General features: G+C 37.7%; 1 protein-coding gene and 2 non-coding genes across 3 annotated transcripts; all 3 read right to left on the bottom strand.

The window, feature by feature from the left end:
* Window positions 1–19,202: 19,202 nt before the first annotated feature.
* LOC140137022 (uncharacterized) lies at window positions 19,203–97,615 on the bottom strand. Its single transcript, XM_072158682.1, has 7 exons — window positions 97,553–97,615; window positions 95,679–96,019; window positions 90,614–90,767; window positions 46,047–46,223; window positions 28,989–29,456; window positions 26,426–26,571; window positions 19,203–19,885 (listed from the first exon to the last, which is right to left on the bottom strand). The coding sequence occupies exons 1-7, from the start codon at window positions 97,611–97,613 to the stop codon at window positions 19,622–19,624; spliced, it is 1,611 nt and encodes a 536-aa protein (XP_072014783.1). The 5' UTR covers window positions 97,614–97,615; the 3' UTR covers window positions 19,203–19,621.
* On the bottom strand, window positions 47,562–47,635 carry Trnaa-cgc (transfer RNA alanine (anticodon CGC)). Its single transcript has one exon. It is a non-coding gene; the product is annotated as a tRNA-Ala (tRNA).
* Window positions 47,870–47,943, bottom strand: Trnaa-cgc (transfer RNA alanine (anticodon CGC)). The gene has a single exon. It is a non-coding gene; the product is annotated as a tRNA-Ala (tRNA).
* Window positions 97,616–107,818: the final 10,203 nt, after the last annotated feature.

Below are 107,818 nucleotides of genomic sequence, written 5' to 3'. Positions count from 1 at the left end.
GGGGTATGAATTTTTTTACTTGAACCATGAGGGGGATGTTAAGTGTTAAATGGAAAAAGAGGGGATAACAAGGGGGGATAAATCCGAAAATTTTGAGCGGACGCGAGGGGGGAACGCAAAACTCCCACTCCCCCTAGTGTAAATTTTGAACGGTCCTTAATAGGCTGTTCCTCTCTCGGTGATTTCTATCCCACCCGCGAAGCCCCTCCTGACAAAATTCCAGAAGACTGATATTTTATGGCCAAAACAAATAAATCACGAATAGCTAGTTGAGAGCCAGAAACAATTAACTCACAAAGGAATAGGGTTCTTACCTCATTAAGGGTACTTGCCCATCAGTTTCATTCAGGGGCGTGTTTGAAAAACGGCACAGCGCATTAGTAAAAAGAATAAAAATACTAAATTTTCACCGGGGTTCGAACCACTGCCAACTGCATTATGAATACTAAAGATACCTACTGTGCCACGGTGACTGTGGTTAACATTCGGCGATTTTCAAAGATATACATATCAACACGTTTCTAGTGTATTGAAAATCAGACTTTGGTAGGAATACGGTCATAGAAAGACATATGACTCTACTTGTCTGTTTGTTTTTCATTTCATACAAATTAATTTTGATGAATTGAACTGGTACGACTCTTAGCACTCGTGATAAACGACGATTAATTTAGTAATAATAAAATGAAAACGCTGGGTCATTCACGACGTCATTTGTAATTCATGTCAAAACCTGGGAGGACCACACACATCCGTGTTGCATGTATAGGTGCGCAATCGATACTCAATGATCCAGACAATAGCGTTTGAATATACCGCCCTGCTTGACACATCCTGTCATTTGCGGGAAGATATAATATAGGCCTACCCTAATAGCTTACAAAAGATACCCCACCGTAAATAGCTTTCTTCATTGCCTCGCTGTGCCCGTTTATACTCGCACGGTACGCACTTTTGAACCATATTTTGTTCAAAAATGATAGGAAGGGACTGTTTTCAGCTAAAATGTTGGTTATCAGCAGATGCTTAATGATACCGGGGAGTGTTGCAGAATGGTAAGCGTACTCTTTATTTATTCAAAATATCACATATCAATGAATTTAAATTGGAAATCTAAAAAGGAAATGTCAGGTCAAAATTCTCACCTTAGAATTATTGTGAAATAAAATCAAACCAAATTTAGGCTCCGCAAACAACGTCCAATTATTCCCATTGGTGTTTGCTACACGTGCATATAATAAATTATGATTTGGGGCTAATTTGAGAAGAGTTAATGCCTCGAGTTTCAAAATACACCGAGTGATGTTTTTGACCAAAAACATCGACAATTCAAGACTCTGTAAAACAAATCAAGAATTTTCTGGGATAATTGCAACTAAGTATAATGAAAGTTATGATCTAAGCTACCAGATGCATCATTAATTTCCTGACTATGATATTTAGTTGTGGGAAAAGATTACTTTAATGTTTTGGCGGGATTATTTCCCGCAAAAAATTTCAACCAAAAAGAGCATGTAGCCTTAAGCGAGTTTATGGTAACTGTACGAGTATTGAGTACATCGTAATAGTACACCGAAACTCTTGCTTTTTATACATTATAGTGGCACAGTTACCACGCAAATCATGTACCAACTAACATTACCGTACATCTGCAATGACCCAATGTATACCTCAAATAAAGAGATTAAGATCAAGGATTAAATTCGGCTATATCATAAAATTGCAGATGTTTACATTGATAGTGTAGTATGGAGAAATAAGGATCAAGGATGTGACGGGGCTCAAATAAAAGATGAAGATCAAGGATGTTACTTCACTTTAGTATAGAATTGCAGATGTTAACATTGACTAGTGTAGTGTGAAGAAATAAGGATCAAGGTTGTAACGGGCTCAAATAAAGAGTGAAGATCAAGGATGTGACTGCGCTATAGTATACGCTGTCGAAGTTACGTAATAATCGGATTAACTACCATAGCAATAGGTGAAATTTTTTTTGAATATACCGCGCTGCACTGATACTTCCACCCTGTACCTCTTCATTAAACCATATCATTCTGATTACTTGCACCTGTAAGATTAGTATCTTTGAAAAGACCAGTATTGTATTCAATCTATGATTGCATACATACACAGGTGATGAGTGTAACCTGCTTGTAGTGCAGCGCGATATGTTCAAAATTGTTTTCACCTATTGCTATGGTAATTAATCCGATTAATAACGTAACTTCGCCAGCGTATAGAATTGCAGATGTTATCAGTGACTAGAGTAGTATCAGGAGGGTGAAAGTGCATAGGAACAATGCCGTAAACTACGTCACGGTATTGTTCGACTAAGGCTACATCATTTTTAACGCATGCGTGTTCGTCAATACAGCTTTAGTCTCCTCCACCTTCGCAACACGGTACGTGGAGTGTCTGGAATCACACTGACGGCGGAGGAGAATACTAGCTGGTCAGACAGTTTAATTTTATCAAGCATATATATAATACCTGAACAATCACCGTCATTTGATCGATTTACTACAGAATATATTGTATATTCAAAATGTAATTTTAATATTGTAAACCTGTTAACTTATATATTTGTGTACTAAATATAAGGACACGTGAATAAAATCATGTCGAAGACAAAATGGCCGCTAATCCGCCTATTGTCTAGACCTAGGATACATATTCCGAATGAGGGCAGCAGACTAGGATGTTTATCCCTTCCTCTAGATCCCTGGTAGTATCAGGGCAGCGACACTACCTAATTTGCAAATCCAAATGACCCGTCTCCTCCGCAGCCAATTTGGTTCCGCTCCATCGAAATCAAGCTGGTCACGGAGGAGACTACCCTCCTTTGTGTTTGTTCATTTGTGTATGGAGAGCCCTTTTTGGAGTCCGGAATGACTTAGGCTACGCTCTCAGCTAGAGTCCGACGCTGCATTGCACTAGAAATACCTTTTCTGTGAAATCGCTATAGAGCCAACCGGGAGCACGTATTCGTTTTGAAAATATAGCATTAAAATTAGTATCACCCTTGTGGCCCCCGTGCAGTGGAAAACCTTAATTCTTTCATTAAAAGGAAATTAAAATTTAAAAAAACACGGATCTACTTGTGCACCAATAAAATGGGCACAGCAATTTGTCTCAAATATGAATGAATTTTAAGAAACATACGGGGTATGATGAACATTGACCTGACGCCATGATAGTAGGATCTATAGTCGTTTTATATACAATGTATATACCGTATTGTCATAATACCAATATTTGTCATTATATATAATGAGTAATATCTAGCAACGTAAATGTGCAGTTCATATGCACAAACGAATACTGATCTTTATGATATTCAGGTTTTTGTACATCACATATAACATGTCACATAGGAGGTCATACGTGTTGACCTTCATCTATTGTATTTGTTCATCTGTGTATGTAGAGGATTAGCGCCATTAAACGCCATGAAAACTCCATCAGTATTAGGGCGTAGTTCAGTGAACTCACCGGATTGCTATTCCAAGTACTTTGATAATACAGATAATATGTATTAATGGGTCGAGGCGATTGCATTGAAAAACCTAATAAATTATTCATAACAGTTACGTAATCAATCGATAGTGCGGACACTTTTCATTTGCAAACCACCAAAATTCGTGACCTTTTAGCGTTGGAAAAGAAACCACGTAAATAGAGTGCCCTCTCAAGAATATCTGGTAGTATAAAGGAAATAGAGAGGCGAAGATCAAGGATGTGAAATGAGGATGAATAATATGCTGGGGAGCCTCAAATAAATACCAAGAGCAAGGGTGTAACCTGGGGGTGTAACTGGGCTACAGTAGGAATTGCAGATGTTAACATTGACTAGTGTAGTATAAGGATCAAGGATGTGATGGTGTGTATATAAAGAGATGAAGATCAAGGATGGGACTGGGCTATAGTATATAATTGCAGATGTAAACTTTGACTAGTGTAGTATAAAGAAATAAGGATCAAGAATATGCCGGGGCTCAAATAAAGAGATGAAGATCAAGGATGTTACTGCGCTATAGTAAAGAATTGCAGAGGTTAACATTGACTAGTGTAGTATAAAAAATAAGGATCAAGGATGTGACGGGGCTAAAATAAAGAGATGAAGATCAAGGATGTGACTGCGCTTTAGTATAGAATTGCAAATGTTAACATTGACTAGTGTAGTATAAAAAATAAGGATCAAGGATGTGACGGGGCTAAAATAAAGAGATGTAGATCAAGGATGTGACTGCGCTTTAGTATAGAATTGCAAATGTTAACATTGACTAGTGTAGTATAAAGAAATAAGGATCAAGGATGTGACGGGGCTAAAATAAAGAGATGAAGATCAAGGATGTGACTGCGCTATAGTATAGAATTGTAGATGCTAGCATTTATAGTGTAGTATAAAGAACTAAGGATCAAGGATGTGACGTGGCGAAAATAGAGAAATGAGGCTTACGAAGATCAAGGATGTAACTGCGCTCTAATATAGCAGATGTTAGCATTGACTAGTGTAGTATAAAAACATGAGGTTCAAATAAAGAGATGAAGATCAAGGATGGGACTGGGCTAAAGTATAGAATTGCAGATGTTAGCATTTATAGTGTAGTATAAAGAACTAAGGATCAAGGATGTTACAGAGTTCAAATAAAGAGATGAAGATCAGGGATGTGGCTGCGCTTTAGTATGGAATTGCAGATGCTAACATTCTTATACCAGTCCCGGCTAACACCCGGCTCCTCCCGGGACATATTTTGAGTCAAATCCCGGGTCACATGATGTCAAGTCCCGGGCCGCTTAATTTCTTTCTGCAACCATAATGGGCCGCAATATATCACTAACCGCATAGTCCGAGGCAAGGTTCATTATTGTCAGGGTTAGGGTCTTAGGGTTAGGGTCTTATGGTTAGGGTTATGGTTAGGGTTAGGGTTAGGGGTTAGGGTTAGGGTTAGGGTTAGGGTTAGGGTTAGGGTTAGGGTTAGGGTTAGGGTTAGGGTTAGGGTTTAGGGTTTAGGGTTAGGGTTAGGGTTAGTGTTAGGGTAAGGGTTAGGGTTAGGGTTAGGGATTAGGGTTAGGATTATATTCGTATTTATTAGTACTAATATACTAGTAATAGTATATTGTGTGTATGCAGTTTATTCCGTAATCAATAAGTATCATAAACAAACACCTTTCTGGCACAACGAATCATAGCACAGTCGTGTAGGCATTAGACTATGGATACTTAGGTTGTGGGTTCGAACCCCAGGAAAACCGTTGTAGAATTTTAATTCTATCGATTTCTTTTTATTTTATTAAGTAAGAGGAAATAATAATGGTAATAAACTCGTGTTATATCTAGCCTCATAGGCCTATAATTGCATGTATGTACTATGTGTTCTCGCATTGCGGCCCATTATGGTTGCAGAAAGAATGATAAATTCACTTCGTTACGTGTTTAGAAGGGAATTGTTATCTCTTCGTAAGTGTGAGATCGATCAGTTAGTGTTATGCAAATGGGGTAGTGATGCGAGAAGTTTTTGTGTTGGGGTAATTTGGGTGTATCAGTCATTCGCGGTCACCACGCCACACGATTCATTTCATTCACTCGGTTCTCCATACATTTTCCGTTTGAATTTTGATATAACGCTTTCAATATTTCTTCAATGGAAGAAGATAGCTCTATTTCGGAACAAGGCAGTGCTGGTATCCCACTTCCCCCAACTGGGAACTTGGATATTAATCAGATATCGGCTATCCTTGATAACAAACTATCCAAATTAAAGAGGGAGATCACGGAAGAGTCGGCATTCCAATTGACTTCAGTTGTGAAAAAAGCTAGACTGAATCCTGTACAGTTTAAGAAACAGGGGTGCCAGCATCAGTATCAGCACAATGAAGAAGTGAAGGAGAAACTAGAAGAGGCAACCATAAGCATTGATTCAGGCAAATTTCAAAAGGCTAAAGAAGTTTTGGCAGAAGGTATAAACATTATAGACAAACGTCAAAAAATAATTAAAATAGCAGATAACCATGGTTGGGATACTGTTCAGGCGTACGTTTCGGACGATCTTGCCAGTGATAGCGATGATGACAAGCGTCTATCAAAGGCCGTGCGTCAGGCGGAGTTTAAGCGACGAGATCGTAAGCGGAAACGATCTACCAGCACCAGGGGACGGGGCAGTTTTCGGTCGTCAAGCAGTTTCAATTCCAGTGCTCCAGCCGCCATCACTAGTAGACCTCAATTTCAAGGATCAGTCAGGGTCAACCGGAGTATGTACCAATCATGTTGGGCCTGTGGCCAAGTGGGGCACTTACAATACCAATGTCCTCAAAGATCGGGCGGAAGCACAGGCCAGCAATGGCAGGGAGGAAATAAAGCATAATGATAAGATAAGTACATGTATTTTTGACGAATTTGAAATCGAAAAGAATTATGAGTATGAAGCGAAATTAAATTCAGAATTCTCTGGAGTTGCAGGCCGTTTGCGCCGCTGTAAACAATACTGGTTCGATAATCTTAATCCTCCATTGTTTGTCATTGATATCCTCAATAAGGGTTACGTAATTCCATTCACAAGTCTCCCGCCACCAGTGTATCTCAAGAATAATCGATCAAGTTTGGATCATCCGGATTTCGTCATCGAGGCCATTTCAAAGTTGTTAGAGGCAGGTAGTATTAAAGAGCACACCACCCCTTTCGTTGTAAACCCCTCACAGTTTCTGAAGGCAAAAACTCAGACTGGTTTTGGACTTGAGACACGTAAACCAATATACATTCGTGTCCAAATTCAAGTACGAAGGTATCGCTACTTTGGCTGACATGTTTTCTAAAGATTTTTATTTTTTCACCTTTGACCTTGAGAGCGGGTACCATCATATTGATATTTTTGAGCCCCGCCAAAAGTTTTTGGGTTTTAGTTGGATGTATGGCAATCGTGTCCGTTATTATACGTTTTCCGTTCTCCCGTTCGGGTTAAACACAGCTAGTCATTGTTTCACGAAAACGCTCCGACCTTTGGTTACAAGATGGCGTTCCATGGGGCATTGTTCTATTTTATATATTGACGACGGCATCTCAGGTCACGCCGACAAGATTACAGCTCTTGCGGCAAGCCATATCGTGCAAAAAGACCTAGCTTTATCTGGTCTTAAAGTAAGTGTGTCAAAAAGTGATTTTGTACCTAAACAATCAGGAGTATGGTTGGGTTTGTTGATCGATACCATTTCTATGCAGTTCAGTTTGCCCGGTAACAAGTTGGCAAAAACACAAAATGCCATTGCCGATTGTCTGAATAAGCGTTCACAATTTATTCCCGTTCGAGATATTGCCCGTATCGCAGGTTTTATTATCTCTGCATCCGACGCTATCGGTCGTTTGACAAGATTGTTTTCTAGACATTTGTACAGATTGATCAAAACTCGCAATTCATGGTCAAGTAAGGTTTTTCTTTCTGAAGGTGCTATCAGCGAATTACAATTTTGGTACAAAAATATAGCACGCGTGAATGGTCAGCCTATAAAACCCATTTTTTGTGCAACAGCCGCAGTGTATTCCGACGCAAGTGATTCGGGTTTCGGGGGGTTTTCTGTTCAGCTGGTCGATTCAGTGTGTTCGGGAGTATGGTCCGAGGCCGAAAGTCGTGAAAGTTCAACAAGTCGTGAACTCAGAGCCATTTTGTATGTACTCCGCTCATTAGGACCAAAACCATCGGGTAAAAAGTTGAAGTGGTTTACCGATAGCCAGAACGCTTGTCGTATTATTTCCGTGGGTAGTACAAACCCCAATTTACACGATTTAAGTATCAATGTGTTCAATTGTTGTTTACAGTTTGACATCATTATTGAGCCTGAATGGCTCCCGCGTGATCTCAATACACGAGCAGACGAGTTAAGTAGGATCATTGATCCGGATGACTGGTCTTTGAATCGCAGTGTTTTCACATTTTTGGACAATCAATTTGGTCCACACACCATTGATAGATTTGCATCATATTACAATGCACAAATCCTCGTTTCAATTCAAGATATTGGAATCCTGGTTGTGTAGCGGCTGACTGTTTTACGCAGAATTGGGTTCACGAGAACAATTGGGTCTGCCCCCCCCCCCCGTTTCCATGATTTTGAACGCAGTGAAGCACATGATGAAATGCAAAGCATACGGAACTGTGATAGTTCCAGAATGGCCATCCGCATCATTTTGGCCCGTCCTTTCACCAAAATTGGGTTCTTTGAAGAAATATTTGGTGACTCGCGTGATTTTGCCAAATTTGCAAGATTTGTGTAAGCCAGGTCGAGGGCAGTGCATTGCTTATAAAAAAGGAAAGCGTTTATTTGAAAACGCTTTGCCGTTCAACTTGATTGCCATGAGGTTCGATTTCAGAAAAGCATAAAAAAGGACTATTATCACGGTTATTGTATCTAAGTGAAAATGCGCACATGCATCCGAGTTGTTTGTAATCCATGAGTGATTTTGTATTGTTTGTAGTCCTTGAATAATCCATGAGTGATTTTGTATTGTTTGCAGTCCATGAGTGACTAAAGAAACAGTCTATGAGAGACTTATCAATAACATGAATTCATTTGATAAACGACGTAATAAAGAACTGTTGCAACCCATGATGGATTTTTTACATAGTCCATGAGAGATTATTTGATCCAGTCTATGAAAGACTACGCAGTAATCGAAATATTTTTTGACAGTTCACCAGTCCTTGATTATATAATCATCATTATCAATTTATATTGAGAGAAGAGCATGTAAATAGTAATTTAACGTCAGATTTATAGTCCACGAGCGACAGAAGATAAATAAATAAACCAATTTCACGAAGAGTATGTAATTTATATGTCAACGATATCAAATTCAGAGTTTTTTTGATTTAATTAAGATGTTTTGTCAATTCTTTGTCAATTTGGTCCTGATCATGATTTTTAAATCAAAAAACATAATTTGTATCAGAATTTGTCAATTATTTCGTATTTTGTAATAAGATGTTACCGCAGTTTCTATTGCAATATTTCGTTTTCACTCACAGCCACCTCATTTAATTTTTCAGATGTACTGGACAGTGGAGTTTGGACCGAGTTTTCATCTGATACTAACATTAGCAACAACGAATATCTCTCTGGTTTAGTTTCGTCTCTTCAAGACACTGCATTGGCTTCAAAAGCCGGGTCTACTACGGACAAATATCGCGGAGGCTGGAAGCGGTGGAAGTCTTTCGCACTTCAGTTTAATTTGAAAGTTTTTCCCGTCAAAGCTACTGAGTTAGCTTTATATATTGAGCATTTAAAGGCTTCGGCATCTTCTGTAGCTCCAATTGATACGGCTGTTTACAGTATAAGGTGGGCACACAATTTGGCAGGTGTACTATCTCCCACAGATGATAATTTTGTTAAATTGATCGTGGAAGGAAGTAGGCGTCAGCTTGCAAAATGTAAATCACCAAAAGAGCCTATATCTTCTGAGGTTCTAGCAAAATTGGTAGCCGATAAAGGCGATTCGAATGCCTCATTGTTTGATCTTCGTTTTATACTATTTATATGTCTCGTGTCTTTTGCCGGCATGCTAAGATGTGAAGAGATTATATCTTTACGTGTACGTGATATTTCATTTTCATCCGATCATATGTCTATATTTTTACCAAAGAGGAAAAATGACCAATTAAGGCAAGGGCATTCAGTTTATATCGCCAGATCAGGCAATCCTACTTGCCCAGTTGCTATGGCGGAGCGTTTCATCGAAACGTTGGGAATCGCAGATAAGTCGTCGCATCCGGTAGTTTGCGGATTTCGTCGTTCAAAACGTCAAGGTTTGAAACCCACAACAAAAGCGATTTCATATACTACTGCGAGAGAGTTGATCTTAGCTGGTTTATCTCCTTACGTCAGCGATCCTACCACTTTGGGTACTCATAGTTTAAGAGCAGGGGCGCAACCGAAGCCGCCTCTACGGGTTCGGTAAACGAAAGATGTATTACTAGGCAAGGAGGATGGAAATCTTCGATATCCAAGGACATGTACATTAAGGACTCAATGTCAAGTAAATTATCTGTGTCACGTGCGATGAAGCTTTAAGTGTCATATTTCATGATCGTTAAATTTTAGGCGTAAATTGGCTAATTTTTGGTAAGCCTATCCCATTTTAACACCCCTTTCCGAACTTTTTTGCTCGCGAGATAGCTTGCGTGTGTGGCCGCACCTATACCATGATTAAAACATGTGTAACTTTAATGAACAAAACACGAATTATTTAGACTGGTGTGTTTTATTGGTTTTCGGGTTGGTATGTATGCATTCGGGGCTGAGATGAGATTGATAAATTCACTTCGTTACGTGTTTAGAAGGGAATTGTTATCTCTTCGTAAGTGTGAGATCGATCAGTTAGTGTTATGCAAATGGGGTAGTGATGCGAGAAGTTTTTGTGTTGGGGTAATTTGGGTGTATCAGTCATTCGCGGTCACCACGCCACACGATTCATTTTTTTCCCGGGGCCCTATACTATATATATATATACATGTATATCATGCAGTTCATAATTTGTAATATTTAGATTAGGAGATATATTTTGCTCTTGTTATTGTCAAAAATATTGAATTTTCTAAATTAGTGATTGACCTTGGAGCATTCCAAAAATTTTTGTCGTTCTGTTAACGCTTGGTCGCCATCGGGGGCCGGATAGGAATTTCCAGAGTATTTTCCCTGATTTGGTCAGGTTTTCTCTGTTTTCGCCTATCCCAAGGTCTTTTGGGTTTTGCCATTGGTTTCATTGCATGTATTATGATGCCATAATCATTCGCATCTTTTGATGATTGAAAATCTGAATTTTTCATTCCACCAATTTCAGCTTATATTGTTCTTTTCAATCATTTTTCTCGTTCCTATACTTCTAAGTGTATACATTTGTCAAAAGGACACTCTTGGATCACGAAGTCAGCCATTTATTGACTTCCAATGTTTATGTCATAAAGTTATTATTTATTTGTGTAGTTAAAAGGTCATTATCTTCATGATAAACTCGTGGTTATAACCTGTTTCGTGTTTTATGTCCTTGGACACCACTTCAGTGTCAGTTGATATGCGTTGAATCGCAGTTATTCGATCACGAAATGATCAAAAACCATGATGGTTTTCGTTTGAATATGAATCAGCAGTGGAAAGTGGAAAGTATTTAATATTGTGAAAATATCAAAAATTCACGATTTGTTTAATTCATTTATTAATTTTTTAATATGCGCACTTGCAGCAATTATGTCAGGCAAAAGGATTTGTTAAAGTGAGTACATTATTTAACAGTTTATGCGCCAGAATTTCAACAATGTCAATGATAATGCATAATGTCAACGTTAATAATAATAATAATGTTAATTATAATAATTGTATTGTTTAGTATATAGATATTATATGTTGTAGATTCGCGAGATAGCTTGCGTGTGTGGCCGCACCTATACCATGATTAAAACATGTGTAACTTTAATGAACAAAACACGAATTATTTAGACTGGTGTGTTTTATTGGTTTTCGGGTTGGTATGTATGCATTCGGGGCTGAGATGAGATATAACGCTCCCGGGCCATCCCCGGGTACCCAGTTAACAATGTAATAACATTGATAGTGTAGTGTGACGAAATAATGATCAAGGATGTGACGGCGCTCAAATAAAGATGAAGATCAAGGACGTGACTGCACTATAGTATTGAATTGCACATGTTAACATTGATAGTGTAGTATGAAGAAATAAAAGATCAAGATCGCTATAGCATGGAACTGCATATGGTAACATTGACTAGTGTAGTATAATGAAATAAGGATCAAGAATGTGACGGGGCTCAAATAAAGAGATTTTAATCTCTAATAAAGCAACCACATCCTTGATCTTAAAAGATCAAGGATCAAGGATGTGGCTGCTTTATTATAGAATTGCAGATGTTAACATTCACTAGTGTAGTATGAAGAAATATTAGGATCAAGGATGTGACGGGGCTCAATTAAAGAGATGAAGATCATGGATGTGACTGCGTTATAGTATAGAATTGCAGATGTTAACATTGACTAGTGTAGTATAATGAAATAAGGATTAAGAATGTGACGGGGCTCAAATAAAGAGATTAAGATCAATGATGTGGCTGTCCTATAGTATAGAATTTCAGATGTTACTAGTAATGTAGTATAAAGAAATAGGGATCAAGGATGTGACGGCGCTCAAATTAAGATATGAAGATCTAGGATGTGACTGCCCTATTTCAGATGTTAATATTGACTTGTGTAGTATAAAGAAATAGGGATCAATGATGTGAATTAAGGTGGCTGTGTACTCTCAGACATGCATGTAGTAAAAGTGCAATAACTTTGTAATTATTCGCGCAAAACATATAAAAGTATAGATTTTTATGAAGGCAAGAAAACAATAAATCTTAATATAAATACAGATTTGGGGTAAAAACAACGATTTTGAAGAAAATCACAAAAAGTGAGTTTTTGGCAATATTTGTTAGGTACATCATAACAAAAAACAATCTTTCCAAAATATTTTATTTTGTTTTTAGCTCAATCTTGAGGCTCCATTCCAAAAACGGTTTTTTATTTTTTGATATTGGCCTTATTTTTTGAGATATTGACCATATAAGGCATCAAAATGAACTTTTAAAATTCAAAAACGCCTATTTGCACAAAATGATGCCCCAAATCGGAAATAGACCAAAATATAAAAAACTGAGAAAACCTTTTCTTGAGTCGATCATGCTTTTTACGATGATCATATTTGCTTACCTATAGATGCTGTATTTATTGAGTTATCGTGTACCTAAATCGTCATTTTACCGAGAAAATGAACATTGAAATAATGGCCGTTGAAGTTTAAAGTGGTCACATTTTGCACTTTCATCGAATCTCGCAGGAGAATGCGACAGTTTTCGTTTTTGTAACTTATATTACGTGAACATCGGGTAAATCCACAGCCCCTTGAGAAGTTTGAGCGAAATCCATTCATAACTTGATATTTAAATCGGGGGAAAGAACTTGGAAAAAACCCACATTTTATCAGCTAAAACGGAGCCATTTGACCACTAGGTTTTTGTGAAATCAGTGCTTCCGTGGTGTTTCCATAAGATGCGCCACGCATGTAGATAAGCGTCGCGTATTTGTGCGTTAACAAATTGCGCGATACGCAACGCGATGAGTTGTTGCGCGCGTGTACCTTGCTGGTACAGCAAAGATTTTCTTTCCTTTTCAATTTCAAACACGAGTGGAATAGTGAAATAAAATCCTTAAAATATTGCAGTTGGAGTTTACAAATCTGGATTTTCATTCCTTGTATTTATAAAAAACATAACAAGGTACAAACATATCATAAAAACTCAATTTTGAGAAAGAAACAATGGCTAGAGTACACAGCCGCGTTAAGATATAAAGATCCAGGATGTGACTGCGTTTAATAGTATAGAATTGAAGAAATAAGCACAGTCTGAGAAAAACTCTTCCGCACACAGGGCCTACTTCCGGATGTCTAATACGTCGCCAAAAAGTATCCGAACACTTAATCAAAAGCCATATCTTAAGGTAATACACTATTTTAAAGTGTTGCGATTTGGTAGTTCACAACATCTTGCGAATGGTAGTGAGCTTTGGCAAAAATTGCATTACTCATTTCCTTGCGAGCGTGTAGAAGAATTAAAATTTCACAGAAATACTTTTGTAGGTCCTGTGGTTCTTGAGTTATGTTGTAATGAGGGCTGAAACAACAACACTTTTGTAAAATGTACATAACTCATTAACAACAATAAATTAAGCAAGTTTTCAAAGTATATGATTTGTAGAGTGAACTTTTGCAAAACATCAAAGTGTTATTTTTCAATAATATATTCATTTAGACAATAAAAATGCGATTTTTCAGCTGCTTCGACCAACAATACCGCATCTACCCTTAAAGACACTAAATCTAAATTGCAAAATAAAGTAGTTGATAGATATAGAATTTTGTTCCGCATACAGGGTGTATCAAAATGATTGGTACCTATTAGTTTCCAAAGATTATGGACAAGACCACCACAACAAAATACAACATAGGAGCTACCTTATTTATAGATGAATATTAAGAAAAGTCATACGCATTTAAGTTCAAGAGGATCCGGTATTGCATATTGACATGATTGAAGAACAGGCTTGTCAATAAACACAAAAAACTGATGGGTACCAAACATTTTGATACACCCTGTACCTTATTCGGCACGATGCGATTTTTTTTTATTCAGCTATACTCATTTGGTCGAGTTTCAAAAGTGACAAATTTAGATATTTCTTCCTTCAAGGCGATTCCTGCTACCTATTGTTACGGGTTCAATTCGCCGTCGAAGTGACGTAATAATCGGATTAACTACCATAGCAATCAATCAATCAATCAGTCAATCAGTCTTTATTTAATTCAAAATACAACAATACAATAACAGCAAAACAACACATTTGAATGAGGAGATACTCAGAAGGCCAAAAAGGCCTGAACAAGCACCCCCTTAACCTTAGCCTAAGTTTCTTAATTTGTCTAATAAAATACAATTACACATACAACCCCCCCCCACCCTCTTTCATACATTCATGTAGAACGAACTAAGCAGGTAAACAAATGATGAATAAAGAATAGATGAATACAATTTTTAAATATATCGCCCTGCACTAACAGGCGATCAACATTTCTGTAACATCTATGCGGCCCTGATTTGGTAAAACGATCTAACTTGAAATTGGGATATTTTGAGATAAATCCATATCATGGGTAATGTGAGGGTGCTCTTTCCGTTGGTGACATCCTAAAATCACCACCATGCCACCAAATAATGAGATTTTTATATTTTCTAAGACATTAGATCTGTTTAATAATTTATTTTATTCAAAAAGAAAAACGTCAAGTGTTCAAACTTTAAAGCTCTAATGGTTCAATGCGTATCGCATGAACGTTGTAGCGCAGGGCGATCTATTCAAAAATTGTATTCATCTATTGCTATGGTAGTTTATCACTTCGACGACGAATAAAGCCTTAATGGATGAACGCTCACTCCGCTGTGATCAATATCTGCGTGCTTCGAGGGAAAAGTCAATGCAATACGCTGGCGAAGTTACGTAATAATCGGATTAACTACCATAGCAATAGGTCAAAACAATTTTTGAATATACCGCGCTGCACTGATACGTTTACGCGGTACCTCTGCATTGAACCATATCATGCTGATCACTTGCACCTGTAAGATTAGTATCTTTGAAAAGACCAGTATTGTATTCCATCTATGATTGCAGACATACACAGGGGATTAGTTCAACCTGCTTGTAGTGCAGCGCGATATGTTCAAAATTGTTTTGACCTATTGCTATGGTAGTTAATCCGATTAATTACGTAACTTCGCCAGCGTATTATGAAACACTCTTTTTTATTCAAATTGCTATAAGTTCGGAAATTAAAGTCGTATCGTACCGAATGAGGTATGAAAATACGCAGAACAAAATATTCCCTATACTACTTTATTTTGTAATTTAGTTTCGGATACTTTTTAGCGCAGTATACTAATACCACCCCTGCTGCCCTCTTAATTAATAGAAAACTAAAACGACAAAAAACCTTATTATGCAAATACTAAGTTTAATAAAATTTCATACGATACAATGTATAGAAATCTATGTCACACATACCACCACTTGCGTCAAAATTGTCAAACTATTACACTATTTGATGCATTCATCGCGGAACAAATTACTTCAATATTATTTTTATTATGATTATTATTTTGATTAATATTTAATATTATTGTTATTATTATTATTATTATTATTACTGTTGTTGTTTCTACCGGCTAATGACGTTACAATGCCCCTGTGGAAGTTATGTATTAATCCGATTAACTACTATAGCAATAGATGAATACAATTTTTGAATAGATCGCCTACACTACAAGCAGGTTGCACTCATCACCATCGTAGATTGAATACAATACCGTCTTTTCAAAAATACTAATCCTACAGGTGCGAGTGCATTAGCATTCAAATATTGCTATGGTAATCCTGTTACATCATCACTTCGACGGCGAATACAAAACAACAAAGGCGACGACAAAGTCAAACGAGAACAAGCACAATTCATGTACACATTACATCGTTAATAACAATGTATTAGTATTAGTATTACTAATAATATAGCTTGAATATTAGTTACAAAATATAAACCAAAAATTTGATATTATATTATATAATATTATATTACTCTATTTTTGTACAAATACAAGTGGAAAGTTTTATTGAAATAGTATCGTTAAAAACCTGAAGATGGGACTTTAAGATCAAAAATTGTCCCGAGTGGCCAAACATCACAGTCATGTAAAAATCACATTTACAACAATTCACAAAATCTAAAATTCTATTATGACCCCAAACAGTGTTTTTATCAGCTAAAAGGAATATAAATAGGGCAATTTGAGCCCCCCCCCGGATTAATGCATATGTTACATTGTTAATACTATAGCTTCAATATGAGTAACAAAATATACTCCCATATTTTATAATATATACATACTATTATTAAATATTAGGCTAATGAAAGTCAATTCCCAGTTTCCCGTAACACATTTTTTTTTCAAGATTGAGTAGGTGAGTTTTACGTTATTCATTATTCATCAGCATAAAGGATAGCAGAAGTGCAACGCTATAGACGAATCCAACGAGCCAAGTCATGGTCAGGATTTGGTCGGCCATTTTTGGGTACCCGCATGCACCAAACAGGTGTTGTGAGTACCCAATTGGGTGGATTAAACCCGCTTAAAATTCAATGTTAGATTCTTTTGTGTTGTAAACTGTCATCATTCTTTTGTCTACGTGTTACACGGGTGATAGAATGCAGTTTATAATACCCTTCAAGGCCACATCTTCCTGCATTTTAGGTGGAATAGTTGGGTACCCGTCGTGGCTAATGGCTGCCATTGAGGAGCAGGAATGCGTGACATTGGATTCATCTATAGCCACGAACGATGTCAAGTCAGTTGAGTGCATTATACCCATTATATATGGTCAATTCCAGCGAAAGCGGACAAAATTCTCTCTATGTTAACTTTCCACTTTAAAATGTCATTAATAAAGGAAATCACGTTATTGATGGAGCATATCATGTCACGTCCAATGTGCTCTCTTTGTGCATATAGGCCTTTACTAGCAAGTCATACCAGGGGACAAGTTATGATAGCTTAAATGAATTGGCGTTACCCACGAATTCAAAGATAAAGCACCATATATGTCATTGAATGTCCTTCAATCAAAATGAAATTATTACCGTTAGAAAGACGTTTGCATGATCTCTCATCATATGTAAAACGATTGAATTCCACCAAAGTTTGTGGACTCTAGAGGCCATTAAGTCAATTTGGCTAATAATTTTGTTACCCGCGTATCAAAAATAAAATGATCGTTCTGAAAAATGTTAAGTGAATATGCCATAAATGACTATATCATGAAACGAAGTTTCGTTCTATAATTCTGAGGTCCAAGTGATTATTTTATGCAAATACGTTTTACCCATAAAATTCCATAAAAGCAAATTTGACGTTACCCACGTATCAACTGTTACCAACGAGTCCAGCAAATATAATTGCCATAACTTAAATTAATATTTAATGACTTTGGACACTGAATTTAGTTTGACAAGCGCTTAAAATTGTAAATCGTAAAAATACGTTCACCGCTTTAAAAAGAATCTACGACGGTTTAAACTTTTGTTACCCACGAATCCCGAATAGATGCTAACCTTGAAAAATAAGGAGATTGTTTATTTTAAGTTTAAATCAGCACATATTCAAGCCATGGGTATGCTATAATTTTGACAGTACTTACAGTTTATACACCTAAGAAACGCAAACCCCAAACGGTACTATAGTACTTATAGCTTTACCCACGAATTCGGCGTTACCCACGAATCCAAGGATTTACTCGTAAATTATATGTTTCTTATGCATCTTAACATTTTGAAAACATGCGAAATAGGTTCCAAAACAGTCCTGTTTAATAGCGTCCTCTCGAAGGTATACTGAAGCTGTATCATGAAGTTTTGATTGATTATCCTAAATTACCATTTTTTGGGTAAATGCAATTGGTTAGAGAAACGGGAATCATTGAAACACAATGGAGGAATAACCGCATGGTGGTTTCCAACCTTCTGTAATATTTTCTATTTTGCCGGTTACCAATACATACCTTCAAATATGTGTTACCCACGAACATTTTGGTTACCCACGGATCCCTACTTAAATTATAGTTAACAATATATTGATAGTGTTTTAGTTCATAGGAACTGTCAAACACGAGTTAATAGAATATTGCTGCATGAAAATATGGAATGATTTTACTAAAATAATAATATAAAACTGTTTGCTCTGTCTATTTGAATTTGGCAACTTCATTATTCTCAAAATTTTTATACCCAAAATGTCATAATGATCCATTCTAAATATTCCATGTTGTCTGTATTTTGATTAAAATTCATTTTAGTGCCATTGCAGCCTGAATTATTGACATACGGAAAAGTATTTTTTTATTTTATTTAAAAAAATTAATAGGAATTGCTATTTTCCAGACGCTGTTACCCACGAATCCATCCGAGATCCTCATCCTGCGACGAGATACAAAATCTAACTTTATATTTATATGAAGCATTTATTCTAATCTTTCGAAATAATACAGTAATGTTAAATGACAGCCACTTTGGAAAGAGTTCGAAGAATTGACACAATCTTAACTGTACACCTGGTTCTTTCTTAAAATTTGTAATAACCAAAATATTTCTTTGTAGATATATGTAATACAATTCTATTTTACGTTCAAAGTCTTCACCGATTTCTAGTGTATATGAGTCACACATAAAATATTGAAAGATATTAAAGAAAGTGAAATTGTATGGCGTACAACAGGTGAAAAATGCTTGAATTCGTGGGTAACATGCATATGCGCATTTAACACTTTATTTGGTCTAGCAAGAAAAGTTATTTTTCAATCCGATGGCACTTCCACCTGATGATTCACTAGACATGATCGTCTCATTTGATAAGTCTAGAATTGAAAAAAAACATTTTCAAAATGGCCCCAGAGAGAATTTTGGCCCGCTTTGGCTGGAATTGACCATATATATCCATAAAACGATGCTTAAACAGTGTTGAAATACGTTTTGCTTGATGAGGAATAGTCACAAATATCAAATAATGAAATATTTGGAAATAATAAATTATTTCATCGGCAATTTTTCGGGACTGAAGTCACGTAACGGAAAACTGAGAATCGACTTTCATTAGCCTGCTCCTCTACATTTGTGAAGAATTTGGTAATGTTGTCCAAAAACATTTGGGTAAAAATCATGCTTGTTATGGGATTTATCATTTTATTTTACTATTCTAAATATGTATACTGTCATATAATTTAAACCAATTATTTTGCTGTATTGAGGTGTCCATAACTTTATTCCAGGGTGAATTTTATACCAGCTTTAGGTAAAAATACCAATTTAAATTGTGATTCACGTGGAACCTCGATGATCTTTGGGCGCCCTAAGGTAAAAATGTTTAGCAATTTGATTAATTAACTGCGGATACGTAGAGGACAATTAGGAGAACCGTATGATGGCTTATTGCACTTGAATATCTGAGGAAGATGATGCCGATGATGTATTAACATGGAAAACCCGATCGTATCCATAGAACGCCACATCAGCCACAAGTCCTTGGTCAATATTCTTCCAAACAGTAGCAACGAAGATGAGGTTGAGATGGTCTCCTGGGTTAAGAATGTGATTGGCGAACGTCTGGTAAATAACCCACGTCTTCCGCTTATCATCACCACAGTCACTGATGTGCAGGCAAGGCTCGTTAGCCACTTGAAAATGACCACCCTATAACGGGAACACGAATTGTATAAATCAATTATTGTATGGATATCATTTTCACATAGGCGTGGGTAACTACTCGCTACATGCTCGCGCTTCGACCGCAACAAGTTCAGTCACAGTCACAGATAGAATACGGATTCTTTAGTTAGTCAGTGGCTGTGGCTTGGATTGTTAGCGCTGAGTTGCATTGGTTTCTGCATGCCGTCTATCACACGGTAAGGTCATATCTTAAAATCCTGTCAATCAAAATTAATCAAACAGGATTGCCTCAATAATTTACTTTAAACACATGTCAGTAAACAAAATTGCACGGATATGGAACAGCTTCCTGGATTACATTCACAGTCCACTAATTGGCACTAAGCACAAGAAATCTGTGAGAATCGTTGAACAGATGATAATTTACAAAACTTTGCTGCTTTCTGTTTTTCATGCACTTTCTGTAAGAAACATGTCTTGTTCAACACTATTCCACTTACTCTTTGGGAATTATCATCTGTGCAAGGACCTTGTTCACATTCTCGGACAGTGAATGTGGTCCAGGTAGCTGTTCCATGCAGTGGCGTAGCTGCCGGGGGCAGGGGGGCGAATTGCCTCCTGGCAAAAATTGCCTATTGGGGCCCCCGTCCCCTAGTGCAAGCAAAAAAGAGGAAAAAGAAGGGAGAAAGAGGAAAAAGAGAAGAGAGAGGGAGAGGAGGGGCAGAGAGATGGGGGAATCCATACGATATGCAATACCATACGATTATTATCAATAACAATTAGCCTGGCAATAATTGTCTATTTGCCCCCCCCAAGTGCAGATAAATTTGGTGGATTTGGGCCCCCGCCCCATACAGGCCTGCTTGCCCCCATCCCCCCTTCTGGAGAAAATCCCATCTATCATCTTAATCAGGGGTTTGCTTTGCAATGTACTAATTAAGCTATAAAAGCTAGATTTTGGCGGGAAAATGGCAGTCATGTTAAAGAATAACCATCATCATCCACTTTTAACATGCTCAATGTAATTTCAACACAAGAATTGAGCATAGCCGTGCAAATTATGATGTATTTGTGAGCAAAATATGTTGAAAAGCGGTTATTTCTCTTTTAAGCAGTGATGGTTAAGTTTTGGCGGGAAAACGGCGGCCATTTTGAAAAATAACCATCATCATCCACTTTTAAGGATACATGCTCTAAGTATACTGGTTTGATCGGTCGAAAAAAATATTTTTCAGTTTTTAGCTAGCTGATATGAGTATGGATCATGTGAAATAAGAAAATCAATGAAAACAAATTGTGAAAGTGTTTCACCTACATGTATTTTGGTAATTTTGACTGGTTGTTAAGGACGCTTATTTTTGACATGTTAAAAGGAGGGGGCAAGCAATTTTTTGCAGATCCCGGCAGACCATAATTGACGAAAAGGGAACCGAAAAGAGAACCAGCATCCCCGGTTCTGATCTGCACTCATCGTCTCTAGGTCAGAGTCCTTCTCGCTTGGCCCTAATAAGGTGTTGAGATGTATTCAACTAGAACTAGAACCACCCGGGGTAGGACCTACACCGTAATTGGCCACAGGCTGTTTACAATGTTGAGCCCCCCCCATACAAATTTTAAACGGCGTACAAAAAATGCTTCAAGTACCCCCTTTAGGCCTGTCAAAAATCGCTTCCGGCCTGCCAATACTCCCCCCCCCCCTTCACTTGCACATGTAGTAGGGTATAGAATGGAGGTCCCGTTCTCGGTGTGAGTACAAGAAGTTTTGAAGTTTCTTATAGATTTTAGGACGTGAATAAAATGGGAGGGGTCTGCACCATCGAAAAATGTGGGGAACTCTCGCTAGAGGGCGTTTTTCAAAATGGCCGCCAAAATCCCTTAAAATCACCATAACTTGGTCAGAGAAGCACCCAGCAGCACGATTCTGATGTCTATACACATGTTTTTAGGGTCAAGGAATCCAATAGAGTCATTTACAACAGCCTAGGACCTATCATTCCAAGATGGCTGCCAAAATTTCAAAATGGCCGCCAGTGAAAATTAATTTGGCTATATCTCGAGTGCAGAAAGTCCTAGAAGTATAATTCTGGTGTCTATACCCATGTTTACAGGGTCTAGAAATCCATTAGAATAATCTAGGACAGCACAGGACCTTAAAATCCCAAGATGGCCGCCAAAATTGAAAAATAACCGCCACTAAAAGGCAGAATTTTGCCTATATCTTATCTTATCTTATCTGTGGTTTAGACGGCCTTATCGTATCCAAATAAGGTATCTAAACCCCAAATAAGGCGCCGTAACCCCAGATTAAGGGACGTAGACCCCAGATAAAGCAGGCCAAAAGGTGCCTTAACCCTAAATAAGGAACATAAACCACTGATAAGGCATCTAAACCCTACGTAAGGTGCCTTAACTCTAGATAAGGGTCGTAAACCCCAGATAAGGCATCTAAACCCCAGATAAGAGACGTAAACCCCAGATAAGAGACGTAAACCCCAGATATATAAGGCAGTCTAAACCCCAGATAAGGTGCCTTAACCCCAGATAAGAAACGTAAACACCAGATAAGGTATCTAAATCCCAGATAAGCATGAAAGTTCATCTGTATAATTGTCCGATGTAAGGTCTACTATCTTACATCGTTCATCCAAGTCAGCTGAATGACATCTCATTAATTATTCATGGCCTACTCTACGTGGTAGCGTATAGTGTTTATCAGCTGATTTGAAATGGCGTCGTTCAGAAACACAGTCAGTGTGTGGAGGAAAATTACACTTATGGAATTTAAACATAATATGGATGACAGATTGTAAGTACTCTATTACGTGAACATGGTGGTCCAACGGCCGCTATAAACGTGCCCATTTTTAGCTGACCTTGTTATATAACTAATGAAATATAAACAATATCTTCCAATGCCGCACATGTCTCAAAATGTTAAGCCCGAGTTTCTTCACAGAATTATTGTAAAATATTGGTACATACTATTGCCTCAAAGGTTACACATGCTTGTATTAACATATTCAAGGAAGTCTTGCAATTTTTTAACTTTTCGAAATAACGAATCTAACATTGAAATACAGCCAGTTTAAAACAAAATTTGGCATACGAGAAGTTGAGTGTAAAATTTGTGTTTTCTAGAACATATAATTTATATTTGCGAGACCCAAAGGTCAAAATTATACAGGCAGGATGTAAGTTTGGGGCGTTTACAGTTTGGTAGGAAAATCAGGTAAAAGCAAATCTATGAAAAAAAGGGAAAAGAAAAAACAGCGAGTGGCCCAATCGATAATCAAATTAATGAATGCACTCCCAGAGAATATCTGTTGAAGCTAAAAACAATATAAATGCAAGAAAAATAATCGGTAGGCCGTCCTCTATCCGATGCACCATAATTTTTTTGTTTCCGTTAATTATTTGTTGGCAAATTTGGGTACTGAATATGGCAATATATCCCATTTTCCACCAAAATTCTGAGAAAGAGAATGTAACCTTAACATGCTCAATGTAATTTCAACACAAGAATTGAGCATAGCCATGCAAATTATTATGGTGACAAAATATGTTGAAACACGGTCATTTCTGTTTTAAGGAGTGATATGGTTAAATTTTTGCGGGAAAACGGCGGCCATCTTGAAAAAATACCACCATTTGTCACTTTTAATATTACCAATTACTAAATTATAAATTATTTTGAACTACAATCTAGGCAACTGGACTTACGTTTTTGAGTGGGAAATTTTCACGTTCTATCCTGAACGCATCATCAGCCCGACTGATCTTCTGGCGGTGAAAGTTCATTGACCTGTGAAGCGGACGTCACAACTTGGCCGGGGCCTACAGTTCAGCAATTAGGAAGATCCCTCTCAGGTTGAACTCGAAGGTGACCTGTGATACAACAACATCCGCTTCACAGGTCAATGAACTTTCACCGCCAGAAGATCAGTCGGGCTGATGATGCGTTCAGGATAGAACGTGAAAATTTCCCACTCAAAAACGTAAGTCCAGTTGCCTAGATTGTAGTTCAAAATAATTTATTATTTACTACCTGGATGAATGATAATCTTCACAAACGTATTACCAATTACTGTAATTGCAAAACATATCTAGTGAGTATAGCCATGCAAAACCTGATGCAATGATGAAAATGATTGAAAGCTGTATGAAAAACATGTGTCTATATGCTATATTATGCCCAAAATATGGACAAAAGCGGCCATTTTGGATTTTAATTTAAAGCATATTTGTATGCTTTCCACCACTTCCTTTTTCCTACATTTTTGATATGTTGTTTGGGAGGGTTTTTGAGAGAGTTACAGCAAAAATACCTTTTGTCTAGGTGAAGCCATTATTTTGCTTAGATTGGGTGGACTAATGAGCTTTTATTAAATTATATCGTAAGAATTATTGAACGTATAGGTAGTTTCAAAATAATATGATAAGGAGATTAGCTCTGGGTCCCGACATAATCCTTGTTGAGTAGTATAGCGAGTTCATTCATATTTATTCAAACGAAGCGCCTAAGGTAAATGCTTTTGTCTTTTTAAAGTGTGACTAATACCCCCACTTGACCAAACAACAGTCGCCTACAAGCTCTTACACATGCCCTCTTTTGATCGCGCTTTGATACACATGTCCCGAGTTTAAGCAACAAGACGCTGGTGGTGCAGTAACCAATCAGACGCTCGCGTTGAAGTTAATTTGAACAATCGATATAAGTTGCCGTTGCAGTTGAAGTAAATATTTTCAAACTTCATTTCGCAAACTCTCTATTATCAGGATGATCACTTGACTTTCAATATAGGAGTTGCAACATTTTCTGTAGGAGTTGCGACCACAGAATTAACCAGCAAAAGAAAAACTATGACAGCAGACCTAATCTACACTAGGGTTAGAGTCCCTACAAAAACACCAACTCCTGGAGCTGACGCAGATTTTGAGAAATCAAATGATGGTTTGTCCTCAAAGCCGCAAGGAAGGGACAAGGCTGACAAGTGTGGAAGCAAAAGGAGTATTCCTTAAGAACTGCAGGAAAATTGTCACAATCTCCACCATGAATGTGAGGACCATCAGAGAACAAAGATGCAGTGAGGAACTAGTGTGCAGCTTAATGGCATACAACATAGACATACTGGGGATACAGGAGGATCGCATAGTCCACAAAGAACCAGTCAGATATGAGGACATCCTTGGCCAGCCGCTAATTACAACTTCAGCTGTCAGAAATAGAGCAGGTGCAACAACGTACTGACGGAGTTGGCATTGTTCTCAGTTATAATGCAAAAAGCTCACTAGCTAGCGAAGTTGATAGACTTTTGAGAAACAACCAGAATGGTTTCAGAGTAGGAAGAACAACTGTCAGCCACATACTGGCTCTTAGAAGGATAAAAGAAGGATTAAAGGCCAAAAACCTACCAGCTATTAATAATAACATTCATTGACTTCAGGAAAGCCTTCGATACTATTCACCGAGGCAAGATGCTACAAATCCTCATAGCCCATGGGATACCAAAACAGATTGTGGATCCGATTGGAAGGACATACAAGAAAACCAGAAAAAAAAATACAAATTGCATCTTTTCTTATCATACATTTAATTCAAGGAGCAATTTTTAAGTTTTATGTGTCTTGTGTGATAGTCTTATAAAAGGGGTGGTCAATTCTGACCCCTTATTGGCCTTTCGATCATTCCCTCCATAATCGTTTCGTTTAATCTTTCTTTGTAATAATGTATCCAATAAGTATTTGTCTGTTTGTTTGATTATGGAAATAAAGTTGAAATTAAAAATTGAAATGCTTTGAGAATGGCTATCGGATGGCAAGGAAGAAGCACTTGGATTCCATCTAGAAAGGAGAAAGAACAGATGAGTTGGGCCAGAAGTGGTAACCGACCTGGACTTCGCGGATGACATCGCTCTCCTGTCAGAAGAAATTAAACAAGCTCAGGAACTGCTTTTTAACCAAGATCAGCAGGTTAACATCAGCACAAATAATGGCACAAGGCTAGATGAAGTAAAAGGCTTCAAAGTATGGATGGCTAGCACAGAGCATGAATTCAAAACACGTAAGGCATCGGCTTGGAGAGCATGTAACAGCCTAAGCAAGTCCGCTCTACCAAAGAAATTAAAACTGCGGGTTTTCAGGGCAACAGTGGAGTCTGTGTTAACATATGGATGCGAAGCCTGGACCATAATAACTCCAAAGATATCTAAATAGCTGGACGGCTGTTACACTTGGATGCCGAAGGTAGTGTACAACCTCCATTGGAAGCAGCACAAAAAACAACAAAGAGCTGTATGGAGACCTTCCAAGACTCTCAGATAAGATCAGAGAAAGGAGGATACACTTCGCTGGACACTGCTTCAGGAGTAAGTGCGAACCTGTCGCCAATCTGATAACCTGGACACCCAAACATGGAATACGAAACCCTGGTAGACCACCCCTTATATATGTAGATGTACTCAAGCAGGACACTGGACTACAAGCATCTGACCTGGGAACGGCGATGCAGGACAGGGGGGTATGGAAAGCTGTCGTGGTTCGGGAAAACCACCCGAAATAACTTACTGTGAGTTTGAACACTTGTCGATTGAATGTGAGAATAATCTTCCAAGAAGTGTAATATTCTGAGATTGGTATATCAATCCTGCCTACGAATCCACCACGCCATTTGTGTACGACTGCGCTTTTAAACGCCATGGGAGTTGGTGCAGCTGAAATGATAAAATGATGATATGAAATGAAAACAAAGATGCATGAAAATAAAGTGCGAACATAACACTTTTTCACAAATATTTATTTGCTAAGAAAAACATAGGACAATAACGGTATGTTTCACAAATGAATTGTGGTTACCCAATTCATATGTGGTATTTTTTATTTGGGGTCAAATGTCATTAAGGGGTCACTTCCGGTCTAAGACGAAAAACCTTCAAAATGCCCCTTCTGCCACAAGTAACATAGCAAAGTGATGCCACGTGCACCCATGCATTGACATTAGCCAATGTCTATGGGCGTTTTCATATATTTTGGGGTCAAAGGTCATTAGGGGTCACAACACGGCTGTGTTCGTTTGTTAGACCACAGCTAAGTCTAATTCTTTCTTCTTCCACATTCATGCCTATAGCTCAGTCTTGGGTTGACAGATTTTAATCAAACTTAGTCAGGATAACCGTTGACCTTTTCCGCTTATGTCATATGACTTTGAACTGCGTGTGACCTTTGACCTAGATATAGGGGTCACAGGTGATTTTTTTTCAAAATGTATCTTCTCCTACAGACAACATGCGATGATGACACGGTTTAGTCACATGACTCGTTCGTCTATGATCGGTGTATATAGGGTGTTCACGGATAAGGGGTTAAAGGTCATTAAGGTGTCATTTCCGGTAAAGACCGACACATGCATCGCTACTAGCCAGGGTCTTTAGGATGTCTACAGTTTTGGGGTCAAAGGTCATTAAGGGGTTACTTCCGGTCAAAAACCAAAACTATCAAAAATGTTCAAACATTTTTTATCTCAAAATGTAAACAGACCAGAGTAATATAACCATCATGCATGAATCAGTGTTACTTGATTTTGGGGGTCAAAGGTCATTAAGGGGTCACTTCCTGTTTTTAGCTAAATAACTTCAAGAATTTTTATCGCAACAACTAAACAAAGTAGAATTTTTTAAATTAAAATTGGAACAATACATTTTGTCGGTGTACATAAGGTCTTTTTGTCATTGAGGTCAAAGGTCATTATGGGAGTCAAAAGGTCAATCAATTTTTTTTTTAAATCAAAATCCATGTATAAGTTCCGATTAAGCTGAAATTCACCAGGAATATTCCTTATGACATCCTAAGCACAATGTAAGAGCAGTTGATTCCCCATCCGTGACCCAGGGTCACGTTATAGGCGGTCAAAGGTCAAAAATTTTAATCGGCCGACATGCTTGGATTGAGCTGAAAATTAATATGAATGTTCCTTGTGATACTCCAAACACACAAAAATACGTTAAATTACACCCGTAACCCATGGGTCAAAGTTATACGGGTTAAAGGTCAAAAATGTTCTAGAGTGCAACGTTCGCCACTGCATTGGAACTTGATAGGCGCACAGGCCGTCTTGTTGTCATGTCTTTGGCATGACTACTTATTTCTTTCTTCTACCAATCGTATAATGAGCCATCGTAGCCATATGCATTTGTTAATGTTGCCGAAATTTGGTTATAAGGACCATTTGGGGTGCCACAAATGTCAGATGAAAATGTCTGGCGTAAAGTTCATGTGAAGGTCATTATGGCCAAAAAAGTGTCTGTCACTAAAAATGCTACTCCTTCCCTATATAACACAGCAGCGTGACGTCACTTGCACACATGCATCATCTATAGCTAGTGTCTAAAAGTTGTACACAGTATTGGGGTCAAAGGTCATTTAGGGGCCAAATACCTTAAATCAGCCATCCTAGCCATATGCTTTCTGGCATGTTGGCCATAGTTGGACACTAGAACCATTGGGTAGTGTCACAAATGTCACATGATCATTTGCTGAAATGGGATAAACTGGATTGCCGCCGCAATTTCCATCTAAATATAATGGTGTACAAAAGCCTTTGTAACCTACTGTGCAATATATTCCACACCGTTGCCTCTAGTCACAAACATCTGACTAGAGCAGGGTCACAAGGTAACCTGGTCATCCCATCTTGTAAGAGCGAGTCGGCTAAGCGGAAATTCACATCCAGAGGCGTGGTCTCTTTTAATTCATTGCCAACTCAGGTTAAAGTTCCATTACCTCCTACACCAGGCCATTTCAAAGCGATGTGCAATTTAATTATTTAAATATTCAGGTTGTTGCATCAGTAATAGTAGGCTGCGTTAAGGTTATATAACAACACTGCATATCGTGCGTAATGGGTGAAGGGGTGAAAAACCCAGCTAGTTTTCTCTGACTCCATGCGTGACGTTACTTGTTATTTTTGTGCAGTGACGTCACAAGTTATAAAACGTGAGTTTTCCTAACCCGCGATCGCACATCCTAGCCACCCGAGGCACGCATGCCCACCTATCGACCAATCACGCTTGCTGTTATATATATTATAGCGCGTATGTATGAATAGTAGTAAAAGTATAGTGTACAAACTTACGTCTAATAAGCAAATGAAGATGGGCGTTAAATTGACTCCTAAAAACGTTCGGACTTTCAGATAAATCAAGATCAAGTCCCTGGCATCCTAGGTTTTTGCCATGGTCTTCCAAACGAGCTGTGTACCGAATCGTTGCGATCGCCTTGGCTGCGTAAGGTCCAAATTCAGAACCAGACAGGGCTGTAGAATGATACTTCTCGACATTTCTTTCAGCAGGAAATACATGAGGATCAACAGGAAACTTCCCAATTTGGCCATGTTCCACTGCCAATGTCCACTTCACTCCAACGCCTTCAGCAGGCCCTGTTCTTGCAGCCTTATTGGATCTACAAGTGATGTCTACAACAGCACCTTCTTGGAGCATCAAGCGTCGGTGTTTATTACCGTCATAACTGGAACGCCACACTTCACCGTCGTTAAGAAGAAAGTCATTACGAAAAAAAAGCGGACCTGGAGAAGATGAGAAGTCTGGATTAATATTGATAACAAGCCATGATAATTATCTAATATAATTTAGGCAGTTTGGAGAAATTATAAGGCTAAAAACTTATACAATCTACATTATTTCGGGAAATCAATTTTTGCGATGCAAAGAATAGGGTTGTCCGCACCCCAATAAAACATCAAAATTTTTATATGTTAAGTAGGTACCTAATGGGGATACGCATCCTGCACAAGAACAAACAAACACAATGGGGAACGATTGCTCGCTACAAGAGGAAACAGAATATATTTAATAAGAAAGAATGAACTGTTTACCAACCCAAAGTGTTACAATTAAACATGACAACAAATAAACACAAATCCCAACCGGCACACAACCCAACTTGAAAAAAAAAAAGCAAGGAATATGCGGGCATGGGAATCGAACGGTCGCTGGGTCGAGGCCAAAATACGCAGTGCATCATGGGAAAAATGAGTCTACATCCAAAGCCCGCGTAATACGAATACCATACAGGAACATGCATCATTGTGCGTTTAAATGTCATTATAATGATGTTACATGCGAATGCACACTAAAATAGTACAGGAGCAGCAACCTCAAAAAAATGACTTCGTTCATCCCCCACTACATACAAGGTTTGACACCATAGGTAGCAAGTATGGACCCTCTAGATCACCGCTAGGTAGGTAGTGGACTCAAATTGTGGTATCACTTTTTTTTTTTTTAGGTCATTTTATGTATGGACATATAATCGCACAAAATCACAAAAAATAGGACAAAATTAAGGGGTAGGGGAGATATAAACTCCAAGAACTCAACCTTTACTCGTGATTTTGAATTCATTTTGGTATCAATATGTAGCTAAATGATTTTCCTAACTTTCTAGTATTATTTTTTAAACAAAAACCGGTTTCATTTGAGTATATTTGGAAGTATATAGTCCATAAATGAGTGGTAATCTGATTTTTTAAAACCATATTTGTAAAGTTTGACATTGGCCTCAAATCTCACAACTATACCACTTTATATTTTCAAAATTGATTCAGTTTCCATTTTTAATTTTTTAATTTAAATTTTAATGTTTTATTTTGTTTTTAATGTTAAGCATATCAAGGGAAACATTATTGTAACAGTTCCAATCATTATAATATGTATGAGTTCGTTGGGGTGTCTGTGGGACGAGGTGTGTGTGGGGTGCTGGGTGTACATATGGTATGTGTGGGGGTGAGGGGATGAATGTGTGTGTACATGAATATGTCACTACACTGCACCAACTTCCATTTACAAAATCCGTTAAGTTTCCATTAATGTAATATTTTGAATATTTATATGTAGGACGTGAGTAACCACTGGGAAAAAGACAAAAAATTTTAACAAAAACCCAACAAAAACTGATGTTGATTTCCCTCGTATATCAGCATAACATAGAAAAATATTAAGGGGTAGGGGAAAATAAATCATCAGAACTCAATATTTTACTCATGATATTGACTTCATCTTGGTATTAATTTTATTCAATTCAATTCAATATGTATATCTAATTGATTGTTCTAACTTTTTAGTATTATTTTAAAGCAAAGCGACCATTAGTTGTCAGGTAGATACACAGAATCTGTGAGAAAAGGGTACGTTTTCAATGTCTAACAGCGTAAATATGACAATATTAAGGGGTAGGGAAAATATAAACTGCCATAACTCAACTTTTACTCATGAAAATGAATTCATCTTGGTATCAAAATGTATCTAAGTGATTGTTCTAACTTTCTAGTATCATTTTAAAGCAAAGCAACCATTAGTTGTCAGACAGATATACAGAAACTGTGAGGAAAAGGTAACCTTTCTATGTCTAACAGCGTGAAGATGACAATATTACGGGGTAGGGGAAATGTAAACTGTCATAACTCAACTTTTACTCATGAAATTGAATTCATCTTGGTATCAAAATATATCCAAGTTATTGGTCTAGCTTTCTAGTATTATTTTAAAGCAAAGCAACCATTATTTGTCAGGCAGATATACAGAAACTGTGAGGAAAAGGTAAATTTTCTATGACTAACAGCGTAAAATGACAATATTAAGGGGTAGGGGAAATTTGTAACTGCCACAACTCAACATTTACTCATGAAAATGAATTCATCTTGGTATCAAAATGTATTTAAGTGATTGTTCTAACTTTCTAGTATTATTTCAAAGCAAAGCGATCATTAGTTGTCAGGTAGATACACAGTAACTGTGAGGAAAAGGTAAATATTCTATGTCTAACAGCTTAAATATGACAATATTAAGGGGTAGAGGACATATAAACTGACATAACTCAACATTTACTCATGAGAATGAATTCATCTTGGTATCAAAATGTATCTAATTGGTTGTTCTAACTTTCTAGTATTATTATAAAGCAAAGCGACCATTTTTTGTCAGGCAGCTATACAGAAACTGTGAGGAAAAGGTAAATTTTCTATGTCTAACAGCGTAAAATGACAATATTAAGGGGTAGGGGAAATTTATAACTGCCATAACTCAACTTTTACTCATGAAAATGAATTCATCTTAAAATGTATCTGATTGGCTGTTCTAACTTTCTATAAACAAAGCGATCATTAGTTGTCAGGTAGATACACAGAAACTGTCAGAAGGGACCGTTCACCAAACACTTGTAATGGGGGAGGGGCCTGATGCAAAAAAATTTCATCGCAAAAAATTTTTTGCCCCCCCCCCTTTACAAACTCAATTTTTCCAGGAAAATTTTTGGTCATTTTTTTCAGGCCCCCCTTAGGAGGGCAAAAAATTTCAGACCCCCTTTTGCATCAGCCCCCCCCTTATAAGTGTTTGTGAATGGTCCCTAAATATGACAATATCAAGGGGTAGGGGAAATATAAACTCCCATAACTCAACTTTTACTCGTGATAATGAATTCATCTAACATTCTAGTAGCATTAGTTGTTATGTAGATACAAAGGAAATGTGAGAAAAAACTTCCATGTGTAACAGTACAACATGGTAATATTAAGGTTAGGGGAAATATTACCGTAACTCAACTTTGGCTGCATTAACTGTGAAGGGGAACACGGGAATACAAATCGTTGCACCAAAATTTGAATGTAGTATACGATTGAGGTTTCTTACATTAATTAGTGCAATTGGACCATTTTTAAAATTTGACCTTTAATTTATGATATTTTTGATATATTCGACGTTATAACCCCTGAACTATGCTTCATAGAACTATGACAAATGTCTTTTTTTTTAATTCTTAGCGATGAGAGGAACAATTTGAGATTACAACATTACAACATGATAGGATAATTTTTTAGTATTGGCCCCATTATGACCTTCAACCCCTCGTGGGAAACTTAATTGCTTTTAAAATAATGCCAGAAAATGAGATGATTGGTGATTTGTATGTCCCCTACCCCTTAATATTGTCATATTTTACGCTGTTAGACATGGAATATCAACATTTTTCTCATATTGTACAGGGGCGTAGCCAGCTTTTTTGGTCAGAGGGGGCAAAATAAAATTTTTTGGGCACAGACGAAAAAAATTACAATTGCATCATATAATACATAGAGACAAAAAGTTTTATTGGGACGGATGGAAAGGGCTTAAACCTTGCAATATGCGCGCGTAGCGCGGAAAAATTGTGTATTTTCGGGCTGAATTTTGGTAGAAAAGGGCTCCTTGCCCTTTTCTTTTCCTTTGCCCTCCTGATTTGCCCTTATTTATTTTTTGTCAGAGGGGCACTTTTTTCTTTCATTTTTTTGTCAGGGGGCACTCTGCCCCCTGAACTGCCCCCACCCCCACCCCCCGGCTGGCTACGCTACTGATATTGTATGTTTAACTACCTGACAACTAATGGTTTAATTGCTTTTAAAATAATGCCAGAAAATGAGAACAATCAAATACCTACATATTGATACCAAAATGGAATTCATTTTCGTCAGTGAAACCTGTGTTTTGGTGATTTGTATGTCTCCTTACCCCTTAATATTGTCATATTTTACGCTGTTAGACATGGAATATTAACATTTTCATGCATTTTATGTCTATCTACCGGGCAACTAATGGCTTAATTGCTTTTCAAATAATACTAGAAAGTTAAAACTATCAAATATCTACATATTGATACCAAAATGAATTCATTTTCATCAGTAAAACTTGAGTTTGGGTGATTTGTATGTCCCCTTACCCCTTACTTAATATTGTCATATTTTACGCTGTTAGACATTGAATATTAACATTTTCATACATTTTATATCTATCTACCGGACAACTAATGGCTTAATTGCTTTTAAAATAATACTAGAAGGTTAGAACTATCAAATAGCTACATATTGATACCAAAATGAATTCATTTTCATTAGTAAAACTTGAGTTTTGGTGATTTGTATGTCCCCTACCCCTTAATATTGTCATATTTTACGCTGTTAGACATAGAATATCAACATTTTTCTCATATTGTATGTTAACTACCTGACAACTAATGGTTTAAGTGCTTTTAAAATAATGCCAGAAAATGAGAACAATCAAATAGCTGCATATTGATACCAAAATGAATTCATTTTCATCAGTAAAACTTGAGTTAGGGTGATATGCATGTCCCCTTACCCCTTAATATTGTCATATTTTACGCTGTTAGACATTGAATATTAACATTTTCATACATTTTATGTCTATCTACCGGACAACTAATGGCTTAATTGCTTTTAAAATAATATTAGAAAGTTAGAACTATCAAATAGCTACATATTGATACCAAAATTAATTCATTTTCATCAGTAAAACTTGAGTTTTGGTGATTTGTATGTCCCCTACCCCTTAATATTTTCATATTTTACGCTGTTAGACATGGAATATCAACACTTTTCTCATATTTTATGTTTAACTACCTGACAACTAATGGTTTAATTGCTTTTAAAATAATGCCAGAAAATGAGAACAATCAAGTAGCTACATATTAATACCAAAATGAATTCATTTTCATCAGTAAAACTTGAGTTTGGGTGATTTGTATGTCCCCTTACCCCTTAATATTGTCATATTTTACGCTGTTAGACATTGAATGTTAACATTTTCATACATTTTATGTCTATCTACCGGACAACTAATGGCTTAATTGCTTTAAAAATAATACTAGAAGGTTAGAACAATCAAATAGCTACATATTGATACCAAAATGAATTCATTTTCATCAGTAAAACTTGAGTTAGGGTGATATGCATGTCCCTTACCCCTTAATATTGTCATATTTTACGCTGTTAGACATTGAATATTAACATTTTCATACATTTTATGTCTATCTACCGGACAACTAATGGCTTAATTGCTTTTAAAATAATATTAGAAAGTTAGAACTATCAAATAGCTACATATTGATACCAAAATGAATTCATTTTCATCAGTAAAACTTGAGTTTTGGTGATTTGTATGTCCCATACCCCTTAATATTTTCATATTTTACGCTGTTAGACATGGAATATCAACACTTTTCTCATATTTTATGTTTAACTACCTGACAACTAATGGTTTAATTGCTTTTAAAATAATGCCAGAAAATGAGAACAATCAAGTAGCTACATATTAATACCAAAATGAATTCATTTTCATCAGTAAAACTTGAGTTTGGGTGATTTGTATGTCCCCTTACCCCTTAATATTGTCATATTTTACGCTGTTAGACATTGAATGTTAACATTTTCATACATTTTATGTCTATCTACCGGACAACTAATGGCTTAATTGCTTTAAAAATAATACTAGAAGGTTAGAACTATCAAATAGCTACATATTGATACCAAAATGAATTCATTTTCATCAGTAAAACTTGAGCTTTGGTGATTTGAATGTCCCCTACACCTTAATATTGCCATATTTTATGGTACTACACATGAAAAATTGACCTTTTTTTAAAACATTTTATGTCTTTCCAGCTAACAATTAATGGTTATTTTGCTTTAAAAGATTACAACAACCAAATATCTATTATATTAATGCCAAAATGAATGAATTATAATGAATAAATGTCGAGTTACATTGGTTTGTACGTCCCTAACCTTTAATATTGTCAAATTTTATGCTGTTACACATTGGAAAATTAACATTTTTATCATATTTTATGTCTATCTTATGGTTTAATACTGGTAAGTTAGAGCAATCAATTAGCTACATGTTGATACCAAAATGAATTCATTATGAGTAAAGGTTGAGTTATGGTGGTTTTTATTTCCCCTACCCTTAATAATGCCATATTTGACATGGTTATACATAGAAAAGTAACCTTTTCTCACATTTTATGGCTATCTACCTGACAATTAATGTTTGCTTTGCTTTAAAATAATACTAACACGTTTGAACAATCAATTAGCTACATATTAATTCCAAAATGAATTCATTATCATGAGTTGAAGTTGAGTTATGATGGTTTATATTTCCCCTACCCTTAATATTGTTACACACGCTGCTACATGTGGAAAAGTAACTATTTTTTTACATTTTCAGTCTATTTTCCTGACAAACAGCGGTTGATCTCACCCCACACATATAAATATTCAAACTATTACATGAATGGCAACTTACCAAACAAATTTTGTTAATAGAACTTATATAGTTCAGCCGAGTGACATATTAAGACATGTAAAACACCCCAACCCTGAACCCTATACACATCCCGCACCCACCCCACATACCCACACACACCTACCCCAAACCCACACAACACAAACCAACATGCAAGCAAACATGCACATACATAAATATTTGAACCAAAACATCAAATTTTGCCTAGATATGCTTGATATTAAAAAAAAAAAAAAAAAATGGAAACTTAATTAATTTTGAAAATAGAAATTGGCACAATAGTAAAATTTGAAGCCAATGTCACAAAAACACCCACCCTACGCATTGTTGTGAAAAATCTGATTTTTCACTAGTGTATGGACTGGCCACTTCAAATCATGATCAAATGAAACCTAGGTTTGCTTTCAAATAATACTAGGCAGTTAGAACAATCAATTAGCTACATATTCATACCAAAATAAATTCATTATTATGAGTAAAAGTTGAGTTCTTGGAGTTTATATTTCCCCTACCCCTTAATTTTGTCCTATTTTTGGTGAATTTATGCGATTATACGTCCATACATAAAATGACCTGTAAAAAAATAGTGATACCACAATTTGAGTCCACTACCTACCTAGCAGTGATCTAGAGGGTCCATACTAACTACCTATGGTGTCAAACCTTGTATGTAGTGGGGATGAACCAAGTCCTTATTTAGGCCCCCTGTGGGATCTTGCTCCTGGACTAAAACAACAATTTACAACTATAGTAGATCCATTTTCTATCTATTGATCACAGGGAATCCTTCGTGGAGCTGATTTCAACATATTTATTATCACACTCGCGTGAAAATTCAATAGCAGCTAGAATGGCGATGTCGACTCGGAGGCGAAAATTTGACTGCCAAAAGCAACCGCTAAGAATTTAGCATTTTCGGTTTCAAAATGCTTCTTCTACAGATCTCATTATTAAAACACGTTACTTGCATATAAGCATTGGCTGTTGCCACTGTTTACAAACTGTACACAGATTTGTGAAATTTTGAAGTTAAGTGTTTCATTTTGGCCTTTTTCTAAAAGAGTGCAATCTGCTACTCCGTCTATTGGCCTTTAATGGCACGTAATTTCATCGTTATGTATTCTTGTCCCGTGCATTATTTGCACCGTGCACTTAAACTGAAACCGGCACGCTAAAACAATTGATTATTTTTTTATTAAGGCGTTGGGTATGGGCGAACTTGAAGTACAGGTATCTGGAGAGGGGAAGCAACGAGTTACCCCCAAATCACAACCAAATAAAGGTCAAATGACAACAATTTGGACTCCACAGGGGGAGAAAAAATGAAAAATTCTCTGACTTTCATTTAAAAAAATGGTCTCATATTGTTCCGCTTGCATGAGCTTTTAATAAAAAGAATAGTTTGCCATATCTCAGGTGGTTTGTTAACTTGGTAACATGGCAAACAAGATCAAACCCATTGAGCCGTGGATGGATATTAGACTCAATGGCAAATCCCCAATATATTTAAGGTGGTATTGGATGCACTTTCTAGAAATTAGGAAATGCTTTGAACATATTTTAAACAGATAAATTGAGTAGGGTAAAGTACACTGATCAATATGCCTTTTGTTTGAAGCAAATCGGACATACGGTTTCCATAATACATCAAATTATATTTTCTTTGTATCTTATTGTTTTTATCAATAGTTAATGAGCTAAAAGGTCTGTAAAGGCTCATTAATATGTCATTACTGGTCGACCTACGATAAATCTCCCAATAAAGCGGCCAGTTCCAACAAATGCTTAAGTACATACGGTTTGAATAGATTGACCGGCCTTGATTTTCTTTTTACAGGACCATGGAAATAGTAGATGAGAAGGAATCACCGTGACAACGAAATCGATCGCCTGTGACTAATCCCTCTTATCTATTCTGATTCTGTAGCTGTGTTCACACATGCACTTATTACCGGTAATATTTTATCTAGGCTTATGTCCGATCGAATTAAATATTTCCGCTAATCCCTTAGTGCGTCCACATTTGTCGGCTATAGCGCTATACGCTGGCGAAGTTACGTAATAATCGGATTAACTACCATAGCAATAGGTGAATCATGCTGATTAGTTGCACCTGTAAGATTAGTATCTTTGAAAAGACCGGTATTGTATTCAATCTATGATTGCAGACATACAGGTGATGAGTGCAACCTGCTTGTAGTACAGCGCGAAATGTTCAAAATTGTTTTCACCTATTGCTATGGTAATTAATCCGATAAATGACGTAACTTCGCCAGCGTATGCCTGACGTGTTATGTCCGTTAAAGCCTATTACCGGTCATAAACCCCTTCTTTCTACATGAGCATCATCAGAAAATTTAACCCGATTTTTGTTTTCACTGAAAATTCACTTTCAATAAACGCCCCTCTTTAGAACAAATTACAGACAATGCGGTAGGTATGTCATGTAAGAAAAATGCAAATTCAAAACTTCCAAAATTAAGACCAATTTTGTATTTATGTAGGTTCTGTTATTATTATTATTATTATTATTATTATTAGTATTAGTATTATTATTATTATTATTATTATTATTATTATTATTATTTTAGTTTGACAAAGTAGTCCCATTTTACAGTAGACTTAGCTCTATATCGCATTTTATACATGTAGGCCCTACTATAGTGGACATCTTTGAAAAAATGACAAAAATAAAAAAAATTACACTGACTCCCATCATCATGCTATTTTTTTCTTGGGGGGGGTCCCAAATTTACAAAAAGTCGGCTTCAATAAAATTGCGACCTCCCTATTTCGGCAGCAAATATTTTATGACCCCCCCACCGTTTACACCCCCCAAAAAAAAAACCAGGCATCAGTCTTTTTGAATAAAATAAACACACTATCAGTAGTCATGCTATGTTGTGACTCCCTACATTTTGGTCATCAAAAATATTTTATGACACCCCCTATTTTTCTTTCCGTATATATTTGGAACCCCCCTAATCATCTTATAAAATGCAATTTCATGCCTTTCTGTTATCATGCTTATGGCTTAATAAATTACATCTCCATCTACATCCAGGGCCATACTTCCCCCCCCCCCCCCACTGAACCCTCTGGGGGTTAACATTTGCTACCCCCCCCCCTCAAACTCGTGTAGTATATCCCAATAAGGATGGTCAATATTGCTCCTGCGCCTGAATTTTTCACCCGATCATGGAGGGTGCGATGGAGAGTTTTCAGTGCCTTTATCACTACAGGTATCTGCTCCCCGACCGTATCAGGACCCCCCCTTGTCATGTAATAGCGTGGCTATCTCCTCCCAAAGGTTTTTTTTATCCCAGAAATACTTTCCGTGTCTCTCCAAATTTTGAGTATAGCCAATGTTTCCTTGTCATTCCAATTGACCCCTCTATGGAAACGGGAAATCACAAGCAGCAAATAAAAAAAAGAAGCTAAAAGGAAATGTAAGAAAGAACAGATTTTAATGTTCATTTTCAATGATTCTACCTGTTCAGTAATTCTTCCTGTTATAGTGAACGCTCCCATTTACTCATCTAACGGTGATGTCCGAGAAAAATAATCGCATCCCCAGGCCTTGCCGTTTGAGGCGAGCGATCGCTCGCCGCCGCCCGCCCAAACTCGATTTTTAGTGAGCGATTTTCCACTCGCCATAGACACTAAATATCACTCGCTGCGAATCTCCCAAAATCAGCCACTGAATCAGCCATTTCAGTATTTAATCGATGCTGTACTCCTCCAAGCGTAGAAAGTGAAAATGTTAGCGCGCTTCGCGCGCATTTCAACATAAATGTACATAAATACCGTGTCAAGACAGAAACTCTACTTGATTATTTCCTAAATAAGTGATATTTGTGAAAATTCGACCACTCGCCTACAATCATGCTAGCGAGTGATTAACCACTCGCCTTTAAAATCTAAACGGCAAGGCCTGCATCCCGCTAGTTTATATTAATATTTGCAGCTGCAGCCATAAATTACTCTGCTTCAAATTTTCCGCGAGTGATATAGGCCTACTCACAATTATATCCGACAGCCCAATAGTGCTGCGTGTCCACACGTAATTACTATTACCGGACGTAACGTTTCGATCGGTCTTAACAGCTCTTAACTCTGGTCATCTTCAGCCTTAAATTGTCGGATTTAAAGCACATTACGTCGGATATAGTAATTTTTTTTAATATCCGACGCTCATTCACACTGCCACTTATATCCGATACTATTACCGACGTAATTTAAGTCCGACTGTGTGAACACGACGAGTCGGCAATAGCTCTATGTCCGACGTGTTTATATCCGAGCTATTACCGGTCATAACTAACCGGAAATGGTCAGCAGAGCTAATGTCTCCTTCTCTTGCCAGTTCATTCCTCTATTGCGTTTGATATTCGCACCTGCATCCATGATGATTTTGTTTTATCTCTCACTGGTCACACTATTTATACTCTGCTTCAAATCAGTTGCGCGAGTGATTTAATTTAACCCGGAAGTGTTCTTCACGCTGAATCACGCAGAAAGGTGAAAGGTCACAGTTATATCCGACAGCCCAAAAGCGCTGTTCAGTGTTCACACGTAAGTACTATTACCGATCGTAACGTTTCGATCGGTCTTAACAGCTCTTAACCCTGGTCATCTTCGGATTTAAATTGTCGGATTTAAACCACATTACGTCGGATATAGTTATATCCGACGCTCATTCACACTGCCACTTATACCCGATACTATTACCGACGTAATTTAAGTCCGGTATTAAGTGGTTTAAGTCCGACTGTGTGAACAAGGCTTGTGTCATATACTGGGGTACTCAAAAAGGTGGCTTTGTTACATTTTGATCTCCATCATATCTTCAAGAACTGATCTCGGTTAAAACATCTGCTTATGCAAAGGACAAAACACTTCTATCTCAGCCAAAAACCAAGACACGTACCGGTCAGTGGCGTAACTCCTATGGGCTCTGGGGGGCCGCGCCCCCGGGCACCCGGGCTAAGGGGCACCCAAGCCTGGATAGCCTTTGACACGATAATACTTTGTTATAGGAAAGAAGTGGAAACCTTTACCCACCATGCATAGAATTACTCTTCATTTGGGTGCCCCTTCAACACAAAATTTTTCGCGCGCTTCGCGCGCATTGAAACATAAGTTGGCATTTTAAAGACCTATAAATTCAACTTGATTTAATACCAAATTAGTGGTATTTTTGCACGCCTGCACGCAATTGTTTTAGGAAGAGGGGGTATTTTGTATTCTTGTCCCTGATCGCCACAATCACTAGCTACGTCACTGCAGCTAGTAGCTGCTAGTGATGAGTCTTCAAAAGTAAAGACATTGGAGAATATGAAAACATTTTGTTTTATTAACATGCACTGCATTAGCTTGTATTGAAAAATGAAATAAATTTAATCTGAAACACTATTTGTAAGTTATTCGGTAGGTCTATACAGGGTGTATCAAAATGATTGGTACCGAAGACTTTTCATTTTTGCCGATTTTTTAAACTATTTTTTGAGTCAGTTTGGGGTTAAAGGAGTGTTTCGTGATCCTAGCATCCTCTTTTTATGACATTTATCAGTACATATCCACGAAAAAAGCCTATTCCCAAAATTTCAGTTGATTCCGATTTTGCGTTTGCGAGTTATGCATGATTATGTGTATTACACTGCTCCATAGACAATGCGTTGTAATTTCGTTCTGGTGCACCAGAACGAAATTCAAATTTCACGATATCTTTGCAAAACAAATTAATCTGCAAGAAATATTTTGTACATAAACATTATGTAGCCAGAGGTTTCCAGTGATATAAAAATCTCAACTTTTTTGAGAAAAGTGGGGATGAGGCTGTGGATCACGAAATGCCCCTTTAAATGTTTAAACATTTGTAATTATAGTAGTTTTATCTTCTCTAAGAATTTTAGATCATAAGGATAGCACATTCTGTTCAGAAGTTACATGATTCTAAAGGAAAGTAGGTGTTCTTACACTTTTCGTCGTAACGCTGGATCAGTAGCGCACCATTTTCAAAGCTCTATTTTACTGCAAATACCTTGTGAGAATAATATGTTGACAATCATGGAAATGTTTAATATTTCCCTTGCCTACTTCTTCATTCATAATATATATAAATCTTCTAATCAATATTGGTTGAGAGTAATATTGACTTGAATAATTTAGGTGGGGTGAAAGAAGTTTGTGTATCAACACCTTCCACGGCGGTAATTTAAATTGTAGTATTGAGATTACTAAGTAGATGATGTGGCAGAATGGCTATAGACTGTAGACAGTGTAGGTTAGTTTAGACCTGGTAAAAGTTATTGGAATGGCTCCAAAGTATTCCACACTTCAGTGTGCATTCATAGTTAAGAATCACTGGTGACACGACGCTATGGAGAAGTGCAGAGAAGATTTAGAAGACAGTTTTAAAGAACACATGGCGTATCCCATGCAAACATGCTATAACTTGCAATGCTTCAAAATTTGATATGGACAGGTACAGAATGGATCCATCCCAGGTGTTAAGTTCTTTCAAGGTAGGGCTTCACTTCACACTGCCAGAGTCGTAAGGCAGGGACTTCAGGAACTATCTTTCTAAAAGCATATGTAAAGCAAATTTATGATATGTAGACTGAGGTGAGATATTGAAGAGTATGTATGCAATAAATGGTTCAAACAGTGAATCTATTCATATTGTGCTGTGTAAGTCGAACCATGAATACACCGATCTTCGTTTAAATGACAATAGTTCCCAGATGCATCAACCTATCAACTTCAGATTAATAGATCAATAAGTTAACATATGCCCCTTCCTCTGTATAGTACAAAAACTATATTAATTAGAAATTTTGTATTTTTGATATATTTTTGAAAATGTCACATAACCCGGTAATCATTTTGATACACCCTGTATGCCTTTCAATACCAAAATTGATTAGCTCTGCACCATGCACACCCTTGGTTAGGGGCACCCGAACTACTTTCGCCCCCGGGCACCCTGTCCCAAAGTTACGCCACTGGTACCGGTGATCATTCATTTGAATCATGTGCACCCCGGATATGGAACACTCTACCTCGTTGACATCAGGGAAGCTGGTACACTCCAGCTTTTCAAAGCAAATCTGAAAACATACCTGTTCAAGTAGTTTTTATCATGCTCTTATCCAATTGTCTTGACATATATTATGCTTTGTATTGTTTGTATTAGTTTCATGTAGCTGTATATATTCTTTTGTAAAGCGCTCCGTTCTTTGTGGGGCGCTCAATAAATGCCTATTATGTTATGTTATGTGCAGCTTGGGTTTCAAAACACTGTCTCTTGAGTATTCCTTCACTTAGAAGATTCAATTAGGTCTTTGAGGCTAATTTATTCTATATTACTCATGTTTTTAACCTGTTTTAAAATAATGTTTAATTATATCGTCGGCAGTATCACATACTGACGTATATTCGACATTTTTAACATTTTTGAGAAAATTGGTATATTAGTTTGTTATGTTCTACTCTATATATTCACCAAAAACCATTAGTTCAATTCTCGCGTTTCAAATACGATGCGCCTCCAGCGGTCGCTGGGTCGAGGCCAAAATACGCAGTGCATCATGGGAAAATGAGTCTACATCCAAAGCCCGCGTAATACGAATACCATACAGGAACATGCATCATTAGTAAGATATTAATTAATTTAATTTTGACGTATATACAAAACCTTGAAATGTCTGTATCACATAACGACGTATTTGCCGATCACCATATACTGCGCAAGCCCAGTATGTCGTATCTGCAATTTGAAGGATTTGCCGTTTCACATACTGACGTATTTGCGAGACGTATTTGCGCAACTTTGTCATTACACGATAAAATCGCTGTTTTGTCCTTTTCACATACTGACGTATTTGCGCAACTGTTTCACATACTGACGTATTTGCGCGACGTATTTGTCATTTGAACAGCGAAATTGTCATTAGTCCTTTTCACATAGTGACGTATTTTATTTAATATTGGTTTTTTGCAGAATAAGTTATGCTCTGATAGTAATAAGTGAATTATATTGAAAATATAGTATATTCGCTTTACTGCTAACCTGGTTTTAATCGACAATAATGTTTTAATCAAGATTATGAAGCAAATGAAAATCTCTAAATTTTCAACTTCGATTTTCTCGAAATGCGTATTTTGCAAATACGTCAGTATGTGATGCGGCCGACGATATTCTTATGACGTTTGGCATGAAATGTGCCAAGGGTGGCTGAGGATTAGGGGGAGGAGGATTAGGGGGAGGGATGCGTATCGTAAATATGATCTAAAACTGCCATTAAAAATTTGAATCTAGGAAAAAATGTCTAAATGAACTCCCAGACATCTAAACCAAGTAAATAAATACAGAAGGTCATTTAAAAGACTAATACTTGCTCAGAATGATAGTAAATGTGGAAAAAGAGGTGGGGTTAAATCCCACCTACTTTGTGATTGTTTTTGCCCGCACTCTCTCATTTTTAAACCGATTTCCATTTTAAAAAAAGGTGTCAAAATGCTCAGGAAGATGAACTTCAAATGAGACGTGTAGGTAAAATGTTTGAACCATTTCATTTTTTTTACTATGTAACACAAAGGTACCCCAGGTTGTGACACAAGACCTTCTTCATTACAAAGGAAGAGGACTCAACAAATTCCATTTTGAGGACAGTCATATTGTCGCCATCAGCGTGATTTGGTAGCATAGCTGGAAATTCATAGCGATAAATCTTTGCGAACAAACAAATTTTGAACCGGTTGTTGTGACTTTGGTTGATAATGCGCACTTTTCACGTTCATTAGTCCAGCCGAGCGGCGGCTGGACTTTTGTTTTTGGGCAGTTTCTGCTTCTTCGTCTTCTTCTTTCTTTCTTTCTGTCAATTATTTGACATAATTGGCTCTAGCTCCCTAATTATCTGACCCACTACCCCAGCTTTTACATTTGACATGACCCATTTGGGGTCAAATGTCACGCATGAGTAATTTTGGCTAAAAATGCGAGCGCAATGAGACTTGGTCATCGGCATGGACTATAGTTGGGGTCTATGGGGTAAACACAGATTTGGGGTCAAATTAAGGGGATTTTTTCTGCACATAACCGAATACTTTCAAAATGCTTCCTTTCGTACAGATTACATAGTACAGAGATGAGATTAACACATATGCACTGACATTAGCTGGTGTCTATAGGGTAAACACGGATTTTGAGTTCAAGGTCATGAAGGGGTAAAATAGGGTTGATTACTAAAAATCACCTTAAAGTTCACTTTTTCCTGCATATTAAGTGCTGTGATCATCAGAATAATGTCAAAATGACTATAGCATTGGGTGCATATAGGGTTATAATCAGATTTGGCTTGAACATGGGGAGGGGTCTGTTTTGGGGTCAAAAGGGGTAAAATTTTGAAATTTGCCCAATTCAATTGAAAATTAGTATATGTAATCACGGTAGGATTCAAAATATGATGGAGGTCATTTCAAGGTCGCCAGAGGTCAACCAAAGGTCAAAATGGGTCAAATTTCAAAATTCGTCCAATTTAAATCTAAATTAGAATATGTAATATTGATATGATTTCAAACAAAATGGAGGTCATTTCAAGGTCACCAGAGGTCAACAAAGGTCAAATTATTTTATTAGATAGATTGTTATCAAACGTAATGCCAACATTTTTCACGAAAAGGCAATTGTGTTCCAAATCTTTTCAAGGTCATAAGAGGTCACTTAAAGGTCACGGCTGGACTTCGCAGTCTTCTGAGGATGCAATATATCTAGTTGAGGTTTTTTCTTGAGTTTGGTTTTCTTTCTTTCTTTTCCATGTTTTCTGGCTTTCTTATACAGCTTGCCATCGACCCACTGCGTATCCTATCTGTCAAATTCTTCGTCCAGTCGAGCTTGTTTTCAGCGGTCTTGACTTATTTCATGCAATTTAGTTGCCTATTTACTTGTTTATAAATGCATGGATTGTTTATTAATTATTGAATGTTCATTTATTCATGTAATTATCTATTCATTTCTTTATGTATTAATTTACCTGTGTCACATTTGTCGCCACTACCGTCGCCGTCCGTGTCGGTCTGCGCTGCGTTTGAAGTCGCAACGCAGTTGTCACAAGCGTCGCCTACACCATCGCCATCTGTGTCCATTTGAGTGGGGTTTGACAACAGAAGGCAGTTATCCGTTGAATCCTCAACCGTGTCTCCATCGGCATCTATGAATTACAGTTTAAAGAAAATGCTTAATTGGACTTTTGTTTTTGGTCGGTTTCTTCTTCTTCTTCTTAGTCCAGCCGAGCGGCGGCTGGACTTTTGTTTTTGGGCAGTTTCTTCTTCTTCTTCTTCTTCTAATGAGATTTATACATTGACCTTGGCTATAGCCGGGGCTTATGGAGTCCTCACATATTTGGGGTCAAAGGTCATTAAGGGGGTATTTCCGGTACATAACGAAATACCTTCAAAATGCTTCTTTTCCTACAGATTATATGGTACGGAGATGCGACTGACACATATTCATTGACATTAGCTGGTGTCTTGGGGGTCGTCACAGATTTTGAGTTCAAGGTCATACAGAGGGCAAAAATGGTTGATTACTGAAAATCACTTTAAAATTCAATATTTTCTGCATATTAAGTGCTGTGATCATAAGAATAATGCCAAAAGGGCTCTAGCATTATGTTCATATACGATTGTAATCAGATTTGGCTTAAACATGGAGGAGGGGTCTGTTTTGGGGTCAAAAGGGGTAAAATACTTAAGTTTGTCCAATTTAAATGAAAATTAGTATATGTGATCTTGATATGATTCAAAATATTGTGGAGGTCATTTCAAGGTCACTAGAGGTCAACCAAAGGTCAAAAGGGGTCTAATTTTAAAGTTTGTTCAATTTAAATGAAAATTAGTATATGTGATTTTGATATGATTCAAAATATAATTGATGTCATTTCAAGGTCACCAGAGGTCAACCAAAGGTCAAAAGTGGTCAAATTGCAAAGTTTGTTTAATTTGAATGAAAATTAGTATATGTCATGTGGATATGATGCAAAACGTGGTGAAGGTCATTTCAAGGTCACCAGACGTCATTTCAAGGTCGCGGCTAGACTTCGCAGCCTTTTAAGGATGCAATATATCTAGTCTTTCTTTCTTCTGTCAACCTTGACATAATTGGCTGTAGCTCCCTAATTATTTAACCGATTTTAACCAAACTTGGGCAAAGGCTCCACTACCCCAGCCTTTACATTTGACATGACCCGTTTGGGGTCAAATGTCACGCATGAGTAATTTTGGCTAAAAATGCGATTTTTACCAAAAATGCTTCTTCTTTTACAGATCACATGATAGCGCAATGAGACTTAGTCATCGGCATGGACTATATTTGTGGTCTATGGGGTAAACACATATTTGGGGTCAAAGGTCATTAAGGGGATTTTTTCTGCAGATAACCAAATACAACACGGAAAAACAGTGGCATGATCGACGGGAATTATATAAATAAACATTAATTTTCATCAGGTTCGCCGTCGCAAATAATAAAGGAGACAAGGAGAAAAAAGTGATCCCGCCTGGGAATCGAACCCAGGACCTCAGGTTTGCGAGACCTATGCCTTAACCACTTGGCCACGGGAGCTTCATGATTAGGCTGGTTGAAATTCGAACCCATAAGCGGTCACTTAAACTTATCTCCTCCCCGCAAATAGCCCATAGTAGCTAGAGCCGTAAATGCGAGAAATAAATTGCCATCCTCCCTGTGAGGAAATATAACACGGAAAAACAGTGGCATGATCGACGGGAATTATATAAATAAACATTAATTTTCATCAGGTTCGCCGTCGCAAATAATAAAGGAGACAAGGAGAAAAAGTGATCCCGCCTGGGAATCGAACCCAGGACCTCAGGTTTGCGAGACCTATGCCTTAACCACTTGGCCACGGGAGCTTCATGATTAGGCTGGTTGAAATTCGAACCCATAAGCGGTCACTTAAACTTATCTCCTCCCCGCAAATAGCCCATAGTAGCGACGGCGAACGGCGAACCTGATGAAAATTAATGTTTATTTATATAATTCCCGTCGATCATGCTACTGTTTATATTTCCTCACAGGGAGGATGGCAATTTATTTCTCGCATTTACGGCTCTAGCTACTATGGGCTATTTGCGGGGAGGAGATAAGTTTAAGTGACCGCTTATGGGTTCGAATTTCAAGTGGCAAGTCCTGTGGTCATCAGAATAATGCCAAAATGACTATAGCATTGGGTACATATATGGTTATAATCAGATATGGCTTGAACATGGGGGTCTGCTTTGGGGTCAAAGGGGTAAAATTTTGAAATTTGCCCAATTCAAATGAAAATTAGTATATGTAATCACGGTATGATTCAAAATATGATGGAGGTCATTTCAAGGTCACCAGAGGTCAACCAAAGGTCAAAATGGGTCAAATTCCAAAATGTGTCCAATTTAAATCTAAAATAGAATATGTAATATTGATATGATTTAAAACAAAATGGAGGTCATCAGAGGTCAACAAAGGTCAAATTATTTTATTAGGTAGATTGTCTCAAACGTAATGCCAACATTTTTTTGTGTTCCAAATCTTTTCAAGGTCATAAGAGGTCACTTCAAAGTCACGGCTGGACTTCGCAGCCTTCTGAGGATGCAATATATCTAGTTAGTCCAGCCGAGCGGCGGCTGGACTCCTGTTTTTCAGCGGTTTCTTCTTCTTCTTAGTCCAGCCGAGCAACGGCTGGACTCTTGCACCCCAGCGGTTTCTGCTTCTTTCTTTCTTTCTTTCTTTCTGTCAACATTTGACATAATTGGCTCTAGCTCCTAATTATTTGACCGATTCTAACCAAACTTGGGCAAAGGCTCCACTACCCCAGCTTTTACATTTGACATGACCCATTTGGGGTCAAATGTCACGCATGAGTAATTTTGGCTAGAAATGCGAATGTTACCAAAAATGCTTCTTCTTTTACAGATTACATCCCAGCAAACACAAAAACGTTTTTAAAACGTTTTAAATAAGTTATATTTTGGCTTTTGGTTTAGGTAAAAACGTTTTAATAACATTAAAATGTCGGGTTATATAAAGGTCATGATAACGTTTTAAAACGTTTTGTATGAAAACACACTACAACAATATTTTTAAATGTTTTCAAAACATGTTATTGTAAACTATTTTTGCAAACATTTTTGCCAAATATTGTGTCAATACTTAAATAACATTATGTAAAAATATTTGAACCCAGCAAACACAGAAATGTTCTTAAAATGTTATTTACAAAACCTTTTAATAACATTTAAATGTCGGATTATATAAAGGTCATGAAAACGTTTTTAAAACGTTATTGAAAATATTTTGGGCAAATATTTTTCGCAAAATATTTTTTCAACCCCAAAATAACATTCTGTTTAGAATGTTTTGTATCAAGTTTTCAAGAATGTTTTTAGAATGTTATTAAAACGTTTTTATACCCTTTATATAACCCGACATTTAAACGTTTTCTGACAACCTTTTATAACCTTTTGCGAATGATGTCGAAAACGTTTTGTGTTTGCTGGGATGGTAGCGCAATGAAACTTGGTCATCGGCATCGACTATAGTTGGAGTCTATGGGGTAAACACAGATTTGGGGTCAAAGGTCATTAAGAGGATTTTTTCTGCACATAACCAAATACTTTCAAAATGCTTCCTTTCCTACAGATTACATAGTACAGAGATGAGATTGACACATATGCACTGACATTAGCTGGTGTCTATAGGGTAAACACTTTTCCAAGGTCACCAAAGGTCAACCAAAGGTCAAAATGGGCCAAATTCCAAAATTCGTCCAATTTAAATCTAAGTTAGAATATATAGTATTGATATGATTTAAAACAAAATGGAGGTCATTTCAAGGTCAACAAAGGTCAAATTATTTTATTAGGTAGATTGTTATCAAACGTAATGCCAACATTTTTTATGAAAAGGCAATTGTGTTCCAAATCTTTTCAAGGTCATAGAAGGTCACTTCAAGGTCACGGCTGAACTTCGCAGCCTTCTGAGGATGCAATATATCTAGTTCTTCTTCTTCTTTCTTTCTGTCAACATTTGAGATAATTGGCTCTAGCTCCCTAATTATTTGACTGATTTTAACCAAACTTGGGCAACAGCTCCACTGCCCCAGCTTTTACATTTGACATGACCCATTTGGGGTCAATTGTCACGCATGAGTAATTTTGGCTAAAACCGTGATTTTTACCAAAAATGCTTCTTCTTTTACAGATTACATGGTAGCGCAATGAGACTTAGTCATCGGCATCAACTTTAGTTGGGGTCTATGGGGTAAACACAGATTTGGGGTCAAAGGTCATTAAGGGGATTTTTTCTGCACATTTCCAAATACTTTCACAATGCTTCCTTTCCTACAGATTACATAGTAAAGATATGAGATTGACACATATGCACTGACATTAGCTGGTGTCTATAAGGTAAAAACGGATTTTGAGTTCAAGGTCATGAAGGGGTAAAATAGGGTTGATTACTGAAAATCACCTTAAACTTTTTCCTGCATATTAAGTGCTGTGATCATCAGAATAGTGCCAAAATGCCTATAGCATTGGGTGCATATAGGGTTATAATCAGATTTGGCTTGAACATGGGGAGGGGTCTGTTTTGGGGTCAAAAGGGGTAAAATTTTAAAATTTGCCCAATTCAAATGAAAATTAGTATATGTAATCACGGTAGGATTCAAAATATGATAGAGGTCATTTCAAGGTCACCAGAGGTCAACCAAAGGTCAAAATGGGTCAAATTCCAAAATTCGTCCAATTTAAATCTACATTAGAATATGTAATATTGATATGATTTAAAACAAAATGGAGGTCATTTCAAGGTCATCAGAGGTCAACAAAGGTCAAATTATTTTATTAGGTAGATTGTTATCAAACGTAATGCCAACATTTTTTACGAAAAGGCAATTGTGTTCCAATATTATTTCCTCTATCGTTTGATGTACAATGGTACAGGTCGGGGGGGAGACAAAATAGTTTTGTACTTAATATGAGGGTGGGGGTCATAGACAGTTGTAGGTCCATTAACTTGTGAGACCGGGGGTCAACAAAGTTTTGGGTTCACGAAGAGGGATAGGGGTTGAAAATTTGTAACACGAAAAAATATATTGTCCCCCACCAAAGTATTTCTGAACACTCCCTAAACTTAGTTGACTTTTCAGCAAATGTTATTTTTCAGCGAGTTTTGCTTTTGTTCCGTGTTAAATTATGGCAAACGGAAACAATCAAAATATGATGTAGCTAGGAAACAAATACTATAATCGCTCCTGGGTGTCACCCATGCATACTTTTTAATGTAGGCCTACCGGTATAGGGGCCTATTGCCAATCACAAAATTTGAAATTGTTAAGGCCGGTTCAAAGTGAATATTCGAAGGCGAATATTCGGCTTCGAATACGTTTTGGGCGTCAAAATATATGCGGCTTCGAATATAAAACTATGAACCGGAGAAAGATATATATCTACAATTCACAGCGTTGCCCGACTGTTAACAAGTATTGCCCGTTGACCAAGGTAAGCAAAATTTAGAGAATTTCTTTAACGAAGTTAATAAAATCATAATAGGTAAATGGTCTGTATAAATGGGTCTAAATAGGAGCAGTGGCGTAACCAGTGGGGGCCGGGGTGCAAGCTTCCCCCGGACACAAAAACCTGGAAGAAGAGTCAAAAATTGGGAAGGGGGAAAGAGAGAAGAAAACAGAGGGAAGAGAAAGGGAAAGAAGAAAAGAAAAAGAGGGAAGAAAAGGGGAAGGGAGAAGAGAAAAGGGGAAGGGACTCAAGGGAGAAGAGAAAAGGGAAAGAAAGAGAGAAGAAGATCTATAGGCCTACTACTTTCATTGTGAAATTTGTACTCTGAAACACTGATATTTTCTAATATGCCAAAAACGAGGAGCTTCATGGCGCTCAGCCCCCTTGACCCCCGCCTGGGCTTTGCCCCTGGACCCCTGGACCCCACCGACTCCACCAGTGGCATAGCCAGGATTTTGTAACCGAGGGGGCACAACTTGTAAATGTACCGACGGAAATATTTTAATAAAGTTGTGATTTGTTGACCCCAAAATTTTTGCATGGTTTGAAAAAGTGAAGAGCAAAAAAAAAAAAAAAAAGATAATAGGCGTTTAATCATACTGCAGTTACTGTCCGTTTTCCTATACACAATACACAGTGCTCTAAAAATGATGTACGTTGGAAGAATGGGCACTTGCCTAGTTAACATCACTGTGTGAAAAATAACCAGCCAATATTTTAGCTATTCTCCAAACTTCTAGCAAATATATTTCTCTAACATGACCTAAAATTACAGCTAGGTTAGATGTTCAGAAATAGTCGCACTTTTGTAAAATATGATTGAGGGCAAGGCATAGCTAGCCAACTCCCCGTGTTAATTGAATGGAGATTTGACCGAAAATATTGGTATCGGACCGCTCACTTCTGAAGGATGCCACAAAAAACGGTACAAGCTACATTTTAACTATTCTAAATAGGTTCTAGAAAATATAGTTTTGTAACATGTCCTAAATTTTTAGCTAATTTAGATGTTTGGAGAGGGTCGCACTTTTGTGTTTTAGGAAGGATATGTAAACGACAGATAACACCAAAAATATGAAGAAATTATTACCAAACCGTGTTAAGGCAACAATCATTATGTTGCTCATTTTGAAGAATGCTGGTTAACAAAAAGCAGGTCTTTGTCTCATTTCGTGAACAAAGCTACACATACCATTGTTTCCTTTCGTTTCCTTTATAATCGGTTACCCAACTGAAACTATAATATCAGCTTTATTGCGATGTCGCACATTGAAAACAGACACTTGTGCACAACCAGAGAAGATCTGATTTAATCAGTTGAGCTGCTTCAATGAGTGTTATCTTGGTTTAATAGCTTTTAATGGGGTTTAAGTCCTGCAAAGGTCGAGATGAATTCTACTGTAGACATGACTGCATCATGTTCACAATTTTTCATCATTTTCTTTACAATTCTCCCCTTTTTCCTGTCACCCTGGGTGAAAATTAATTTTTTCAACAACACCTTCCGTCTACCGACGGCCTTACATGTAGGGGGCACCGGCACCCCTGCCCCCCCACTGGCTACGCCACTGAACTCCACCCGTTTAACGCTTCGTGGCAAGCGAGCTTTATACTAAAACTTTTGATCAGAAATTGCGAATGTTTTCAATCTTGCCCCCCGGAAGGTCAGGGGTCTGGTTACGCCCCTGACCTGAATAGGAGTCAAAAAGATTTGCTTTTCGGGGCATTTACGACTGCCTGTAACAGGCGCGGAGGTTGACCCATACCTTCTTGTAGGTTTCAACTGCAACGCAAATCAAGAAATGAATGAGTCAATAGATAAATAAATAAATAAATAAATAAATAAATAAATAAATAATAAATAAGTCAATATATACATAAATAATTAAATAAATATATAAATAAATAAATAAATAAATAAATAAATAAATAAATAAATAATAAATACATAAATACATAAATACATAAATACATAAATACATAAATAAATAAATAAATAAATAAATAAATAAATAAATAAATATATAAATATATAAATATCATAAGATATGATTGGAGCGACGACAAATATGACAGCCCTCACAAGTGTTATATATGAGACCACCCACGGTGACCCACCAAATATATAACTGTCGAGTTCAACAAAATTCAACTCCCACAAATATATTTCCGGTGAATATTTTTTTCATTGGCTGATATCCACTTGAGATCGGTATCATCAAAGTAGTATTGCTCTCATTTCATGATTCATTGAGCAATCAATTTTGGCATTTGACCGAAATACGCGTCAAAAGATAAAAAGTCTCGTTCCGAACTTGTGTAGGCCTACATTGCTAGGGCTTAAGTGTGTTTTAATGCCTGATTCACAAATTATAGAAATAAACAAGAATTTATTTTAAAAGAACACGCAATGATAGGGTACCAACGCTCGTGGTTTTGGTTGTTCTGCATAGTTTATGAAGATATTCATTGCAAAGTGCTATATATTCATTCCTACATTCTACTTATTTTACCCTCTTAATTATTAATTATAATTATGAATTTGACTGATAACAACGCATTACATCTCTATTCCGGCCAAAATAACATCGTTTATAGGTGCCAAAAAACGTCAAGAATTCCGCTAGTGCGGAAAAGATGACAAAAATGGTTGAACCTCCATGGCAAACGCATTTTTATATCAATAACCAATGATTTACCACCCACAGACCCTCCCACATCCTCTACCAGGGGCAGATGCATATGGGGACATAGAACTGGGGCCAAACATTATTTATGTAAAACCAGGGTGGAGGCATAAATCTGAATTTGGAGTTAGACTTTTTTTCTGCATCAGTCGATTTAAATAGAGCTACGTTAATATGGAAACATTCACTTGTACATTTAGGTTATGTTTGTAAGCCTAAATATCATATTGTGGGATAGGCTTTTACGACGGGAATTCATAACAAATAGTGGGTTTTTTGCGGGTTCGCCGTCGGACAAGTTTAGAACTGTCAAGCTTTCGTCAGGAGTAGCTCTGACTTCTTCAGGACAAAGTACCTAAGATTGAGACATGTAGACCGCCCCTTGTCTACTGATGACTCTGAAAAGAGTCGTTCACTGAAGACTGCCCCTTGTCAACAGAGAACAAGCAGATCTCGCCTATCTGCTAATATAAAGGGTTTAGGTGGCTCTGAAAAGAGCCGTTTGCTGAAGACTGTCCTTGTCTACAGAAACAAGCAGATCTCGCCTATCTGCTGATTTGGTAAGTTTTGGTGGCTCTGAAAAGAGCCGTTTGCTGAAGACTGCCCCTTGTCGACAGAAACAAGCAGATCTCGCCTATCTGCTGATTTTGTAAGTTTTGGTGGCTCTGAAAAGAGCCGTTTGCTGAAGACTGCCCCTTGTCAACAGAAACAAGCAGACCTCGCCTATCTCGAAAGAGTGGCGAATTATAGCTTAAATAAAAGTGGAAAGCCTATACATAAATTTGAGTCACCAAAAAAGTCGCATTTTTGTAATTATTGAGAAAATAGGTCCGCGAATTAAAAAATGGCAGAATCGGGTTTGCAGTCTTGAGAGCATGTCAAAAACAGTGAGGGCGCTGTTCACGGCCTCGTAGCGGGAAAACGAGGTGGAAGGACCCCTATACATTGAAACATATGTTAAACTTTCAATTGATCGTCGGCTTTTCCTCCCAGCTACATACACTTTAGAAAATATCATTAGAATTATAATATTTACTTCGAGGACTGTTATATATCAATATGTGAAAAATATCAACTTTTAATAATTTGTCATAAAATTTGTATTATATCGTGAATTTCAAAAAATGAAAATTATTTGATATCAGAAAGACATTCTTCGTATTCATAAAGTAATTCGATATGTCTGATGTGCTCTCATGTCCCACAAAAATACTGTCGAAACGCTCAAAACGCTCATTCCAGATTCCTTAATTTTCATTGGGGATTTTTGAAATCATCGTTCGTCGAACGATATTCAGGTGACCTCGAGCCTTTCATATAAATCAATAGTATCTCGTTATCAGTTGCGCGATATTTAATCCGATTCAACTCGGCGTGTCATCATATTTTATTCGTTGCCGTATATATTTTGACGTCACAAAAAGTATTCGAAGCCGAATATTCGCCTTCGAATATTCACTATGAACCGACCCTTATTCTTTAATGTAGGCTACTCCCTAATACGTTTATACGTACGCTGGCGAAGTGACATACTTAAATCGGATTAACTACCATAACAATAGATGAATACAATTTTGACTATAATCGCCCGCACTCACGTTCATGCGGTAGGACCTACCGATGCATTGAACCATAAATGTCAAAGAAATGCTAATCACTTGCACCTGTAAGAGTAGTCTCTTTGAAAAGAGCGGTATGAACGGCATTGTATCAACCTATTATATGATTGAAGACAGGTGTACAGACGGCTTGACGTGAGCCTATGATTTTTTTTCTGGGGTCTTGTGGTGTACGCTGGTTATCATCGTTGCACAGACAGCATACCTTGAGAGGACACTTGGCTCATTTGCATGGCAGTCGGACTCTCCATTGTATTTGTTCATTTGTGTATGGAGAGCAATGGCGACCCTTCATTGTATTTGTTCATTTGTGTATGGAGAGCCATTCTTGGAGCCCATGGGACTCAGGCTAGGTCCTCAGGTAGAGTCAGACGCTGTATATACTAGAAACGCATATTCTTAATTCCGCGTTTATTCAATGTTAGCATTAAATTTGTATTGCCCGGCAGCGCGCGCAATGGAAAAACCTGAAAAGAAATGAAAATTAAAAAAAGTCGGGTTCCACCTGAGTACATATTAAATGGGTGTAGAAATTGTTCTGAAAATATTAATTAATTTAGACAAACATACGGGATATAATGAACCTTTGACATGACGCCATGATGACATGATTTTATTAGTCGTTTTATATCACCTATACCGTGTGTCATAATACCAATATTAGAGAGATTGCGAAATTTACGTGAAACGTGACACGGGAACGCCAACGGCAAGCTACATTAGTCGAAAATCGGTTATTATGCCCTCTAGAGGGTGAAATCTATTGTGAATTGGTCAATCGTGGAATTACCGTAAGGCGATTACGTTGCGGTTGGTAGCAAAAAATGACGTTCCAAAATGACAAAAAAACGCATTATAAAATGCAGAAAAATGTTATGTTTATCTTGTTATGAAGCGAATCAAAGTATCCTAATAGAACAAGTAGAGTCCGACATGTAATAAAATCCATTTTGGGGTTAAAATTTGATCTCGTATAGACAAGAAGAAGTGAACAAATTTCGATTTCTTTCGACGCGAATTCGAACGGGAAGATTGCCTATTCATTTGTGTGTGGAAAATGCCGTCCAAAAATCAGCTTGCGAAGAGGCGTTTTAGGCAAGATTGTGTCGTGTTACGGCATAAATGCGGTATAATTGTCTGTTTGGGACGGGGAACAGAAGTTCGTGCAACGCTATTTTTCGCCTTGCTTTTTCGTTGTGCATTAAACAGCTGTCAAAGTGTTTTGGTTATGGATACTATTCAGCAAACTCAAAATGTTTTTAAAACATGATAATGCATGTGTTTTTGGTTTTAGTTAAAACATTTTGATAACATATCGATGTATGTTTATATAAAACTCATGAAAACTCGTGTAATACTGAAAAAATAATACAACAACATTTTAAGCCAAAATTCGAAATGGTATTGTAAAATATCATTTGGCAAACATATTTAAGTGTCTATTGTGTTAGAACGTTTATCAGCAAGTTTTGAACAAAAGGTTTTTTGAATGTTATTAAAACCTTTAATGCCCTTAACCCTCACATAACCTTTAACCCGACATTTAACGTTTTCTGTAATATATTTGTGTTTGCTGGGTAGTAATCGAACTAGGCATATCAGATTATCTATTTTCATTTTGCTTTAGAAAGTAAACAGGGTATTATTTATATGATAATGGAGTTTATTCGAATAATATACACCAAGACTTCCTAGGCATTCAACACCAAACTCTGTTTAGATTATTTAGACAAAGAGCATACACGTGTGACATAGGCCTATACTCATTTTCCAATAGCCCGCAAAACTCAAATATTGCTAATCTGGACTGAATGCTTAGAACATTATAGATACAGCCAGTCGTATTTGCATATCAATACCGAGGAAAGTAGTTCGATGAAAGAAGATAATCTTCTCTGGTTCGATGCACCCAAGGTGAATCAATGGGTGCTTCCTATTACCTTTAGATTATTTGTCTCAGCATAGCGCCATCATGATTGCAATTGCGTTTACACGTAGTCTTGGTTCAGACTCTATGCGGCTATCACGAACATACTAGGAACGACGAGCGTTAGGACCGACACAAACTGGCTGTGTAGGAGGCTAGTTTGGATGTGAACGGGACTATGACGTTCTACCGCAAAATGCAGAAATCCGTAACCCGTATGGCGTTTGCAGTAAACGTCTCTCCGCAATCTCTCTATTTAGTCCAGCCGAGCAACGGCTGGACTCTTCCATCCCAGCGGTTTCTGCTTCTTTCTTTCTTTCTGTCAACATTTGACATAATTGGCTCTAGCTCCCTAATTATTTGACCGATTCTAACCAAACTTGGGCAAAGGCTCCACTACCCCAGCCTTTACATTTGACATGACCCATTTGGGGTCAAATGTCACGCATGAGTAATTTTGGCTAAAAATGCGAATTTTACCAAAAATGCTTCTTCTTTTACAGATTACATGGTAGCGCAATGAAACTTGGTCATAGTTGGAGTCTATGGGGTAAACACAGATTTGGGGTCAAAGGTCATTAAGGGATTTTTCTGCACATAACCAAATACTTTCAAAATGCTTCCTTTCCTACAGATTACATAGTACAGAGATGAGATTGACACATATGCACTGACATTAGCTGGTGTCTATAGGGTAAACACGGATTTTGAGTTCAAGGTCATAAAGGGGTAAAATAGGGTTGATTACTGAAAATCACCTTAAAGTTCACTTTTTCCTGCATATTAAGTGCTGTGATCATCAGAATAATGCCAAAATGACTATAGCATTGGGTGCATGTAGGGTTATAATCAGATTTGGCTTGAACATGGGGAGGGGTCTGTTTTGGGGTCAAAAGGGGTAAAATTTTGAAATTTGCCCAATTCAAATGAAAATTAGTATATGTAATCACAGTAGGATTCAAAATATGATGGAGGTCATTTCAAGGTCACCAGAGGTCAACCAAAGGTCAAAATGGGTCAAATTCCAAAATTCGTCCAATTTAAATCTAAATTAGAATATGTAGTATTGATATGATTTAAAACAAAATGGAGGTCATTTCAAGGTCATCAGAGGTCAACAAAGGTCAAATTATTTTATTAGGTAGATTGTTATCAAACGTAATGCCAACATTTTTTATGAAAAGGCAATTGTGTTCCAAATCTTTTGAAGGTCATAGAAGGTCACTTCAAGGTCACGGCTAGACTTCGCAGCCTTCTGAGGATGCAATATATCTAGTTTGTAATTTTATATAAGAACTAATATTTTGCATCATAAATGCGCAGTCCATATGTACAAACGAATACTAATCTTCAAGATATTAAGCTTTAGAAGACTTCAAAATAACATGTCACTAAGCAGGTCATAGGTGCTGGCCTTGTCCTATTGTACTTGTTCATTTGTGTATGGAGAGCTCACTGACCTGTATAGAGGTCAATGGGAGCTAGAGCTTCTTTACGGGGCACTATCGGCTTCAGGGCGTAGTTCATTGAACTCAACGGGCTGTTATTTGAAGTGCTTTTATGTTATTGCAAAACGGATCGTGGCGAAAGCTAATAAATAATTCATACCAGGGTTTAATTGATCTGGGATGCGGACATTTCATTATTCGCAAACCACCGGGATTCGATATAGGTTTGCGTTGTAAAATGAAAATGTGAATAAGAGTGTCATCCCCCTGATCGTTGTTGAAGTGCCTATAATAGTTCAATGTAAGAAAATGAGCCAATAGACGTGATGAATAAAGATCGGATTTTTGGATTATTAGTGGCGGTATACAATTAAATGTCAAAATTACGGTGCTATATTCTACTTTTCAACAATAATTCCGAACTGGCAGGCTACGACAATAAGTGTATTAGTGCAGATTGATATTTTTCGGGATACTTTTCCACAGGGAGGAAGCACATGGCAAATACTATTGCCGCGGGCGCCATTTTGGAAGGTCACGCGCGTTATCACGTGAAGTGTCAAATGATTTTTGACTTCAAGTACTCACTGTATTTCATATCTTATGCTTGTCGTATATTTCCTTTGTATTATCGATAGTTAGTCTTAATTTCGACATTACTCTAACAACAAGACATTCCCTTATCAAATTAAAAGACTTTCTTGCAGAAACAAATCACTGTGGCCTGATGGGATCATAGTAGTTGACCCACTTCCGCCCGTTCTAACCTTGCTTGGGGGCGCTTTTTACTATCTTCAACAGGTTCGATTCGCTAAACTTACGACACCATTATGTGGTGACCTCAATCACATGGGCTGAGTAAGAGTTGATGTGAATTATTCATAACCGATCGATACCTTGCCTCACTTTGTTGAGAGCAAGCCAACAAAATTTGCCATAGGTTTGCGTGGCTAAACAAAAGCCGTGAATTTAGTGTCACCCCCCTGGCAAGTATCCGGATAATCTCTAACCGGGTAGAAATTGTACCGCAATGTACCGCACATCTGCTCCCACTATAAACACGCTCATTGAGCGTGTTTATAGTGAATATACCGCATATTGAGTATACCGTATACGATAATCCATGTATATATACCGATACCCTTGCTGTTTATAGTGAGACACAGTTACCGCACAAATTATATACCAACTAATATTATCGTACATTTGCAATGACCCCGAGGTCACACGGGGAATGTGTAAATATTGTGGCGCGAGCTATAAAGAGCCCATTCAACAATATGATCATGGCGGTGAACATGTAGCTTCTGTTTTGATAACTCTTGGGGTGAGAATCGTTCCGAATGTCCTGCGCGCATCCTACGCATCATGAAGAAGCTCCCACTTCCGGTAATACCGCACACAATTTATACTGGTGTGTTTATAGTGGGAATATCTCGCCACAATATCCTTCGGTTTAGAAGGATATCGATGTACCGTACATGCATATACTGCTAGTGTTTATAGTGGGCAAGTATCAGAGAGCGTGTTTATAGTGAATATACCGCATATTGAGTATACCGTATACAATAATCCTTGTATATATACCGATACCCTTGCTGTTTATAGTGAGACACAGTTACCGCACAGATTATATACCAACTAACATTGTCGTACATTTGCAATGACCCCGAGGTCACACGGGGAATGTGTAAATATTGTGGCGCGAGCTATAAAGAGCCCATTCAACAATATGATCATGGCGGTGAACATGTAGCTTCTGTTTTGATAACTCTTGGGGTGAGAATCGTTCTGAATGTCCTGCGCGCATCCTACGCATCATGAAGAAGCTCCCACTTCCGGTAATACCGCACACAATTTATACTGGTGTGTTTATAGTGGGAATATCTCGCCACAATATCCTTCGGTTTAGAAGGATATCGATGTACCGTATATACATATACTGATAGTGTTTATAGTGGGCAAGTATCCGGATAATCTCTAACCGGGTAGAAATTGTACCGCAATGTACCGCACATCTGCTCCCACTATAAACACGCTCAGAGAGTAGTTATTCTTGAGAGGGCACTCACCTCATTTGCATGGCAAAATTACCCGTCTCCTCTGCAGCCAATTTGGTTTCGCTCCATCGAAATCAAGCTGGTCACGGAGGAGACTACTTTCCTTTGTGTTTGTTCATTTGTGTATGGAGAGCCCTTCTTGGAGTCCGTTTGGACTCAGGCTACGCTCTCAGCTAGAGTCCGACGCTGCATTGTACTAGAAACACCTTCTCTGTGAACTCGCTAGAGCAAGGAAAATAAAAACTGGTTTCATTACTATCTGTTTTTGAGCTTTTTTGCAGGTCTGCGACCATGGTGTTACCACAACTGTCTTTGCGTCATTAACATGTGCTGGAGTCTAGCACAGGTCAACCAAAGTCCCGGATATTAATAAGACAATAATGATTGACACACACACCAGGAAGTTTCTCATCCAAAAGAATGAGAAAATTTAAATTCTCACCATTTTGGCCGTTTCTCATCAAAATGTCCGTTTTCTCATCCAAAACTTCCTTTAGTGTATTAAGTTAGCTTAGGCCTATTGATCCTAAATTTGCTGGTAGGGTAAAACTCGTTTTAGGGGGTGTTTAAAAAGTTGGCCACACATGCGTATAGGCCTACATTATCATACTTGAGTGCCCCTCCCCGGTGAAATTTGAGACTCATTTGGTCACCGTCCTAAGCGTCCTTGCCCACACGAGTCGCCCAGGAGTAGGCCCTACCCGGCATTATTAATTATTAGTGGTTAGCCTCCCTAAATACAGTCGCGTATCGTGTTGTCAATTATCGTTACTTGTGTCCATGGATATGACCCCATGTATAAGTAGGCCCCTAGTCTTCATAGAATTCACACAGTCTATGCCATGTCATTTACGGATACAAAGAGGATAATAATGTTGAGGGCGCCCACAAAATCTTACACCGTCTTACACAATGTTCCAAGGCAAAGTTCAGTTTAATATTTACTCATCGTAAAAATACAGACGTTTTATTATGTGATGATGTTGTCTGGATGGGTGGACAGTTGTCACACTGTGGAAAAACAACAACCGGGAATCCGCATTCATTTACAAATAGCATTAAATTAGTATCACATAGTGGCCTCCGTGCAGTGGAAAACCTTAATTCTTTCATCAAAAGAAATGAAAATGACAAAAAACCGGATCCACCTGTACGCCTATAAAATGGGCACAGAAATTTGTCTCAAATATGAATGAATTTTAAGAAACATACGGGATATGATGAACCAATGACCTGATGCCATGATAGTAGAATCTATTAGTCGTTTTATATACAATGTATATACCGTGTTGTCATAATACCAATATTTGACATAATATATAACGAGTAATATTTAGTATTGTAAATATGCAGTTCATATGCACAAACGAACACTGATCTTTATGATATTCAGGTTGTTGTACATCTCATATAACATGTCATATAGGAGGTCATATGTGTTGACCTTCTCCTATTGTATTTGTTCATCTGTGTATGGAGAGGATTAGCGCCATTAAAACTCCATCAGTATTTGGGCGTAGTTCAGTGAACTCACCAGATTGCTATTCCAAGTACTTTGATAAATACAGATAATATGTATCAATGGGTCGAGGCGATTGCATTGAAAAACTAATAAATTATTCATAACAGTTACGTAATCAATCGATAGTGCGGACACTTTTCATTTACAAACCACCAAAATTCGTAATCTTTTAGCGTTGGAAAAGAAACCACGTGAATAGAGTGTCATCCCCCTGCAAGTATCCGGATAATCTCTAACCGGGTAGAAATTGTACCGCAATGTACCGCACATCTGCTCCCACTATAAACACGCTCATAGAGCGTGTTTATAGTGAATATACATTTTGAGTATACCGTACATGATAATCCTTGTATATGTACCGATACTCTTGCTGTTTATAGTGGGACACAGTTACCGCACAAATTATATACCAACTAACATTATCGTACATTTGCAATGACCCCGAGGTCACACGGGGAATGTGTAAATGTTGTGGCGAGAGCTATAAACGCCCCATTCAACAATATGATCATAGCGGTGAACATGTAGCTTTTGTTTTGATAACTATTGGGTGTGAGAAGCTGTGAGAATTGTTCCAAATGCCCTGCGCGCATCCTACGCATCATGAAGAAGCTCCTACTTCCAGTAATACCGCACACAATTTATACTGGTGTGTTTATAGTGGGAATATCTCGCCACAATATCCTTCGGTTGAGAAGGATATCGATGTACCGTACATACATATACTGCTAGTGTTTATAGTGGCAAGTATCCGGATAATCTCTAACCGGGTAGAAATTGTACCGCAATGTACCGCACATCTGCTCCCACTATAAACACGCTCATAGACCCGCAATGTTAAAGGACATCAAGAATAGAGGTTATCCACTTTAATCATGCGTGACTTCTAACAAAAGGCGCTGGTTCCCGTAGTATTCCTCATTCAAACTAATTCAATGCACGACCTCGGAGTTACCTGCATGACTTTGGCGGGCTATACGCTGGCGAAGTTACGTAATTAATCGGATTAATTGCCATAGCAATAGGTGAAAACAATTTTGAACATATCGCGCTGCACTACAAACAGATTACACTCATCAGCTGTGTATGTCTACAATCATAGATTGAATACAATACTGGTCTTTTCAAATATACTAATCTTACAGGTGCAAGTTATCAGCAAGATATGGTTCAATGCAGAGGTACCGAGTGAACGTATTAGTGCAGCGCGGTATATTCAAAAATTGTTTTCACCTATTGCTATGGTAGTTAATCCGATTATTACGTAACTTCGCCAGCGTATATTGAAATAGTCATGGTTGCACATGCAGGTACTTCTAAACAAGGTATAGGAGTCGCTGGTAGGATATGCAGCTTACAGAACACGGATAATCTCATGACTAAGTGATTGTTGGGCTCACTATCGACGATCACCGAGTAATGTCAGATGACTCCTGGGTGACCTTGGATGACCACAAAATGACTTAAACTTATAACTCTAAATGTTGATTGTACCCACCAAGTTTCATGCCCATATATGAGTTTTTACTAATTTGACCTCATATGACCCGTGGTGACCTTGGATGACCCCAAAATGACCTTCAAAAAATCGGGGTCAGATGACTTAACGAACATAAACATCTTCTTGCCAGGACTACTACACCCACCCACCGAGTTTGAGTCCCGTACGACCTAGTTTCATGCCCATATGGCAGTTTTAGTCATTTGATGACCCCCTGGGAGGGGACCCCGGGGTCGGATGACTTAACGAACATAAAATTCTTCTTGCCAGCAGGCGGCGGATGACATGATTGAGCCGGCAACTTGTGAAACTGCCCGGCCGTATGGCATTTTCCAATATAGTCGGTTCGTTTTGTGGGGTTCATTATCGAACCCCAACGGTTTTAGCTTGTATTTATATCATTTATCAACATAGGCATATTTGTTTGTGATATTTCAAGCGTTAAAATGTCAAAATAAGCCCATTCAATTACACGGTTGACGATGAAAATTTACTGAATTTAGAGAATGCAATGCGGCCACCACCTGTTGCCAGGACAGAACTACACCCACCCACTGAGTTTGAGCCCCGTAGGACCTACGACGGCCTCACTTGTGCAGTCACAGACAAACAGACAAAACCTAAATCTACAGAATATATCCATTACCGTACTCGTCGATACTCGATAGAGCGCAAAATAAATAACTTAGAACATTTTCTTGATGTCCTTACCATGTTTCCATAGTTAGCTATGGATCTATTCTGTAGAACTGGCCGCTTTATTGTGCGATCTATCGAGTATCAACGAGCGTGTTTATAGTGGGAGCAGATGTGCGGTACATTGCGGTACAATTTCTACCCGGTTAGAAATTATCCGGATACTTGCCCACTATAAACACTAGCAGTATATGTATGTACGGTATATCGATATCCTTCTAAATCGAAGGGTATTGTGGCGAGATATTCCCACTATAAACACACCAGTATAAATTGTGTGCGGTATTACCGGAAGTAGAAGCTTTTTCATGATGCGTAGGATGCGCGCAGGACATTCGGAACGATTATCACACCCAAGAGTTATCAAAACAAAAGCTACATGTTCACCGCCATGATCATATTGTTGAATGGGCTGTTTATAGCTCGCGCCACAATATTTACACATTCCCCGTGTGACCTCGGGGTCATTGCAAATGTACGATAATGTTAGTTGGTATATAATTTGTGCGGTAACTGTGTCTCACTATAAACAGCAAGGGTATCGGTATATATACAAGGATTATCGTGTAGGGTATACTCAAAATGCGGTATATTCACTATAAACACGCTCAATGAGTAATGTAATTTTTGCCAATATTTTGCTCAAATCAATGCATAAATGTTCATGGTACTGTAAAAAGATATTGCGCGGTAAGTGGTTCTTTGTAGCCATGCGAGGCGAAGTAGTTGGATATCCATATTTCGCGGTTAATAGTGCTGCAGAATGGTGAAACCATCTTTAAAGTTTTGTGAAAAGTGTGAAATTTGGCTCAGATCTAGTATTCAGTATGGTGAACAATTCTAGGGGGAGGGCCAAAAATATTTTTTCCAATATGGCCGCCATTTTCAAAATGGCGCCCAAATTGCCAAAAAAAAAATTAAAATCACCATGAAATTGAGTAAAGTAGCCATTTCTCGTCTGATGTTTGAGATATTTATTGAAAATGTAGTATGTAACACGTTTTCAATTTAATGCACAGATTAACTAATTTAAAATGGCTGTCATTATTCAAAATGGCCGCCATATCGACTAACTTTCACCATGAAATATACATTAAAATCAGATATCAGGAATTTGCACAAGTAGCATGTTAATTTGTATGCCAACACATATGCAGCCCATGCATAAACCACATGCACATACACAACCCCTACACCCACCATACATACCCCATATACCCCACATCACACATCCATATCAAAATGCTAATCTATTATTTATCACTATAAAATGAATTGACTTCAGTTAATATTCCAAAATAGTCAATGAAACTTAAACAGCAACAAATAACACATCATTTAATTAAGATGTCAATATAAAATCATGTCAACAGTAATTTTTATGGCCCTTATGGGTATCCATGATAATTTGAAGAACTGTTGGTGGCGCTATTTTAGGGTACAGGCTGTATTTACAACATACTCAAGCAGATGGCTTGGCAATGTGGAAGAAGTAATTGAATCTGAAGATAACGCTACACAAAATATGGTCTCCTGGGCAACTTTCCATGCCAGTAATACAGATCATGATCCTGGCAACCCTACAGATATCAGCTCACTTCTACCTCTATTTGCTGAAAAGGCAACATCTCCTGATACGCCATGCTATAATTGTCAAGCAGAATGTGGACTTTCTCAATCCTGGTCAGACTCCTGTTATTGCACGTGAACATCCATTGTTTGCTCTTTCCAAGCAGATCCAGTGGAACTGACCAGAAACTCACCGTGAAAACAAGATGGTCATCATGTTTGGAGGCCTTCACATAGAGATGGCTGCATTTAGAGCCATTGGTGATAGATGAAAGTGGATGGACAAGCGCACTAGTAGAATCTGATATAACATCACCAGGAACAGCAGACTCCTTCCTCAAAGCATCGCATTTGTCAAGAACAAGACATGCTCACCAGGTCACAGCTTTAGTATATCATATGAAAAGTATACAGCAAGTTTATCACCAGATGAAATACCAGAAGAATTTGATGTAGCAGACGTATGCAAGAAAGCCCACGATTCCATTACTGGTGGATCACATTGGAATTTGAGTTAGTCATCTTCAGCTTTGTGAGGTCACTTCGGGAAGCCAAATTGAAGCTCTTGATCGGCTTATGCCGTGGTTTTTCGCCCTTGACCACCCGCACTATAGCCGTTGGTTGCCCGAACACCTGCGAGATATGAAGACACTTCAGATTGTCCATCCTTCCGTTGCAGAACAATTTGAAAGTGGCAAATTTGTCATGAAGAAGACCCATTGTTCATTTTCTTCCATAGCTCTGGATCATGCTCGTGAGCAAAATAACAGTATTGTTATAAAGGGTGACGGTGGAGCTATCGGACTCACATAAAACACATCAAAGCTAATGCGGTGGATGGTTGCAGGACCAGAACTTGCCCAAGTCATTGGTGAGTTTGAAGAGTCAGTTGAGAGTATTGTGCTGAAGAAGATCAAGGGACCTGATGTCAAACACCATGAGCAAGTGAAGTCAGTGCAGGTCACATTTGCCAAACAAGTGAAGTCTCTCTGCCATACCATAGAAGAGATGGGTAACCCCTTTGAAGAGCAATCCAATGATCTGTTGGTTCTTGACACCAGGGATATTGATGGAGAGGAAGTAGTCTCCACAGTTCGCAACATCCAAAAGCTAGGAGAGGAACAGTATACCTGCGCTGTAGAAGAGCGCCTTAACAAGAGAACAAAGTCTCTGTTTCACACATTGAAACGTAACAAGTTGCCACTGTTCAGCTGCCCTGCACCTGTAGTGAAGTCGAATGAGAAGCTGCAGATAGCGTCCCCGAAGAAGACATGCACCCTGTTCTCCAGGTTGTACGTGTCTTGTCAAGCTCGTGATGGAAATATTGAGGAGTTTTTCTGTCATCATAATCAGAGTTATCCTCCGTCACTATCACGTTTTGGAGAGCTTCGCTCCCCCTTACCAAACAGGAAGGCTAAGATACCCTTCGATAACTATTCATCTACCATTCGAACTCTAATAATACTGTATTGATAGCGGTCATTACTATTCAAGACACTCGAATAGTAGTACGACCGTTAGTGTAAGTTTTTCTTGAATAGTAAGGACCGCTAACTACCCTTCCTCTTACTATTCATAGCTTTTAACTACCATTCAGACCAAGTGGCTTAGTATTCTCAACAAGAAGGAAATTTTTCTAAGTATATTACCCTTCAACTAACATTCCTTAATGGTCGACCCCAGGGTCAAGGACTGGTGCATGATGGGGCTATATTTCCAACTGCCATTTTGAATTGGTGTGAAATGCAGAGATGATGGGACTCTTGTTTTTGGATGTTTTTAGCTGTATTGCAGGCATTGTTGTACAATATTGGGATGTTGCTTGACAATTAATAATATTTTATGTGAGCCATATAGTAATTGTGTGCAAGTGAAAATGCTACATGCATAATGTAGTATAGTAGGTAAGCTTAAAATATATTTGATGTAAATTTGGTATGTAAGTTTTCATGCTGGCAGTTTCTTGAAATAGGCAATGGTCTAGTGCAAGGAGGATATTATATTGAGGCATGTAAATAATTATTACATACTGTATCTGGTATATGCAGCTAATTTTTTCCCAGTAATAAATTGGGCTACTTGCTGAAGATTTTCATGGAGGAATGTATATACATGCATGTATATATCATACAGGCCTCCATCTGGGAAATTTTTTGAATTGTTTGGAATGATATAAATTGTCAAAAGATTAGAAATTAGAAAGTACAGGGTGCATCAGCGCTGCCAGTCATGCTTGTACGATGCAGAAGGGTACGTGGCATTTGGGGGATGTGCCCCTTCAGTCATACAATCCCTCATGGCATGTATAGATCCTTGTTTTTAGAAACATCTGGTGTACGTTTGTCCTCATTTGGCATTATAAGGAAACCCTGATCAATACACACACACCTGAGTGTTATTCCAAACGTGGACACAGTGCAAACGCTGATGTCTGAAACTGCATTCAATTATCAAACTGAGGACATTTTTACATGTATGAAATGCAATTTTACCTATAGCAACTGAGGACAGTATAAAATGCACGATAGAGGTATCTCGCAAATGCATGATACATATACATGCAATTGTGCTTGTTTGCAGACCTCTGAAACTGAAGATGGTCTCCCATTGCAAATGGTCCACAGTTTAAATGTGAAATGTGCATGTCCTTATGTTTGTCGGTTAACACATATGCCCCACCACTCTGTCTTGTAACGTGTGTCAATTGGGAATTCATGTGCCTAAAACTGTCAAAAGGGGACACATGCAATTCTAGCCTAATCACCAATTATGGACATTTGTGTATCAATTAGGGACATTTGTGTGTGTAAATTGGGGACACTTGTCTGAAACCTACAATCGGGTATATCCTACACCCCCCAGACAACTGGGGACATCTTAATTAACACCATATTTTTATCACTTTTAGCCAAAGGGGAGATATATATCTCTACAACGGGGAACATCCGGTGCTTAAATGCCCCCGTTTCATGAATTTTAGACCAGGAAAATGTCCCCCATTCATCTGTGTTTACTGTTTACAAGCTGTTTGTTTTGCATGAAAACATAAACTGTGACTGAGGACATTCTGGGGAGATTCTTCGGACACCGGGGTCATCAATTACTACCCCCATGCCGGGCTCCCATGGTGCCCCATATTGTAATGCCAGAAGAGGTATACATGTATCAGTAGCATCAGTGATGTCCACAGCTTTTGGAAGTCCTCAGTTGGTGGGAAAAAAAGTTCTTGACCGTCAGTATTCCTCAAGCGCCCCCCTCATGCATACACCCCCCCTCACACACACACACACACACACACACCTCAATCCCCATTCAGGTATCCTATAGCATTTTGCTATACTGGATAATTTATTTTACAAAATAAATTATCCAGTATAGCAAAATGCTATAGGATACCTGAATGGGGATCCTATAGCATACTGGTCCACTAGTGGTCGACCGCTAATACTACTGGTCAGTACTAGTATTCGGCTTACTGGTCGACCATTAGTATAGCATTCGGCTTACTGGTCCACTAGCGGTCGACCATTAGTTAGCGTGGCTCATTTGCATAATTCGCCTCATACGAAGGGTAGTCGAAGGGTAGTCGAATAGGAAGGCTAATTTTTCACTACAGACTATACTACTATATGACCGCTATAATAACTATAGCGGTCACATGGCATTCGACCGCTAGATGACCGCTATTGACGACCGCTTTGTGAAGGCTAGTTGAAGGCTAATGATTTAGGTAAGTACAAAGGCAGATCTTGTTGAATGTTTCAAGGATACATATGCCACCCCACCACAACATGTCTCAGAGGTTGATGCTATTCTCCTTGATGGTGCTGCTGTTAATAACATACTGAAGCCTGCTGCCGCCAAAACTTTCAGCGAGTACTCAGAGCTCATATTCTTGTCCTATATTCGGTCCCAGCTCATGAAAGCCAGTAGAGTCGATATTGCCTGGGACGAATACATTCCAAATACTGAGTCTTAAAGCAACAAGAAGAAAGAAGCATGGAAAGGGAACAAGGAGACGTGTACAACCAAACACCAAGATACCCGGTAACTGGCAGGCTTTCCTAGGAATCGATGAGAATAAGGTTTGCTTTTCTGGCACAAAAGTCTATCACATTTCACACAGAAGGGAAGGTCATCTCTACATTTGGCAAATCGGTTTTGCTGAATTCCCAAGCAGAGAATATCAGTCGCCTATCACCGTGTACACATGAGGAAGCTGATACTAGGCTGCTATTACATGCAGTGGATGCTGCTGCTTCTGGATACCAGCGAGTCGTGGTTCGTACAGAAGACACAGATGTGATAGTCTTGTGCATAGCCTTATTTGCCCAAATGAACTTCACCGAAATGTGGGTATTATTTGGCACCGGTAAACATCGCAGGCTGCCAGGCTCATACCAGCTCATACCATAGCCCAGACATTGGGACCAGAGAAACATATGTTCCTGCTGATGTTCCTGCCTTTACTGGGTGTGATCAGACATCATATTTTCTAAACAGAGGAAGGAAACAGCATGGGAAGCAAGCAAAGTTTTGCAGCACTTAGTAGAGTGCCTCCTACAGAGCAGAAGTTGAAGCAGTATATGGCAACAATTGAACGATTCGTTGTTGTCATGTACGACAGAACAAGCTGCTGTGATAGTGTTGACAATAGTCGTAGAACTTTTCACAGAGAAGAGAAGGTCAATGGAATTAATTCCATCCACCTCAGCAGCACTCTTCCAGCATGCCAAAAGAGCATCATATCAGGCTGGATATGTCTGGGGGCACGCGTTACTGCGAGCTCCAGAATTGCCAGACCCGGTTGATTGGGGATGGACAAAGAAGAATTCATCTGTTTGGCAACCTTTGTGGACAACGCTGCCCGAAGCTTACAAAATACTGCGCCATGCCATGGGGACTGCGAGCACCAATAAATTGATGATCAGGCAACTGTCTGGATTCTGGAACTTATGTTCAATTGGAAGGTATTTGTGATGCCTCATGCCAAAAGGAGAGACTTTGCTGATGATTTTAATTTTTGGTTATTATCCTTTTATCTGTTAGAGCATTTTAAAAGCATTAAAATGACACCCTATTTATTGAAATTGGTCAAGGCAATCAGGTTTTATAACAGAAAATCTGTTGGAAATTCTTATATTTGTTTTACTTTTTTGCTGCTTATTTTCACTAGTTTCTTGAAAAGTGTTCTGCCACAAAGACCCCTTTCGACATACAACATCACATCTATAACATGGACAATAAACAAAGAATCAACAATGAACAATTTAAAAGTAATGACGCATATACTTGCAGAATTAAGCGTAATTTAAGATTGTAAACGTAAAATTAAGTATTGTTTCTCTGAAATGGCGGCCATTTTGAATTTAGCGGCCATTTTGGATTCTTTTTGAGTTGAATAATTAATAACCAATCAGACATGGGCTATTTACCCGTTTTCAGTTACATACATGCAGTAAAATACCACTACAGGTTGTTAACATCTAGTATTTCTATGGTTGTAGCGGCCATTTTGCATTTTGGCGGCCATCTTGGATTCTGAGCCAAAATAATTTTGGCCCTCTATATGTTTAGTATATGATCACCGACATCTGTGCCAATTTTTACACTTTTCACAACAAATTAACAATTTGTTTGTATTGGGCACCATTCTGCAGCACTATAATGGTTCTTTGTATCCCTGCGGGGCAAACTAATTGGATATCCATATTTCGCGATGAGTGGTTTTTTGAAGCTGTGAGGGGCAACTAGTTGGATATCCATATTTCGCGGTTAGCAGTTCTTTGTAGCCCTGCGGGGCAAACTTGTTGGATATCCATATTTCGCGGTTTGTGGTTCTTTGCTAGCCCTGCAAAGTAAACTAGTTGGATATCCATATTTCGCGATGAGTGGTTTTTACAGCTTCGAGGGCAAACTAGTTGGATATCCATATTTCGCGGTTAGCAGTTTTTGTAGCCCTGCGGGGCCTATGTTCGATATCCTCATTTCGCGGTTAGTGGTTTTAAACGACCCGTAACCACCCCAATCAGCTGCATGGGGTAACAGAATTATTAAAAAATAATAGCTGAACCCTATAGTTCAGCCAGGGACTGAAACGACATATTGATGACTATATATAGAGTGTATTCAATAAACCCAAGCGGAACGAGAGCTGCTAAGTAACCGCTATCCGAACCATAAACACATGCATTATCAGACAACGAGTGTTCCATTTCCTCATAGCTTCTCACGTTGTACACACGTCAGTCGAATTTGGCGGTGTTGGTTTGTTAGCCCTCCAAGTTACTTATAACATCGTTCACTTTGTGTTGAACATTTTATGTGGGCCGCACTGTAATAACATAAAGATCATTCTGATCAGTGTGATGATATCATTTCAAGAGGTCACTTCCCGATTAACATGATAAAGCTAAACAGCCTATGTGGAAGAATTTTATGCATGAGCATTGAGCAACCACATCAATGATGTAGTAATGAATACTCTCTATTGTTATCGGATTAATTTTTACGACCTTCGATTACATGGGAGTAGCAACGAGGACACGGTGTTTGATTTCACTCACATAATAGATCAATATTGACCTTCATCCAGCAAGGATCAGCCAAGCACTACAGTGGCCAAGCACGAAAGGTTTCTTGTTATCTCTTCAAGTATTTTACCTTAGGTCTATACAGTACGACAGCAACTTAGCTCACTTCCGGTAATTTTTACCGGCGTGACCTCTGCTGTTACGTAACGCAATGTTGAAAATCAGGTGGCAAATACGGGTTTTCAGAAAAAAATGGAATACACGAGTCGTTCCTCCCTTCCTTTCCATATTGAGCCCATAGATAAGATATGAAACATGAGTATAAGGCAAAAGAATAACGTGTAAAAGTTGAATTATTGTGGAAAAAATGAATGCTTTTGGTGCGCGAAGTAGCCTAAAAATGAGAGAAAATGCATGTCACGATCACTAAAATGGTTATATCTACAGCTTGGAGGAAACGCCGGTCTAATGCTTTTCTGTTATGATAAACATTAATTAACCAGAGCTTGTATTAAATTTTCAGCGAAAATGAGCGGTGGAACAACCTAGTCGTAGGTTGAAAAGTTGTGTTCTTTGAGTTATCGTGTCGTAAGCGCACGTTGCAAGTGTCACGATGCTTCACGAAATGGATCCCAGCCGGCGCTGTCTATTATGCATGTTATATTGATCAATGTAGCAATTAAAAACGTCCATTGTTATATATTTTATTAATACAAAATACTCTATTGTTTAACAAAATATTGTAGTCGTCAAAGAAGGTAGTATCATCTCATTTAACTGAAGTACACGCAGTTTTAAAAAGACTGTTGATGAGTGAGATACTTGAACATGTTGAACGAGAAATAAGATAGCAAAATAATACCCGTTGCAAGAACAAGATGCGATGGCTTAGTGGACAGAGCGAAGGTCTGCAGTGCGGAAGGTTGGGAGTTCGATTCCCATCATGTTATTCTTAGAATTTTTCATTTCGTTTTTGTTTCTTTTTTTTCTCTCCCTTTTGTCTTTAATAATATAGGCCTAATGAATGCAGCTTGAAGGCCCACCTTTTTTATGATTTATTTCTTGTTGCTAAGTATTTCATATTTAGGCCTAATCCTACATTCGATTTGATCTTTTTTTTAAATTGCATTTAAGTTCAGTAGCTTTCATGAAATAATTTCAAATAAAGCATGTCAAACTTAAGTAATTTTTAGTTCAAGATTATATATAGGCCTATCAAATAAAGGAACATCAACACATATTTTCACGATTTTTAATTGGACTAGACCCTCCCCTATCGACAACATATTTTATGAGCTTTTATGCATTCATATTAAATCACGAGATGCACGAATTTCAAACCTAATGTTTTGGCATATTTGTCATTTTTACACAATGTCCAACTTACACCTCGGATTACACCTAATTGGAATCAGCAGAAGTTCGTTTTCCAGATAGAGCTTTGATGTCTTATTTAATCCCCCATTATAGAACACCACAGTTAAGCGGTCAAGATATTAGGTGTTTTCTTTCATTTTATCTCGCTACTCCTGCTTCAAATGTAGGCCTAATGTGAAAACCTTCCTGACAGTTATTTATTAATATTATAAATATTGTTATAATTTTTGGAATTACAAAACTTCAAATTTAATAAAAATATGAAAACTAGGATTTTAAAAAAATTAGTTAAAATAAAATCAAAAATCAAAGAGAGGTGCTAGGGGTTCGAACCAAGATCGAACTTCCAAACATTTAATTTACCCCCGGTATTTACCACCAAGCCATACCAGTGATTTGATAGATACGGTAATAATAGCAATGTTATTCCCACTCATGGCTCACTCGTATATTCTATTTCTGGAATGAATTAACACCGTCCAAGTAATGTAACACAAACCTTTATGCTGACTTTAAAATTGTTTAAACGTTGGGAGTATTATTTTCAAGGTAAATAACCAACAATGAACAATTGACAATGCAAGTTTCTTTGCAGGAAAAACATCGGCCTTACAATATCGCGTGACAGTAGTCACGCACAAAGATAAACATTTCAACATGTTCAATATACGACTCGGAATATACCCCAACCAAAATTGATGAAATTTTCAGGCAAGCTCACTTTAGTTATTCTATAACATGACACCCATTTTGATTCCGGCGCTTTTTCTTGCTTGATGATATGAACATTTTGTGTTCGTGACATGCAATTTTTCTCATTTTCCGAGCTACTTTGGACATGTTCAAGCTTCTTTATTGTCCATTTAATTCAACTTTTACAAGTTATTTGTTGCTTTACAAAATGTTTGATATCTTATCTGTGGTTAGGGTACATAAATGGAGCAATATACGACCCGTGTCTTCCATTTCTGGAGCTATTTTGATAAAACGTGTTTGCCGGCTAAAATTTCAACATTGCGTTACGTAACTCGTGTTCACCAACCCGTATAAATTTTCTGTCGAACAAAAGAGGTCACGAAGTTGCTGTCGTACTGTATAATCATAATGCAGGCCTAAATCCCGGGCCTAAATTAAGTGTACTGTTCGAGTAGGAGGATTTGTTTGATATTATTCTTGATTTTGAATAATATTATAGTACCTGTTTGTTTCCATATATCGGTTATTAAAATTACAATTCACCACATACACATTCCAGTTTGCGAGAGGTTTATAATGAATAAATGAATAGGTGTTATTATTTCGAATTATAATTATTTAGGGAGAGTGTTTTAGGATTTTGTTAGAAAAGTGATGATTGTCGATTATGTTTATTTTATTGTTGTATGTATTTTCCTGTCATTTCCTGCAAACCTAATAAAGATATTTTGATAATTGAAAATAGTCTGTATCATAAATCGTAGAGGTTGAAAGAGTCAACAAGCGTCAGAAATTATAATTTGCCATGGAACTTCGGTCATATTTTATTTGAAATATAACTGGATGTTAGGGTCTGTATGCATGGTATGCATAGTATGATGATATACAGACACTGACCTTTCCCTAAAACTATTAAGCAGCAAGTTGTGTATCACACCCATCATTGGTTCGAACCCCTTTATTGTATTTTATTGTTAAACCTGAATAGCGTGATTACTTTTGAATGAGCGGCAGCACACATATTTTGTTTGAGGATAGCTGGATCTATCTCCTTTTCCTCACATCTTCTCTGTAGTACAAAGCTGTCTTTTTATCTAGTGCTTAGACAATGTTTACTCAACCATTGCTATCAATGGATGTTGCCATTTTGACGACTTCTAACTTTTGAAATGCCCAAAATGAATCAATAAAACCGTGTATAAGATATTTGCGGGGATATTTGGGCGCGATTACAAAAAATAAGAAAATAAATGGGCACTTCTGGGTTGGGTATCTATAGAGGCCCTGCATGAAATTATTGATTGGCTCCAAACAAAGAATTTGAACCGGTGTCCTTCACCGTAGTTATGGCGGAGTACAGTCCATTCAATCAAATGTTGTCATCAACCTATTTGATCGTAGTGCAGGGTTATGTGTGTGAGACGAACTGTCACGGTAGATTGCAATCATGCTTTTGTTGAATGCATTTGGGTAGTCTGCCATATTTACGGGATGATACGTCACATGCAATGCCTCTATAGATTCTATAGAATTTAAGTATGATATATTTTCGATGGTAATATATTTTCACTTTCAAAGTTTGTAGTTTTCATAATTGCAATTTCTGAATATTAAAAAGCGGGAATAAGTCTATAAATGTAAGAGTATCGGATCATTTTGAATGTTAATAAATACGAAACGCCGGCGGTAGACACCAGCGATATCAGGGATTGCCGCGATTCTTGCAGTAGCTTTTATGAATAGAATACAATAGTGGATACAATAGCGGAACAATAGAGCGGGTAAATAAACCTCGTCGCGTTTTGCTAAATTTCACTTCTTCTTTTTCATGAACTAACCGTTATTTCATTAAGTAACCGTTATTTTTTAAACTTGGCAAAACCTCGACGCGAGGTTTTTAATTTGAACATGTCGATGGACATTTTGTAGCAAAAGTATGGTGCGCCAGAAGCGTCATAATTGCGATTGTGAGCATGGTTCAGATATTGTGCACTCTGCGTAAAAGTAGGTCAGGTTGAAGTAATGTGTGACTTTTGATTTAAGTAGTTGCATAATTTACCAAATTTGTGCATGCTGATTATTGCGTAATCACATTTTGGTTTTGGCTAAATGCTTTGTGTAAAATTACATTGTGCACCATTTGATTCAAGATTTGTAGGCCTATTAAAATATGTGTCCACACAATGTATGATATATTCCAAAAATGGCGCTGCATTCGGTGTCACATTAGAGAGATTGCGGAGAGACGTTTACTGCAAACGCCATACGGGTTACGGATTTCTGCATTTTGCGGTAGAACGTCATAGTCCCGTTCACATCCAAACTAGCCTCCTACACAGCCAGTTTGTGTCGGTCCTAACGCTCGTCGTTCCTAGTATGTTCGTGATAGCCGCATAGAGTCTGAACCAAGACTACGTGTAAACGCAATTGCAATCATGATGGCGCTATGCTGAGACAAATAATCTAAAGGTAATAGGAAGCACCCATTGATTCACCTTGGGTGCATCGAACCAGAGAAGATTATCTTCTTTCATCGAACTACTTTCCTCGGTATTGATATGCAAATACGACTGGCTGTATCTATAATGTTCTAAGCATTCAGTCCAGATTAGCAATATTTGAGTTTTGCGGGCTATTGGAAAATGAGTATAGGCCTATGTCACACGTGTATGCTCTTTGTCTAAATAATCTAAACAGAGTTTGGTGTTGAATGCCTAGGAAGTCTTGGTGTATATTATTCGAATAAACTCCATTATCATATAAATAATACCCTGTTTACTTTCTAAAGCAAAATGAAAATAGATAATCTGATATGCCTAGTTCGATTACTACCCAGCAAACACAAATATATTACAGAAAACGTTAAATGTCGGGTTAAAGGTTATGTGAGGGTTAAGGGCATTAAAGGTTTTAATAACATTCAAAAAACCTTTTGTTCAAAACTTGCTGATAAACGTTCTAACACAATAGACACTTAAATATGTTTGCCAAATGATATTTTACAATACCATTTCGAATTTTGGCTTAAAATGTTGTTGTATTATTTTTTCAGTATAACACGAGTTTTCATGATTTTTATATAAACATACATCGATATGTTATCAAAATGTTTTAACTAAAACCAAAAACACATGCATTATCATGTTTTAAAAACATTTTTGAGTTTGCTGAATAGTATCCATAACCAAAACACTTTGACAGCTGTTTAATGCACAACGAAAAAGCAAGGCGAAAAATAGCGTTGCACGAACTTCTGTTCCCCGTCCCAAACAGACAATTATACCGCATTTATGCCGTAACACGACACAATCTTGCCTAAAACGCCTCTTCGCAAGCTGATTTTTGGACGGCATTTTCCACACACAAATGAATAGGCAATCTTCCCGTTCGAATTCGCGTCGAAAAAATCGAAATTTGTTCACTTCTTCTTGTCTATACGAGATCAAATTTTAACCCCAAAATGGATTTTATTACATGTCGGACTCTACTTGTTCTATTAGGATACTTTGATTCGCTTCATAACAAGATAAACATAACATTTTTCTGCATTTTATAATGCGTTTTTTGTCATTTTGGAACGTCATTTTTGCTACCAACCGCAACGTAATCGCCTTACGGTAATTCCACGATTGACCAATTCACAATAGATTTCACCCTCTAGAGGGCATAATAACCGATTTTCGACTAATGTAGCTTGCCGTTGGCGTTCCCGTGTCACGTTTCACGTAAATTTCGCAATCTCTCTAATAACGACAAGGTTATACTAACATGTGTGAGACTTTCTGACACAATATTCACGGTTTTTCTACTAGCTATTCAAACCTATGACAAATTTGGCTGGTTTGCGATGTTCAATACCATTTTCACCCTGATGTGGCAGTGACGTCACGTCAGTACTGTACGAATTTTATTAGGTGCAGCCTCATTCGCTAGAGTTTGATCAAAGCTCTGGTGTACATACGCACGCGCTTAAAGACGCCGCATAGATGCGCGAGCGAAACAGCCGTTTCCACGCGTTGACGTCACTGCAAGCGCCGCTCGGACTGTGAAGGTTTCTGGATACCGAATATGGCTTTAGATTAGGCCTATATCATGTCCTCCAGGCCCTATGATTTATTTTTGGAAAGGAAAGTCTAATCTCGGAGCCTATTCAATTGAGAAGGGACTGGATTTTGTCATAATAATATAAAATTAATACTTGTCGCCCATAACAAGAAAGAATGCCTCGCGATTTTTTTTGATATCCAGTCATAGTATTTTAATTGATTAAACTGAACATGAAGCTATATCTTTACTAGCTTCATGCACTAATTTGCAGACCCGCCCGGCCTTGTAGTGAGTACCACATTAGATTGTGTTTACAAGAAATAATAAGCGCTGCCTCCTCGAAATTTCTTATGCCAGCAGCTTTGATGATTAAATATTATCTACAACCCCGCACCTGTGTTCAAGGCCTTTCTTTTATCTATTGACCTCAAAAGAAAGGATTAGAATGATCAGAATGCCGTCCCTGACCCGTTTCCACACATTAATAATGAGTCGGTAAGGAACGTGCTACCGTTATACTTCAGCGAGTACGTATGGCCACTACACAGTTCAATGGCCTTATTGTGATCTGGCGGGCGTTTTAAAAGCACGGTCCCTGACTGCATGGGCATATTTCTGGGCAAGGAACAATAGAGACCAATTGCCTGGCAATGACGTCACATGTAATCCCAGTCAGAACATTATAGGCTGGTGGTCATTTATAGTACGATCAGTACGAAAAGTCCAATGCGATTATTAATGTATTTTCTAAAGTTCTGAAGTTATGAAAGGGTTGAAAGACTACAATATTACGGCATAAACAAGAATTTCTTTGTTTGGTCGTTATTCCTATAGGCTCATCCCTTAATAAATACTCCACTTTCACACATCGTAATAACGGGACGTCCCCGTGGCGAAATAGTTAAGGCTATGGACTTCATATCCATTTATGAATTTTTGCTCAAGTTCGAAACTTCCCACCACTTTTTTTTAATGTTTTATTAACCAGTTTATTGTCGTAAATCAAGAATGACACCATTTCGAACATCCATTGCTATTGTGATATTTTATTTATTTTCATCAAACAAACATGTTTGATTTTTTATTTAAATTTAGGCCTAGTAGGGGGCATACTTTCACCATCCAGATGCTATCACCATGCCTGATTATCATGACATCTTCGTCATTTAAAACACATTTATCAGTGGCTCTGTTCACAGCTCAGACTGAAATTATATTAAATATTGATATTAATATTATGAATTAAAATCACAAACCGCGAAAGATCGTCAACAACTGTCGCTGAATATTGATATCCAACTAGATTTCCCCACAGGGCTATAAAGAACCACAAACCTTGAAATTTGAATATCCAACTACATTGCCTCGCAGGGCTACAAAGAATCACACTCCACGAAATATGAATATCCAACAAGCTTAAACTATAAATTAAGCTCCCGATACAGGGCAGGACTTGATAAGGGGAATTAAAATCACAAACCGCGAAAGATTGCCGACAACCGCCGCTTAATAAGGGTATCCAACTATATAGATTGCCCCGCAGGTCTACAAAGAACTACAAACCGCGCGGATATCCAACCAGATTGCCCGCAGGCCTATCGATTATAAAGAACCACAAACCGCGAAATATGGATATCCAACAAATGAAGACCACAAACCGCGAAAGATCGCTAATAACTGCCGCTAAATAATGATATCCAAGTAGATTGCCCCGCAGTGCTATAAAGAACCACAAACCGGGAAATTTGGATAAGGAACTATTGCCCCACAGGGCTTCAAAGAACCACAAACCACGAAATATCGATATCTAACAAGCTTAAACTATAAATTAGCTCCCGATAGAGAGCAGGGCTTGATGAGGGAAATTAAACCACAAACCACGAAAGATTACAAAGAACCACAAACCGCGAAAGACTAGATTGCCCGCAGGCCTATCGATTATAAAGAACCACAAACCGCGAAATATGGATATCTAACAAATTAAGACCACAAACCGCGAAAGATCGCCAACAACTGCCGCTCAATATTGAAATCCATGTAGATTGCTATAAAGATCCACAAACCGCGAAATTTGGATATGGAGCTATTGCCCCACAGGGCTTCAAAGAACCACAAACCACGAAATATGGATATCCAACAAGCTTAAACTATATATTAGCTCCCGATAGAGAACCACAAACCACGAAAGATTACAAAGAACCACAAACCGCGAAAGACTAGATTGCCCGCAGGCCTATCGATTATAAAGAATCACAAACCACGAAATATGGATATTCAACAAGCTTAAACTATAAATTAGCTCCCGATAGAGGGCAGGGCTTGATGAAAACCACAAACCACGAAAGATCGCCGACAACCGCCGCTTAATAGGAATATTCAACTAGGTTGCCCCGAAGGTCTACAAATAACCACAAACATTAAAACACGATTATCTGGGGCATTTAGACGCTTCCGTAGTGTAGGCTTGCGCATTTGCCAGTTCCGACATGAAGTAGGCCTAAATCGGATTTACTCTCTGTGTGTCTCTCTGGCATTGTCAACATTGGGTGTGTTGTTCATATTTAAATTTTCTTTACATATTTACGTAGCCTTGAATAATTAAAGTATATTAAAATGTTTATTGATCATTGTGTACGCCTCTGAACATTACAGTCACGCGTGACGAGCAAGTTTTAAAATAAACGACGGATAAAGTTTTGTTTAATTATTTTATTTGTCATGAATCAAGAATAGCAACTTCAAACATCCATTTTTCGTTTTATGGTGCACTTCGTAACCTGATGACTTTCCAAGCTTGGAGCTGCTTGGCTACATTCATAAAAAGAAAAGAAATCTACCAAAAAACGTTGACAACGTAAAGAAATCAGCAAGTTTAAAAAACCCACCTCGGCTCACTTTTTGAAACTTGATCCCATTTTGAACGCCAACAGCAAATCAGTGTTTTTATTTTATTTCTATATAATTAGAGAGGGCGGCCTATCTGCTTATTTTATTTCAACAGAATACAGCGTTTCCAACAAGATTACAAGCCTACTTGTTATTCGTTTAATTCAATCATTAATTATGATATTATAAAACAAAACACAAAAAGATATTGGCTTATCATGCAAGAACAAGATAATCCAGAAAGCTTACACATTAATATCGCATCTGCACATTAAAGATACATAACATTTCTGGAAATGTTTTAAATTGATATAAATATGATAAAGTTTAAATCAGTACTTTTTACAAATGGGACCAAGTTTCAAAAAGTGAGCCGAGGTGGGTTTTTTTAAACTTGCTGATTTCTTTACGTTGTCAACGTTTTTTTGGTAGATTTGATTATACCTGGATGAATGACAACCTTCACAAACGTACAATACAAAGACATTTAAAATGTATGTATTATGAAAACCGTATGTCCGATTAGCTTCAAACAAAAGGCATATGGATCAGTGTTCTCTGCCCTACTCACTTAATATGTTTAAAACATAAAAAGAGCACTTTCAAAATGCCTCCAAAAAGCTTTACTCACGAACTACCGCGTCATCCGGGGCGTCATCAGGATTCATACTTGACTCATAAAAATGAAGCATTACGGATGAGAAGCATTAAGCGCTATATAGACTAAGAATATTCGATGTAACGTGTCCTTGTGATTCCATCTATTTCCACTAATGTTTGACTTCTAACGAATGTTTGATGACGTAAAATCGAATATAATGACGATTTTACGGCATCAGATATTCCGTTAGAAGTTAAGGGTGTTTTGTTTTAAACCCAGCTCATCTTCGGGGATGAAGGTTAGCTAAACCATTCGCGATTTGGTCCAAGCATCAGATATCATAACCATTCCGACTTTGATTTTAATTGACTTTGCGCCACTGCATGTTTACTCGGCTCACAAAAAGGCCCCATGACACAAGGGAAAACGCGGTAAAATGAGCAAAATCGCCCAAAAAAGCTAAAATCGCCAAAATTGCCCACAAATTCTGCTAAGTAAGCTTAAAATCTGGAAAAAGAGGAGAGATTCTGCAAATGATGTGCAAATAATGTGCGATTTACCGCGTTTTCCCTTGTGACATGGGGGCTCTTACTTGCAGATGATTTTACATGCAGAACTCAAACAGGTGATTAAACCATTGGGCTATTCCAGTTGAATTCCATACACCCCTATGGAAGACATGCCCTTAATCTTCCACACAGGGAGTGTGAATTTCAAATGAAGTTACCTGAATTGGTGATTCTATTTGATATCTACACCCCTGTGTGCACGATTGAGGCCACGACCTCCATCTAGGGGGTGTATGCATGTCAAATGGAATAGCCCATTGGCTGCAAGAGTGTGGCAGTCAAATTTCACTGTATCAGCTACACATTGAGTATGTACAGTATGAGCAAAATATCGATTCCAATTTTTTGCGGCTTTTTTTTTTTTTTTTTATCTCGAAAGCTCTAAGTAATATGCGCGTTCTCGTTGCGAAACTTTGATCCGGAATCAATTCTAATTTTTTGACGCCAGAGGAAAAAGCACTTGGAATTCCAGAAAATGCATTTGAAGTTTTAATTTTACATGGAACCCTATGCCCCCCCCTGCAGATTTTTTTTTTTTTTTTAAGGCGAGTGATTTCAAATGTAAAATCATGATCTGAACAGAGGCCCCATGACGCATGGGGAAAATGGGAGATCACACAAAAACAGCCAGATTTTCTAAAATAACGACAAAATCTGTTAAAACAGGCTGCTGAATTCTGCAAAATTGTGAAAAATGAGGAGAAATGCTGCTAAATATGTGTGATTTACCATTTTCCCCCATGTGACATAGGGCCTAAATATTGAAATCCTACAAATCCTACAAAAGAAGAAATGTTGGGCTATTCCATTTGAATTCCATACTCCCCACCCGACAAGACATCTTCCACACAGGGAGTGTGAATATCAAATGGAGTTGCCTGAATGGGTGACCACATTTGATATCTACACTACTGTGTGCAAGATTGACGTCATGACCTCCATCTAGAGGGTGTAAGGATTTTAACTGGAACAGCCCATTGGCTGCATTTCACACATAGGACATACAAGGTATGCCGGTAAATCACAGTGTCAGCACATTGTGTACTTTGGAGCTGTGGAGCAAATTTGATTTAAATGTCCTGCTTTTTGTACACTCCTCTCTGCAAGATTGACGTCATGACCTCCATCTAGAGGGTGTAAGGATTTTAACTGGAACAGCCCATTAAGCATTGGCTGCATTTCACACATCGGACATACAAGGTAGGCTGGTAAATCACTGAGTGTAAGCACATTGTGTACTTTGGAACCTGTGGAGCAAATTTGATTTAAATTTCCCGCTTCTTTCGAAAGCCCTAAGTAATATGCGCGTTCTCGTTGCGATACTTTGATCCGGAATCAATTCTAATTTTTTGACGCCAGAGGAAAAAAAGCACTTGAAATTCCGGAAAAAGACATTTAAAGTTTGAATCCTCCCATTGAACCCTGTGGTAAAGCCACATTTTGGAACTCAAATTGGGCAATATCCTATATATTGACTGCCTTAAAATTGCAGGGGTTGAAAGTATGGGAAATTTCAAACATTTTATTTTTTGACCCCCCAACACCCCCCACACACACACACACACAATGCATTTTTTCCCTTCAAAAAATTTGGTGTATGGCGGGTGATACAGGCCCCATGACACAAGGGAAAACGCGGTAAAATGAGCAAAATCGCCCAAAAAAGCTAAAATCGCCAAAATTTCCCACAAATTCTGCTAAGTAAGCTTAAAATCTGGAATAAAAATTCCTTTAAAAGGAATAGGGCGAGCAAATTAATTGTCAAGATAAAGGTGTACAGTGTGGGCCAAAAACAACTTTACCCAATTTCAGAGGGGGGTTGCTCGAATTGTAGAAGAGCTATTCATAATATTGTTACATATTCTAAATGTATATATTTCTAAAAGTATGTGATGAAGAAATGAAAGCAAAAGAAGCTAAATTAACAAAATGGTGCTAGTTTTACGTCCGAGGGTCAAAAATCACTTTGTCCACACGTGATTCAATGGTCTATGTCCGATTACGGCATACATTTGCGTTAGGCATACATGTAATTGGTAAACACGTTTGGCCTGTCTTTGACAAGTGATGATTATTTTACAGGCATGAAAGAAATTCAATCGATTTTAACCCCCATTTACTTGTCATGAACTTGAACTTTACCCCTGTCATTGACCAACAATTAGCATAAAAATTACACAATTACAAAGGTTTTATCTGGCGCAATTTTTCAATTTTAAATAGGCCGTCGTGCATTTCGTGACTGCGTGGTTTAATATTTCTAAATAGGTTTGCAAGGTGTCAAGATAAGGCAATTCACAACACAAGAGATGACTTTTATTATATGGCAGAGGTAGACCTATACTTAATTAAGAACAGAAAGTTTTTTGGTAGTGCAGCGTGAATTTCGGATTCGTTTCCTGAACATAAGATCCCACCGAAACCTACCATAACTCTACATACGAACAACTTTCACAACCTCGGAAGTGTGATGAATAGATGCAAAGCACGGAGCGGACGTCCAAGAACTGGTCGTTCAGCTGCAAATATTCCAGCGGTTCAAAGGGAAATTGCAGCTAAGCCCAGAGTCAGTTGTCGACGCAATAATTTGCTGAACATACCACGAATACAATAAGTTCAATAACTTCAAACTTTCTTGTAGATAACATTTCGTAATGACAAAAACAAATCATGTCTGAGGTTACAATAATGCTTTGCGCATATTTGAAGAGTATTGTGTTTATTTTTGCAGCGTGTAAGACAAAATATCATAACTTGACATTTAAATTGTTCATGTTTGATTTATTTGATTGTGTTATATAAAATTGCTGAACAAATTTGTGCGTATACTGAGTGGTTCTCATTCCTTATCGAACTCGCCATTACAAGTGATGCGACGCGACAGCTAGTAGGCCTTCGCGTGGACAAAGCTAATTTCGACACTTTGATTTAAAACTTGCGTCACGTTTTTAATTTAATACATTTTTGAATAGTTTTTTTCACCAAATACTCTAAAGAAGATGTTCTTTACGAATATTTGAAAACAATTTGCAGCAGACTTTTTAATTTTGAGATACGAACCTTTTAAATTGGGTAAAGTTGTTTTTGGCCCACACTGTAGTTCCATATTGATATTGCAGTATTACTTATTGTCATCATTAGCAGAGGAGTGAAATTTTGATTGAAAGAATTAAACTAGGAAGGTTGGTGTTGAAAGTTATCTAAATGACGAAGAGACCAAGGAGAGCAATCAAATTTAGGACAACAAAATAAACACATAGGACTGTACGGTAAAACATGTACCAGCAGTCACCCCACCTTTGTAGGACTACACAACAAAAAGGCCCTCCAACATAGGACTTTACGGTAAAATATTTAGAGGACTATGCCAATTAAACATTGAATCCAAAACCATTATGTAAATAAGATAATGGCCATTAAAATGGGCTCACAGACATGGGTTCATTATTATGTAAATGAGATGTTCAATGTTTGCATGCGATCTCAATAAAAATTCACTTTAAAAGAGAAAGCCAGCTTTAATGCAGAAGAGGACTTGTAATTAGTTTGGGTGGAAGGCATTTTCAGGATCACGCTTTTTTAGGATCCATCATGTTTCATGACAGTCCACCAAACCATCAATGATGAGAACATGCACACAGAAAAAGCAAACCAAACATTAACTCCTATAACTTCATGTCAACTCTTTAATTCATTACTCCAAATTGTTCTGTCTTTTGTGCTTTTCTGCCTTTTAGGCTACCCTTAGCACATTATTAATATTAAGAAATACACTGCAGTTTGTAGCTAATTGGCTAAAAACTGCCACTTGCCTTATACATGACATTAATTTTATATTAATTCGCAATGTATACTTACTATAGCACATTATAAAATTATAAAGACTGCTCACTCCAATCATGGAAGTAAGAATGTCTCTTATTTCCATGCTCCAATCTTAACTTTTAAACTTTTTTGAATGTGTTGGTTGTTAGTCCGATACTCCGGCGAAGCTATGAATTCTATAGTCTGCATTGTGTGTTTTCTCTTCAATCATTTTGTTGAATGCCATAATAATTATTTAATAATCAACATGATCAAATACCTGTGGTAAAGCCACATTTTGGAACTCAATTTGGGCAATATCCTATATATTGACTGCCTTAAAATTGCAGGGGTTGAAAGTATGGGCAATTTCAAACATTTTAATTTTTTTGAACCCCCCCCACCCCCCCCACCCACAATGCATTTTTTCCCCTTCAAAAAATTTGGTGTATGGCGGGTGATACAGGCCCCATGACACAAGGGAAAACGCGGTAAAATGAGCAAAATCGCCCAAAAAAGCTAAAATCGCCAAAATTTCCCACAAATTCTGCTAAGTAAGCTTAAAATCTGGAATAAAAATTCCTTTAAAAGGAATAGGGCGAGCAAATTAATTGTCAAGATAAAGGTGTAGTTCCATATTGATATTGCAGTATTACTTCGATTTTCACTTGTCATCATTAGCAGAGGAGTGAAATTTTGATTGAAAGAATTAAACTAGGAAGGTTGGTGTTGAAAGTTATCTAAATGACGAAGAGACCAAGGAGAGCAATCAAATTTAGGACAACAAAATAAACACATAGGACTGTACGGTAAAACATGTACCAGCAGTCACCCCACCTTTGTAGGACTACACAACAAAAAGGCCCTCCAACATAGGACTTTACGGTAAAATATTTAGAGGACTATGCCAATTAAACATTGAATCCAAAACCATTATGTAAATAAGATAATGGCCATTAAAATGGGCTCACAGACATGGGTTCATTATTATGTAAATGAGATGTTCAATGTTTGCATGCGATCTCAATAAAATTCACTTTAAAAGAGAAAGCCAGCTTCAATGCAGAAGAGGTCTTGTAATTAGTTTGGGTGGAAGGCATTTTCAGGATCACGCTTTTTTAGGATCCATCATGTTTCATGACAGTCCACCAAACCATCAATGATGAGAACATGCACACAGAAAAAGCAAAGCAAACATTAACTCCTATAACTTCATGTCAACTCTTTAATTCATTACTCCAAATTGTTCTGTCTTTTTGTGCTTTTCTGCCTTTTAGGCTACCCTTAGCACATTATTGATATTAAGAAATACACTGCAGTTTGTAGCTAATTGGCTAAAAACTGCCACTTGCCTTATACATGACATTAATTTTATATTAATTCGCAATGTATACTTACTATAGCACATTATAAAATTATAAAGACTGCTCACTCCAATCATGGAAGTAAGAATGTCTCTTATTTCCATGCTCCAATCTTAACTTTTAAACTTTTTTGAATGTGTTGGTTGTTAGTCCGATACTCCGGCGAAGCTATGAATTCTATAGTCTGCATTGTGTGTTTTCTCTTCAATCATTTTGTTGAATGCCATAATAATTATTTAATAATCAACATGATCAAATAAGAAAAGGTGGATTCACTTTAAGTCATTTTATTTATAATTGATAGACTAATACAATAATTCATTTGTTTACCTACCTATTTTTAATACATGTCAAATGGGGGTATATTGTTCAATAGGCCTACATGTATAAATTGAATACCTGAGTGGAAGAAGGGCCCAACTCCATCAAAACTGTTTTTGAGATATTAGGAAAAAACTAAATATTTTGAAAAGTTTTATAGGCAGAATGTTTTCCTCTTCAGGGGACCTTTAATACATGAATATACAATATTTCATGCATTCAAAATTAAATATGATGTTTCCATGGCAACGGGGATAGGTCTTAATACGAACTGGAGTTGGGCCCTTCTTCCACTAATATACTGCAAGTGCCAGTTCCGTAAGCAGATGTGTTATAAATAGCTACAGAAATTTGGCAATTATCCATTAATTGCACAAGTAGAAGCATGTCAAGAAAGTTTATTGTAGTGAAAAGCAGATTTCATGGATGAACAAAATTCCTCTTTAACCCAATATTTGTGGAAAAAGGGCCCAACTCCACGGAGTTGGGCCTTTCTTCCATGAAAACCATGATTAAGTGTACTTGAAAGACTATTTGGAGAGTTGATTTTGGCTCATCTTTCACACACAAGGAAGAACAATCTGTTGGCAATAATATGCTGGGTCTAACTCATTTTTGTAAAAAATTGGAGTTGGGCCCTTCTTCCACTCAGGTATTCAATTATGCCCATATCATAGATAGGCCCTGAAATTGCATCGAATTTTTCCCGTTGAAAAAACAAAACTGATGTTTAAGAAATCAATTATTTCATTAATGACATTTTGAGTCATTTTTATCAATAAAACGATACAGGGTATAGGATATTGTTACTTTGACTTTTACGTCCATAAAGGTTTTAATCATAGACCCTGGAAATAGGGTCTATGTTTTAATCATGTAATATCAATACACTCGCATCTCATGCTGTGCTGGTCTCCAGGAGGTCTGCAAATGTATGAACGCCTGATTATAACCATAGATTTTATTCGTTAATATGCTGTGGAAACAATTATAGGCCTGGCATATAACTTTTAATGTCATATTTTCTTCAAACCATAACTTTTGAAATTCTCACTCGTTTTCATTCGTTGAAACGGCCAAACATACTCTCGTTTTCTTACAAATCGAATATATTTTCACCGTAAAAAGTTCCGCAAAGTAATTCAAACCAATGCTAGTACCCAGTAATCTCTTTAGTAAACAAAGACGATCTCCGAATTAGATAGCCAGCTCTTATCTGGACATGTTGACATAAATTAATTGACTCAGTGAGGTTGACAAATAAATCCGGTGTGTGAATAGTTGATTCGGTGACCGACTATCAGTAGGCGCGGTAAATTAATCTGTTTACGCCCTAGTGGTACCTTGCGCCCAATGTTACGTAAAACTGGCAATCATGCTTGACAAACAAAGAAATGAAAATAATCTGTTGCAACTTTCGGATTTGCATAAAAGTAATTCTAGTTCTACAACAACATGTTTTATTATTTCTTTTAATACAAACACATTGCTGCCTAAAATGACTTTATAGCACTGATTAGATATCAAAATGAAGTAATAATTACAAATTTTCATGAACACTCTCGCCTCTGTAATTTCCCGAGTATATAGACAGCACGAATATTTTCTGCAACGCTGTGACCAATATGTATGTCAAAACCCAGCACAAAGGGCGAGAAATGCTCTGCATTTCTCGCCCAAAAAGAGGAGAGATTCTGCAAATAATGTGCAAATAATGTGCGATTTACCGCGTTTTCCCTTGTGACATGGGGGCTACAAAAATAGCCACTGAGTCCACTAGCAATGTGTTTTCACCTACCTTGGCATCCCAATAACTCGATACGACAACTAACATACGCAGCACCGTTCGATATGGCCCATTCTACAGGTCGTATTCGCATGTACCGAGTCACAATCGGCGCATCAAATATACTCGTGATTTTGGTGGTTCTGTCAGTTGGTCCAAGGAAAACCTTTTTGGAAAAGACATTCGTTATGCAAATTATTTGCTCATAGTATTATATAATGAAGTTTTACCGATATCAGTAGAAAAATTGTTTTAGAATTCAATGCAACAAATGCGACGGAAAGGGGCGAGAATCAAGATGTGTTTAATTTCGGCTCTTTACTACCGACTGAGGTAGCTTTTGTTTCCTAAGCTCCTCTAAAGACAATCGTACAGATGATCCACGTATCTTTAAAAATGTTCAGTCCGTAAAGAAAGTTGACTTCCGACTGAATGAATTACCTATAAAAAATTTTAAAGCACGGTTATTTATAGTGCGCTGCGCACAGGCACAACGCCTAGTCGTTGCTCCACAAGCCTCAGCACACTTTACAGGTTGACGCTGACCTCTACGGTCCCACATTATTCCACAAACCATTAAACAACAATTCAGGGACTTTGCTGCTTCAAGATCAGCGCACACCCTAGACATTCCACAAATAACCATCGCAACCAGGATCAGCTCCCCGAGTTTCGTACGGGTTACAACGAGACAAATTAGCAGTGAGTTCCTTGTCCACGGGAATTTCAAGCTAACTCAATTTTTCCACGTAATGGTACTAGGTACCGCCAGGGTTCGAACCCGCAACCTCTCGCACCATAGTCGAACGCCTTATCGATTGAGCTAACTTGACTGCTACTAGGCCTATATGCCAGTAAAATCAGTGAACATGGACTTGTTTTGCGGAAAACATTTCTATTAGGTATCTTTATTAACATACTAAAAGTCTACTAAAATCAACCTCTGCGAAAGATGGATAAATCGACTTTTTTAAATAACACGATTCTTATGTCTCCAACTATGCTTAGAGGATCTGAAATATGATCCTCACTTTTTTTTCATTTGAAAGTTTTTCACAGGGTGGTTTTTCAAAGTGGCCGCCAAAATACCTAAAACATTCGTTATTATAGGGGAACAAGGTAAATATAGGATTAAATAGATTACCACTTGTAAACACAACTTAAAACGATAGTTTGGAACCATAAGAAACTTCCTGTTCCATAAAAAAAGTGTTATTTTTGCCACCCCGGAGGAACGGGGATGACAACACTCAGGTGTTGGTCACTCAACCCTATGATGAGATATCGCCCTCACCAACACATGTTTCTTGAGACCCTCTACGTATGAACAACTATGAACGCATCGATGGTGGGTACGCTAGGGCTCATGTCGTGTAAGCATCATGTGCTTGTGTATCTCCCTATCACTTCTGCTGAGTGAAAGGGGGAAAACATCAAGCACCCTAGCTCTCACGATCTCCCTGAAAACGCTCAAGGTACCATTCGAGGGCCATGAAAGGACACGACGATTTTTCTACATGTCCCGCGACTAGGACCAGATCAGGGAGGAACACTGGGTATGGGACAAAAGGGCAGGCAGGGTTTGATTCTTGGCCAGGAACCCAGCCTGAGGAAGGATAGAGACTCCTCCGTTGTTGAGGCGTAGGTGGTGCTCGTCCATGCGAGTATTTTTTTTTGGGGGGTGGGCTTTGGGGCGCCAGCCCCCCGGGGTCAAAGTAGGGGGCGGCAAAAACGAAGGGGCGGCGGAAGAAGAAGGGGCGGCACAAACAGGGGCGGCAAAAACGAAGGGGTGGCAAAATCAGCAAAGAAAAAAGGGTGGAAAGTTAAAAACCATAAAAAAAATTGTGAAAAGGATGGTTTTAGGGCGCTAGCGCCTAAAAATCCAAGCCTTCACTCTCTCTTATACTCCACTATACACTCACTCTCTCTAAAACATCTCAAGACTGGCCCACACTCTCTCTAATACCCCACCAGACCAGAGGGTGCGGAACCAAACTGGCTGCCGTGGAGACTATGCAGATGACTGACTATAGGACATAGCGCCATCACACGAGCGTTGGTTAAGTATGTGGCCTCATGCCAGATGGTATGCGCCGTGCATTCTCTAAATTCAGTAAATTTCCATCGTCAACTGTAATTGAATGGGATTATTTTAAAATATCACAAACAAATAGGCCTATGTTAATAAATAACATAAATACAAGCTAAAACCTTTGGGGTTCGATAATGAACCCCACAAAACTAACCGAGTATATGGAAAATGCCATACGGCCGAGCGGTTTTGCCAGCTCTCTCCGACCATCATGCCACTCACCGCCTGGCCTCATGCGATGCATACCTACGTACAACCGTACGTAAAAACGTACGTAAAAACGTGCGGTCTACGTCGGCGTTTGGAAAATCGCAATCTCTTTATTGCCATCAAGAACACATTGTGTCAAGTCCTGCAACGAGGGGTCCTCCATGGGCTCGAACAACATGTTACATTCCGGAACCAGAAGGATGACACCACGCTTGGACCCGCCCGAGGAAGTACAGCTGCAGCTGTATCTCCCTCGTGCGCAAGCGGCAGCTCGGAACCAGGTCTACGACGCCAGGTTTAATAGGCGAAGCCACACCCGAGCCTGGACCGATGCCGCTTGCCTGATCTGCAGAGCGCAGAGTCGAACGTCGTCGAGCCTATGGGAGACCCGGCCCCTGGCGAGGTCTATCGTCGCCCCCCAGAATTATTCAAGTGGAACAGTTAAAATAGGTTGCATTCATACTAACAATTAAATCACCTGTTCGAATCATCCCTGATGTATATGTCAGGGCACCGACACTACTTCATTTGCATAGCAAAATGACCCGTCTCCTCCGCAGCCAATTTGGTTCCGCTCCATCGAAATCAACCCTCTTTTGTGTTTGTTCATTTATGTATGGAGAGCCCTTCTTGGAGTCCGTAATGACTTAGGCTACGCTCTCAACTAGAGTCCGACGCTGCATTGTAGTACCTTTTCTGTGAAAGCGCTATAGAGCCAACCGGGAACACGTATTCGTTTTGAAAATATAGCATTAAAATTAGTATCACCCTTGTGGCCACCGTGCAGTGGAAAACCTTAATTCTTTCATTAAAAGAAATGAAAAATAAAAAACACGGATCTACCTGTGCACCTATAAAATGAGAACAGCAATTTGTCTCAAATATGAATGAATTTTAAGAAACATACGGGATATGATGAACATTGACCTGACGCCATGATAGTAGGATCTATTAGTCGTTTTATATACAATATAATACCGTATTGTCATAATACCAATATATAATGAGTAATATTTAGCAACGTAAATGTGCAGTTCATAATGCACAAACGAATACTGATCTTTATGATATTCAGGTTTGTGTACATCACATATAACATGTCACATAGGAGGTCATACGTGTTGACCTTCATCTATTGTATTTGTTCATCTGTGTATGGAGATGAGAAACGCCATTAAACGCCATTAAAACTCCATCAGTTCCCTTGTGGCGTGTGCCCTTGTTCCGTGTTCACTTGTTCCCATGTGACCTGCCACACAGACAACGAACCTTTGTTTTGCTTAGTGGTTCGTTGTCTGTGTGGCAGGCGACATGGGAACAAGTGAACACGGAACAAGAGCACACGCCACAAGGGAACAGCCTATGGATACAGGGCCTTAGGGGGGTAGTTCAGTGAACTAACCGGATTGCTATTCCAAGTACTTTGATAATACAGATAATATGTATTAATGGGTCGAGGCGATTGCATTGAAAAACCTAATAAATTATTCATAACAGTTACGTAATCAATCGATAGTGCGGACACTTTTCATTTGCAAACCACCAAAATTCGTGATCTTAAAGCGTTGGAAAAGAAACCACGTGAATAGAGTGCCCTCTCAAGAATATCTACTCTCTGTATATGTCTTTAGAATCAGCCTTCTACCCCCCCCCCCAGCTATTTGTGGGAGAAATGTATGATGGCGATGTATAGTTGAGTGTTGTATTGCGACCATCCATGCAGTTACCATTCAAACCTGTACTCTAAAGTAGCCGATACATACAATATGTGCATCATAACTTATACTGTTTTAATACTATTTCAGCTACTATGATAAAGAGTTTATTGCCCTGTTTGTATTCACAATGAGCGTATTTGGCGGCCATTTTGAAATTTTGAACAAAAATACGCACATAAACAATTATTTATGAAATGGTTAGAGCTTATTATGAACAGTTGTAGGTCATAGATGTCGCCCAATTCACACATGGACACTCAATATATCATTGAATCATAAGTGGCAGCCATTTTGAAAAAGTCAATTTTGTCTACTTTCGCAGAGATTGATTTTGGTAGACTTTGAGTGTGTTAAAATCACAGAATTTAATTCTGTGGTTAAAATAGAGACCTAAGAGCAACGTTTTTTGAAAAAAAGAATTCATGTTGCAATTTGTTTGACCTTTGAAGGTTTCGAGTGTGATTTTACTGGCCTAATAGTCTGCATACCTTTCTCGAGTTTAAATATTGTTTTCCATTGTAATGATGAGAATAACAGTATATTTGTAGAAAGTAAATTAAGCAAGGAATGTAACTAAACTGGCCTCAAAAAGAAACTTATAATTTTTTACAAGGTCATATCTTAAAAATCCTCTCTATAAAAATGAACTCTCTATAAAAATATCTTCAATACTCTACTCTAAACACTGGTCAGTAACCAAACAGTTGTCAACTGACACAACAGCAAAATGCACTGACATGGACCACAAAGGTGTTCCATGTCAGTGCCTTCTGCCGTTGTGTCCGTTGGACAACTGTTTGGTTACTGGCCAGTGTTTAGAGTAGAGTATTGAAGTAATCATGTGCAATTTTGTTCATTTTTATGGAGAGGATTTTAAGATATGAACTTGTGAAAATTATAAGTCTCTTTTTGAGGGCAGTTTATCTAACAAATTCCTGAAAAATTAAATGTTTTTGACAAAATCTTAAAATATGATTTAACTTTACTGACTCGAAGAAGGTATACGGGCTATTATACGAAATATAACAAGCAACAAGTTAACAAAGTTGTTCTTTACCACTGGTGTTACTCCATCTGCCTCTGTCACCCACAACCACGGATCGCTTGCATCTCTCCTGTAGTCCACGCTATACTTGCTGATATACTCAAGAATAATTCCATCGTTACGTCCTTGCATGATTACACCCGCTACTAAGCTGTCGTCAAGTAGATCGACTTGAAGCCAGTCAGTTTCGTCGCAAGCCCCGGCGCCACAGTACCAACCCGTACTTCCATCTAAACCGCCATGGTGTGCCAGGTAGGCCTCACCGGGAAAGGAACGGGAAGCGGCCATTTGACTGTCCAAAATTATACTGCTATCGGCAACACCTAACGCTGATGGGCTTGGACACAGGGCTCCTAAATAAATAAATAAATAAATAAATAAATAACAACATTTTACTCAAGTTAGACTATCTTTTAAATAAATAAATAAATAAATAAATAAATAAATAAATAAATAAATAAATAAATAAATAAATAAATAAATAAATAAATAAATAAATAAATAAATAAATAAATAAATAAATAAATAAATAAATAAATAAATAAATAAATAAATAAATAAATATATATATATATATATAAGGAAGGAAGGAAGGAAGGAAGGAAAGAAGGAAAGAAAGAAAGACCGACCGGCATGGCTACAGTGCTGCCAGAACTTCAATACAGCAAAGAAATTCCCAGGCCTATAGCGCTCCTATGACACTGATCATGTTCCGATACGGATCTTTCATCGCATGAGTGATTAATTATTTTGATTTCATCATCACCGTGATCATCGGACCAATATGTTGAAATTTGCTTCTCCTCAAAACAACTTTGCCCAACAATCTTACATGCAATTGGGCAATATTTTAAAGAAAACTTTCATTTACAAAACATAAATATTACGCCGTATGTTTTATCAAGCAAACTGAAGTGGAACACACGTCCAAATAACCTTCGTAACGTCCCCAGATTTTCGTTATCAAGTTAAACGCCAGCTTAAAACCAATCTTTGTAAATTGATTGTTTTTATGTTTGCTTGTCAATTTCGTGCTTTACGCGCTTCGAGTTCTTCATCGGAAGAGATTGTGCCTTATAAGAATCATTCATTATCATTGTTAACTTAAACAGGTTTTTGTTTTTAAACAAAAACCTGTTCAAGCAAATATTTAAAATTGCTTGCCTAAAAACAGAATAACTTGGATGTTAATACTTGACCTAGTGTTTCATTTGTCATGAAGGTGACGGGATATGGTGCCTTTTGTTTATGTTTGTTTGAAACTGCTTTTGGAAACCCACCGAAAGTCATAATAGCAGCCAAAACAATACCAGGTTAAACATGGAAGTTTATAAAAACCTATTAAATAACCTAATAAGGAAAACAAATTGTGGCAACAATGAGCTTTGTATTGAAAGTCATGGTTAAAGTGTGTTGAGTACCACCCCAAAGTTTCCCTACATACACCCCACTACCCACCTCACACACCTCTGCACCCACCCACCCCATAGGCCTACATAATATTACATACTGGTACATAATAATATTTATATAGCACGACTATAGCTATACATTTAGGTATAGCGCTAAATTATGACAAATAGGGTTATAGGCCTACATGTCAAATTAAAAACAAACCCGAACACAAGTCTGAAGGGTGTAATGAAAATGCCAACCCGCATACAAAATTAAACTGGAGATAGGAGGGACAGAAAATTAAAATCCCCAATAATAACACGCTAATGTTTGGACCGATTTTCCCATGGACCTCAAGCGTGCGTCTCTATAAAAGGTGTATCTCGATCTGAATTGTGCTGATTTTAACATGTATCGATCGACTTTTAGCGCGACTAAGCAGAACAAAAGAATCGGTTGCCCTGCGTTCTGAGTGAATATACTCTACATACCTTTACCTGTAGAACACAGGATTAACACAGAGGCTGCAGCTAACACTATACGTCCGTACATCTCGAAATGTCAAGCAGAAAATGTTTAGAACGTCCCAATAAGTCCAATAGCTCAACTTACGCAAGAGTGAACACGGTAATGCGATTGACATTTTTTGTCCGCTTATCTATTTTTTTCACTGACATAGGCCTATGGCAATACTCCCATAGACATGCAGGGAGCTCAACTGTGCACTGCTTGCACAGACATTTCTAAATTGATCTCATTCTTTTATATTTAAATATTAAGGAAGTTAATGCCAATTATATTTTATAACTATCTTGCAAATTACAGCAACATAACTTATTTCATTTTCCTGTAAGTGCGAGTCAAAATTGGTCCATCGCCACAGTGCGCTTAATTGCCAGTGGCTGAGTTCAGCACTGCTCAAGAATGGCACAAAATATTCATATTAATAAGATCAGGTGAAAAACGTAGCCTACTGAGCTGTAATTTGGCAGAGTTGCCAATAATAGGCCTACCTCTATCATACCCTCTGTATGATAGAAGAGGGTTAAAAAATTGAACAAGTAGATCTCGAGTTACAAATTAAATCACCAGCTTTCCTTTGGAATTTCCATACTCCTTTCGAATCATGCTAAGAAAACACCTTTCTGAACATAAATGTGAAGTTTCGTGCTCATTCGATGTATTTTTCACCTGATTTCAACCCTAAACGTTTTCTTATATTTAGACTCGGGACTCGGACTCGGACTCGGACTCGAGTCGGACTCGAGTCCTTTTTCAAGGACTCGGACTCGGACTTGGACTCGGAAGCTAAGGACTTGGACTCGGACTCGGACTCGGACCCCAAGGACTCGGGGACTCGGCTCCGAGTCCTCCTCGAGTCCGGCAAAATAGAGCATTTTTAGGTCATTTATTTTCGTTCATTGTAAACTTCTTCTTATGCTTGATCAATAATCAAATCACATGATTAATTTAAGTAATTTTGCATGCAAATAAATTCAGTTTGTAAATAAAAGTACAAAAAAAAATTGTTTCAGTTATATCTTTAATTGGTTAAATGGATTTTAATCATAATCGTTTGTTTTGACTGCTTGGTTATGGTAGAATGTACATGAATATAGCTAATAATACCCTGGGGCACTCAAGTTAAATTTTGGTAGGGGTGTGCGGCGCCGAACTTTGGGAACTAAGAACTGATTTGGGGGCAAAATATGAACATTTTTGTGGAGGTCTGTGAACTAAAATTAGGCCATATTATAGGCTTTAAAGCTAACAAATTCAAAATGTTTCCAAATTTGAGCTAAAGAGCTACAATTTTCAGAGTGTTAGGCTCAATGAACTGGAGCATGATGCAAATGTGGGTCTCAAGGAACTGCCAGAGAGCATGAAAAAGGGACTCTTGACCGCCGCACATAGCCTACCCGTACCATCTTTACATGTGAGTGACACTCTCGGAATAATACTTCATAGGCCTACAGCCAGATCCAACACCGTTTCGTTTGGCACCTGAAGTTTGGTAGTGACGTCATATTTTGATTGTCATTGCAACTTTTGCCTCTTTAAAACACAAGCCTAATAAGTTTGGGTGGGAAGTCTGTGATTATACTCTGTTTGCAAGGTAGGCCCTTTGCTACCAAATTATGAGCATTGGGGGAAGGTAAAATTGTGGGCAAGAACTTTTTTGGCCGATCGAAAGGGGGGTGGAAGCAATTTTTCGCAAGCCGAGAGGGGGGAACAAGCAATTTTGGCACATATGGGTCACCTTTCAAATAAAACGCTCTCAAAATGCTTAGAAAACAGTACGGAAACGCTTACATATTATGCAAATTTGCCTGCTCGCTGCGTTCGCAACATTATAATCTAAACCATTTAAGGTTTGTAAATTGGGATCCCAAAAAAATGGCATGTGATAGGGGGTGCAAATATTTTGGGCAGGCCAGGAGGGGGTACAAGCGATTTTGGCAGGCCGAAAGGGGATAAGCATATCTCTTACAGTTTCACACCTCCCCGAGGGCTCCGCATAATTATAGCACAGCCCCAAAACAATACTAGGCATGCAAGGTGGGACTAGCAAATTGTGTATTTACAAGAAAACAATATAGAACTAAAATTCTGGTTAAGCATGTTAATAGGCCTACATTGATAAAGTATTGGTCAAAACCCCGGGGCTTGAATTTGATACATAAGGACTCGGACTCGGACTCGGACTCGAACATTGAGGACTCGGACTCGGACTCGGACTCGGACATCATAAATTGGCAAGGACTCGGACTCGGACTTGGACTCGGACACCAATGACTCGGACTCGGACTCGGACTCGGATGACGAGGACTCGACTACAACACTGGCCTATACCATCTACAACTTGCTGCTGGCTATACCTTGTTAAGAACTTTCAAAAGAAGTACCTGAATGTGCAACCATAACTGTTTCAAAATAGCCCGCGAAAGTCATGCAGGTAACTCCGAGGTCATGCATTGAATTGTTTTGAATGAGGAATACTTCGGGAACCAGCACCTTTTGTTAGAAGTCACACATGAGCATGATGAGTGAAGTGAATAACATCTATTGTTGTTAATGAGTCAATGACCTTCAATGACACTTAAAATTTTGTTTGCATACACCTACTAATTGGTCATATTAAACCCAATAACATTGAAATTTTTGGTTGTGAAAAAAAGTTCACCTGAACTTAGTGCAATTTTGATTTTGTGCCATATCGGCCATCTTGGATGATTTTTGGCAAATGTTCTTTAAATGCATGATTTCAATGCCTCGGTTTGAAAAAATAATTTATGCCATTGACTAGTATTTAAGCCATTTCATAAGAAACCCCTTTGATACTTTCAATATGCTTGTTTCATGTTTGCATATATGTTAAAATAAAGAAATATATAAAGGTAAATATATGCTTATGCCAATTTTGCTCCCAATTGCTATTTTTGGACCTTGTCATTTTATTTCGTTCCAATGACCGGTCAGAATGGGAAACTTTGAAAATTCATAATTCGAAAAGTTTGTGACCGATTTTTACCATTTAACCACCAAAATACTTCTATTGATGAGTTCTATCCAGAAAACAATCTTTTGTAGCAATAGGGGCAACATGAAATTTTGATGGTTATCCCTAATATAAGCCTATAATAAAGGGTGCGTTCAGATAGTATCTAGAGATAGAGAGCCATTATGTTCTTTGGTAAAATGATTTTCCATCTAGCATCTGTCTTTTCCCTCTCAAAATTTACTTAACCATTTTGAAAGTTGACAATCTATACTTCTACTTGCCTTCAAGAGAACACAACTATAATATAGACGATTGAATGAATACGAAGTTTATTTGTACCATGATTTCATTTCATTATTATTACCTCATATCTAATCAAGAACATGAGAAAATATTGTACACTGCAAAAAGTGTGTTTAGGAATTAAACACTTTTCTAAACACTATCTTGCACCATGTTTTTAAACATGTTTAAATGCTACACATGTTTAGGAATTTGATGGGCTGTGTTTAGGAAATTTGACATTGGTGTTTAGGAATCAAACATGTTTAGAAATGTGTTTAGACATTGGTGTTTAGGAATCAAACATGTTTAGAAATGTGGTGCAAGAAAAGTGTTTTATTCCTAAAAACCAATGTCAAATTCCAAAACATCATGTGTTAAATTCCTAAACACATACCCATCAAATTCCTAAACATGTGTAGCATTTAAACATGTTTAACAACATGGTGCAAGATAGTGTTTAGAAAAGTGTTTAATTCCTAAACACACTTTTTGCAGTGCGCTGTCTGCACACCCCCATCACATCAAGTGCCCCCGAGATGGAGCGGTTAGTAGCTATATATCAGGGCTGGCTGCCACTATAGGGTTTAGGAATCAAGCATGTTTAGAATGTGGTGCAAGAAAAGTGTTTAATTCCTAAACACACTTTTTGCAGTGTAAAGGCCATTAATAGGCCTATACATGAGCGCTGACATATTGGAAAATGTTGCCAATCAATATTCATGAGAGTGTACATTCAACGTCCAGTTTTCGAAATTGGGTGACTTGTGTTTGGCAGGTGTGAAATACATCTGACTGGGCGTTTTAATTACGTAACGAATAAAGGCATTGACATCATCGAATGGCTGCCCAGTGCTGTTATGTGTTTAGTTATTATATAGGCCTAATAATAATTATTAAATGTATTCATCATTCCTTTCTTTTCCCTTCTCTGTACTTATTCTTTCCTAGGCCTACACTTTATCACTCCCTCGCTCTCCTTGTCCCTTCCCAACCCCCTCCCCTTTCTGGGTACGCCACTATTTCTATACCAATCTCCTTCTTAAAAACAACCTTTATAGGCCTACACTTATACTTACATGTATACGTAATAGCGATTACTATTATAGTGTAATAATAGATCTACCAAAAAAACGTTGACAACGTAAAGAAAGCAGCAAGAAAATTTAAATCAAACCCCGCGTAAAATAAATCTTAAAGACTTAAAAATTTACAAGTCTCAACTAAGATTGATTTTTTAAGTCTTTCTAAATAAAGTAAAGTTCATGGTTAAGTAAACAGAGCACATCAGTGTCCTTTGTCTTGATTTTTTGTCTTGATTTTGTGCGTGTATGTGTAACGACGAACGATTTGGCTTGAATAGGAGCCAAATGCAACTTTCAAAATCCCACTGGAGGCCACTCAAGCGCCCATAACTCGACTAAATGATATCGTAGAACAATAAAGAGGTATCAGAATGCGCAGTAGAAAGCTGCGCTTTATATACATTAAGTAAGTTTTTGCTATATATTTCAGTTCCCGATATATCTGATCATCTATAATCGTTTCGATACTTTCTGGGTTGAGTTTATTATTAAATGTATACATCATTCGTTTCTTTTCCCTTCTGTACTTATTCTTTCCTAGGCCTACACTTTATCACTCCCTCGCTCTCCTTGTCCCCTCTCACCCGTCCTCTCTCATTCCCATCATTTTCCTTATATTGCTATTTATCTACTTGGTCTTTATTTCTTCCTCTTTCTCCCTTCCTCCAGCCCTCTCTCATTCTCCATATCCCCTCTTCCTCCCTCCTCCCTCGCAAGACTTCTCACAGGGGGTGAATCTGCCCCTCGCCAACCCCCCTCCCCTCTTTGGGTACGCCACTATTTCTATACCAATCTCCTTCTTAAAATAAAATTAATTGGAAATTTGTTAAAAACAACCTTCATCATGTTTATAGACCTATAATTTTACTTACATGTATAGTTGTATACGTATAATAGCGATTACCATTATAGAGTAATTACCGTAGATATGTGGACATATCAGCCTTAATCCATTCTGATGTGTAATCGATCAGCAAGAGCATTCAATAATTTATTTAAATGAAGCGCCTAAAGTCAGGTGGGTGGTAAAGATGATTACATCGACAGCTAAAGCCTCCTTAAGGTTAGCCGAGAGTTTTTCATGCGCTTGATTTCAGAGGGGCGTAAGTTCATAACAGAAACAGCCATGCAGAAAATGAACAAGCGTACCGGGACGTAGGCCTACTTACAATAAAATATCGATCCACGGTCAAGACATGAAAAGGCTATGAAACTTGGCTTAGCTCGTGCCCGGAGCTCGGATGCCGGTGGGGGGGCGGGCACAAGCCGTTTTCGGCAATTTTCACAAGGATTTTATAAATTTTAAAATTGATTGGGGGCACTTCGTCAAGCTACGCCCTGGAAAATGTGTTGATTTTGAATTTATAGCCTGGATATCTTTGATGAAATCAATGCTGCTATTCCCCTGATTACAATGTAAGGGTAGGCAACAACAACAACAATATTAAAAGCAATTATTTGTAAATCGAATTTGGGATGAAAATCAACAAGACAGACTTAGCAGGCCTACAAATTTCTGAATTATATAAAGTGAAAAACAATCAATCACGATTCACTGCACTCAGCGAATCAATCAAATAAAACTAAAAAGAAAGGAGCAAGAAAGAATAAAGAAATAGTGAAAAGAGAAAGAAAGAGAGAGAAAAAAAGAAAAAGAACAACAAAGAAAGGAAAAAAGAGAAAAAGAAAAAAAAAAAATGAAAAAAAGAAAGGGAGAAAGAAAAGAGCAAAGAAAGGAAGTAAAAATGAGAAAAGAGAAAAAAATCAGCCACAAGTACACGGAGACTCGAACCCACAAAAATAGTTCATATTAGATTCCCAGTCCAACGCTCTATCCACTCGGCCATAGATCAGCTTACGCAATTGCCTGTTCTCAAAGCGGATGAGATAACTATAATTGGATGCAATTTACATGATTACAATCGCGTCCGCATTATGGCTCTTAGAATAAACACGCATGTCGGCGCTGAAATTTTGAACGAACTGATGGAGGAAAACCTCGTTTTTTTCAAAACTAGCTTCAATTTGGAGTGAAAATCAAATGGAATAGCAATTGGCAGAATGTTGATAAATAATGTAGGTATTCAGATGTCTAAATTAACGTCTCGTAATCAAGATATCGATTATTTCACAAACCAGCTTTTTCTCAAGCAAATTCTCCAAAATTTTCCCCGAAAACGGGCTTTTAAAATTTAATCGGTACTGTATTTGGTTCTTCCCCATGGCAACATTATTTCTTTGATCGATTTGTAATACAATACGAAAAAGAAGAAAACAATCGCTCGGTGTGGATTTATACGGAGCGCACATTTGAAAAAAACCTCATGGAACGTGTTTTTGATCTTGTGAACATGGTGGGTAAAAATGCTTTAAAGGAAGGATTTTCAAATTTATTCTAATAATTTGTATATAACACACACAAAAATGTTAAGCTACATCCAATGCACCAACATTTCACTCGCTGCGATATTTGATTACTGAGAAAACTCTGTTTTAGAGAACAACTTTATACGTCTTTTATACGTTTTTTATACGTCTCTTTGTGTAACCTTAATATACTTCAGACCCACACAAGCACACGTTGGGATACGTGAGAACAATGGTACCACTTTACACATGACTGCCCTTACACATGACTGTATTGTGGTCACTTTTTGATACTCGCCTGTTGTGTAGAGCGTTAATATGATGCAGGATCAGTGACCAATTTAATGGCGGAAGCCCTTTGTTCGAAACAATGGTACCACTTTTATAAATAGCCTGTCGCAATCTCTAATCGGCATGAAACGAACAAAGCATTATAATCTATTGCCACTCTATTCTATTACAAGCTCTTTGTTCGCCACATGCAGGTGTCACGTGATCTCATTTTGCGATATCGCCTGGATTTGTAATATTTATATTGAATGATTTTATTTTATTGTCATCATCTGAAAACATAGTCCAATCAATTTTGTACCGTAGGCTGCTAAGCCCCTAGGTCTAAAGGTCCATTCGACGATTTGCTCATTCGCAAGATCATCAAAATTCAAATTGAGTTTTGAGATTGATTGCAATTTAAAACAACAGTCTTTATCTGCAATATTGTCCTTGGAGGTATATGTAGTCGAATCCAACCAAAAGTGTACACGGACCAAAAATAAAAGTCCAAAATAAAAATGCTCCTCGGTTTTTTTTCCTTTTGCCCATTGATTGAAGGCATGTTGGCCTTACAGGAACCAAAAGTGCCATTACTAATCATGAAAAATAAATCCAGGACGTGTGATAGTTGATGTGACATCATAACCCACTGTTACCTATACCACTAGGATGCTTTTACTATCGCAATACTAATCAATCTTAAACAAATGGTATATTTTCATTTATGCTTTTTTCGTGTATTGTAGACAATAGGGTATCAGGAAAATGCTAGCTCAACCAGAAAATATTTGTTTTCATTTTCTGAACGCGAACATTGTGATCTTATTCAATTTATGCTAGTTTATTTTGAAAATGAAGTTTAGGTCAGTTTCTGTATTTTGTTTATCACATCTTTTTTTTTTTTTTTTTGGAACTATAAGCATACACCACTGCTTTATATAATGCATTCATTATGTACAAATATGGGCATTGGCATGAATGGCGGTGTTTCACAATACTGTCATGATGTAAAATTGTATTTGTAGATAACATTCGGCTCCGAATACTGACTTTTTTCGTTCATATCTCAAAAATACTTAATTGCAGGCTATTGAAACTTCAATGGTAGTATTAAAGAGTGCATTACCTTGCACATATTGCTTAAATATTATTTACTATTCTCTCAGTTTATGGTTTATGGAAATGACACAGCTTTTAATATGTATTCGCAGGTAATGCATATTTTTTTACCAAACCTACCTTTGTGCCATTTAGAATTTCTGGCAGCTAAACACAATGATAAAGATGTCTGAATGCAATGCATTTCAGTATTGGATATATCAAAGCTTGTATCAATCGCGCATTTATTAATGACTTTCGTTTTTTAAAGATTATATCTAGTGCTATGAAAAATTGTATTCGTAGGTAATGCAAAAAAATACCACTCAAAAAATTATCACAAAAATTCAAAATTATGTACAAATATGAAAAATTGAACAGCCAATCTTTGAATACACACCTTTCAGGAAATCAATTTAGAATAAAATTCAATGACTGCTTTTCATAACTGATGACTGCTTTTCATAACTGATGCAGATGTTTTTTTAAAATACTTAAAGAAATATTTTGAAAAAAATGGGTCAAAATAGCATGGTTTTGGGTCTCTGTGTCTAAGTTTTCCACAGAAGGGATCTTATGGTGGTCCAGAGCCCGTTAGGAAGATAACCGATTATAGTCAATTATGATTCCCTACCCCGCCTGCTTCACCGTGCTGATACCACTTTGATATCCCGGTTTGATATTCAATTTTTTCTGCACAAATATCCTTCGAGATTTAATCATCAGGAATATATTGTCCATGAAGGACGTCTATTTTAAGTGTTGGCTGTTATCAGATGCAAATTATGCATAATTATCGTTAAATACCGTTAAATATCCTCCGAGCTAGTTCATCCAGAAAATCCTCCGAGCTAGTTCATCTAGAAAATCCTCCGAGCTAGTTCATCCAGAAAATCCTCCAAAGTAAGCGTGAAGGACGCCATAGTGTGGGCTGTTAAAGCTCATATATATATATATATATATTGCTCGAACAACATCATATCATTGGCAAGCTAATATTATGAGTACAATGAAAATTACTCATTTTTTTAGAAAATAAGACGTTTAAAATTGATATTCCGCAAAAACCAACTTAAGCGACGAGTTCCTTCAAACGAGACAGATTTGACCTATAAAAAGAAAAAAAGTTGACGTCATGAAATGACTGTGTACACGTGCTTTGCGAGAAGGGACTATAGACATTCTCAATGCACAGAACGTATACTGTTGTTGTTCACCGAAAAAAACCTCTGAATTATGTATTACAAATTTAATGGTTTTTAAACATATGGATAAAATCAGCCGCTTCTTTTTTATATATTAGTAAATTGTGATATTACAATTCATATGTATATCAATATCATGAGGTGTTTTTTTGCTAAAAATAAAAAAATAATTTGAGCTTAGAATTTCAGCGTGATCAATCTGAGACTAGCATATAAACCGTGTTAAGTAAGTCCACAAACTCATGTATCTGATTTCCCTGTGCGATATTGCAATGCTATAGTTATTATAGTTTCAGTTGGATAAAATATTACTATTGATGCCATTTACCTAAAAGTTTATTTAGTGTTGTGCGCCCTTGATCTTATTCATCCTCTCATTGCACATCATTCAGGGTTCACTGCGCTCATGTTTTTCTTGGAAATTTGCTGCCATCTTGAAACCATTGCATGTGTTTGAGTGCTGGGACCGTCGGTCCTATACTAGTTTTTACCATAGAATATTCATAATTATATTGTGTGTCTGATGTAACCAGCTTAGAAGAAATCAAGAGTATATAGGCCTAATTAAAGCTTCTTAAGATACTAATTGTATCCTTTGTCATCTGATGCATCTGAATTTCAAGTTGTTTATTCATGCGTTGAAAGCAGTAAGGACGGTAACTACATTCCCGGTTCCGGCACACTCAGCCCTAGGGAGTGATCCAAGTTTGCTCCTACAAGTAACAATACCGTGTGAGGCTTTCTTTCCCAAATGAGAACAATAGTCTGCATATTGTTATGCAGCATTGTTATGGTAAATAATAGTACAACTCATTCTTGCTAATGTCAAACTTGTCAAAGTGATTGTGATTGTGTCACACAAGTAAATGATATATATAGTATCCGCTTTATTTACTTACGTCATCAGCCCGCTGCCTTGAAAATTAATTTCGCTTCAAACGCCAC

This window comes from Amphiura filiformis, chromosome 17 (assembly GCF_039555335.1).
Source record: "Amphiura filiformis chromosome 17, Afil_fr2py, whole genome shotgun sequence".
In the NCBI taxonomy this organism is placed as follows: Eukaryota; Metazoa; Echinodermata; class Ophiuroidea; order Amphilepidida; family Amphiuridae; genus Amphiura; species Amphiura filiformis.
Note: the sequence above shows the minus strand (reverse complement) of the source record. Positions and strands in the feature narration are given on the sequence as shown.

Excerpts from the sequence above, each read along its gene's own strand:
- LOC140137022 (XM_072158682.1), bottom strand. The coding sequence starts at position 97,613 with ATGTACGGACGTATAGTGTTAGCTGCAGCCTCTGTGTTAATCCTGTGT. Across the intron at positions 29,457-46,046 it reads TGGCGACAAATGTGACACAG|ACTTCTCATCTTCTCCAGGT; the intron begins GTAAATTAATAC and ends ATATTAATCCAG. Across the intron at positions 19,886-26,425 it reads GACAAGTGTTCAAACTCACA|GGTGGTCATTTTCAAGTGGC; the intron begins GTAAGTTATTTC and ends TTCCCGTTATAG.